The sequence below is a fragment of the Ascaphus truei genome, chromosome 3 (genome assembly GCF_040206685.1).
Source record: "Ascaphus truei isolate aAscTru1 chromosome 3, aAscTru1.hap1, whole genome shotgun sequence".
Classification (NCBI taxonomy): domain Eukaryota; kingdom Metazoa; phylum Chordata; class Amphibia; order Anura; family Ascaphidae; genus Ascaphus; species Ascaphus truei.
The window spans coordinates 179,914,957-180,056,965 of NC_134485.1; the positions used below are offsets into that span (position 1 = coordinate 179,914,957).

General features: G+C 43.4%; 1 protein-coding gene, 1 long non-coding RNA gene and 1 pseudogene across 8 annotated transcripts; 2 read left to right on the forward strand and 1 right to left on the reverse strand.

Annotated features, from left to right (window-relative positions):
• Positions 1-49,996: 49,996 nt before the first annotated feature.
• Positions 49,997-66,132, reverse strand: LOC142489273 (protein CEBPZOS-like). 7 transcript variants are annotated; one of them, XM_075589749.1, is made up of 5 exons: positions 65,620-66,087; positions 61,497-61,619; positions 54,314-54,358; positions 53,110-53,191; positions 49,997-53,030 (listed from the first exon to the last, which is right to left on the reverse strand). In XM_075589749.1, the coding sequence occupies exon 5, from the start codon at positions 50,891-50,893 to the stop codon at positions 50,264-50,266; it is 630 nt and encodes a 209-aa protein (XP_075445864.1). In that variant the 5' UTR covers positions 50,894-53,030; positions 53,110-53,191; positions 54,314-54,358; positions 61,497-61,619; positions 65,620-66,087; the 3' UTR covers positions 49,997-50,263. The 7 variants fall into 7 exon arrangements, with proteins under 7 accessions (XP_075445864.1, XP_075445868.1, XP_075445866.1 ...); XM_075589755.1 differs by having other exon boundaries at positions 52,911-53,030; positions 65,620-65,771; XM_075589753.1 differs by lacking the exon at positions 61,497-61,619 and having other exon boundaries at positions 65,620-66,119.
• On the forward strand, positions 66,118-111,995 carry LOC142489275 (HEAT repeat-containing protein 5B-like; annotated as a pseudogene).
• Positions 111,996-113,287: 1,292 nt separating this feature from the next.
• LOC142489276 (uncharacterized) lies at positions 113,288-117,046 on the forward strand. The gene is made up of 2 exons (XR_012799831.1): positions 113,288-113,374; positions 113,710-117,046. It is a non-coding gene; the product is annotated as an uncharacterized LOC142489276 (long non-coding RNA).
• Positions 117,047-142,009: the final 24,963 nt, after the last annotated feature.

The following is a 142,009-nucleotide window of genomic DNA, read 5'->3' on the forward strand; positions in this document are numbered from 1 at the left end:
CCTGGATGATGTGGTAATCCATAGTGAAGATTGGCAATCCCACCTTCCAAAGGTCCAAGCTGTGCTTGACGCAGTCCGGTCTGCTGGACTAACTGCTAACCCCGCTAAATGCACTATTGGTCTGGAGGAGGCCAAGTATCTGGGATATTCTATTGGCAGAGGTTTACTCAAACCCCAAACACTCAAAGTGGAGGCGATACAAAATTGGCCAAGGCCAGTTACAAAAAAACAAGTAAGGACCTTTTTGGGGTTAATTGGGTACTATAGAAGGTTTATTCCCAATTTTGCAACTAAGGCAACCCCACTAACTGACCTCACAAAAGCAAGAGGACCGCTAATGGTAAAGTGGTCCCCCGAAACCGAACAGGCCTTTAGAAGCCTGAAAGAAGCTCTCTGTGCCCAACCAGTGTTGGTCACACCTGACTTCTCCAAAGAGTTCGTAGTCCAAACCGACGCATCTGAGGTAGGGCTGGGGGCGGTACTCTCCCAGGAGTCTCAAGGTGATGAGCACCCCATCCTTTATTTAAGTAGGAAACTAAATCCCCAGGAGAAAAATTACTCCATAGTAGAGAAAGAGTGTCTCGCAATAAAGTGGGCTGTAGAGACGCTCAAATACTACCTGTTGGGGAGAAAATTCCGGTTGGTCACAGATCATGCACCCCTTACCTGGATGTGTCAAAACAGGGAAAAGAATGCTAGAGTGACCAGGTGGTTCCTAAGCCTACAACCCTTTAAATTTTCTGTGGAACACAGGTCAGGGCACAAACATGGCAATGCTGACGGGTTGTCAAGGATGCACTCCCTAATATCCATGGTCGCTCATCCCTCGAGGTCTGAGCTGGGGGGGAGGATATGTGACAGAAACCAGGGGATGGTAATAAATTCCGTATATAGGGCTCCCAGGATACTAGACAGTTTCTATCCTGTTTGGCCTGGGAGTGCAGCCTATAATACATACACTCCATCCCACAGTTTGGCAAGCGCTGGAACTGAGGGATGAGAGATCCAGACCAGAGTTTGTCTGCTGCCTGATTTCTGTCACCTGTCATGCTAATTAGGAATCAGGTATGAAAGACTGATTTCCTGTTTGCTCTGGTCTCCCCACAAGAGCCAGGAGGCTGGAAGGCTGCTGAACTACAGAGGGGAGAAGCCTCTTCCCCAAACAGGTTCAATCTTTCTGTTCATTTGTGTAAGACTGCAAAAGTACCGTGTTTTGATGTTGGAAGTGGAAAAGCCACTTCCAACCCTGAGTCAGGGATATCTAAGTTAAGTTATCGCTCAGGTGAGCAGCTTTTGTTTTGATCTGTTTTCTGTTGTATGCACTGTGGCAGTCTCAGTGCCTGGGACTGAATAAACCAGGCATAGCCTGTTTAAAGGAACAGTACGTGACGCCTCATCATTTAACCTACCCTAAAAGACCGTGTTCTAAACAGTCCCGGACAAACGACGGAGCCCCGGAGTAAGCCGTTTGTCACAATATATAAAATTGTATTCATTGGTACCTCACGCCATGGCCGCTGAAGCAAATCTACCCTGTGGTGTCTGATCTGTGCTGGAGGGGTTGTGGGCAGAGAAGCGATATGGTCCACATTATGTGGACGTGTCCGGCAATAGAAATATTGGATCGTTATCCAATCTATTAAAAAAAGAAATAACGGATTTAATCTGTCTAAGGCCCGGGTACAGGACTATGGACCCCAGGCTCGGTTCGCACGACTGTTGCTACCCTCCCCACCGCCCGGACTAGGAAATACTAGTTAACTGTGAAGCTGCCTAATGAGCCCTGCACAAGACAGGAAGCCCAAATGACTTCGATAATGGAAGCAGCGGCAGTGACACTATTACAGTAACTGGCAGTCTAGATTAGCTGGCCACATGGATCTAGTGCTAAGCCGTCCCTATGCCACAGTTGAGTTATGTAAAAAAAAAAAACCTGTTCCTCAGTTGATGAATGTTGAAGTTGAGAAAAGTTGTATGTGTTATAATATAATGTACTCCCTTTTCTCTCCCCCCCTTCCCCCTCCACCCCTCACGCACCAAAGCCCATAAGCCTGCCCTTCCGCCGCAGAAGATATGGCCGCACGGCCCCATACTAATGATGCTGCCTGCAGTAATAAAATACGTTGTCAAACCCTCTGAGGAAGGCACACGGCGGGCCACATAGATCAAATAGAAATGTCATAAGGATCCTCGGATATTAACTTCACTAAATGTAAGAGCCCCATCCCTCCCCCCCCCTCTTCTCCGACCAGCAAGCGTAGGAAGTATTCCGTTTATGTTCAGCATGATACTTAAAAACATTAATGCAATGTGCTGTTGTGTTACCTGTCAACCCAGGTCTCCCCCTCCCCCCTCCCTCTTATCTCCCCACCCCCCCATCTCCCCCCCTTTTCCCAGGTCCAAAACCTATAAGCTTGACCGACTGACAAAAAGAGAGGTTATAATGCTTTTCATGTACTGAGCTTGTTAAGAGTTGTTCTCACGTTTATTACACTGGTTTTAAGGATTGTCAGAAAGATCTCCATGTTATGGCTATGCTAGGAGTTTTCCCTCCCTCCCCACGCCTTCCCCATGTCCAAAACCTATAAGCTTGACCGTAGTCGGTGAGGGATATTATCCCAATATTCAGGGCTCTGCTGTCCTAGGAACATACATGCATATTCAGAGTACTAAAATATGTAACCAAGGCATTAGAGCATGTATAAGAGCTAAGGAGACTCATTAGGATGATATAAACATAGGAGTGTACTAGTTACGCTGGATGGCTAACACAGATCTCTATATATACCATAAAGGTCCTGTATAGACCCCCAGCAAAACAAATGTACATACCAATCAAACGATCAATGTGAGGAACTCCCTTGAAGCACAGCTCAGTCCTTGATTAGTGGGTGCGTCACGCCAGACGTAATTGCAGAGTAGTCCCATAGGGTACAGTGGCGGAGCACAACCGTGCAAACAATGGGGGCTGCAAACCAGTATCGGATATAAACAGGTTTATTAAGTGGTCAAAAGGAGTACATAGTAACTCTGACGCGTTTCGGGACCTGCGTCCCTTTGACCCCTTTCCCCCCCCCCCCCCGCCTTCCCCCCCCCTCTTAAATTAAGGTAGAGCTTACACTAAGCAAGTACAAGGGTCCGCACCTTCCCTGCACGCCCATGCCTGAACCATCGGATTCCCCCCCCCCCATTGGGCCTTAAGCCCAAATGCCGGTAGCCAATCCCGGCCGTACTTATTGGAGGTCCTTAGCTGACCTCGTCCCACTTTGCCTCTTGCTGCTGACCCTGTCCCAGCAGCCTATTCCCCCCCCCCTCTCGACCTTCCCTGCCTCCTCCCACCCAAACCCTCGTCGGGCGGGCCTGACACCCATACTCAAACAGCACCATCAAGAAGCATTAAAAAGGTTCTCTGAACCAACGAACCAGGATCTCCCCGGTGGGAAGGGTGAGACCCCGATGGACACTAAACTCTCTCACCCAAATGGCTAGTCAGTCCGCAATTAAACTTGTATCACTAAACGTAAAGGGCCTGAATAATAATAGAAAAAGACGACTGGCGCTCCAAGAGATGAAAAAGTCCAAGGGAGATATCATCTTCCTCCAAGAGACGCACTTTACATCCCAAGAGCTGCCCAAATTGATTAGCAATGTATTCCCTATGGGTTTCTTCTCGTCATTTAACAGTAAAAAGCGGGGAGTAGCGATCCTGCTCCGACAAGGAACCCCATTCAATATCACCAAAACCACTTCAGACCCAGAGGGTAGATTTCTAATGGTATATATGGCTCACTGGCTGGCTCGCCGGTCGCTCTGATCAACATCTACGCACCAAATGATAATCAAACGGAATTCCTGAAAGCAGTGTTAGAAAAGGTTGACCCTACCTACCTATCTTCGTTGATTGTGGGCGGAGACTTTAATATGGCCATAAACTCTGCGGAGGACAGAACCTCAGGCCAACAAAGAGCTCCACCTCAGAGGATGGAGAAACAATTTAAAACGATCACCAAGGAATATTCCTTAATGGACATCTGGAGAATCTAACACCAGGGCCAAAAAGATTACACATTCTATTCCACACCCCACCAGTCATACTCTTGTATAGACTATTTTTTTGCTACCAAATATATTCTGGAAGCCTGCACAAATTCGGACTTAGGCCCCATTACATGGTCAGATCACGCCCCCATCACATTAACCCTATCCACCCCATTTCATAAATTAACCGCCTACACTTGGAAGCTGAACGACTACCTACTGAACCACCCGGAGGTAGAAAAAGAAAGTAAAAAGGCTCTTAGGGAGTACTTCGCTCTCAACTGGGGCATAGTAGACTCTCCGGCGGTTCTGTGGGAAGCCCATAGGGCAGCAATTAGGGGAACTTTTATTTCAATTGCATCCCACAGAAAGGCCAAGGTGAAATTAATAACAGATCTGACAACTAAAATAATTATACATATATAAGGAGACAAAGGATGCTCCTAAAAAGATCCCACTTTAATGCACAGCAAAGCCGAAAATAGTCCACAGGTATAGTAACCCACTAGAGTAATGGTAAGGCTATAAGGGTACAATTAAGTAACCGCTCCCAACACTGTGGGAGGACAATTACCACTAAAATGCCCTAGGGCAAAAATAATAAATGATTTATTTATTTATTAATATTCTGAAGTCAACGAAGTAACACACACTCAAAATAACCATAAAAACTATTAAAACATAAATCACGGGTGAGGCAGGGTAAGGGGATATTATTATAAGGTGAATTCCCAAATATTAGTGTATGTCCCCTTACCAGTACCAGGTGGTAGTGTGAGACACAATGGTAAATACAAATGATAGGCAATAGAGAATGCTAGAGCCTCTGGTCTCAGGGTATGGTGGAGGTTGCACTAATCATTGCATGCTGTGATTGATCTGCTCAGTATCAATAGTTGGATACCTGAACCTTGAGAAAGCGCCAGCCCCTTATGCGCGAAACGATCGTCGGCATGACGTCACCACGTTGACGTTGTGTAGGAGGAGTCACGGGTGAGACTGTTCCTGGTAGTTTGTGTGGGGTTGTTCGAGTTGTTAACTGCCTAGCAGAGGTAGTTTATGCATAAATCAGGTCCGGTTTTTGATGCACATGCCGCGGTTCATTTATATAATGTGGTATAATGTGCACTAATGATTTACTGAATCATTGATCGTGTGACCTAGTACCTATATAGGTTTTGTGGTATATGACAGTGGCACATTTATTTGCATTCACTACTCTGCATGCATCACTACCTACTGTCAGTGTGATATCCAACTATTGATACTGAGCAGATCAATCACAGCATGCAATGATTAGTGCAACCTCCACCATACCCTGAGACCAGAGGCTCTAGCATTCTCTATTGCCTATCATTTGTATTTACCATTGTGTCTCACACTACCACCTGGTACTGGTAAGGGGACATACACTAATATTTGGGAATTCACCTTATAATAATATCCCCTTACCCTGCCTCACCCGTGATTTATGTTTTAATTGTTTTTATGGTTATTTTGAGTGTGTGTTACTGCGTCGCCTTCTGAATATCAATAAATCATTTATTATTTTTGCCCTAGGGCATTTTAGTGGTAATTGTCCTCCCACAGTGTTGGGAGCGGTTACTTAATTGTTCCCTTGTAGCCTTACCATTACTCTAGTGGGTTACTATACCTGTGGACTATTTTAGGCTTTGCTGTGCATTAAAGTGGGATCTTTATAGGAGCATCCTTTGTCTCCTTATATATGTATGTCTGTCATCCCTATCCCCTTTGCACCAGCTGATATCATAGAGTTGGTATTCAATATTGAGGTGAGCGGTATGTCACTAGTTGTTACAACTAAAATAATTAAGCTGGAACAACAGCACAAACCCAACCCCTCGAAAAAGATTTATAAAACCTTGACCGCAGCCAGGAATGAGCTAAAACAAGCCCAAATGGAAGAAGTAGAAAAAGCTCTTACATGGACTAGTCAGAAATACTATGACAAGGGCAATAAGGCTGACAGACTTTTGGCGAGCAAACTAAGAGGTATACAGAAGCGTTCCCAGATCACAGCGATAAAAAATTAATCGTGAGAAATAATCTATAACAAACAGAAAATAGCGGAGGAATTTACCGCATTTTATATTAAACTTTATAACCTCAAGGCTCAGGGTGGGAACACGGGGATACCAGCCACTGAACCTATTAGTAATTACCTGTCCGATTGCCTCCTACCAACACTGACAGAGGAGGAGAATCAAATGCTTAACGCAAAAATTACCCAAAAAGAGCTGGCGGACGCAATAAAAACATTAAAAATCTCAAAAGCCCCTGGCCCCGACGGCTTCTCCAATGTTTATTACAAAAGATTCTCCCCGATCCTAACTAAACACCTACTCAGCTTATTCAATTCATTCATGGAGGGCAGCCCAATCCCCCCATCAATGACCCAGGCCAATCTCGCCATCATCCACAAAGAGGGTAGGGACCCACTGCTATGTGGGAGCTACCGACTAATCTACCTACTAAATAACGATCTTAAGCTATACAGCAAAATCCTGGCAAATAGACTGAATCCCATCCTACCGAGATTAATTCACAACGACCAGGTGGGGTTTGTATCTGGCAGACAAGCCTCAGACAACACCCGCAAAATTATAAATATAGTTGATCATGCCCACCTCACAGCTACCAAAGCGGTTCTGTTAAGCCTGGACGCAGAGAAGACGTTCGATAGAATTGATTGGCTATTTCTTGACAAAACAATGCAGAAATTCGGCTTAAAAGATGCGTATCTAGCGGGAGTCCGAGCGCTGTACTGCTGCCCGTCTGCAGTGGTGAAACTCCCGGGGGGTACAGCAAAAAAATTTGAAATTAAAAATGGAACGAGACAGGGATGCCCTTTGTCCCCTCTCCTCTTCGCCCTAACAATCGAACCACTAGCGTCTAAAATACGAGACAATATAAATATACAGGGGGTACCAATTGGCGGAATAAACTATAAAGTCTCATTGTTCGCAGACGATATCATATTAACATTAACGCAGACCCAGATCTCCCTTCCCAACTTACACAAAGAATTAAAGGAATTTGGCAAAATATCAGGATACAAAAGTACAGTAACAGTGATAAGTCAGAAGCCCTCAACTTAAATCTACTGTATCAGAACCAGAGATGCGGACATTGAAATCAAACTTTAATTATAAGTGGAGCCCTATATACATCAAATACCTGGGAGTACATGTATCGAGGCACTATTGCTCCCTATACCAAAATAATTATCCCAACCTATTTAGGAAAATTAAAAAAGATCTGGATAAATGGGAAAAATACCAGATCTCATGGATCGGGAGAATGATCTCAGTTAAAATGAATATACTCCCCCGATTATTATATTATTTCCCGGCGCTCCCGATCCATGTCCCTGGTTCTGAATTAAAAACTATCTAAAATAAAATCCTCCAATTTATTTGGAACGGAAGGAGACCCCGGGTAGCTAGGTCGGTTCTTATGGCGTCTAGGACAAAAGGAGGACTGGGGGTCCCAGACATTAATAGATATTACCAAGCTGCCCAATTAAAACAGGCGGTAATGTGGAACTCGGACCCAGACAAGCTATGTTGGCTAGCAATTGAATCTCATTACTCCAGAATGCCTTCTCTACCAGCTTTTCTCTGGAGCGGTGACAGGGGAAATGACATGGCGCCCAAATTCGGGCTGGGGGCAATGAAACATACTTGGGACATATGGGCAAAAACTAAAACTAAATTCTTACTCTCGTCCCCTTGCTCTCAGCTCATTCCAATATTTGACAACCCTAAATTCCCACCAGGGTGTGAAACCCGACAATTCGACCTATTTAAAACAATGGGGATCAGAGCGATCGCGGACCTGCTGAGCGATGGACAGTTCCTGAGTCTCCAAGAATTGCGAACCAAATTAAAATTACCCCACCTGGATACATTTAAGTTTCTCCAAATTCGACACTTTCTACAAAAAATGTCCCCATCATTGAAATTCCCCCCTCTCACAAAATTTGAGAAACTCTGTCGCGAAGGAGTACATCAAAAAGGTCTAATAACACAAATATATGCCGGCATGGAGAATCCGGATAACTCTACCGCTCATGACTATATGCTTAAATGGGAAGCGGAATTGGACATAGTTATTGACAGAGAGGACTGGGAGGAAATATGAGACGCGGCCTCAGGAACTTCCATCTGTACCACGGTGAAGGAAAACATCTATAAAATAATGTATCATTGGTATCTTAACCCAGTGAGGTTAAAACAAATCTACCCTCTGGCCTCAGATCTATGCTGGAGAGGCTGTGGACATAGAGGGGACATGGCCCATATCTGGTGGTCATGTCCAGAAATTCAGAAATACTGGCTTACGGTACAAGATTTGATAAAAGAGGTCACAGGCCTCACAATTCCTATAGATCCACTGACCTTCCTACTGGGCAGGCCGATAGAGGACATCGATCGCCCAGTATGGAAATTAATCTCCTTTATTCTAACAGCAGCAAGGTGTTCAGTCGCATACTCTTGGAAGAAGATAGCGCCCCCCACCAAACAGCTAGTGAAAAAAAGAGTTAACGATGTTATGAGTTTTGAAAAACTCACGGCCTTCTTGAACTGCTCAACTGAAGGTTTCTATAAAATCTGGGAACCCTGGTTAACCCATTAATCCGAACCAAATCAGGATACAACCCCAGACGGATCTGAACCACAGTAGAGCCGTGAAGGATGGATGCCGGGACCCGGACGGACGAGGGTGGATTGACTCCCTCTCTCCCCCCCCCTCCTCTCTTTCTTTTTCCACACCCCAGAGACCATGACGTGGCCTTAGGGGATCTTTCCTTTCTTTCTCTCTCCCCCCACATGAACAAGGAAAATACAACTGTATTAGGCCAACACTGATAATGTAAAACCACATGAACAAGGAAAATACAACTGTATTAGGCCAACACTGATAATGTAAAACCAATGTCTGTAAAGATGATTATGCCTAATAAAAATGTTTGGGGAATTTTTTTTTTTTTAAATGGTATGAGACAAGGGTACCCATTATCTCCTCCTCTCTTCGCTCTAACGATTGAGCCATTGGCTGCTAAAATAAGAGCAAATAGTGATATACATGGTATATAGTGATTGGGAAAACAAATGATAAAATCTCATTATTCGCAGACGATATTATTCTGACTTTAGCAAGCCCTCAGACTTCTTTACCCAACCTCCAAAAGGCGCTATCAGACTTTGGAAAAATCTCTGGATATAAAATGAACAGCGACAAGTCACAGTCTTTTAATCTGAATCTTTCAGATCCAGAGATAAAATTACCAAAACTGAATTTCAGCTACAGATGGAGTTCCTCACATATTAAATATCTGGGAGTAAATGTGTCTAGGAACTATCACTCCCTATATCAAGGCAACTATCCACCATTGTTTGATAAGATTAAAAGGGATCTGGCAAAGTGGGAAGGATATCAGGTGTCATGGATTGGGAGAATAGTATCAGTCAAGATGAATATACTCCCTAGGTTATTATATCATTTCCAGACTCTCCCAGTCCGGATACCGGGATCCGAACTGAAAAATTTCCCAAAGAGAATATTTAATTTTATTTGGCAAGGTAAAAGGCCTAGAACAGCTAGATCTGTGATGATGGCTTTAAAGACAAGAGGAGGTTTGGGTGTCCCAGATATCTCGAAATACTACCAAGCTGCCCAACTAAGGCAGGTGGTGATGTGGAACGCTGATCCAACACAATATTGTTGGTTAGCCATAGAATCCCAATATGCTAGAACGTCTTCTCTGCCAGTGTCCCTATGGGCACTGGATAAGGAGGTGTACGCCAAAATGTTTGAGCTAGATCCGACGAGATTTACCTGGGAGATTTGGAGCAAGTCTAAGGGCAAATTTTTTTTTTTCAACCAAAAAAGTTTTTATTGAGTTTATGGTACAATCATCACATAATCTACCAACCCATTGTCGTATATAACAGTACACATGTCAACTCATTTTGTATTTGGACTCACAAAAGACATACCGGGGATACGCACAGACCGACCAGACTTACAACCAGAATACACCAGGGAAGAAGTAGGGAGGGGGGAGGAGTGGGGGGGGAGGGGTGAGGCTGCCACAGAAAGGCTCCGAATCATCTGGGCTCTTTTTGGAGACTTCAGGTCCGTCAGATCTCGGGCTAGCTTCTATCTTAATGTTTGCGTACGTCCGCGGATGTGTACACTTAAACCTGCTCACTCACTCTACTACCGAATTTAGTTGTCCCTCTCCGCTGTCTGTATTCTATGTCTCCCCGTCAGCCACACTCATCCAAAGAGAACGCGTCTAGAGCTATTAAAGCAGTATATTGGAGGCATTGACCCCTGGGATATCGTTCAGGGCTAACCATGGAGCCCAGACTTTTAGAAAGTTTGTGCTGGTGTCATTAACCAGACTCGTTAACTGTTCCATCCGGCAAACATGCCAAATTCTATTTCTGATTTTTGGGATATTTGGTAATTCGGGCTGCTTCCACAATGATGCTCTTTCGCACCTCAGGGCAGTTGCAAAATGTGCAATTAATTTGTGCTCCGACCTGTTTAACCCCGGGGTGCGTCTGGCCAGCAGAAACAACCAGGGGTCGGTCCAAAGGGATCGCTCAATCGAGAATTCTCTGGAGCCAATTTCTGATATCTTCCCAGATTGGGAGTATCTTGGTGCAACCCCACAGCATGTGCAGCAAGTCTGCCTGCTCCCCACATTGTTTAGGGCACAATGGAGGGTAGCCCCAGACAAACTTTGATCATCGTAATGGGGTCAAATACCACCTCATCAGGACCTTATACGCGTTCTCCTTCAATGTCGTGCAGATTGAGCTCTTAGCTGCCGCCAAGACAATATAGTCCCAGTCCTCGTCCTCTAGTGTGTCCCCCAGATCTCTTTCCCATCTATTCTTATATTTTAGTGTCACGTCGGCGTCAGGAGTCGGACAGACTACCGCTTTGTACATCGTAGAGATAAGTCCCTTGGTTCCTGTTCCAGTAGAACAGAGCTGTTTAAAATTAGTGCGTTGAGCTCGAATGGGAAATTTATCATAGAAAGCTCTTAGCTGGAGGTATCTAAAAAATTCTGAATTTGGAACTGATTTTTCAGACTTAATTTGCTCAAACGGTTTGATACTGTAGATATTCTACCCTCCAGGTGTAAAAGGCGAGTGTAGCCCTTCTGTGTCCATATAGTTAAATCTTTCTTCTGCAGGCCCGGAGCGAAATCAGGGTTTCCCAAAATTGGGGTCATCAAGGAGTGTTGTCTCATTAATACGTGCTTATATTTGCTTTTGTCCCATACTGCCAAAGAGCTGGCAATCGCGGGGAGCGGGTGTTTGAAGTCCTTGCGAACCTTATTTGGGAGCCAGATCAGGTCCTGCAATGCCACCGGGGCACAGCAGGCCGCCTCCAGTTCCACCCATCGCCTCCGACTAGGGTGGGTGTGCCACTGGATAATTTGGGTCAATTGGGCCGCTCTGAAGTATGATAACAGGTAAGGTACCGCTAATCCTCCTCTTGTTGTGGGCCGAATTAGTGTGCTAGTTTTGATGCGGGGGTTTTTATTACCCCAGACAAACTTCACCATTGCGGACTGTAACCGAAGGATCTCTTCCCTGATTATAGGGACCGGAAGAGTCTGAAATAGGTACAGAATTCTGGGAAGGAGATTCATTTTTAGAGACTGAATGCTGCCAATCCAGGATATGTTGTACCCTGCCCATTTCCGTAGATCTTCCTTCAGTGTCCGTATTAGTCTGGGGTAATTCGCCTTATAAAGGGTGCCTGATTGCTTCGTGATATTTATCCCTAAATATTTTATGGAGGAGGTTTGCCATTTGAATTCAAAGTTCACCGTGATCAGTTTCTCGGTGGCCTTAGGTAAGTTGATATTTAGGGCTTCTGATTTTGCCTGGTTAATTTTGAACCCAGATATCGCATTAAATTCCCCTAGCAATTGAAAGACGTTCGGCAGAGAGGTGAGGGGCTGTGATAACATGAGTATCACGTCATCAGCGTATAGGGCCACCTTATGTGGCTGGTCACTAATTTGGATTCCTGCTATATTCGGGCTGAGGCGGATGTGCGCCGATAGGGGTTCGATGCATAGCGCAAAGAGAAGGGGTGACAGAGGACAGCCTTGTCTGGTGCCGCTCTTAATCAGGAATTCATCCGAGGGGAAGCCCTGGTGCCTGACCTTCGCCGTCGGTCCCCGATACAGAGCGAGAATTGCCTCTATCATTCTCCCACCCAAGCCGAACGCTCATAGCGTCTCCCTCAAGTAGGGCCAATCAATTCTGTCGAACGCTTTTTCTGCATCTAAACTAAGCACCATAGACGGGATATGTTTTTTTTGCGCCAGATCAATCAAATCTATAATCCGGCTGGTGTTATCAGCTGCTTGTCAACCACATATGAACCCCACTTGATCAGGATGGACCAACTTGGACAACACCTGGTTAAGGCGGTTAGCTAAAAGTTTGGAAAAGATTTTTGTATCAGAGTTTATTAAAGAGATGGGCCTATAGCTTTTACAGTCCGCTGGGTCTTTTCCTTGTTTGTGGATTACTGAGATAGACGCCTGGAGCATCGAGCTCGGGATGGGGGCACCATCCAGGAAAGAATTACACAGTTTTAGTAGATGAGGAGCTAATATTTTGCGAAATTTCTTATAATAGAGATTGGAAAAGCCATCTGGGCCTGGGGCCTTGGCTGCTTTTAATGACTTCATTACCTCTAGAGGTGTTCCTCGATAGTAAAGTCTGCCTGTAGTGCGTCCCTCTCCTCTCTGGTCACTTTAGGCAATTGAGCCTCTGTTAAGAACGTCTTTAGTCATGCTTTTGTGGTTGGCGTGTGTGCCACCTTCGCCCCATCATATAGGGTTTCATAATGTTTTAAATTCATAAACTATTTTTTTGGGGTCAGAGGTCAGATCCCCCTGTTCTGTTCGAATTATCTGAATTTGGGAGACGTGGTTTTTGTCTCGTAATTTGTTGGCAAGTAGGGTATCTGGCCTGTTTGCTTTCTCAAAAAAATTCCGCTTAGACCATGTCAGCTCCTTTTCAGCACGGGAAGTTAATCTGGGCTCAGCCTGCCTTTCTTTTTCAAGTATCGCCTTATGGTGAGTTATGTCCTGCACTAAGCAGAGAGCACCGACCACAATGTCGTACTTGCAAAGTCTCGGCCACACTCTCACATATTAATAATATTATGGAGAGTATTGTGAGATTATTATAAAGAAAGGTCACTTAGAGTTTGTATAAGATAAGGTTTATCATTTATTGTATCACAACAATATTCAGAAATATCAGAAATATCACAACAAGCTTCTTATAAGCTGATGGCTAGCAGTTACAGTATGTTACCAATCCATTCCTAACTATGCAGAGATTATAACTATACAGTATATGCATTGTCAATACTCACAAACCAAAAGATATTACGATAGGTCAGCCAGTCCCAGCTCAAGTCTCATCTGTGTGACTTCACACCTAAGTTCGGTTCTGGTTTAACATGGAGTCGTGCAAACCTATTATAGTGTTCATTGTTTGCTGCGTACGTGTGACACGTGTCATGTGTCCATGCTCTGTGGTTTGTGACGTATGATGTTTACCATCAGAATTTACAGTTAGTGACGTATGATATATGTCGTAAGTTACCTTTAAACCACGGCCTGTTTACCGGTGTTAGTTCCCCTTTTATGTCTATGTAACCTGTCCCAATATCCTGCCACTTCTGAGCAAAACAAGCTATTATTTCTAAGACAAGAAAAAACAGGATTTTAACAGTATACTCTAAGCTATACAAGGCCTTATAATGATACTATGTATATATGTACCTGTGACCTGTATTCATTATGCGTTATATGCCAGAAAATACCTGTAATCCATAACACCCTCTCCTACACATAATTATCATATGTTTGCAAATGCAGAAAAACTATCAAAGCAGAAAATATTCGTTATGTGTACTTTTGGAAGACAGTGTCACCGCTCTCTGATGTTGATGAGCTTGAACTCACAGGAGTATGTGATTGATCGCCAAAACACCCACAACTGTGCATATGTGCACAAGTTATTCCACGATGGGAAGGTATCAATTTGTAAAAATCACCCAATTGTAAAGCGGGTTGATGTTGACGTTCATACATACTTAAAAGCGTAGTATCCCAACGGGCCCCAAAACATTGTTGATGTTTATTACCTGAACATGCAAACACAGTGGTACAATTATATGACCCGTGGCTAACAATGCTGATATGACCTTCTTCAATTGTATAAAAAGACATTTGAAATATTTGACGGTGAATGTCTCTACACTTGAAGTTGGGTTGATCACCAAGAGATAGCAAAGATTTCACTTGCCAAAAATTACATAACATTAGCAAGCTACGCGGTAGCAATGTCCCATTAGGTGTTAAAACTGAAAACTGTCCTGAGGAAGCAAGAGAGTTCTGATACATAAAGTCTCTCATCGTGTTGTGAACTGCATGCACTTTGCGTGGTTTCCGATGTGGTAAAACCAGTTCATCTACAGTAAGTACATCCTCATGGAAGTTTGATAGGACCGTGGTAGACGCAAGATTTGTGAAGTATCTTTCTTTTCGTCTGTGTCCTTGCAACAAAGCATACTGCAGCAGGTTAGATTTGACCTGTGTGCTTAAAACAGTATATTAGTATCTAGGTAAAAATATAAGAATATATGCTAGAAAGCAAAATGTGATTAAGCTGAACGCCTCTTCTTCTTCGGAAGAAAAGAGAAAATACAAAGCAAAATAACAAGGATTATTATCCCTAAAATAAAAAACAATAGTGGTTTCAAATAACCTAGGATTCCAAACACATTTCCTAGTCCACTAAAAATACTTTTACCAGTAGTTTGTAGGCTAGTGCCTATTTTTGTCAAAAAATTACCTGTCATTGGCCAAAAAGTTTTCAATGATTCACCTAGTGTAGTCAACCACTGGGGAAAATCACCCGGGTGTAAATCAACACGTAGTAATTCACTGTGAACTCTCTGTCAAAGGGTATGTACTATATCATGTGTGAACCCTATAGTAACCTTCATTTTCTTTAAATGTGCCAAATAGGCTGTCATGTGAGGAAGGATCAGTGTGATAGCTGGTACCTGGAAATGTACTCCAGATGTGAGTGTCTGATGTAACAGAGGTGGAATAAATGTAGTACCATAACACTGTATACATTAACCGTGACAAGTGATGCCTGAAAAGGAGGAATATCGCAATCCTCTTCTGTAGATAATACTATGTAACTCCCATTATCTAAGCTGTGAATTAATGTAAAAGGAGTTTGAATGGGTGTTGCAGTTATCGGGCAGTTGCTACCTTGCATTTGATCATTGCAAGGCATGTGCTGTATAATGTCATCACAAATTAAATAACCTCTATCAACACATCTTCTAGTGCTGATGAAAAATTCACGATCACATTTCACAGACATGTACTGAAATGGTTGAGCAACCTGTACCCTTGCGAAATAAGAACCTGTGTGTGTTAAGTGTCCAAAATTAAGCAGTTCCCAATTTGTTGTATAAACCTCTCCTGGAATAAATAATTCATAGTACAAAAATACTTCCCATAATGAGTCATCAGGGTTATGAACCCGTCTGTGGTTTCTTTCTCGTATGTCATAAACTACAGTATAGACCATGTCAGCTCCTTTTCAGCACGGGAGGTCAGCAAGATATTAAGTTTGGTTTTGGTGTCTAGCAACTCCTTAAGGGTCATTCCATCTTTGTTATTTTTATGTCGAGCTGAGAGGACTGCCAATTCCTTCTGTAACTGATTGATTTTTTTGTCCTTCTCCCTCTTTCGCCTGCTTGCAATCCTTATGAGCTCTCCTCTCAGAGTCGCCTTATGGGCTTCCCATAGGGTAGCCTGCGAAGTCACACTTCCCATATTCTCCTGAAAATATTCCCTGATTCTATCCCCCACATTTTGTGCAATTTCGGGGATTTTTAGTAAAACTTCGTTAAGTTTTCAGTTCGCTCCTGGTCTGTCCAGAATAAAATCGGAGCACCGCAACTCTATCGGCGCATGATCTGACCACGAAATATCGTGGATGCCCGAGTGGGAGATCTGTGAAACCATTCTACTGGATACAAAGAGGTAGTCTATCCTACTATATGTCTTGCGGGTGGGAGTAAAATGTAAATCCTTTGTCCTGGCGGTGCTGTTCCCGCCATATATCTAAAAGATTATTAGTTCTCAGCCCTCTATTCCAGGTTTGTCTAACCTTTGAGTTAGCTTTACCGCTCGGGGTGCATCTATCCATTACTGGATCTAGTGTCTGATTAAAGTCACCCCCTAGTATTACGCATCCCTGTGCCATCCTCTGGAGGATGGAGAAGAACCTTTCCAGGAAAGCCTCTGTGCCTTCACTTGGAGCATAAACGTTTGCCAATGTGATCGGCTGACCTCTTATTTCGCCGCTTATAATCAGAAATCGGCCGTTGTTGTCTTTTTTAATGGTTTTAATCGCATAGGGCAAACGGTTATGTAGTAGAATGGCTACTCCTCTTTTTTTTTGTTGGATGAAGCTGAGAACCAATTCCTAAACCTATAGTCAATATATTTCGGGGAACTGGATTTCGAAAAGTGTGTTTCTTGTAATAGAATTATGTCAGGGTCTGTTTTCTTATAGTCTGCCATAGCTAGCCTGCGCTTCCCTGGACTGTTAAAGCCTTTCACATTGTGTGAAATAATAGTGATCTCTTTACTCATGAGTGTATTTCCAAACCTTTACTCGTTTGTAATCAACCGTCCGAGCCCATGGTGTCAGCGTCGAGAATCTTCTATTTCTTTCCGAGGATTCGGACTGCAGCCGGGAAGAACAAGGGAAAGTACACTGGGGGAACAGATAAACACATGTAACGAAACATAAAAACACAAAATTAGCACATCCGGCAATAGGGCGAGACAAGTCCTCCCCAAGTGCCTTCTCTGCCTCTCCTAAACGTACAGCACGAGCGTAGTCCGGGATGGACCTCCATCCCCCTCTACCGCTCCTCGTTGCTGGTTCAGTGAGGACTTTCATGGGCCGCCGGACGGAGTTACCCCCCGCGCCCATGTGGAGGCTCATGCCCTCGTTGAGACTATAGATAATATAGATAAATGAACAAACAGAAAAACAGAACCCTTCTTTTGGCAGTTTAACTGAGATACTGCAACTTTTTCTCCCCCTCCCCCCCCCCTTCTCGGTCCCGAGTCTTTTCTTTATATATTTGTTTTTATTCCCCCTTTTTTTTTATTTATTTTTTTTTTATTATTTTTTTTTTCTCCCCCCCCTTTTTTTTTCAAGGGGGACTGCCACTTTAATAAGCTAGTGTGGCTTTATGACCCTCCCAACACCCCCAATTTGGTATCGTGTCTTTGGGTGGGGGGATTAGCCCCTAGGGGAATGAATGGGCACACAGCTACATTTGCCTGGGGACAGTGTTTATTATCTCCGCTACTCCGCTGCTTGCATGATGGGCCTTGCTTGCTTGCAACGTGGTGGTGTGGTGGTTCGTGGGCCCTCCTTCCGGATCGCTGTAGGATGTTGTCCACGCCTTCTCTTCTTCCTCTGCCATCAGGTAGAGAGTTGTCCCTCTGCTGCATTCCTGGTACTTTATCCTCTTCCTTACCCGGTTTATGAGTCAGAGTCTCTTCTCGCGAGACTAGATGGTGTTCGGCGCTCCGAGATGACGTCAGCGGTAATCTCTCTTTAGCCTCCTACAAGATGGCGCCCAGCACACTTCCGGTGACGCTGTTCCGGGGAACGCCATTTTCTCACCTGAAGCCCGCGAGGAAGGTCGCCACTCCCCTAGCTCTCCCGCCGAAACTTGCAGCACTTCCGTAAAGCCGCCTTGTGGACTCCATCGAGCTCTTCCGCCATGATGGGCAGCTTGTGTTCCACCGCCCGCCGCCATGATGTATGCAGGTACGATTTTCCATGTTTTAGTTGGTGTTTCTTGCAGGAATGCCTTGGAGGGTTGCAGGGTCCCATAATGTGCAGTGTTGAGTCCGGCTATAGCCACGTAAGCAGCCAGCTCCTTGTTCGTCACACTCGGGGTTAATCAAGGGGGGAGACAGTTCAGGAGCAACATATAACTTTACTAACTAGCCTCTAACCATGAGGTAACTTCAAGATACGAGACTTTAAGCGAGCTCATGTGAGAGCTTCCCGGCTTTCGCCCACAGCCCCCACCACTTGCCAATCCGTTTCTTTGGGCTTTTCTCCTCTAGGGCTCGTGGGTGAGTTCTCCTTGATCCCTAGTTTTTGTAGGAACTCAGCTCCCTCTTCTATCTCCTTCATGGAGATGGCCCTTCCGTTGCGGATGACCAGCAGGCCAAACGGAAAGGTCCACCTATATCTGATGGCTCTGTCCCTCAGTGTGCGGGTGATGGGCTGGAGTTTCCTTCTCCTGGCCAGGGTAAGCGGTGAGAGATCTTGGAAGAGTTGCATTGTGATCTCCTCGAATCTGCAGGCTTCTGCCACTCTGGCCTTCTGTAGGATAGCATCTCTGGTGCGATAATGGTGCAGCCGGGCTATTACATCTCTCGGCTGCTCTGTTGCTGCTGGTTTGCTTCTTAGGGCACGATGGCAGCGATCCATTATTCTTTCATTGGGTGGGCAGTCAGGGAGTAACTCCGCCATCCATCTTGAGATGAAATCCTCCACATTGGTGACGGTTTCAGGGATCCCCCGTACCCTAATGTTATTCCTGCGGTCCCTGTTCTCCGCATCTTCCTGTCTGTCAGCCAATTCCGAAAGTTGTACTTGTAAGTATGTGGATCGTTTGTCAGCTTTTTTAATCAGTTTTGTATTGGTGCTGACTTTCTCTTCCAGGGCTCAGGTGCACTCACGAGCCCCTGCACCTCCTTTTTTAAGTCCTGCATTTCCAGGTGTATAAGGGCTTTCATGTCTCTATACAACCTCTCAAAATCACAGCGGCGGACAGGTAATTGCTCCGTCCCTCCGCTGTGTCTTCGTCGCGTTCTGACTCTGATCCTGCATTTGAATCCGGCGCCATTGTTGCTGCCACGCTCCGTGAGCTCGATCGGCCCAGATATTTGCGGAGGTCTCCTTCTTTTTTGCCTGCATCGGTGCCATCTCTAATGTTTTAATGGTATTGTGAAAGTAGTTAGGGGTGATAAAGGTTCGTTTTGCTTGCTTTATGAGTGTATTGTCGGGGATGAGGGATGGAGCACAAGGCTTAAGCTGCCATCCGTCTCACTCTGGGGGCGGGGTCTCCGTCTAAGGGCAAATTTAATCTTGTGTCTCCCGTTTCGCAACTCACTCCGCTTTTTAATAATCCCAATTTCCCCCCAGGGTGTGATTATAAACAATTCGACCAAATTAAAGCTAAACATATTAGAGTAGTTGCCGACCTAGTGCATAAAGGAAAACTTTCTAGTTTCCAAGAGTTCCTAACTAGGTATGAGGCACCAGACCTTAGTATGTTTAAATATCTACAGATCAGAATTTTTTTCCAAAAATGTCCCCAAAATTAGAATTTACTCCCTTCACAAGTTTTGAAGCACTATGTAGGAGAGGTAGTTATCAAAAAGGTTTGATAACTAGAATAAAAGCCAGTTTGGAGGCCTTGGTCAATTCACATGATCATGACTGCATGCTCAAATGGGCAGCGGATTTGAAAATAGAAATTGACAGGGATGATTGGGAGGATATATGGGAGTTTGCTGCAAAAACTTCCATATGCACAGCAACTAAAGAAAATATATATAAAATTGTATTCATTGGTACCTCACGCCATGGCCGCTGAAGCAAATCTACCCTGTGGTGTCTGATCTGTGCTGGAGGGGTTGTGGGCAGAGAAGTGATATGGTCCACATTTGGTGGACGTGTCCGGCAATAGAAATATTGGATCGTTATCCAATCTATTAAAAAAAGAAATAACGGATGTGTCCATTTCTATGGACCCACTGACTATTTTGTTGGCTAAAACAGTTGAAGATATTGGCTGCCCGCCTTCTTGCGCCCTACTTGATCCCTCCTGAGCCTGCCTGCGCCCCCACTGTGAAGAGAGGGTCTGATCAGAGCTGTGGTCTGAATAAGAGATTTCTGAGTAGGAGCTATCTTCATGTGTTTCAGCCTGCGTTCCATCTGGATCCAAGATGGCACCTCCCGTTTCAGTTAAAGACACAGCTTCCCAAAAAAAAAAAAAACCACAGCCAGATCCTAAGTTGTCTATGACAATACTGAATATTGATGATCCATTAAAAATGTGCTAAAGGGATGGGTTTCCGATGATGTCATCAGGAGTGGGGGTGTAGGAGGGGAGCTCCGCGGACCCACCGGCTAAAACTTAATAAATAACGCTCCCAAACCAGAAATTCACGGCTCAAAAACATACCCCCATTACTTGGAGAGATCGGAGCATGTCCAAACACACAAAGAAGCCCGCAGCACCGGCGGTGTCACGGTTCTTCTCTCCGACACAGAAGAGTCCAGCAAACCAAGAGGGTGGCGGACCACGAGGCTCACAAGAGCCGCAAGCAGCTCTAAATATGGGTACGAAAGCCCATGCAACTCTTGAAATGGAGATAGAGGAACCGATCACCCGATCCTACCTGGAGAGCCTATTCTCCACCATGCATGTCAAGCTCCAAACATCCCTGCAGGCAGAAATCAAAGCAGCAGTAGCGGAGATTAAACAGGAGATGTCTGGCCTAACAGAGAGGACAACGACTCTGGAAGGTGGACTGGAGGAGTCCCTGGCAAGACAAACAGCAGCCGAGGAAGAAATCATCCGGCTAGGAGAGGAGATCTCCCGTCTCAAAGACGGGCAGGAAGACCAAGAAAATAGGGACAGGCGCCAGAATCTGCCCATAAGAAATGTACCAGAGACCGTCTTACCTGGCCAGCTTCGTCCCTATCTTGCGGAACTGTTCACATCGCTCTGCGGCCCGCTAGAGGACATGGACCTAGAGATGGATAGGGCCCACCGGGCGGTAGCTCCCAGATCAGAAGATCCCAACCGGCGACGCGATGTAATCATAAGATTACACAGCTATACAGTAAAGGAGAAGATCATCACCGCCTGCAGAGGGAAAGAGTCACTACCTTTCCAAAATGAAACTCTCCAAATTTTCAACGACCTGTCACGGATAACAGTCGACCGAAGGAGAGAAATGAAGCCCTTGACCTCATTCCTCCGGGAGGAGGTGAAGTACCGCTGGGGCTTTCCGTTCAAGCTTACGGTAAGCTATGACGGCAAATTCCTAACCATCCGCCGCCCTGAGGACATGGCCCCATTCGTTAAAGCCCTGGGTCTGCCCCCGCCGCTTTCCTGGACAACGGAGCAACTACAAGACCCACCGCACCGGGAGGAACCACGCAGCACCCGTCCCGCGAGGAGAACGGTGGCGCCAAGGCAGTCTAAGAACAGATGAGAAGCACCGTAGTCCACAGCGAAGACGGGAGCACATGACGGCTCAAGAACCACACCAGACCCAGCCAGACGCATAGCTTCAGAATCCGACCCCTGACGATCGGAGGCAGCCCCCAGCTGAAGCTACTATAACTTTTGCCGCTGACCGGATGGCAGTTGAAGAGTGCTGAGGTCCGGCTGGGCTTTAGGGGTTGGCGGGGGGATTTGTGGGTGGGATAGGAGGGGAGCGCGATGCTCCGACAACAGCACTGCGATCTACTAACTGTAAGTAGCAAAATTTAATCTGTCTAAGGCCCGGGTACAGGACTATGGACCCCAGGCTCGGTTCGCACGACTGTTGCTACCCTCCCCACCCCCCCGGACTAGGAAATACTAGTTAACTGGGAAGCTGCCTAATGAGCCCTGCACAAGACAGGAAGCCCAAATGACTTCGATAATGAAAGCAGCGGCAGTGACACTATTACAGTAACTGGCAGTCTAGATTAGCTGGCCACATGGATCTAGTGCTAAGCCGTCCCTATGCCACAGTTGAGTTATGTAAAAAAAAAAAACCCTGTTCCTCAGTTGATGAATGTTGAAGTTGAGAAAAGTTGTATGTGTTATAATATAATGTACTCCCTTTTCTCTCCCCCCCTTACGCTCCAAAGACAATAAGCCTGCCCTTCCGCCGCAGAAGATATGGCCGCACGGCCCCATACTAATGATGCTGCCTGCAGTAATAAAATACGTTGTCAAACCCTCTGAGGAAGGCACACGGCGGGCCACATAGATCAAATAGAAATGTCATAAGGATCCTCGGATATTAACTTCACTAAATGTAAGAGCCCCATCCCTCCCCCCCCCCTCTTCCCCGACCAGCAAGCGTAGGAAGTATTCCGTTTATGTTCAGCATGATACCTAAAAACATTAATGCAATGTGCTGTTGTGTTACCTGTCAACCCAGGTCTCCCCCTCCCCCCTCCCTCTTATCTCCCCACCCCCCTATCTCCCCCCCTTTTCCCAGGTCCAAAACCTATAAGCTTGACCGACTGACAAAAAGAGAGGTTATAATGCTTTTCATGTACTGAGCTTGTTAAGAGTTGTTCTCACGTTTATTACACTGGTTTTAAGTAATTGTCAGAAAGATCTCCCTATGCTAGGAGTTTTCCCTCCCCTCCCCACGCCTTCCCCATGTCCAAAACCTATAAGCTTGACCGTAGTGGGTGAGGGATATTATCCCAATATTCAGGGCTCTGCTGTCCTAGGAACATACATGCATATTCAGAGTAATAAAATATGTAACCAAGGCATTAGAGCATGTACAGTATAAGAGCTAAGGAGACTCATTAGGATGATATAAACATAGGAGTGTACTAGTTACGCTGGACGGCTAACACAGATCTCTATATATACCATAAAGGTCCTGTATAGACCCCCAGCAAAACAAAAGTACATACCAATCAAACGATCAATGTGAGGAACTCCCTTGAAGCACAGCTCAGTCCTTGATTAGTGTGTGCGTCACGCCAGACGTAATTGCAGAGAGTGGTCCCATAGGGTACAGTGGCGGAGCACAACCGTGCAAACAATGGGGGCTGTAAACCAGTATCGGATATAAAAAGGTTTATTAAGTGGTCAAAAGGAGTACATAGTAACTCTGACGCGTTTCGGGACCTGCGTCCCTTTGACCCCTTTCCCCCCCTCCCCCCCCTCTTAAACTAAGGTAGAGCTTACACTAAGCAAGTACAAGGGTCCGCACCTTCCCTGCACGCCCATGCCTGAACCATCGGATTCCCCCCCCCCATTGGGCCTTAAGCCCTAATGCCGGTAGCCAATCCCGGCCGTACTTATTGGAGGTCCTTAGCTGACCTCGTCCCACTTTGCCTCTTGCTGCTGACCCTGTCCCAGCAGCCTATTCCCCCCCCCCCCTCTCGACCTTCCCTGCCCTCCTCCCACCCAACCCCTCGTCGGGCGGGCCTGACACCCATACTCAAACAGCACCATCAAGAAGCGTTAAAAAGGTTCTCTGAACCAACGAACCAGGATCTCCCCGGTGGAAAGGGCGAGACCCCGATGGACACTAAACTCTCTCGCCCAAATGGCTAGTCAGTCCGCAATTAAACTTGTATCACTAAACGTAAAGGGCCTGAATAATAATAGAAAAAGACGACTGGCGCTCCAAGAGCTGAAAAAGTCCAAGGGAGATATCATCTTCCTCCAAGAGACGCACTTTACATCCCAAGAGCTGCCCAAATTGATTAGCAATGTATTCCCTACGGGTTTCTTCTCGTCATTTAACAGTAAAAAGCGGGGAGTAGCGATCCTGCTCCGACAAGGAACCCCATTCAATATCACCAAAACCACTTCAGACCCAGAGGGTAGATTTCTAATGGTATATGGCTCACTGGCTGGCTCGCCGTTCGCTCTGATTAACATCTACGCGCCAAATGATAATCAAACGGAATTCCTGAAAGCAGTGTTAGAAAAGGTTGACCCTACCTACCTATCTTCGTTGATTGTGGGCGGAGACTTTAATATGGCCATAAACTCTGCGGAGGACAGAACCTCAGGCCAACAAGGCCAACACAGAGCTCCACCTCAGAGGATGGAGAAACAATTTAAAACAATCACCAAGGAATATTCCTTAATGGACATCTGGAGAATCCAACACCAGGGCCAAAAAGATTACACATTCTATTCCGCACCCCACCAGTCATACTCTCGTATAGACTATTTTTTTGCTACCAAATATATCCTGGAAGCCTGCACAAATTCGGACTTAGGCCCCATTACATGGTCAGATCACGCCCCCATCACATTAACCCTATCCACCCCATTTCATAAATTAACCGCCTACACTTGGAAGCTGAACGACTCCCTACTGAACCACCCGGAGGTAGAAAAAGAAATTAAAAAGGCTCTTAGGGAGTACTTCGCTCTCAACTGGGGCATAGTAGACTCTCCGGCGGTTCTGTGGGAAGCCCATAGGGCAGCAATTAGGGGAACTTTTATTTCAATTGCATCCCACAGAAAGGCCAAGGTGAAATTAATAACAGATCTGACAACTAAAATAATTATACATATATAAGGAGACAAAGGATGCTCCTAAAAAGATCCCACTTTAATGCACAGCAAAGCCGAAAATAGTCCACAGGTATAGTAACCCACTAGAGTAATGGTAAGGCTATAAGGGTACAATTAAGTAACCGCTCCCAACACTGTGGGAGGACAATTACCACTAAAATGCCCTAGGACAAAAATAATAAATGATTTATTGATATTCAGAAGTCGACGCAGTAACACACACTCAAAATAACCATAAAAACAATTAAAACATAAATCACGGGTGAGGCTGAACCTTGAAAAAGCGCCAGCCCCTTATGCGCGAAACGATCGTCAGCATGACGTCACCACGTTGACGTCGTGTAGGAGGAGTCACGGGTGAGACTGTTCCTGGTAGTTTGTGTGGGGTTGTTCGAGTTGTTAACTGCCTAGCAGAGGTAGTTTATGCATATATCAGGTCCGGTTTTTGATGCACATGCCGCGGTTCATTTATATAATGTGGTATAATGTGCACTAATGATTTACTGAATCATTGATCATGTGACCTAGTACCTATATAGGTTTTGTGATATATGACAGTGGCACATTTATTTGCATTCACTACTCTGCATGCATCACTACCTACTGTCAGTGTGATATCCAACTATTGATACTGAGCAGATCAATCACAGCATGCAATGATTAGTGCAACCTCCACCATACCCTGAGACCAGAGGCTCTAGCATTCTCTATTGCCTATCATTTGTATTTACCATTGTGTCTCACACTACCACCTGGTACTGGTAAGGGGACATACACTAATATTTGGGAATTCATCTTATAATAATATCCCCTTACCCTGCCTCACCCGTGATTTATGTTTTAATTGTTTTTATGGTTATTTTGAGTGTGTGTTACTGCGTCGACTTCTGAATATCAATAAATCATTTATTATTTTTGCCCTAGGGCATTTTAGTGGTAATTGTCCTCCCACAGTGTTGGGAGCGGTTACTTAATTGTACCCTTATAGCCTTACCATTACTCTAGTGGGTTACTATACCTGTGGACTATTTTCGGCTTTGCTGTGCATTAAAGTGGGATCTTTTTAGGAGCATCCTTTGTCTCCTTATATATGTATGTCTGTCATCCCTATCATAGAGTTGGTATTCAATATTGAGGTGAGCGGTATGTCACTAGTTGTTACAACTAAAATAATTAAGCTGGAACAACAGCACAAACCCAACCCCTCGAAAAAGATTTATAAAACCTTGACCGCAGCCAGGAATGAGCTAAAACAAGCCCAAATGGAAGAAGTAGAAAAAGCTCTTACATGGACTTGTCAGAAATACTCTGACAAGGGCAATAAGGCTGACAGACTTTTGGCGAGCAAACTAGGAGGTATACAGAAGCGTTCCCAGATCACAGCGATAAAAAAATAATCGTGAGAAATAATCTATAACGAACAGAAAATAGCGGAGGAATTTACCGCATTTTATATTAAACTTTATAACCTCAAGGCTCAGGGTGGGAACACGGGGACACCAGCCACTGAACCTATTAGTAATTACCTGTCCGATTGCCTCCTACCAACACTGACAGAGGAGGAGAATCAAATGCTTAACGCAAAAATTACCCAAAAAGAGCTGGCGGACGCAATAAAAACATTAAAAATCTCAAAAGCCGGAGACTTCCGGTGACGTCAAGGGGAATGGCAGCTTGAAAGAGACGCTCCCGACCCCCTCTGAATGAATAGCACTAACGAAGCATATTAAATAATAAAATAATCAGGAGAAGCGGAGGAATCCCTAAGTGAACCCCCAAAGACTTTGCTCCGGTGACTAGCTGGGCTCCGAAGTGGCTGGCTCCGGCGTCCCGGAGAGCTGTGTCGGAGACCCCCTGCCCCCGGTGCGGGACTTTCCCCTCTGCAGCCCGCAAAATTCAAATCTGACGGAGAGACTCCGGAGACGAGAGGCGACGGGACTCCGCGCGCCCCGAGGAGCCAAGAATAGAGGGGAATCAGCGGTGATCGGGGACGGAACCCCCGACCCCGTGTGGGGTAAGAGAAGCGCCCGCTGTGGCCGCCTGAGGCCGTGAGGAAAGGCGCGAGCGGAGACCCCCCGTTACGGGTCCAGCTCCCCCCCCCAGGACGGCACACGTAAATAAAAGGTACAAACCTGACCTAGGGCCCTGCTGGGAGTGAAGAACACCGGGAGGGGACCCACTAGTGAAGGGAGCCATAGGCCTCAGTAGCGTGGTGAGGGAGGAGGCGGCCATCTTGGGGGAGCACCACCACGTGGAAGCACCACCACCACACAAAGGTGCCTCAGAGAGAACGTAGGTTGGTAAGGGTGCCTCAGGTGCCTCAGAGAGAACGACCTGCAGGTCAGAAACACAGCCCTAAGGCCAAAATCCCTGGGTCCAATAACCCCATATCTACCCAGACAAGCTGTACTAGACTAAACAAACAATCCTATCCTACTGCACTAAAAAGACCCCACAGTTCCTGCGGCATCTCTACATCTAAACCCCCCCAATAAATACATACAAGCGGAGGGGAAGGTAGCCAGCATGAGCGGCAAAAATAAGAAGGCAGCTCAGCAGTCAGTGACGAGCTACTTCCCACAAAGCCAGCGGACCGCGGGGAGTTGCGAGACCTCCCAAGATGGCGGCTTAGCCGACACGCGGGTGGGCCCGAGCGGGGCGCACGAGCAGGAAATTGAAAACATAGATGTGAACAAAACATATTTAGAAAACCTCTTCACCAGAATGAGGAAGGAGTTTCGGGATGATTTGGGTAAAGCCATTAACACCCTAAGGGCGGACTTGAATCTCCAGAATGAGGAAGGAGTTTCGGGATGATTTGGGTAAAGCCATTAACACCCTAAGGGCAGACTTGAATCTCCTAACGGCCAAAACAGATGGGCTGGCAAACACAGTGGAAACACTGGAGCAGGCTCAGTCCTCCGCAGAGGACAAGATCAACCGCCTGCACTGGGAGATCAGAGGGCTCAAGGAAAGTGCCGAGGACCAGGAAAACCGCGATCGGCGGCAGAACTTGAGACTGAGGTATGTCCCAGAAACAGTGGAGACTGAACAGCTGCACACATACCTATCAGACCTCTTTATTCATCTGGTACCTGACCTAACTCCTTAAAAGCTAGAGATGGACAGAGCCCATAGGGCCCTCGGACCTAGGTCCACGGACCCCAAGAGGACCAGAGATATACTGGTCAGGTTCCATTATTACTCCACAAAGGAGAAAATACTGACGGCGAGCAGGGAGAAAGGACACATCCAGTTCCGGAATGTACATATTGAGATATACAGTGATCTCTCAAAACGTACAGTAGACCGCAGGAGAGAGCTCAGACCCCTCACACTAAAATTAAGGGACAACAAGATTAAATATCGCTGGGGATTCCCTTTTAAAATTGTGGCCCAGGCTGGAGGCAAATTCCACACCCTTTCCTACCCGGAAGAGATACCAAGATTCCTAAAGGGGCTCGGTGTCCCCCACAAGAATGGAGGTGGAATTGCCCCTGAAGATACGGACGGAGACCCAGATCACAGGCCAACAGAGAGGGGACCACGCTCCTCTCAGAGAATAGCCACCCAATGTAACCAGGCAGGTGAGGACTGAGAAATGTCACCTGGAGAGGAAAAGACTACTCCCGGCAAAATTTATATGTTTGGACGACCTATTGCCCCCCCCCCCCCTTACGAGCTTCTGAGACACATACGAGATGAGGAACGCTGGTCTGCCCCCGGCGGGGAACACATACCTACCTGTCCACAAAGAGGGCGCATGCCCCTGGAGCTACAAGGATCTACACATCCCAGCGCAGCAAAGAAGTGGAGACACCTTTGACCTGGTGAAAGGATTTGAACGCAGAGCCTAAAGCTTATGGGAAAGAGGGGACCCGACTGTATCCGGAAAGTCCTGGAGCTGTTTGCTGGATGGCTCTGAAAATGGCTCCAAATACAACACTTAGGGACTAGTGTCCCTAAATGTTAGGGGACTTAACTCAGCAATCAAAAGAAAGCTCGCCTTACAAGAATTAAAAAAAACAAAAGGAGATGTGCTATTCTTACAAGAAACGCACATTAATACGATATCGCCCCCTAACACCTTTCAGAGATACTACCCCCAGGCATATTATGCATCCTGCTCCACTAAAAAAAAGGGGTAGCCATCTTATTTAGACAAAATGTCAAATTCACACTTCAAAAACAGACCGTAGACCCAGAAGGTAGATTCCTCATTCTGCAAGGTACACTATCAGATGTGGAGATTACCCTTGTTAATATATACGCCCCAAATGAGGGTCAAGCTGACTTTTTGAGAGATCTATGTGACAAGCTAGCCCCCCAACCTAGAACTACGCTATTGATAGCAGGAGATTTTAATATGGTTGTAGCACCTGATCAAGATAGGACAAGCCCACTGGGTACTCCCCACCCACGCATTACGACCACAAATGCCAAAAGGTTTCAGAACATACTGAAAGAGTTTTCGCTGATAGATATTTGGCGGGCGCAGCATCAAGGCCAGAGGGACTATTCGTATTTTTCTCCCCCGCACCAGACCTATTCAAGGATTGATTATTTTCTGGGTACTAAAGATATCTTTCAGGCAACCTCCCAGTCGGACATAGGTTCTATAACATGGTCGGACCACGCTCCGATCTCGCTGACGCTCTCCCTCCCCTTCTATAAATATAATCAATATAATTGGAAACTAAACGATTCTGTTAAACCAAATAGATGTAGAGATAGAGATTAAGCAAAAGCTCAGAGAATATTTTGCGCTGAACAAGGGCTCTGTAAAGTCATCAGCGAAGCTATGGGAGGCCCATACGGCCACGATTCGAGGGAATATAATTTCCATAGCATCATATAAGAAAAAGCAAAAACAGAAATTGTACGACGAATTAGCGGAGAAAGTTAAACTCCTAGAACATAAACATAAAGCTAATCCCTCAAAACAACTACGCAAAGTACTGGACAAGGCTAGATCTGATTTCAGGCAGATACAAATAGATGAAGTGGAGAGGGCGCTGAGGTGGACGAAGCAGAAATATTATGACAAAGGAAATAAGGCCGACCGGTTATTAGCATCTAAATTAAGAGGTCTGAGAACCAAATCCCAAATATCCGTCATACAAACAAAGACGGGCATCAAAACATATTGTGAAAAACAGATAGCGGCCACATTCTCAGACTTCTACTCCAAACTATATAATTTGAACTTCCCCCAAAACAGCTCCTCAAATGCAGAAGCTATTACTAAGTACCTAGCGTCATGTAACCTTCCAAGCCTTTCAGAAGCTGACTTACTAGAGCTAAATAAAGAAATCGCGCAGGATGATTTACTAGAAGCCATCTCACAACCAAAACCTAGTAAAACGCCAGGCCTGGATGGGTTTTCCAATCAATACTATAAAAAATTTAAATTGATCTTGGCACCACATCTCCTGGATATGTTTAATGAGTTTCTGGAGGGAACGGCTATCCCCGCTTCTATGTCTAGAGCGAATTTGGCACTCATTCCAAAGGAAGGGAGAGACCCACTACAGTGTGGTAATTATCGCCCCATAGCCCTCCTTAATTCGGACCTAAAACTTTATAGCAAAATCCTAGCTAACAGACTAACTCCCATTCTCCCAGGCCTGATCCACAAGGACCAAGTCGTATTTATTTCAGGCAGACAAGCCTCAGATAATACGAGAAAAATTATAAACATAATCGACCATGTACATCTCTCATCCACGAAAGCCATCCTGTTACGTTTAGACGCGGAAAAGGCGTTTGACAGGATCAGATGGGAATTTTTAGACCAAACATTAATTAAATTCGGATTTAAGGGCCCATATCTTGAGGGGGTTAGAGCCCTCTATAAAACTCCCACGGCTGTAGTGAAACTCCCAGGAGGAAACTCGAACCCTATAAACATTAGGAATGGTACTAGACAGGGATGTCCCTTGTCTCCACTTCTGTTTGCCCTCTCTATAGAACCCTTGGCAACAACAATCAGAGAGGACAACAATATAAGTGGCATTACAATTGGAGATACGGATTACAAGATATCCCTTTTTGCTGACGACATTATCCTAACTCTAGCCAACCCCTTGACTTCACTCCCGAATTTACATTCACAATTAGATACATTTAGCAAAATCTCGGGGTATAAAATCAATATGGATAAGTCGGAAGCATTAAATGTATCTCTACCTAATCCCGAGGCCAAACTGCTACAATTAAATTTTAATTATAAGTGGAGTTCCACGAAAATCAAATACTTGGGAATCCAAATAACACGGGAGGACAAATCACTATATCAATATAACTATCCGCCCCTATTTGAGAGGCTAAAAAAAGACTTACAGAGCTGGAATGAATACCAGATATCTTGGTTAGGCAGAATAGCTACGGTCAAAATGAATATCCTGCCAAGACTTCTGTATTACTTCCAGACTCTCCCAATTGATATCCCAATGTCGGAATTAAATAATATACAAAACAGAATTTTTCAATTCATTTGGCAAAACAAAAGACCAAGAGTAGCTAGAACCATAATGTTAGCACCAAAAGAATGTGGAGGCTTGGCAGTCCCAGATATCATTAAATATTATTTGGCGGCCCAACTGAAACAAGTGATAATGTGGAACAATGACCCAACTACAAGCTGTTGGACAGGGATAGAGTTTTCCTACGCGAGACCCCTCTCACTCCCGGCCACCCTGTGGACTGTGCGGGGTAGAGAGATCCTCTCGGAAACATTAAAACTGGGAGCAATGAAATGTACATGGAGAGTATGGACCAAAAATAAAGACAAATATGGCTTGACGGCTCACCCCTCCCTATTAACACCCATATTCGATAACCCAGAATTTCCCCCCGGCGGGTTCCCACAGAGACTCAGTAAATTTAAACAGCTGAAGATGATGATAGCAGAGGATTTCTCTGGGCAAGGAAGGCTCTTGCTGACCCAAGAACTGGAAAAAAAATATCAAACGACAAACCTCCCAATATTTGGCTTTTTACAAATCAGGCACTACCTGCAAACAGTATCCAAAGATAAGGCTTTCCAGCAGCTAACAAATTTTGAACGACTGTGCAGGAAAGGGTACTATGCTAAAGGATTGGTCTGGGAAATATATCTGGGCCTGGCGCGATCAACAGGCTGTTCCCAACACAGGTATATGTCCAAATGGGCGGAGGATTTAAATATAGAGATTGATAGAGAAGACTGGGAGGATATCTGGGAGGCAGCATCCAAAACATCGATTTGTACTACCATTAAAGAGAACATCTATAAAATTATATTTTACTGGTACCTAACCCCGAATAGGTTGAGCCAGATCTTCCCCGGGACCCCAGATTTGTGTTGGAGGGGTTGCGGGCAAAGAGGAGACATGGCTCATATCTGGTGGAACTGCCCCAAGACTCAGGTGTTCTGGGTCATGATTCAAACACTAATCCGAGAGTACCTGGGGGTAGAGATTGAGGTGGACCCGCTGACCATGGTGCTGGCCAAGCCAATTGACGAATTAGACACAGCAGAGAGTAAGATGGTGAGCCATGTGCTCACGGCGGCACGTTGTTCCGTTGCTGCAGCGTGGAAGAAGGTGAATGCCCCTGCTAAACAGACCGTACTCCGCAGAATGCGAGAAATAAAGACAATGGAACTTCTTACGGCAAAACTGACCCAAAAGATGGATAAGTTCCATAAGACATGGGAAATTTGGTCAGGTACATAATAAATTCCTAAAGGAAAAGGCAGGATATATACAAAACTGGACGCCATCCCGCAGCACCTCCCCCCCCCCCTTATCTCCCTTCTTTTTTCTCTCCTCTCTCTTTCTCTGCTCTCCACCTTTTCTTTTCTCTACTATACTACTAAAAACAGGACACACGGAAGCGGCAGCTTCCTAGTTAGAACCATAACAGCAGAAACGTACGAGCATTCAGACATACAAACATTTAGATAAACACCTATCTGAATAAAGAAAACGGAATACGGATGTTTTTATTAATATATGCAAATATCAATGTTTATCCAATCTATGTACAACAAAGTTTACTATCTGTTGTGTACCCTGATAAAACAATAAAAAAATTGAAACAAAAAAAAATATCTCAAAAGCCCCTGGCCCCGACGGCTTCTCCAATGTTTATTACAAAAGATTCTCCCCGATCCTAATTAAACACCTACTCAGCTTATTCAATTCATTCATGGAGGGCAGCCCAATCCCCCCATCAATGACCCAGGCCAATCTCGCCATCATCCACAAAGAGGGTAGGGACCCACTGCTATGTGGGAGCTACCGACTAATCTCCCTACTAAATAACGATCTTAAGCTATACAGCAAAATCCTGGCAAATAGACTGAATCCCATCCTACCGAGATTAATTCACAACGACCAGGTGGGGTTTGTATCTGGCAGACAAGCCTCAGACAACACCCGCAAAATTATAAATATAGTTGATCATGCCCACCTCACAGCTACCAAAGCGGTTCTGTTAAGCCTGGACGCAGAGAAGACGTTCGATAGAATTGATTGGCTATTTCTTGACAAAACAATGCAGAAATTCGGCTTAAAAGATGCGTATCTAGCGGGAGTCTGAGCGCTGTACTGCTGCCCGTCTGCAGTGGTGAAACTCCCGGGGGGTACAGCAAAAAAATTTGAAATGAAAAATGGAACGAGACAGGGATGCCTTTTGTCCCCTCTCCTCTTCGCCCTAACAATCGAACCACTAGCGTCTAAAATACGAGACAATATAAATATACAGGGGGTACCAATTGGCGGAATAAACTATAAAGTCTCATTGTTCGCAGACGATATCATATTAACATTAACGCAGCCCCAGATCTCCCTTCCCAACTTACACAAAGAATTAAAGGAATTTGGCAAAATATCAGGATACAAAATTAACAGTGATAAGTCAGAAGCCCTCAACTTAAATCTATCAGAACCAGAGATGCGGACATTGAAATCAAACTTTAATTATAAGTGGAGCCCTATATACATCAAATACCTGGGAGTACATGTATCGAGGCACTATTGCTCCCTATACCAAAATAATTATCCCAACCTATTTAGGAAAATTAAAAAAGATCTGGATAAATGGGAAAAATACCAGATCTCATGGATCGGGAGAATGATCTCAGTTAAAATGAATATACTCCCCCGATTATTATATTATTTCCAGACGCTCCCGATCCATGTCCCTGGTTCTGAATTAAAAACTATCCAAAATAAAATCCTCCAATTTATTTGGAACGGAAGGAGACCCCGGGTAGCTAGGTCGGTTCTTATGGCGTCTAGGACAAAAGGAGGACTGGGGGTCCCAGACATTAATAGATATTACCAAGCTGCCCAATTAAAACAGGCGGTAATGTGGAACTCGGACCCAGACAAGCTATGTTGGCTAGCAATTGAATCTCATTACTCCAGAACGCCTTCTCTACCAGCTTTTCTCTGGAGCGGTGACAGGGGAAATGACATGGCGCCCAAATACGGGCTGGGGGCAATGAAACATACTTGGGACATATGGGCAAAAACTAAAACTAAATTCTTACTCTCGTCCCCTTGCTCTCAGCTCATTCCAATATTTGACAACCCTAAATTCCCAGCAGGGTGTGAAACCCGACAATTCGACCTATTTAAAACAATGGGGATCAGAGCGATCGCGGACCTGCTGAGCGATGGACAGTTCCTGAGTCTCCAAGAATTGCGAACCAAATTAAAATGACCCCACCTGGATACATTTAAGTTTCTCCAAATTCGACACTTTCTACAAAAAATGTCCCCGTCATTGAAATTCCCCCCTCTCACAAAATTTGAGAAACTCTGTCGCGAAGGAGTACATCAAAAAGGTCTAATAACACAAATATATGCCGGCATGGAGAATCCGGTGAACTCTACCGCTCACGACTATATGCTTAAATGGGAAGCGGAATTGGACATAGTTATTGACAGAGAGGACTGGGAGGAAATATGAGACGCAGCCTCAGGAACTTCCATCTGTACCACGGTGAAGGAAAACATCTATAAAATAATGTATCATTGGTATCTTACCCCAGTGAGGTTAAAACAAATCTACCCTCTGGCCTCAGATCTATGCTGGAGAGGCTGTGGACATAGAGGGGACATGGCCCATATCTGGTGGTCATGTCCAGAAATTCAGAAATACTGGCTTACGGTACAAGATTTGATAAAAGAGGTCACAGGCCTCACAATTCCTATAGATCCACTGACCTTCCTACTGGGCAGGCCGATAGAGGACATCGATCGCCCAGTATGGAAATTAATCTCCTTTATTCTAACAGCAGCAAGGTGTTCAGTCGCATACTCTTGGAAGAAGATAGCGCCCCCCACCAAACAGCTAGTGAAAAAAAGAGTTAACGATGTTATGAGTTTGGAAAAACTCACGGCCTTCTTGAACTGCTCAACTGAAGGTTTCTATAAAATCTGGGAACCCTGGTTAACCCATTAATCCGAACCAAATCAGGATACAACCCCAGACGGATCTGAACCACAGTAGAGCCGTGAAGGATGGATGCCGGGACCCGGCCGGACGAGGGTGGAATGACTCCCTCTCTCCCCCCCCCCTCCTCCTCTCTTTCTTTTTCCACACCCCAGAGACCATGACGTGGCCTTAGGGGATCTTTCCTTTCTTTCTCTCTCCCCCCACATGAACAAGGAAAATACAACTGTATTAGGCCAACACTGATAATGTAAAACCAATGTCTGTAAAGATGATTATGCCTAATAAAAAGGTTTGGGGAAATTTTTTTTTTTAAATGGTACGAGACAAGGGTACCCATTATCTCCTCCTCTCTTCGCTCTAACGATTGAGCCATTGGCTGCTAAAATAAGAGCAAATAGTAATATACATTGTATATAGTGATTGCGAAAACAAATGATAAAATCTCATTATTCGCAGACGATATTATTCTGACTTTAGCAAGCCCTCAGACTTCTTTACTCAACCTCCAAAAGGCGCTATCAGACTTTGGAAAAATCTCTGGATATAAAATGAACAGCGACAAGTCACAGTCTTTTAATCTGAATCTTTCGGATCCAGAGATAAAATTACCAAAACTGAATTTCAGCTACAGATGGAGTTCCTCACATATTAAATATCTGGGAGTAAATGTGTCTAGGAACTACCACTCCCTATATCAAGGCAATTATCCACCATTGTTTGATAAGATTAAAAGGGATCTGGCAAAGTGGGAAGGATATCAGGTGTCATGGATTGGGAGAATAGTATCAGTCAAGATGAATATACTCCCTAGGTTATTATATCATTTCCAGACTCTCCCAGTCCGGATACCGGGATCCGAACTGAAAAATTTCCCAAATAGAATATTTAACTGAAAAATTTCCCAAATAGAATATTTAATTTTATTTGGCAAGGTAAAAGGCCTAGAACAGCTAGATCGGTGATGATGGCTTTAAAGACAAGAGGAGGTTTGGGTGTCCCAGATATCTCGAAATACTACCAAGCTGCCCAACTAAGGCAGGTGGTGATGTGGAACGCTGATCCAACACAATATTGTTGGTTAGCCATAGAATCCCAATATGCTAGAACGTCTTCTCTGCCAGTGTCCCTATGGGCACTGGCTAAGGAGGTGTACGCCAAAATGTTTGAGCTAGATCCGACGAGATTTACCTGGGAGAGTTGGAGCAAGTCTAAGGGCAAATTTAATCTTGTGTCTCCCGTTTCGCAACTCACTCCGCTTTTTAACAATCCCAATTTCCCCCCAGGCTGTGATTATAAACAATTCGACCAAATTAAAGCTAAACATATTAGAGTAGTTGCCGACCTAGTGCATAAAGGAAAACTTTCTAGTTTCCAAGAGTTCCTAACTAGGTATGAGGCACCAGACCTTAGTATGTTTAAATATCTACAGATCAGAATTTTTTTCCAAAAATGTCCCCAAAATTAGAATTCACTCCCTTCACAAGTTTTGAAGCACTATGTAGGAGAGGTAGTTATCAAAAAGGTTTGTTAACCACCCTGTTTCATTTCATTTTACCAATTGTAATATGGGTAATGTAAATAACTTCTCCTACACAGGTATAGAACACATTCCATGCCCCATTAGAGGAGGGGATAGAAATGGCATTCTAGACAGGAGAGAATTATTTTGGATCTATACTTTAAATACACGTATTCCAAATGGTCTCAATTCCGATTGGGATTTGGGACCACTCCTGCTCTAAGATAAGATCACTCAATGAGAACTATGTATTCTAAATTGATCATATAATTTTTATGATGCCTTTTTTCTATCCCCTGTCTCTTGGGAAAGTTATGTGCTATTTCAATATATTCAATATATACAATTTCTTGCCTGAGTTTATGAATTTGCTTAGCTCAATCTTTGCTATATATATATATGTACATACAGTTCATATTAAACAAACAAAAGATATACAACTAACAGAATTCTTACTGTTATTTAAACCTAATTATAGCATTGTGTTCATACTAAATTTATTGTCTTGAACTGAATATGTTTATTGTTATTGAGTTTCTCACTTAACAAGTCTACACATCAAACTCAATATGGTTAATTTTTCATATCTTGCCAACAATAATACAATATCAAAATACGAAACACATTTATTATACTGGCTTAATCATTTAAATATAATAATAGTGAACGTTGGTAAAATTCCATTCATCCTAGACATCAGATATTATTAAATAAGGGGTATTCTTTCTAGCAATCGTTGCAGAATGTATACTATTATTATCATACATTAGTTTATGTATATATATATATATATATATATATATATATATATATATATATATATATATATATATATATACTGAAGGTACTAGGCTGATATATGCTTCACAAATTGAACATTAACACTGTGGATCTGTAACAGATATAAAATTAGTGTAATCTATGACTGAAGCATAAATATATCTCTGCTCATGAGATTAATTTATTTTAGTTTGTTTTTAATTTAGCTTTAATGTCTAGACCATGTAGTCTCACTCATACTCAGGTTTGTGTGTTTTGTTCATATTTTCGGCTTAAACTAAGTTCGGAGAGATATAGAATTCATGTAATCTACAAATGAATTGTTAACATACCTCTGGTCATGAGTTTTTTACAGTGTATTTGTGGACATTTGTTTTTAATATAGGTTTATATATTTAGATCGTGCTTTTTTCATTTCAGGACTGTCTATTTATCTTGTTAATCCTCTTTTTTCCTTTTGTTTAAATAAAGTTTATTTTGTTGTGATGGCTTGAGCGTACTGACGTCACACGTCCCGCGTCACGTCCTGCGTCATCCTCCCAGTTGAACCAGAAAGTGGCGGCGGATTGGTCACGCCAGCGCCGAGTTAAGGTATTTAAATGTCCCAATCTATGCAGTTTTATTCACCTTGATAAAGGGCCATAAGCCCGAAACGCGTAGGTGTTCTGTTCGTGTATTTTTTGGACCATTAAACTCTCATTGTGGGAACGCACCTCTGTGTCAATTTTTGCTATAGTGGAACCAGTGCTTCGTTTCTTTTCTCCCTGTTCCTATATATCCTACACAACGGAGGCACGGTATACCCCAGGAACTGTGACGGATCAGGCTTTCAATTACGTGAGTAAATACTCTATATTGAGCCGTTTTCAGTCTCCTATTCCAAAGTGGCTGCAAGGATTTGTTTATTGCCCCATATCTACACCATGATGTTGTATTAACGCTGGACACCGGCAGGTGTATATTGTCCTTACCTCAGTGCATGTGGGACTTTATTTTTCCAGTTACACATCTATCAGGTTTATGGGTGCTACCATATAATCCAGCTTTATTTCTTGCTTTCTCTGGAGGGGCAATCTGCTATACATTTATACCTACGATCAATGTTTGCTGATATTTTTGTTTTGAAGCACAATGCAACTTATTTTTCCATATACTGTCTAGTTGCGAAGTAGCTTACACTGCCAGCTGTCATTTTTATATTTTTTCAACCCACACAAGTGCGTTTAAACCCATTAGTTTTTGTAGTCAGTTGTTCATTCAACTTTTATTTACACTACAAATGGATCCTCTTACCACAGAAAGTGAATGTGAAGTAGATATGGACAATCCCACACAATTTGCATTCAATTGTTCTGACAACTCACAACGCTTCAAAAGAGCACAGCAAGTATTTGACAATACCCTTGAATTAAATTGTGAGGACATTTCTGACTTAAAGATCCAATTTACTAAATTGGAAAGGATCCTGTCAACTAAAATAAGGTTATGGTGGGACATTATTTCTCTACAGAATTATGTTAAAACCCAGAGAATCCCTAGAGGGTTAAGAATTAAAGTCACCCACATTTGGGTTCATTAATTCTGAATTTGAAACCAAATGGAAGGACACACTTAACACCTGTTCCTTCACCCTAATGGATCTCATTATCCAAGCAAAAACAAAAGAAAAAATTGCCCTGGATAAAGAAATCTCTACACTACAGAAAGACTTACATCAATACATAGAGATGGAAAGGTTTAATGAATTGGATATATCACTATCAAAGAACATTAAAAGTATGGAGAAAGAATTAATGTCAAAGAAACAGGTCAAGTTTGAAAGAGACAAATTAGATTATCTCCGTAATCAAGTATATGTATGGCAGAGAACATTTCCATCAAAGAAATTCAATTCATCTACACCTCAAAAACCTAACAAATCTAAGAAACAACAAAAATCCATACTCAAAAAAAACTTTTCTTTCACCCACTCAGCCAGCGCCGAATCAGAAGTGTCTCATAATGATGTTTTTTCCCAAGGAGCATCTTCTAATTACAGGGATAATCAGAATCATGACCATCGAAACCAGCAACAACAAGGTGCACACCAAGGCGGAGCAATATTCAATCAGAATGGTCAGAGAGAAAACGAGTATGAGTCCAGAACCTTTTTTGGATCCTCAAAAAACCGGGATACTTCAGACGTACAAGGAGGAGCCAAAAAAGAAAATCCAAAGAACCCTCAGAAGAGAAAAAAGAATTACTAATTAAGGATACAGGTATTATCAATCTGTCAAACATCACTCTCACTCAGGCTGAACTTTCAGTGTTAGACAAAGGACTGAAATTCGCACCTGATTCGAATTTCAAATTGTTTGATACCATAGTGGACTTACACAAATACGTACGCAAGCTTACACTAAGAAGATTCTTTGGTCAAAAAGACAATTCATCTCAGTCTGACGCAATCCCTGACAGTGATGATGAGGGGGTGACTCCTTATGAAGTACCCAACATTAGATCATTAACATTTAAGGAACATTTTTGTATACAGGATCTCACTGACCTAGAGATTTCTAATATTGATGTTACTAACATTTCTACCTTTTCAGGCAGACATGCTTCAGGTTTTAGGGGTAAATCAGTCTTTTACCCTACACATGCCAAGGGGAACTGTTTAATTACGTTTGAACAACTTATTGAGCGAGACCTTTCCTTGTTACAAAAAGGGTATACGTTTCAACTAACACCCCTTAAATGTAATAATTTTTCAAACTTAAGCACAATGGAAAGACAAGCTCTTAATTCCCTTAAGGCCAATAGCTCCATAGTTGTGAAAGGAGCGGATAAAGGAGGAGCCATCGTAATACTTGATAAAATGGATTATAAGAACGAGGCTTTACGCCAATTAATGGACCAATCATCCTATATCAAATTACGTGGCGACCCGACATCCGTCTTCTTAAAAGAGTTGAGAACCCTCCTAGAGGAGGGATCTGCCTTGGGTGTCTTACACTGGCGACACACTTTATTCGAGCTTGGCTAGTCCCACGAATTCGGGTATACCCGGGTGTATTGAGGTTTGTGACTGTTTTCTGCCCGAGTGCATTGAGTTATTTTCCAAGCAGGGATTGAAGCATTTTATTCCCTCTGGCTGCAATACTGCACAGTATATATATATAAACTGCATTACAATTCATGAATTTATGCCATCTGGTAGACACGCGAAGCATTGCAGCCTATTAAATCCTAATCATTATCATTTAACAGATCAGCCGCCCATCAGCCAGGCATGAACCCAGGCTGGGAAGGCAAATGCAACGGGGCTTGTCAGAGGTCAGGAGTGGCGCATTCCAGGTATCTGCCAGGTACATACCGGGTATTTGCTCGAATAAAGTGTGTCGGTGCAGTAGATGCAAAGGAATTAGATTTCCTATTTTGTCCCTATCCAGTTATCCCGATCTTTCACCATCTCCCAAAGATCCATAAGACTTTGGTCTCACCTCCTGGGAGGCCAATAGTCTCCAGTATTGCATCTTTGGGAGATGGTGTATCGAGATACGTGGACCACTTCCTACAGGGAATGGTACAATCACTACCCTCTCACTTAAAGGATAGTGGAGACCTCGTGACTCAACTTGGTCCCATCGATTGGGAAAGCAATTTCATTTGGTTAACAATGGACATTACGTCACTCTATACCGTTATTGTGCACGAACAAGGGATGGCAGCTGTCAAATTTTATTTACAACACTCTAAATTTTCACCTGCACAGAGCACTTTTATTTTAGATGCTATACACTTTTTATTAACTCACAATTATTTTATGTTTGATGACACTTTTTATCTCCAAACACGTGGTACTGCAATGGGTACCAGTTTTGCCCCCTCCTACGCAAACCTATTTCTTGGTTGGTCGAAGTCAGTCCACGTGTTTGGAGATACTAACCCCTTTAGACACTTTATCACTTTTTACAAGAGGTATATTGACGACCTCATTTTTATTTGGAACGGGGACACACACTCTAAAATTATTCACTGATTATCTTAACAACAATGATTTAAACTTGCACTTCACTTATCACTATGATTTTCACCATATAAATTATTTGGATCTACATCTGTTCATTGATATGTTTATGAATATTAACACAGATGTATACCGTAAAAGTAACTCACGAAACACTTTTTTACGTGCTGACAGCTGCCACCCCAAGTCATTACTAAAAAATATACCAAAAGGCCAATTAATCCGTTTAAAAAGAATCTGCACCAACTCAGAAGACTTTCTTAACCAATCTTTGGTAAAATTCCATTCATCCTAGACATCAGATATTATTAAATAAGGGGTATTCTTTCTAGCAATCGTTGCAGAATGTATACTATTATTATCATACATTACAGTTTATGTATATATATATATATATATATATACTGAAGGTACTAGGCTGATATATGCTTCACAAATTCAACTTTAACACTTTGGATCTGTAACAGATATAAAATTTGTGTAATCTATGACTGAAGCATAAATATATCTCTGCTCATGAGATTAATTTATTTTAGTTTGTTTTTAATTTAGCTTTAATGTCTAGACCATGTAGTCTCACTCATACTCAGGTTTGTGTGTTTTGTTCATATTTTCGGCTTAAACTAAGTTCGGAGAGATATAGAATTCATGTAATCTACAAATGAATTGTTAACATACCTCTGGTCATGAGTTTTTTACAGTGTATTTGTGGACATTTGTTTTTAATATAGGTTTATATATTTAGATCGTGCTTTTTTCATTTCAGGACTGTCTATTTATCTTGTTAATCCTCTTTTTTCCTTTTGTTTAAATAAAGTTTATTTTGTTGTGATGGCTTGAGCGTACTGACGTCACACGTCCCTCGTCACGTCCTGCGTCATCCTCCCAGTTGAACCAGAAAGTGGCGGCGGATTGGTCATGCCAGCGCCGAGTTAAGGTATTTAAATGTCCCAATCTATGCAGTTTTATTCACCTTGATAAAGGGCCATAAGCCCGAAACGCGTAGGTGTTCTGTTCGTGTATTTTTTGGACCATTAAACTCTCATTGTGGGAACGCACCTCTGTGTCAATTTTTGCTATAGTGGAACCAGTGCTTCGTTTCTTTTCTCCCTGTGCCCAATAAGAAGGCTGATATAATTTATTCTGACAACAGCTAGATGCGCTGTGGCGGCCTCCTGGAAGAAGATAGCTCCCCCCTCTAGACAAACAGTTGAGAGAAAGATAAATGAGGTGATGCTGATGAAGAAACTGACCCCCTTTTTGAAGCAGTCAACCGATGAATTCTATAAAACATGGGACCCATGGCTGAGTCGGTGATCGGAGTTCATCTAAAAACAAAATTATCTGTGATAATTCTGGGCGACCAAGCGGGATCCAGTATCCTTCCCCTACCACTCTCTCACTGCCCCCCCCCCCCCTCTATCTCTCTTGCTCTTTCTGTCCTCTTTAAGGACACTTATTGGATAATGATGGATGGTTTTTGCTACCATCTGGATGGAAATCATTACACCTGTTGTAGTGTTGCAAATGAAACTGGGATGTCGAACAGGTGTTATTTAATATTATTCACTGTTTTCTTTGTCTTAAGATATATCCAGAAGACACCGGCCGGAAAGCAGACTCCGCTCAAGCACCCTTTGGCGACAAGTGGACAACCGCCTGTGAAACGGCATTTATAGGATTGAAACAGAACCTGACCACAGCACCTGTCCTGCCGTATGCTGACCCTGAGAGGCCTTACATTCTGCATGTCGACGCAAGTTTCAACAGACTGGGGGCCGTCTTGCATCAGAAGTATCCGGCTGGCATCCAACCAGTGGCCTACGTCAGCCTCAGTTTGACCCCTAGTTAACAGAATTATCCAGTACACAAATTGGAATTTCTAGATTTTAAGTGGGCTGTAGTGGACAAGCTCCATGATTATCTGTATGGCGTGATTTTCGAAGTACGGACGGATAATAACCCATTAACCAATATAATGATGTCCGCCAAATTGGACGCCACTGGCCACCGATGGCTGGCGGCACTCTCAAATTACCAGTTTACACTGAAATACAAACCAGGGCCTCTGAACATTGGAGCCGATACTGTCCCGACGCCCGGGGCTGAATACCGTCCCCGACGATAGCATCTGGGAAGAGATCCCTGGACCAGGAATACGCGCTATGTACTTCACAGCGGCTATCATGGAAGATAGAGTGGCTTTCTCGGAGCTGAGGGTGGCGGACTCCTTGGGATGCCTGTCCAAGGCTATTTCGACTGCATATTGCCATCCTGAGGGAATGAACATCAAGCCCGACAAAGTTATCGCGTGGAAGGATCTGGTGCAATACCAAATCCGGGACACAGTGGCGGGTATCGTCCGTCAAACCCTTCAGCAGCATAATCCTGCCTTACTAAAATGTGCTCCCAAGGACACAGTGGCTATTCTAATGAGAGAAGTGGACATATTTGAGCTAGACAATTGTCTGCTTTACAGGGGGGTGCAGTAACACAATCACCCCGATAGAAGACAGCTGGTTCTACCCCGGAACCTACAACCTATGGTTCTTCGAGCATTGCATGATGATCATGGTCATCTGGGAGTGGACAAAACTTTTGGGCTACTACGATCTCGGTTCTTCTGGCCACGCACGAGGCAGTAGAACAGCCCTGCCGGCGATGCTCCCGGTGCGTCCAAAGGAAGACCCTACCCACCAGCATCTCCAATGGCGCATCTGAAAAGCTCCGGGCCCATGGATCTCGTATGCATGGACTTTCTCTGTATTGAGCCTGACACCAGAGGCATCAATAATGTACATGATTACAGATCACTATACTCGGTACGCACAGGCTATCCCAACCAAAGATCAGAAGGCTGATACCGTAGCCAAAGTATTATTGGAAATGTACTTTGTTTATTATGGACTACACAATCGGTTGCACTCCGACCAAGGTCGGGAATTAAGCTTATACAGGAATTGCTTAAATTGCTAAATATTACTAAGTCCCGAACGACTCCCTATCATCCGGAGGGAGATGCTCTGCCGGAAAGATTAACTGAACTCTCCTCCATATGGTCGTCACTCTGACAGGCTCTCAAACGAGCAAGTGGAGTAAACATGTGGAATCCTTGGTGCATGCCTACAACTGCACTCAACATGAATCCACAGGGTACACTCCCTACTTTCTGATGTTCGGACGAGAAGCTCGGCTACCGGTGGATATGTCTGAGGATATCTACCGATGGGGTATCCAACAGGAAGGAATTTGTGTACGTACAAAGGTTTCATAACAGTTTACAACAAGCCTACCAATTAGCAGAACAAGCTGCAGCTCAATTGAATTCCAGTAACAAACAGCGCTACGACCGTAAGGTTTGCCATCAGGAAATTCGTCCTGGAGACGCAGTTCTTCATAATCTAGGGATTCCTGGGAAGCACAAACTTGCTGTTCGTTGGAGAGATGAGTATACGAAGTTTAGTCACCGATGCCTGGCCTCCCAGTTTATCGTATTCAAGATTCTGAGGATCCTATGGAGGGAACATCTCAAAGGGGCCCCCAGCCACAGGGGCATCTCCAGTAGGAGCTCCGGGTAAGGGGCCCTATAGACAAACGCCAAATAGGGTGGCTCCAGTGAGTCAGCCTCTGGATCCACAGAGCCCGTGCTTTGTACATCAGACAGACTGTGCAGATATTGATCCCCTCAAGAGAAGAGGCTGAGCCTCAGGACTATGCTAGTCACTCTCCAGAGGGAGTGACCGCAGAGCAGCTCCGCATGAGCCAACGAGTTGGTTAACCTCCAATGAGTATGACCTATGATCAATTTGGGGCACCTCATTATGAGGCTCAGCAGTGGGCTCACAGTAAAGTGAGATCTGTCATAGTGATGTTGAGCAAAATGTATAATCTTATGTAGAGCTGATGTATATGGTAAGATGTATATATGATCTGCATTTTTTTTTGTAAACTTATTCTTTATTTGTTTTTTTTTGTTTTGTTAAGAAAAGTGGGGAGTGGGGTACAAAACACAAAAAGGGGAACATGTTACTTGCGATTCACATACAGTTGTATCATGTGGATAACACATTCAATGGGGAGACAATAATGACATCACTGTTATTACAGTGTTTAAAGTAGTGAATACAGAAAATTAACTCAAAAGACTTAAAAGGGGAAAAAGAAAAAGAAGGAAATGTCATTGCTTTTAGAATATTCATTTCTTTTGTTGTCATACCAGCTTAACCTCCATGCATTTGTAGAGTATCCGACACTGGATACTGGATACCCTCCAGGCTCACCACTGCAATTTATACAATTACGATTCCTATCACACCAAGGTTGTCTCAGTAGTGAAGCTCTTGATTCTTTTTTTTTATTTTTTTTTTTTATTTAATTTCCCTAGCTAGTGTGTTTTTACCTCACCCATTTTTTGATTTTCAGGACCGGAGAGTAGCCCTCGAAAGATATCTATTTCCTATATAGGTTCTCCACGGTTCCCAGACGTCTATGTATTTCTGTACTGTGTCGTTTTGTATCCCCGTCAGTTTTTCCATAAGACAGATCCTCCATAATCTTGCTTTTACAGCGTGTATGGCCGGCTGCTGTTCCTGTTTCCAGGCTTTGGCTATTTCGCATCTGGCAGCTGTATATATGTGTGTCAGGAGTTTGTCGTCAGTTTTTTCTATGTTTTCAATTGGCCTGCATAGCAGTACCTTCCAGGGGTCCAGGGGGAAGTCATACCCAAGAATTGTCTGCGCCATATCATGTGTGGCCCTCCATAGCTTTGTTACCTTTGGGCACGTCCACCACATATGTATAAACGATCCCTGCTGGCCACACCCCCTTGTACACACCGGGGACATGTTTCTGAAAAATTTGGACAATCGTAGTGGGGTGTAGTACCATTGGTGGAGCATTTTATATGCATTTTCTTTTATTAATACACATGTGGAGCTCTTTGCTATTCCTTCAAATATGTTATCCCACTGCTCTTGATCTAGTTCTCCCAGCTCTTCTTCCCACCTCGTCCTCAATTTGGTCTGTATCTCCAATTCCTGTTTGCCTTCTGCAAGTATGCTGTATACTTTAGAGATTAGGCCCTTTTTGTCCTCCCCCATGAGGCACAAATCCTCAAATGTTGTGAAGTCGCTATACGGACCTGTCCTCTGTATGTGATCCCTCAATTGAAGATACCTAAAAAAGACCGAATCAGGGAGGCCATAGTCTCTCTTTACTACCTCAAACGTCTTAATAGCGTTGTTTGCCCATAGATCTTTTACCCTTATGATATCTGCCTTGCTCCAGTCCTTAAACGCTGTTGGTTCCGTGCCCGGGATAAAGCTAATATTGTCAAATAGTGGTGCCATCTGAGATTTGTAGGTGGATAGCCCATGTTTAAGTTTCAATGAATCCCACATGGTTAGCGAGTGTGTGATCGATTCCAGGGGCACCCTCAGAGCTGGTCTTTCTTTTTTTTGTTAACCACAGTATCATTTCTATGGATGACCCAGATATCACATCGGACTCAATTTCCACCCACTTTTTCCTCTGTTTATGTGCATGCCAGTGAACCAGTTGGCTTACATGCGCCGCTTGATAATATTGCCACAAGTGTGGCAAAGCTAGCCCTCCTGACTGTTTGGATCTATATAATGTGGGCAGCTTTATTCTCGCTTTTTTGTTATTCCATATAAATTTTGTGATAGCTTTCTGCAGCTCATGCATGTCCCTGGCTCTGACCTGTACTGGAAGTGTGTGGAAAAGGTACAATATTCTTGGCAATAAGTTCATTTTGATGGCATTTATTCTACCCAACCATGATATATGATATCTGGACCATTCTTCTAATTCTTTTTTCAGCGTTTTTATTAGTGATGGGTAGTTGGTCTCATATATAGTGTCGGGTGTGTTAGTCAACCATATTCCCAAGTACTTTATGGCCTGTGTCTTCCACGCGAAATCAAAGTTTGTTTTTATTAGCTTTAGTTGTTCCTGAGGGAGGTTTATATTTAGGGCTTCGGATTTTTCGTTGTTTATTTTAAACCCCGATAGTTTCTGGAACCCTGACAAGTTACTAAATAAGTTTGGGAGTGAGGTGAAGGGTTTTGAAATGGTTAACAATATGTCATCGGCGAACAATGCCAGTTTGTATTCTTTTTGTTTGACCTTAATCCCCCCGATATCTGCATTCGCCCTGATTTGGGCTGCTAACGGTTCTATCGCCAATGCGAACAATAGGGGTGACAGCGGGCAGCCTTGTCTTGTGCCATTCCTTATGTGGATTTTCTCAGTCTGCATATTAATATAGGATACTTTAGCTGTGGGTGTTCCATATAGTGATGTAACAGCATTCATAAATTTGCCTTTTACCCCAAATGCTCGAAGTGTCTCAAACATATATCCCCAATCAATACGATCAAAAGCCTTTTCAGCGTCTAAAGATAGTAGCATCGAAGGTGATTTTTTGTGTTTGGCTATCTGGATTAAGTCAATTGTTCTTCGTGTATTATCCACTGCCTGACGACCTCGTATGAATCCTGCCTGATCTGCGTCTATCAGTTGCGGAAGATACGTATTCAATCTTGTGGCTAGTATTTTGGAAAATATTTTGAGATCGTTATTGATCAAGGATATCGGTCTGTAGCTTTTGCATTGGGTGGGGTCTTTTCCCTCTTTATGTATTAATATTATTTTTGATTCTAGCATCGTTTGAGAAAACTGATCTCCCTCAAGAGCTTTGTTAAATATCTTTAGTAGTTGGGGAACTAATATGTGGGCTAATTTTTTATAGTAAATGTTGGATAGACCATCTGGTCCCGGGGCCTTGGAGTTCTTCAACCCCGCTATTGTATCTAATACCTCTGTCGACGTAATTGGCTGGGATAGTGTTGTTATATCCTGTTCTGTGAGTTTAGGCAAATTTATTTTTCTGAGAAAAGCTCTCTGTTTTTTCATGGTGGTTTCCCTTTTTCTACTTTATCTCCATTGTATAGCTCTTTGTAATATGTGGTGAATTCATTAGCTATTGTCTGTGGGTTTGTTGTGCACACTCCATCTTTTCTTCTAATGCTATGTATTCTAGATTGCATTCTATCCTTCCTTAATCTTGTGGCCAGCATTGTGTCGGCCTTATTGGCCTTCTCGTAGAATTTTTGTTTTGTCCATGCTATGGCCTTCTCAGCTTTATCCGTAAGTAGTAAATTTAGTTTCCCTCTGAGGTCCCGCAATTCAGTCTCCCTGGCTATACTATGGTTTACTTTATGTGCCTCCTCTAGGGTCTTTATCTTTTCTTGCAGGCTTGTTGTTTGTTTCTGTCTCTCCCTCTTTCTATGCGAAGCGACGCTGATAAATTTTCCTCTCACCACCGCCTTATGGGCCTCCCAAAGGATATAGGGTGAGTTCACGCTACCTTCGTTTATTTGGAAGTAGTTGGAGGCCTCGTTACTGATCTCAACTATGACTTCTGGCATCTTTAATAGAGACTCGTTTAGTCTCCATGTCCCTTTACTTGTTTTTTTTGTGTATGTCGACAATGTGCACTTCAACAGGACCATGATCTTACCAAGTAATAGGGTGTATTGTAGCCTTTGTAATTTTTGGGATCAGTAAGGAATCTACAAATATGTAGTCTATCCTTGTGTATACTTTGTGGGGGGCTGAATAGAAAGAGAAGTCCCGTTTCTGCGGATTCATCTCCTTCCATGCATCCCTTAAATCAAACTCTTTAAGTCCCTCTCTTAGGGTTTTTCTCTCCCCCTTTCGGGCAGCCATTGTCTTAGCTAGGGCAGGTTTAGATCTGTCTTGTTTTTCATTTAAGGCTATATTAAAGTCTCCCGCCATGACCAGGCGGCCCCGGGAGGTTGTGCCCAGCAATCGAAACAATTTTGTGAAAAATATTCTCTTATTTTCATTTGGTGCGTACACATTAACTAGGGTTATTTGTGTATCTTCTATGCTCCCCGTGATTATTAGGTATCGTCCTTCTGGGTCCCTTCTTACCCTGTCTACCTTGAATGGAGAGTTCCTTGCTAGGAGTATGGCCACCCCTCTTTTCTTTTCGTCCTTTGCCGAAGCTGTGTATATCTGGGGGTATAACTTGTCCCAATACGTGGGGGTGGAGCCAGCAGTGAAGTGCGTTTCTTGTAGGAATATTATGTCCCCTGATAGTCTCTTATATTCTGTCATGGCTAGCTTCCTTTTTACCACATTGTTCAATCCCTTGGTGTTATGTGATATTAGTGTTAGTGTCATTTGTATTTAACTGGGTGTGAGGTCTTCTTCTCTAGTGGATTCGTTTTCTGGTTTCCCTTGAAGGTCGGCCTGGAGGGTATCTTTGCACCTCGTACAGTAATGACAACATTCAAACATGTAAACATCAAAAATAAAACAACATATATAGGATAATCCAGGTGACTAACATAGCCTGGATTTGTGTGTTCACTGGACGTGAACGAACTTTCTCTGCGATTGCGCAGTAGCGCTAATCCAACACCCATAACCTTGGGTGTGTACGGACCGTACTGCGGTCCCAGGCGGCGGGCCCGCTCAACAAATCAACTTTTTTTTTTTTATCAGTTAACATTTCTATCCCTTTTTGTTTATTTTTTATTTAATATAGTAGACCTTCCTTACCAAATGTGTACCTCTATACCATTGTGACCAGCTTTATATAGAACAAGCATGACTCAACAGTCGGGATCATACATTTACCCTATCTTGTCTACAACTCCCCCCTCCTACATTTTTTCTGTTTCATTTATTTATTTTTGCCTAGCTACATGTATTCTGCGTACTGTCACCAGTACTTCTACTTCTACCTTACGGATTACCCGCTCAACCATGGGGGAGGGAATGATGCTGGCCCCTTCTTATTTCTTATCTGGATTTATATAACACATCTCAGTCTATCATTTGGGCATAGTTCCTTATGTCGGGATTTACGGGTCTTCTCCACTTTAACAGGTTTTGCATAGACCTAAGCTTTAAGATTTCTGGGGTTCCTTTGGATTTCTTCTGTGTGGAGTGGCTCCTCTGCCCACTTCTTTCCATATGGGTCTGACGGGAGGCGGTCTGTGTTCTTCGCTGGACATGGAGTCTGGTGGTTGCAATCCCAGTCTTTCTAGGAAGTCCACTCCCTCCTCTGGATCCCTCATGTAGGCTTGCGTTCCATTCCTTGTGGCGATGAGGCAGAATGGGAACCCCCACTTGTATCGGATTTCATTGTCTCTCAGGACTTTTGTGATATGTCTCAGGGCCATCCTCTTCAACAGCGTTGATGGGGCTAGGTCGTTGTACACGTCTATCTTCACATCTCCCCATTTCAGCCCTCCTTTTTCCCGTGCCAGGTTAGAAATCGCTTCTTTAGTTTTAAAGTAGTGCATCCTCACCACTACATCTCGAGCTCTATCTCCGGCTTGTGGTCGCGGTCTGAGCGCTCTATGCACCCTGTCCAGGATCAGTAATGCTGGGGGCGTTTCCGGGAGAAGGGTCTGTAGCCATTCAGTTGTTGCTCTCTCCAGATCTGTGACCGTCTCTGTAATGTTTTTGAACCTGAGGTTGTTCCTTCTTGTCCTGTTTTCTTGATCCTCCTGTTTTTCCTCCACGGCGGCCATTCTGGCTCTTGGAGTTGGAGTTGGAGCCGGGACTCAGAGAGGGGAAGGTGTGTAGGTGCAGCGGTCTGTGACCCTCTGCACTAGACCAGAGACACCCCTTAGGCCCCAGCTATGCCCAACTCACCCTAGATTGTGGCTGCTCTAGGGAAGGCCCCATTAGTTAGGGACCCTGCCTTTACTGGTTAGCCAGATTAGGGCCACAGCTGCTTTTGGAGCTACTATCACCGCAAGTGTCACTTCAGTGGGAGGTGTTCAGCCAGCGGAGGATATCGCAGGATCGGCGGATCCCTTTACCTCTTCTTGTCAGTGCACCAGGGTGCGGATACAACCGGCAGGTACCTGTTCACCAAACGTGCACAAACACTACTGTACAGTAAGGCGCTGATCACACCTAGAAGGGAGGGTATCTTTTGGGGGACACTCAGAGGGTGAGGCGACCCCGGGACTCTCCTGGTATTGTGGACACTGTGTGGGGTATACTGTGGTGGGACAAAGCCCTGCGTGGCTAGTGATAACTGTAACCAGTAGTAATTATATCCTCTGTGTTGATTAGTTTATATGACAGTAAAAGGTTATTGCATAATCTGTGAGCTGTTATTATTGGTTCCTCTTCGGGGTTATCTCATATAATTGGGTTCCTGTACAGGTGAAGGCGCTGCCACTTTATATATTTGTTAACCCAGGCTCCTAGTGGCAAAGGCTCAGCTCTCTGTGAGCCCACAGGTAACGCCAGCACCAGTAGTCCCTTCATGCTAGAGGGAAAAAGGGCTGCGGAGTATGCGTATGGAGATCCGTGGTTTTCTCCCACAGCTCGACTCTGGGCTTTAACCTGAGTGGCTTGCTCCATTGCTGGGTGATGGGATGCTCCCATAGACGCCTGTTGTGCAGGGTGGTACTGGCCTGCTGGCGTTGGGGGGCGCCCCTGATCAGTCTCTTCCTCATGTCTTTGTTGCACAGAGGGAGCACTTAACTGATCTTCATGGTCACACAATTGACGCGGTGACGTCACGCACTGTAGGTGTACATATAGCGAGTCGATGGCTTATTTTACAAAGGGCCAAGTGAAGGGTCGATAGTGACACATGGTGCCAGTCCTCATTTGGATTTGGGTCTTCTAGGCTGCTTCCTGCTTTTCTCCTATTCTGTTCTATGGGGAGGGGGGAAGTGAATTTCTGCGGATATTTGTTTTCTCTTCCCCATACACCACCCTTGTGAGATTCTTATTTTAGTGTTTTTTGTTTAATAAATTGTTTGTTTGTTTTTGCAAATGTATGTTTTATGTATAAACAAGAGGGGAGAAAGAGATATGCTTTTGATCGGTGCATTCCTAGAAAATCCCAAATGTGAGCCGGTGTGGAAATAGGCACTTTGCAAGTGTTCGTACCGGCTACGGTATCTTTTAGCACAATTAAACCTTATTCCTGTGTCTAGGGATAGCCTGACAGGTGGGTCATAGGTTGAAAGTGTAAGCACATATACCTGAATGTATAGGGTATTTATTGTATATGTTTTATGTATATCCATTTGAGCGTTGGACCTTTTTTCTATTGGAGTTTTGTAGTGATCCTTACGCAAGAAATATGGGGCCGCGCAAATGAAAGTAGCTTATGCGAGTCGCGGATCGAATGCAATGATGAGCATTATGGTTTTAATCGACTGATCTACTAAACGGGATATATACCAAACTGTAATTTCTTGCTCTTAATAGCAATATTACTTCTACATATAAAAGGGGTCTAAGCCACAAAAAAAGAAATTACAAAACTGTAAGCTGAACAGCACTATTGAGGAACTCTTCAGAAAGCCTTGTGGAGCGAGTATATGCAACAGGCAGAACAAAACTATAGCCAACGTGGCTACATCTCTCCATCTTTAATTGTTAAGTGCCTTTGAAATGGTACTAAATAAAATTAGCACTGTTTAAAAGGCAAACCCTTCTCTTTCGCAAATAAATGACAGAAGTGGACAACTCGAGTTTATTCGGCTACGTATCAACACAAAGGCTAAATACTAGCCACATGTTTGTCACACTGTCCATGTGGATGAAGATGGATTTCACTTGACTATTTTGAATAATCCTACATTGCTTGATTTTGTAGATGCAGCAGAAGTTTGTGTAATAACCATCACAAAAAACCTGCAAAAAAAGACACATTACTGTTACAAACTTTCTAAAATACTTGTTTAACATAAAATCTATGACCAACAAAACTCACAATTTTTTTATTGTAGACCACGTTTCTGCATCAAGTTCCCGTGTGCCATATATTCCAGACCATTCATTGGATTTATAGTACACTATATATGAACAAAAGGTTTTTTTAGATTAGGTGTTTCATGCCACTCTTTACTTCGGGTGAAAAACAACTTTTCTAGTGTGATTTATATATGAATATTTAAACACATTACTAATATGTTAATGCAGCAATACAGGTATCATTGTTTAAATTTATTATAGGCGAAGAGCTGAACTGTGTTAATTTCAGCTCTGGGGACACCTTACTTCCAGAATTAACTTTGTAGGGTGTGACGGTTATCTCTTTTCAGTTTAAACATCCCAGTCACGCGGGCCAATAGAATGCCGCACTGGATGACGTTATCTCTAGAAGCAGGGGGTCCAATGAGCTGAAATGAATACAGTGCAGCTCCGAAAACCCCTGCTTCAATCCTGTAATAAAAAAATAAAGTAAAACCCGTATTGCTGCTTTAATTTAACTTATATGATACAGGGATCGCAACCACGTGATCACTTCAATAGCAATCAGTTACAACCAGCATTCCGATGACTGAAATAGGAGTGTTTTTCCTTTCCAATCATGAATGCAATCTCCCATTCGAGAACGAGCAAAAAAAGGTATGACATTCAGGGTCCCTGGAGTGCCGGCCCTTGTGGCTTTCAGGGAACTTCATAAATGTCACTCTAAAAGGTTAAAAATTAAGACAATGCCTGTAGGCCATGCTTAGAAAATCAGCCACCCTCCCCTTTTTCTGTCCAGTAACTCCACATTCAGTAGTGCTATCGTAGTGCATTCAAAAACCTTCAATGCAAACAGAAAATGTGGTACTTCAATACAATCAACTTATTATGGTGAAGCCATCATTTTAAAACAGAAAACTTATTTTTTAAATAATAACTCAAGTGATTCTACAGTGACAAGTTGTGTTAAAAAAAAAAGTTCTGTTTATTTCAATGTTGACCTACGAGTGATTGGCCTTATATTTTCCACAGTTCTTTTCAGGGACTCCCCTTACCACTCTTCTGCTTTTCTATTGCCTACATTTTATCTGACTTTTAGGAAGAAGTGAATTTCGAATCGTTACAGAATTTGAGACTTAACTCACAAACCTACCAATTATAACAGCACAGACTGCAAGGCAGTGCCACCGTGAACTATATAAAAGCAGAAGAAAAAAATGTACCTTCTAAAACAGAGGGAAATCTTCTGTTCATTGTATACCTGAAATCTAGTGAAAGGCAGAAAGATTAGCGATTTATCAGTGGAACACATTACAATCAAATGTACAAAACCCACCTATATTCATATTATATTTATTGTAACAATCACACAATATAGAATACTTGTATAAAAGGTGAGTATTTTAACACAAATTTCTAATCTAAATGTAACCACCCCTTACTTTAGGTCCAAATAATGCCTCAATAGTCTAAATGGTACAAGATCTAAACAACTGGGGCTAAAACGGTACCAAAAATGGACAAACAAATACAAGAAGATGATAGGACAACAGCTATTGTATAATGTTTGACCTATTTTTAGAGTTGATGGTACTTTACAGTCTTTCACTTATTTGCCACCTATGACATATGGTGTTACAGAGCTTTGTTGTTAGAAGTTAAGGCCGGAGTCATCAAAGCACGATGCGGGATAGTCAAACACGATGATGCAGGGTATCGAGCAAATTACTTTATCGGGAGATACTGTCAGACTGAGAGTGACATTCGTCATTGCATTTTTATGACTCCCGGTCTGTCTCCCACATGCACCAGAAGACTTAGACAGATGGATGCTGGGTGAAATTTAAATACATTTACTGTTTAGCCAGGGTACAACCTAGACTTGAAAAACAGATTAGGAGCAAAGTTAATCCCATTGAGTCACAAATAAGAAAACAAACTGAGCATAAAGGGTCTGATTCCTTAAACTCCGGATCAGCTGATGGCAGAAACGCTGATTCAAGTCAATTGGAGTTTTCATCCAAAGTGCGACTGGCCTTGGAGTTTTTACAATCAGTCCCAGAGAGTACTGTAACCATGCTGTAAAATGGCTGCAGTCATCTCTCCTGCTGACAATAAGGCCTCGTAAATTATGGGCATGCCAGCAGTAATTATGGAGGTTTGCCCTCACACCCTGGTGAGGTGCCCTATGTATGGATGGGAGTGGTCACATGCTCTGAATCCATAATTAGTATTGTCAGAGTTGTGTCAGCCCCCAGAGGATACATAAGGCACAGCACTGATCAAAAGTTAGGAGTTCAGAAGTAGTTGCTAAACTGTTGAAGGATTAGGTAATAGTTCTTCCCAGTTCTGGAAGGAGTTAAGAGTGATTCTGTTCTAAGCTGCTGCTTATGAGACTGTGACCAGGGACCTGGCACAGGGTAGATATCCCTGCGGGGATAGGGAATCCCTACATTAGGAGGACTATACCTTTCAAAGGGAAGTAGGGTGAACAATGGAGGGCTAAATACACCCATTGTGGAGGGCAGCTGGCCCACCGTATTCAATAAAGATGCTCCTGATTAAAGACACTCTCGTGTGTAAGTGTGGAATCATTGCACAGAGAGGAGCACCACAGAGGAGTTCCTCACCAGGACCATCCACAAGCTCACGCTGGGATCCTGATGAGGTGGAGGCGCTGCACTGGATCTAGGTAGGACTCAAGCACACTACCTCAGCTGCCTGTCTGGGTTGGCAATCCCCACACAACATCATGCGGGAGACTCAGGAGTCCTTTTTCCAACAGGTGCACCACCGGACATCACACTGTAATGGGGACTGGTTAGACCACAGGGGCCAATATGGGATTGGGTGGGTCAGGCCAGGTCAGAAAATCCGTTACAGTACTTAGACAGAAGTAGAAAAATAGAAACGGAGAGAGTCCAGAGATCAAAAGGAAAATATTTTCTAGAGCAGGGGGTGTGCAAAATTTTTAAGTAGCATCCTCTGCCTGCTCTTAACTTCCACACCCCCCCCCCCCCTCTTTGGCATCTCTCTCTGTGACGTTGAGACGTTATCGTCATGGCATTGCGATGTTGCGTTGTCATGTGATGCGTTGGCATTTTGTTGCATTGTCGTAGCGACGAGTGTCAAGAGAAGCTGGAGAGAACGGAAGAAGCAATTTAGAGGCCCGGCGCTCTTCCCCAGGCAATCAATTTAAATGTTGTGGAAAAGAGCACGGGGCCTTTGCAAGCGCAGCGCCCCCCCTTTCAACATTTTGTGCCCCCCCCCCCCCCCCGTTTGCACACCTGTTCTACAGATTGGTGAAGCTTAGCAAATGTTGGCCATTTGCAGCTTCCAAAAAAGTTATTAAAGTTATCAAACTTCACTAAAAAATCCTCAAAAGCAAATATCTTACGTAGAAAGCCACTTGTTAGAAATGTTCCTGAAAATAATCGAATTTGTCAACTTTTCCAATATTTTTATACAAAAATTGAGAAGTGTTGAGTGCAAACATGTTCCCTCAAACATTTTGCTGATTTACAAAGTTCTTAAAACAAATTACAATAACTTTTATGAAACTACTATATTAAATAAATATATTAATGTAAATACTTTATTACTGAGAACTACTATTAATGGTTAAAATCTACTAGGTCCATCAAAACCAAGTGATAACCCCTGTAAGAGTTTATGGTGTAGAAGTGTCCTTAAATTTAAAACCTCAATAGCGCTGGCATGTGGCATAAAGCCATGTATGGTTGTCACACAGTTTGTGTGACCTTTGAAGAGTCAGTATCCTGAATCCTATATATTGGTGTCTCTATTGGTAGGGTCAGTTAGAAATGAATGTTACTGTCTGTATGATCAGTAAGAGCTGTAATAGGATGTTAAAGCATTCCTAGTAATAATATTTGATCCCAAGAGAGCCACTGTATAATATATTGATATTCTAAAGTTGATATATGGCGAGACTGGTAATAGCCAATTTTGTGATACTGTTAGTGATAATTATGTGAACGGTATATATACAAAATAAGTCATGGGCCGTTTTAGAGCCCAGAAATGAAAAAAAAAAACCGTGAAAAAAAACTGTCTCATGGATTGTGTCAGGAAGTAACTGGGACATCTGTGATTGTCCTGGAACAGGATTACACATTTTCTGTGTCTCTTTGCAGCTCACAGATTTCTGTCTCCTTAATTCAGCTGCTTGTTAGTTCCCCTGTTCCAGCAGCTAGCTGCATGTGTAAAGATACATTATTGACACTTTCTATCTTTACACTGCCACCAGTTGGTTGCCCTGGCAACCTCCCATTCTCATTACCATGCGTTTGGTTTAGCCTTGTTGTTCCCCTACCCATTTCTGTTTATGGAATGGTCCTTTGACTCTTCCTGCTTGTCACAGGAACATGTGCTTTAGATCTAACTAGCTGGCTTAGTGAGTACATTCTTCCTCCATTACACCCCTGCAAAGGCCATCCTTTTTTACCCCCCCCCCTTTATACCAAGGCACCATCAGCTATTGAAGCACACGCACTACATTACACCATCTTCAAGTACCTTTTATATTTCTGTTGACTCCCCCAATAAAGTTAAAGAATATAGAAGGACTTTGTGTGCTTTCAAAAGGGGTTGCGTTAAATCACTGGAGTCATTCACATCCTACTGTACATGTGATCCTGGTTCCAGAAGAGTGATCGTGTTCAATGTATACACTGGCGACACACTTTATCGCAGTGCGGCCAGATCCGCAAGCCGGGAGATTTCCCGGCTTGCTAGTGGCCGCCCCTCGGCGTGCCGCGCGTCATAGACGCGCGGTCACGCGTCTTCGGGAGCCTGCGCCCCCTGCACGCGCGTCCAGGGCTCCCCGAGGGAGCCCTGGTGTCCCGCGATCTGCGGGACGGCGGCAGGGGGTTCCGGGGGACCCGGCGGACCCGGCAGCGGGAGGGAGAGCGCCCCGATCGGAGGGCGCTCTTCCGCTGCTTCGGCGCACGCCCGTCACACTCGGGCGCGCGCCAGGCTACTGCTGCGGCACAGAACGGGCAAATGCTCGAATAAACTGTGCCGCAGCAGTATACAGATAAAATAGGTGTGTGGATAATTGTCACAACCATCAAATATTTATCATTCTAATTGAATGCTTATCCAAATAGTAAAGATGAGGGTAGGCTGTTACTATTGATAGACGCTGTAGCGTACTGTGTCTCACATGCCTGCCTCTATTTACCGGACAGATTATATTTTGTGTATCGGCTTCAGTAATGGTATACTGAAATCGAGTTAGTGCTCCATAGACAGTATTGGTTTAATATACTGACTGCTAGTGTTTACCTTGTGGGTCCACATCTTTTTATCTAGCTATAGATTGTTAGCCAGAGCTTAGCGTAATAGAACACACTGCCTGTCTAATGCCTTGACTGAGACCTGCGTCTCAGTCACACTTAGTGACGTGAAAAGCAGCACATCACCCGACGCGCTTTTCGTTCCGGGAGGAACTTCTTCATGGGTGGGCTAATGTCATACCAACTGTCTCATACATGGCTTTATGCCACATGCCAGCGCTATTGAGGTTTTAAATGTAAGGACACTTCTACACCATAAACCCTAACAGGGGTTATCACTTGGTTTTGAAGGACCTAGTAGGTTTTAACCATTAATAAAGTATTATTAACATTAATATATTATTTAATCTGGAAGAGGTTGGGTGAGTCATTTATGGATTCTTCTTTCCTTGTATATGCCTCATCTTTATTCCCTGACAGCACCCCTCTAGAACATATTAACACTGTATTAGCTGAGCTGGGGCTCATCCTCTTTATCTCTCACCTTATTACATATTGAGTGAATCATCCCTTGTTTTGGATCTATCAAACCATGTGGAAACCAGAGTAAAACAATATTTTTTAAGATAATTGTACAAGCTGTCTAAACAAAACTAACTAACACCATGTCACTTCAACGTACAGAGTTTAAAGGAACAGTCCCTGCAGAGTCAAAAAAAGAACGAAGGACAGTGGCATGTTAGTAGGTTAAATGGAGATGAACAATCTAAAAAAAAATATTCACAAATCTTTTTTTAACCGTATTTTCCATGGTAGGCCTTAACCAAATCTGTTGGTCTTTACATTGTTTATCTTATTCTTCTCAAAATTAGAGGTAAATTTGTGTATTTGTTTTGTCCATTGTTTGTGAAATAGGTATAACCAGACAAAAAATAGTTATGGTGGGTAAACAAAATTGACAAAAACCCTCCACTGTACATACAGTAAATAAAAATGCTATGTGGTGAAATTGCATAGCTCAGAGAGGTCTGCAACCCTGTCTTTCACCATTATCGCTTAACAGTGCTTCCACTGTAGCCAGGTACTCTGGGTAATGACATGCAAATGAGCAGTGTCCTTCTTTACTTCTTATCCATTGTAACATGGACCTAAAAGCTTATGCCTGCTGTATTACACAGCTTTCCAGCACAGCCTGGGCAAAGAAGTGCATAGCCAGTAAACCTACTCACAGGCAACATCTATTTCGACCTTTTGGGTATAAGAATAGGTATAAAACTGTAAGGGTGTGTTAGGTACTTTATGTGTGCGCGCGGAGGGAGTGCGGCAGGTTCCGCGACGGCACGATAGTACAGGGTGCCGCCATGTTATTGCGCAATGTTGCAGAGGGCACTAACAAAGTGGAGGTCGCGCATGCGCGATGGAGCGCGCGAACGCCAGGCCAATAAGGGAAAGGCTCTATTAATGGACTACAACTTCCAGGAGCTCTGGATCAGTCACCTGACGCTAGGAGCCAATGAGAAAGCTGGGATTAGAAGGAAGAGGAAGTGGAGAGGGAGACCACGCTAGGGAGGAGAGGAGGACAGAGCCGGAGGAGGTAGTGTGAGTGCAGGGGGTCAGTGACCCGCCTGCATAGGTCAGCTATTCCCCTCAGGCCCATAGGAGAATTCCCTGAGTCACCGTAGGCTGCGGTACTGCAGGGACGATCGATAGCGGAAGGAATTGTCACTTTAGTTAGGGACAACGTACCGAGTTGTGGCCGGTCGCCGTCATCTGGGATCAGACGGCGGGACACCGCGACATCGGGAGGACAAGGAGCGGAGGCACGGATCCTTTGTGAAGAAGGAACGGTCACCGCCGTGACCGGAAGGTACATTGTAATGGAAAGTGCACCAACACCGCTCATCAGGCGCTGATCCCGCCTTAGGAATACCTCTGTAGTGACACTAGCAAGTGGCTAGCGGACTGAGCATACTACCCAATACTTTACAAGGACAACCTCTATAAGAGCGTGGCGGAAGCCACTGTTATACCGGACAAATTCCCTAGAGGTGTGGCTGAGCCACTATAGTATAAGGACTCTAACGTTATAATATATATGCAAGTTATGTGTGATGTTACTGCACCAACACACTTTATTCGAGCAAATACCCAGTATGTACCTGGCAGATACCTGGAATGCGCCGCTCCTCACCTCTGACAAGCCCCGTTGTGTTTGCCTTCCCAGCCTGGGTTCATGCCTGGCTGACGGGCGGCTGATCTGTTAAATGATAATGATTAGGATTTAATAGGCTGCAATGCTTCGCGTGTCTACCAGATGGCATAAATTCATGAATTGTAATGCTATATATATATATATATATATATATATATATATATATATATATATATATATATATATATATATACACTGTGCAGTATTGCAGCCAGCAGGAATAAAATGCTTCAATCCCTGGCTGGAAAATAACCCAATGCACTCGGGCAGAAAACAGTCACAAACCTCAATACACCCGGGTATACCCGAATTCGTGGGACTAGCCGAGCTCGAATAAAGTGTGTCGCCAGTGTTATATAGAGAATAAGATAAGACTGCCTATGCATAGTAAAACTTGGTTGCACGCACTGTATGGTATGTTTCTTGCCCAGGGCAATCTTACATAACGGGGATCCTGGGCAAGTGGAGGCGCTGCGCTAGAACCGTTACCCCAGGCTCCCAGCTAGCGGAGGCTCAGATCTCCTGGAGCCGCAGGTTGTGTACAGTACCAGTAGTCCCTTAGGAAGGCGTCAGAAAAAGGGCTACAAAACCATCATTGATTAAACAGATAAGTAGCTACCTGTATGCATGAATTCAATGGGCCTGGAGAAAAGTAAAACGTGCTTTTTTTTAACAGGATACTTACTTTAAGATTAGTTTAATTTTTCTAAGTTAGTGGAATATACTCATGTTTTTTTACCTGCCACGTGGGACTGCCCCTTTAAATCAAGATAAATACCCAAAGATGAAAATTCACATTTTGATATTATTTCGCATTAAAAAAATAAATAGATATGTATGTTGCAGGTGCTATTCTGTGTACGAGACTGCATACAGTTGTCTTTACTTGCAGGTACTTTGTGTTGTGTAACTTTGAGTGCACCTCAGTACTACCTTGGCTCACGTTCAATTTATGAAACAGAGCGTATGCCCCAACCACACCGGCCACTTCCAGCAATATAATGCCTTTCAAGATCTTCTTGGCGACGGGTTCCATGCTGACGACCAACCTGGAATCTGATAACAGGTGGGGGGGGGGGTTTGTCTTAAACTGTAGTTTGATTTACTTAAAAATGTATATTATGAGTAAAGTACAACCTTTTAAGAAAAAACATACTGTACACTAAATTATCGATGTATGCATAAAATACAATTACGATACACCTTTGGCACATTCTGTGTAAGCGATTTTAAAACGTTCCTTAATAGTGGTCTTAAGGTTTATTTTAAAGCGGTAGTCCATCTACATTTTCACGACACCACTCATCATTATTCAAATAACTTACATCTGCTGCAGTCTAATAACCCCCTGTACGTTTATACTAAATAGAAATAAAAACTGGACAGACGGGAAGGGGCACAGGTTGATTTATCTTGAAATGTAGGTTTCTAACCACTAATCTACATTGTAATACCCTAAAAACAGGGACTTAATATGTTATATTAGTATATTCTACCATCATATATTGCTTTCTAAGAAGTTATCTTGACATCACTGATTTGCTTCTTATATACTCCTGTGCTGCATTTGCACCATGTGAGTAAATGATTAATATGCACACTAATTATTCTGCAGTTATGTAATACTGTACAACAGCAGAAGATGGACACAATATAATTAGAATAAGTGCTGAAACTTTGAACTTTCCTTAGAACCGGATAACACCCTAATTCCTTATATAGCAAATGCATTCTAGTTTTTTTTCCCGTTTCCAAGTTTGTTGTACAGTAGATTGTTGTCATGCTATCATCTGATCATGGGAATGTTTATCAAGATTAATCCATTTTCTTCAGCCATTACAACTCCCCAAACCACTCACTAAAGGTGCCAGCAAAGTGAAAACAGAGTAAAAATGATAGACATTTTTGCAGGACTTAATTTGAGTCATGCTTCATTTTGCAAGTCTTCATACATACTGCATCACCCATTGTGTTCTAGTACCCATTACTAAAATGAATAAAACAAGGAATTTGGAAAACTACATTTAATAGCACAGCACTATTTTGATGCAAACATCAGACACTTGATTTTAACATATTTTTGCATTGTGTACATGAATTGGCTGTTCACAAATCCCAATTGCAGACCAATGGGCTAGATTAAATCTTTGCTCTCAATGTAGTCGTATACCTGGATATTTTTGGTAAAAAGCCATTTTTTAAAGTAGAAAGACATTCAACCCTTTTATGTATACTTGGCCAAGCCTCGTATGGTGCAAAATGTATTATAACTGATATATGTAGATTTATAACACAAACTATGCAATATTCTGTAAAAGTCAAAATACAGTAGACACTTTAAATCTCTGCAGACTTCACAATCTAATTTTGATTCCTTGAAGCAAAGGGGGGGTGGGGGAGGGGAGACCTCAGCCTGAGGAATATTTCTCTAGCCGCTGATGCGAGGTACCGTACCCAAGTCTATAAATATGGAGGTAACACACTGGAATTACCCAAAACAAAAAGTAAGATGTAAGGGTCACTCAGATAACTCACACATTGAAAATTTGAGAGGATGTGTATATAAACCAATCACTTCATGCAACAAAAATCTCAATTACATTCATATTTTGTGAATGTTTGGTGTCTAAAAGAAAGAAATCCCAAATAATTTTTTTTAAATCAAAAATAGATAAAAGGAGGGAGAAAGAGAGCAACATTATTTTTAAACTATTGTCAATTGGAGGAGCGGCTAAGTGAGTAAAGACACTGACTGGCACGGAGTTTTAAGCAGGGGAACCTGTTCCCTGTCCCCCTGATGAAGTGTGACACGAAACGCATAGGATAGCCATTGCATGCTGGGTAATTACGTGACAACGCTATACGCCTAGCACTGCCTACATGAGTGCAGGGATCACTACACGTGGACGCCAGTTTAGAACTTCCCCTAAGCACACGCCAACTGCGATCCAGAGGGGGATATTGCCTGGACTACGGACCTTCCGTTTGAGTGATATACCCATTCTGTGTACTTGGATCCATATGATTCCACTTTTATCGTAAGTTGTGTACTTGTTATTTTAATATGAGTTTATAAATGTACTTATGCACTTTCAGTTATTCTTTTCCTTCTTCTCTGCGCCCCCATTCTTTTTGTTATATGTGTGCGAGTCCTCTCAAGCCTCGCTGATCACGGGAGACGGGGAGCAGCATTAAAGAGGGATCTCCAGGGAGACATTTGACAGCCAGCGCGCACTAAAACTCTTTACTCGTGTCGGCTCCCTGTGACCTTGGGCAAGTCACCTTATCTCCCCTGTGCCTCAAGCACCAAAAACATAAGATAGTAAACTCCATGGGACAGGGACCTGTGCCTGCAAAATGTCTCTGTAAAGCGCTACTTAAAACTAGCAGCGCTATACAAGAAAATATTATTAATTGGACTTATTCCCAAACTGCACTTAAAAAGTTATTTCTTAATACTAAGGCCCAGTCAACAACAAATTTGCTTTGAACAGAAAAAAAAACCCTTTATAGTAGTAACGATTTCCCCACTCTGTGCTCATAAAACTGATTGTCACTGATCAGTTCATTATTGGCATACCATATTAGGCCAAGTACTTAATCCCTCAACCGTCACTGTAGAGTTGGGCGTTATACTGATATGATAGTAATATTGCAATAATAAAAAAAATGACGATGTCGATATGTACATTTTTTATTACTGCTGTATCAGTCAGCCATAGTAATTGTTGACATTTTAAGGTAAGCTAGTAATATGCAGTTTCAGACGAGGCATCTTCAAAGAAGGCAGAGCCGCCAAGTAAACCAGGATCTTTGGACCCCTATATTTCACCCAACCCTCAAATGCAGTGATACACCCCTGGAGGATCGCTTTGCCCAGTGTTTGCGCTCTGCCTGTTACTCACTTCCCCACCCATCTCTAATGTTCAAGGACAGGGGGAAGTGTGACTTATTTTAAAATGAAATTGATAAAAAAAAAAAAAAAAAACATTTAATCTGTAATAAATGTTAAGAGCCAATGCCTTCTACATTTCCCCTTTTATACATTATAGATCCCCCCCCCCAATAATTAAGAGTTGATATATTTTTCTATTGTACATATATGGATCACATTTGTTTTATACTAATTATTGTAGTTTTTTATATTTCCAAACCCTAGGTCACTGGATGTGCCTTATTTATTTTAGATAATAAAACATCATAAAAGGTAGTTATGGCATGGTACTTATATTTTGTCTGGGAGAATCTTTAATACAGAAATGACTCCCTTAGACTTGTCTTTATGTGGTAGCCTAATGAAGAGCTCCTAGACAACTACTTAGTTTGATGATAGTCATGTACATAATCCACCAGTACTGTTTATACTCCATATACCTCTGCCATCTGTTAAAAATATCCCTTAATTCAAAGCATGGGTTGATCCTTCTCTTAAGAAAAGCCTCTCTATTTCTGTCGTCAGTGGTGTTTTTGTAGGGAAATAAGTTGCCAAAAACCTGAGGGGGGGGGGGAAATGAACAGATCTAAGCCTACAGTAACTAAATTAGCTTTAATATAGAAATATCTGAGAGGCTCATTTGTATTTCTTTCATCCCTTCCAAATAATTGTACAAATCACTGTAGTTTCTGGTTAGCTGCTTACATAAGGCGATGGCGCTCACTTCCCTTGAAAACCCAGCCCTGTTATCAAGGTCAACTTAAAATACAGAATGCCACCATGCTGCATGTTACAGAAACACTTTCAGCCGGTGCATGGGCCTTGCTGGGTTACTAGATAGCACAGTATCTGCTGCGCACGTGCCGAGGATTGCTATACACTGCGGTTATGTTTCCCTCGTGGGAGGGCTGCTTTTTATGGACTGCCTTAATAAAGCAAACCCGTTGCCATCAGGTCAATGTCACCCCCTCCACTTATCTCCTACAGATAACACGTGTCCTTATAATGTGCCGTATAACACACTACTGCTCTCCCCAACACAACAACTGCAGCAGCGTCACACTGCGCGGGGCTTTATATAACCTCACCCGCCCCTCCTTCCACGTGACCCCGTGTTCTTACCACGCGGAGACGACGGCAGCAGTTATAGTCAAGTATGTCAGCGAGGTGACGTCTGCAACGTACGATATCTGACGCGTGACCGCACCGAACGTGCCCTCGCTGCTACTGGCAAACAACTCTCTCGCCATCATTGTTACTGGCAAAACAATTCTCCCGCCATCACTGTTACTGGCAAAACAACTCTCCCGTCATCACTGTTTCTGGCAAAATAAGACGTTGCCCGCCGCGCCTCAAGAAGTGAGTTGACATGAAAGATCCATATGCTGAGATAACCGTGTATTCGTGTCTATAGTACAGATTGTGTTTAAAACGATACACTGTAAATACATATTTATTGGTGTTAAAAATCTCAGTGTCAGTGGTGCAAACTACTGTATTGTCACATCTAGTGTGGGGTTTTATATTATTGATTTGTTGCCGGGGAGCGAGGCTGTCAGGGGCACAGTTGACCGTATCCAAGATGGCTACCGCAAACGTGATTGTGTCAACGCGCGGCCGAGGACCAGCAGCCGGTTTTGCTTGTCGCGCTCATGACGCGTTTTTGTTTGTCGCGCTCACGACGTGTGGTGAAGGGAGAGAAGAAGCTTCCTGGAAGAGGAATCCGCAGAGGCATCTGACAGCAGCTGTATAACCAGAGAGGGCTAATGTGAGATGGATGTATCCACCCATCCTGGGGAAGGGGAATAAGGGATGTGTGTATATATCCTGGGGAGTGATAAAAAAAAAAAGTGGATGCATATATCCTTGGGAGGGGAAATAAGAGGGGTATATATCCTGAGGTTTGGGAGATAAGGGGCTGTATATCCTGGGGAGGGATAATAATGGGGGAGAGTGTAACCTGGAAGGGTAATAAAGGAGGGTGCATAATCTGGGGAGGATTTAGAGAGATGCAAATACCCAGGGGAGTGGTAGCAGGGGCTCTTATATCCATTACAAATCATTAGTGGGTGTCTGACCAGGAGAGAGCAGTAAGACATTGTGTGTAAATAGGTGCTAACTTGTTTGTCTTCCTCAGGCATCAGGGATCTGAGGTGGACAAAGCATCAGAGCAGGAATGGAGCTGGCTCACAGCTTGCTGCTGAAGGAAGATGCCTTGGTGCAGATCACAGAGGCTAAGAAGTCTGTCTTCATCTTTGAATGGTTGCGGTTCCTGGACAAAGTACTTACCGCTGCAAACAGGGTAGGTTTCTTGATTACCATTTTATAAACTGTCACCCATTCTGTCAATGCATTTAATTAATACACCAAGAAGTCTGTGTTCAGCATTCATTACATGTTTTATGTGGAAATCAGTTGTATTTCCTTTGAATAATTACATAACTAGTATTCTATCTAAAAAGTGCTTAAAGGGCAATCCTAGATAAGGACAAAGAGAGATAACCGGTTAAATGTAACACAAGTACAGTATGTGTATATTTGTTGCTGGACATACTGTATTTCCATGGTAACCAAATGCTCTGGTGTGTTTTAGGGATAAGACCCATTGTGAGCTCTACCTACAAGCAAATTGCTGACCCACTCTTTATTTTATTTTTTTTGCATGTAAACTGTAACGAAGGCAAAAAAAGTAAGAAACTTCCAAAAACATTTGAATGGCAGTTATAGCCAGAAAGAGAGTGATACTCTGTATCGCGCTTTGATAAATCATATAAATAATCGAAACCAAAAATAATATGCACAGTCAAATGAAACACATTACAGAAAAGTCCTATAGCAAAAAGCCATGAGGTAGAATGTCAGTGTCGGCTACTTTTTCGTTATGGAAGTTTTCTTGTTTATATTGCTATCCTAGTGACTTCATTACAGCTATTGTATTGAGGATTAGGTTCTGCAAGAAAAATAGCACCACTATTGTATTGTATGTCTTTATTTATATAGCGCCATTAATGTACATAGCGCTATTGGGAATATATATGTCGCTGTGCAACGCAGCTGTTCTATTTAAGAACTAATTATGCTATCGTTATTAGCCAAACAGATAAAGGTGGGTGACAGTAGCACCAGTGTTGATCAAAAGAATGATCAGAAAGAATTCCCCTTATAAATAGCACTCAATTGTCATATATATTATTTAGAGTGGACACAAATGGTCCTGCTGGAAATTACAACAATAGACTTGTTGTAATTTACAGCAGGACCATTTGTGTCCACTCTAAATAATATATATGACAATTGAGTGCTATATATAAAGGGATTCTTTCTGATCATTCTTTTGATCAACACTGGTACTACTGTATAAATACCCTTGTAGCACCTGTCATTCACTCCTGTGCATATATTAATAATGGTGACTGCGGTCTCATTCACGTATCAAAGGTGGGTGACAATAATAACTTTATTTCATATAGCCCTTTTCTTCTAAACACAAAGCACTTCACAATTACAGTATAGTGCACAGTATGCAGCATTGTATATAGCCCTGAAGAGCTTTTCAATTTGTTTTTAGTTTGAGGCACAGCAAGATAAAGTGATTTGTGCAAGGTCACGAAGAGCTGACACCGGGATTTGAACCCCTGCTCAGTTTCCATTTTCAAACTCTGTGTCGTTATCAAAGTCAGTGTCTTTACTCACTGAGCCACTGTATCAAGCCATTACGTAGGACCTGGTGATAATAGAAAGATGCACATTATTCATAGGAACCTCAGTCATGTTTTTCATTGAGTCATCATGATTAATAATTTGTTTCACTTTTTTGCTGCCCTGTAGGACGGCTCCTTGAATGCCTCAGCCCTGGTCTCTGCAGCTTTGGACTTGCCCTAGCAACTCCTGAGCCAAGTAGTGTTCCTCAAATATTTTTTGTAAGCACTTTTTACATGGTAGATTTGTGGCTGCAAGGCTCAACAATGATCCTATCCTTGTGTTTTATTTACTTCTGGAAAATTATATTTAATTGAAAAGTAAGAGTATTTAAAAAAATGAGGCGGTAATTATTTAGGTCAACAGGTCAGTTTTTTTTTTTATTTATAAAAATGTTTTACCAGGTAGTAACCTCGTTTTCAGGTTTGTCCTTGGCATAGAGTTATTACAATATATGGTTACATTACAAGAACAGAAGTTATACATTTCATGGACCGAGTTGGAAAATTGGGTAGAGGGGATAAAAGGGCTGTTGAGTTTCAGATTGAAATAAGAACCTTTAATATCAGCAAACAGCTCACACCCTTTGACTGTCCAATGGCTGCGCCAAAGTATGTCAGCCTTTGGGGCGACACAGATGTACACTGAAATGGTTCAGATTGAATGCAGCTGTGAATTCAAAGGCCTTTGCCCTCTTGGCTCATTAACATTCCATTGGGTAGAGTTGATGTTCCACATAGTACAAGCAAATGTTAATCCTTGGCACGCTGGTTCTGTGCAGATGGGAGCAGGTCTGGGAGAACCCCATCAGGCGCCCGCTTTTGGGGCGGCGCTGATGTACACAGAAAAAGTTGCAAAGAAGTAATATGTATTGCCTGCACAGAAACACTGGTCTGTGAAGTTTTGAGCACCATAGTGTAACGGTGAAGGGGTTAACCAAGCTCACTAATAAAGGTTCAGCCCACTTGCTTACCCCTGATCCGTGAGTTGAGGTCCTAGAGTGTCAGCTCTTGGACCCAGATGTCCTAAATGCATTACTGTGACTGGGTGCAAATTATGCGACAATAAAGAATCATGTGTGTTTTGCCTTTCCTGGGATGCTGGGATCGGGAGGTTTCTAGGCTGTAAGTTTCAGAGCTGGTTTGTCGGAGAAATTCTTCACAGAATGTGGCTATGTATCGGGGTTCCAGAGTTATGGGATACCCCAGGAATTGGATCCGGGAATCGAGTGAGATTCTCGGATACAGCCAAGCACATTGCTCCGGGCAAACCCTGACTCTGAAAACGCTATTGTGACTCACCGCCAGGATTCCTGCTGCAGCATCTTCCAGACAAGGTAAACGGGCATGAAGGGGCTAATGTATACCTACGGTCACCCATGGGGTCCCTAGTATAAAGAGTGGTACCCAGATACATGCCCAGGTACCCTGCACCTAGTATTGCGGTTCAGGGGGCACTCCAGGTAAGTGATAAAGTTGAGAGTGGTTCGTGTGTGTAAAAGTTTTACAAGTTATTTTTCTAAAGTGTGCCAAGTATGAGGCTAGTGAGGGTAGGTGCTATATACACTCACTCCATCCCTGACACCAGAACAGAGACTTATATATTTTACCACACATAAGACACAGTATATTTTATTAAAGGATTATATTTAATAGGTATATGTACTGGTAACCTGTAAATGAACTGTGGGATTTCCAAGTCATGGCTTCCGAGCAGACCAGATGGCTACCACGCTTGGTGCCTATGGGTCTGTGAGAAGTCAGGACTTGAAAGTCTCAGGGATGCCAAGGTGTTAGAACAGGAGGGGTACTGCAGTTCTGCTTGAGTACCCGCCTCCTGGGCTAACACGGGGCTATCCGACCACCGTTTGCCAGAACCCATACTCTGTGGAGCCTGGACAGCGGGTGGGCTCAGTATGCAAAAAGGCAGAGGTGCCAGGTTGGCGCATGCCCCTTGACAGACTGAGAAAGGTGCCCACCCAGCTTTACAATACTGGCAAATCGGTGATTGGCTGGCAGGAGAATTCCCACGCTTTGATAGGCTGCAGATGTTAGTGAGGGAGACACTGAAACCCATAAAGGGACTTGCAGCCAATCAGGAGCGCAGATTCCAAGTGCCAAACCAACAGCGGCAAATTCAAAGATGCTCTCTACTGAATAGACTCGAGCCGGCTTTAAAGATTTTCAACTCAGAAAAGTTTCTAAGTCCCGCTTTTTGAGAACGTAGCGGTCGCAGTTGGCATTGCGCCGAGATCAGTTCCAGGACTTTCGTGAGTACCTACCGGTCAAGGAAAAGGGTTCCTACAGAGGTCATTTTTGGGAATTTCATTCTTAGGATAGATGTATTCGTTAGCCCTGTTCCCAGTAAGTGTGTTAACGTTGTAAATTGTGTTACATTGTGTGTATGTCTTTTCCTGAAATAAATTACAATTTCTTTTACCTCCTTGCGGGGCCGCTACAGTCAGCGGGGGAGCGGATCGAGCACCCGGGACACCCCCCATGGCTTTCAATTGTGTGCACGCGCTGCGCGCCCCCGCGCTCTCCTCCCAGGGATGCCGCTGTGTCCTCTCCCCGCACTCTCCGCACTGTGACCCGCCTCCTGTACTGGCTGCACGGGTTCCCACACCTGCAGCTCTCCCTGCGGCCCAGGGGCAGCGACTTCAACCCCACGGACAGCGGCTACCGGCAGGTCAGTGCCACCCGCGGCCTGTGTGCAGGGGGTGTGTAAGTGCCACGGCCTTTGTACAGGACGTGACTGGGTCTGTCCTTAGCCTGGTAGTGGGTGCAGCTCTGTGTGGGACAAGGTGCAGCCTGTGGCTGTGAAGTTCCCTGTGTCAGTGGGTGCAGCCTGTGGCTGTGATGCCCCCGTGTCAGTGGGTGCCTGTGATGCCCCCCCTGCCCTTTGCCGCCCCTCCCTGCCCTTTGCCCCCCTGCCCCTCCCTGCCCTTTGCCCCCCTGACCTTTGCCCTCCACGCCCCTTGGCCCCTCCCCCGCCCTTCCACGCCCCTCCCCCCGCCCTTCCACGCCCCTCACCCCCCCTACCCTTCCACACCCCCTCCCCCCCCCCCGCCCTTCCACTCCATGCCCCCTGCCCTTCCACGCCTGGGCAACGCCGGGTATATCAGCTAGTATCTTCTATATTTCCTTCTGTTTCTAACATTCTAATACATTATTTGTGTGTTATCTCTTTGGAAACAGTTAAATCCCATGTAACCAACCACAATCGTTTTTGAAAACACTTTTTAACCATTTTAAATTTGCATCCTTAAATACATGTAACAATGCTAAAAGCTAAGATCTGGCTACTTTTGTTGCATTTGAAGTTAGTTACAAATTGTATGTCTTAAGGCGTTCTGAATGAGTGTGAGTTTTCCAATGAAGAAATTTAATTTACCCATAGCCCTCACTGTCCTTATCAGAGAGCCAACAAAGATAAGGAGAGGGGCAAGAGGAGAGTTTTGTGTGGACAAATGCATGTTGGAAACAGTGATAAACACAGAAGGTAGTAACTAGAGGCAATATAACACCTCCTGAGTCGCAGCTCATGTTTCCAAACAAACTGTAAAAAAAATGTCTTTATAAATACTTATAGATGTCAGATTGTGGTTTCAAGTAATCGATCACCCAGATGTAACCCCTTAACCATGTCACTGCCATCAATACACTTGGTTCCTACTGAGGACTTGACCCTTTAAATGTCATCCAGCTTGGAGTGCTGAATACCACCCATATTTTATTTCTTGATGGCACAATGACTAGCACAAATACATTAACTGCTTTTTTTTACTGCAAACAAGGCAGCACAATTGATTGCATTTCACTTAATGGACAAAGCTAAATATTGTCCCCGAAGCCTTTCACATGACATTTGTTTCTCAATTTATGTATACCAATTTAGTGAAAGGGATTTATTGCTTGGCAATGCTTTATTCAATGTGTATATTTAGAACATGGAATCTCTCACTTACCAATATTTTGCTTATTCTCTGGCAATGAAGGGTTAAGGCACTGTTCAGTAAACTGGTGAGCTGTGGGTCTGCTCCTTGTGACCGTGGGCAAGGCTGTTCGACCTTTTTGTGTTTCAGGAACTAATGTGTAGATTGCAAACTTCTTGTATTGTGCTGCATACACGAGATGTAAACTAAATAAAAGTACATTCCTATCACAGACGGACATCAAAGACAACCAGAAGAAGCTCGTGGAACAGGTCACCGGTCTCATAAGCAGCTCCCCAGGACCGCCCACTCGCAAACTATTAGCCAAGAACCTTGCCACACTCTACAGCATTGGAGACACTTTCACTGTCTTCCAAATCCTGGACAAGTGCAATGAAATGATCAAGAGTAAAGACGACACTGCTGCCTATCTACCAACTAAACTGTAAGTTTGAAGGCTGCAGTAGGGTGACCATCTGTTTTGTACATACTGAAAATAAATGGGATGGGGGGAAGAGGGGATGTAACCTCAAGCTACTGTCTAAGAGACGGTGCCAGGGGTAAAGAAATCAGGTAACAAAAACTACGCTTGCCTAGGCAAGAAAGGACCCCTTTTAAACAAGCACTCGTGTGGTAATGAACTTAAATGAATAAAATGACCTTTATTAATATATAAGGGTAAAATGAATGAAGGAATAGACACACAAAACTATTAAAAAGAATATTAAACTAAATACCTCCCAGTCCAGTGTACCAGACTGGTTGCAATATGGATATGAGGGACCTTGTAACTGGCACATGCAAAGATAGATGGATAGCTTGTGCCTCAGTGTGGTATATATGTTGGAACCAGTCTCATGTCTGTCAATGATGTACCGGACAGACAGCTGTATATATAACCACAACTGATTGAATGGTTACTCTAAGAGAGTACACGGTGGAGTTAGTAGTGAGTGATCAGTGCACAGTATCTCAAACTCACATACTAAATATTTCCAGAGGTTGGTATACCTAGAAATAGTACTCAAATCTTAAGGGTAAACAAAATAAATGAAATAAAAAGGTCCTTAAAGGCGACGCAGGGTATTAAAAATGAACACTAAAGCTACTGTGTAGCTAGGGAAAAGAGGCTTCAAAGTGGGAGCCTTAGACACCCTAATGGGTTAAGTATACACAAGGTCTCCCACAAGGCGCACTAACAGTATCTAGTTAGTGCCATAGATAGCCTAAGCCTATGTGGAAGCAGTGAAACAAATGTATAATACAAGCTAAACTGTAAGCTGCTTCTCAGGATCCTCCGTGGAAACAGCACAAATAGTACAGTAGGGATAAGCAGGTACCTGGGTATATTGCTAATAGTAACCTGGGTATATTGTAATAGTGACCTATGTATAGGGTATGTGTATATATAATTAGTGTCACCCAGGTTGCTCAGGGAAGTGGACACAGTTCAAAGGGTATCAGGCAATCAGACTTATCAGTTGACCTGAATATATACACTATTCCACATTTAATGAAATGGAGATCTATACAGGTCGCTGGGTATATACTGTGCATATGTGCATTGTGGGTGCAGCGTATATGGTCTCCAATACACTCAAACATGTAAAAGTACCAAGATAGATAGTACCTGAGTGGATGAGTATGTGTTCAAACACGATAACCCTAAAAAAACATTCAGGCCCACACCCAATGATTCCAGCACTGATTGGGACACTTCCAACGATGAGGGCGAATTAGAACTTAGACATACAGGAGTTGAAGGTGGGCAAAACTCTTTTTTAGGCAAGGATACAGACAGTGTAATTCCTTTTCCAAATCCAAGACACGAAGGGGTAAGAGGAGTAGATCTTCAAGACAGAGACCAATGGGGTTTCAGGGGTCAAGGAGGGAGGAGGCGGTCGAGAAGGAGGCGCAGGTATTGACAACATCACAGGAGGAGAATAGTCAAGTGATTAACTTGTCTCAATTAGCCCTTGACGAATTCCACTTGAAAGCTCTCTCAAAAGGCTTGTCATTTTCCCCTTCATCCGACCGTAACATCTTTGAATGGGTGAAGGACGTTAACCTTTTTGGGCGTAATTTATTGTTACATAAGTTCTTTAAACGGAGAGAGGACTTTATTAATAAGAACCTAAGCCTACCTGACTTAGACCAACTTGACCGTGAGAACCTTCTCAACCTGGCCTCACTTGAAGAAGAGTCCAATAGACCTATTGGTGAGGGGCCATTCACAGATCTCAAACCCAGAGCCACGTTTATTCCTCCATTAGGAATTTGTCCCAATGTGGAGGTATTTACCAAGTTGGTGGTTACCGACTTGGAAAATATTAGATATGCTACCAACACTGGTAACCTTAGTGCTCAGGAAAGAAAGGCCTTGGATGATCTACGTTCAAACTCGTCAATAGTCATCAAATCCTCTGATAAGGGGGGAACATTGCGATTATGGGAAGAGAGGAGAATACTGTATCAAAGAAAACCTGAGACTCCTATCCGACCGAACCTGCTACGAGGTCCTGAGTAAGGACCCAACTATTCAGTACAATCAGGAATTACTCACCATCCTCAATACAGGATTAGCAGATAAAGTGATCAACAAGCGTGAATTGAATGGCATGTACAATAAGGTCCCTAAAATAGCCACATTCTATAGCCTCCCAAAAATCCACAAGCTTACGAGGCCACCACCGGGACGACCAATTGTCTCCGGGATTAACAACTTGAGTGAACAGGCAAGTGTCTATTTGGATAAAGTACTGAGACCGTTCGTGGTAGCACTTCCGTCCTATTTGAGAGATACCACAGATATTCTCACACGAATTGATGATATTGTGGTTGATAATATAACACTCATTAGCATGGACGTTGAGGCCTTATATACGAGCATCATACACGAACATGGCATAAATGCCACACTGTACTTTCTGAAAACCAGGGGCCTATTGTACAATAACCATAACAAATTCATTGAACAACTGCTTTGGTTTGTACTGACGAAGAACTGCTTTCTGTTTAACAACAAACTCTACCACCAGGTACAGGGGACTGCAATGGGGACGACTTGTGCCCCCTAATATGCGAACCTGTACCTGGGGTGGTGGGAGGCAGAAATAGTGTTCTCTGAAGAAAATGATATCTACACTACCCATATTATTTTATGGGCAAGATACATTGATGATATCATTATTCTCTGGAAGGGACCTCGTACACTGTTTGTTGACTTCATCAACAAACTTAACTGTAATTCCCTTAACCTTCGACTCACTTACGATATAGGGCCTGACAGCATAGTCTTCCTAGATCTTAAAATAACTTGTGCAACCAATGGTAGAATTGAGACTACAATTCATCGTAAAACCACCGCAACTAATAGTTTACTCCACGCTGATAGTCATCACCCTCAGAATCTCATAAATGGCATTCCAACTGGCCAATATTTGAGAGTTAAGAGAAATTGCTCGAATGATGAAGAATGTAAATCACAAGCACAATCTATGTGCCAATGCTTGCTCTCGAGAGGTTATAGTAAGAACAGCGTTAGGAAGGCTTATAATAGAGCCAAGCATACACACCGGGCATCTCTGCTGAATCCCAAACCCAAACCACGTGAGCAAAAAACAATTCGCCTCATTGGCACTTATAATAGACAATGGAAAACCATCTTTAACATTGTCAACAAACATTGGCATGTTCTCTTAGAGGACACGGATCTACGGGGAGTCTTGAAACCCAGACCAACTATGGTCAGCAGAAGATCTACTAACATCAGGGATCTTCTAGTCCATAGCCATCTTGAACCCATCACTTCAGGCACTTGGCTAGACAAAAGATCTCCGGGTAACTATAAGTGCAAGGGGTGCCGTGCATGTCAGTACGCTCAGGTCACCAAAACCTTTGGTAATTGGGATGATAGTAAAACCTTTAAAATACGGAATTTTGTGAACTGCAGAACTACTGGGGTGATCTACCAAGCAGTGTGCACATGCGGCAAGAAATATGTGGGGAAAACAAGTCGGCAGCTGAGACGTAGGGTCCTAGAACACATAGGGACCATACGCAATAAAACTGACACCCCACTTGCCAAACACGTTAACACTGCACATGGAGGTGACATTTCCAACTTACGTTTTAAGGGCATATACCAACTCCCAGAAACAATCAGAAGGGGGTGACTGGGACAGAGAACTCCTCAAAAACGAGGCAAAGTGGATTTATACCCTAGGAACTCTATCCGCAGGGTTTAAATAAGGGATTTATGTTTGCCGCATTTATTGGTTAGAATATTTTTTATACCTTATGCCACTTTTGACATCACGATAAGACCATATGTACTCATACTGCCAGGATCTGATAACCATGGGGTGTAAGTGTGATATTCACTTTGGCTCCAGCATTTGGGCTGTAACACCCCTTATACACCATAGCCTATACTGTATCCACTCCATATCCCAGCATTATGTACTGGCACATTTACAGCTAGGTACTATCTCTCTGTTCCGTATCACCATGTGCCTCTTGGATGGCATATGTTTATAGATTTATTGATATATTTGTAAACATATTTACCCCTGATGGTATATGCCTCCATTCTACCATTTAGTGTCTATTGCATACAATCACTCGCTTATCCGTCTCGGCAACCCTTCATTTGCTGCCTTACTGTTCTGAATTTACTCAGGTTCTATCAGGAAGCCAGCCAGAACTTTCACACAAATAAATAGCAACACAAACACATGTTTTATTACTAACACATATACTTAACTTAGCGCCACTGTTGCCAAGGCTACGCTCGCCTATTTAAATGTTCGGCTACCATAGAGGCGGGGCCACCTTGAGAAAGCGTCAGTGCGACGCGAAACGGCCGTCGGTGGTGGCCACTCCTCTGTGACGTCAGCACATGTGTCAGTGCGGTGGCGTCTAGCGTAGCCCCGTGGCAGCCTTCACAGGGCTGAGCTATATCTAGGCTTGCTGCTATATGAGATATACTTCTCTCCACCCGGCTAGCTAACGTTATGTGGTGTTCATGAATACACCACGCCGGGTGGAATCTCTGTAGATATAATCCGATTGATGCAGTGTTCATAACGCATTCTGGTCTCATCCACTCAGGTACTATCTATCTTGGTACTTTTACATGTTTGAGTGTATTGGAGACCATATCCGCTGCACCCACACTGCACATATGCACAGTATATACCCAGCGACCTGTATAGATCTCCATTACATTAAATGTGGAATAGTGTATATATTCAGGTCAACTGATAAGTCTGATTGCCTGATACCCTTTGAACTGTGTCCACTTCCCTGAGCAACCTGGGTGACACTACTTATATATACATACCCTATACATAGGTCACTATTACCAACTGGTTTTCGGGTATCTTTTTAAACACCTACTGACATATTAGCAATATACCCAGATACCTGCTTATCCCTACTGTACTATTTGTGCTGTTTCCACGGAGGACCCTGAGAAGCAGCTTACAGTTTAGCTTGTATTATACATTTGTTTCACTGCTTCCACATAGGCTTAGGCTATCTATGGCACTAACTAGATACTGTTAGTGCGCCTTGTGGGAGACCTTGTGTATACTTAACCCATTAGGGTGTCTAAGGCTCCCACTTTGAAGCCTCTTTTCCCTAGCTACACAGTAGCTTTAGTGTTCATTTTTAATACCCTGCGTCGCCTTTAAGGACCTTTTTATTTCATTTATTTTGTTTACCCTTAAGATTTGAGTACTATTTCTAGGTATACCAACCTCTGGAAATATTTAGTATGTGAGTTTGAGATACTGTGCACTGATCACTCACTACTAACTCCACCGTGTACTCTCTTAGAGTAACCATTCAATCAGTTGTGGTTATATATACAGCTGTCTGTCCGGTACATCATTGACAGACATGAGACTGGTTCCAACATATATACCACACTGAGGCACAAGCTATCCATCTATCTTTGCATGTGCCAGTTATTACAAGGTCCCTCATATCCATATTGCAACCAGTCTGGTACACTGGACTGGGAGGTATTTAGTTTAATATTCTTTTTAATAGTCTTGTACATACTGAAGCAGACTATTTAATCAGCCGCGGTCCTTCTCTGGCAACAATTTGTAACAAATGCATAACTGAATGCTAATTACAGACAAAACTGTTCTGCTGAGGTACTATCAGGGTCACCAGCATCTGTGTATATTTTATCTGTATCTATATATCCGGGTCACACACGGGACCATACATTAGCACTTATTCTAAACGCTTATTTTGATGTATGTACTTGAAATGGGTACTGATAGCTTCTGCCTCTTTCAGGGCCGCTGTTGCTTGTGTCGGAGCATTTTATGAGAAGATGGGTAGGATGCTGGGAAGCTCCTTTCCTGAAACCGTGAATAACCTCTTAAAGTCACTGAAAAGTGCTGAGGTAAGATGCACAATTAGATGGCCTTCTAAAAACTTCTCGAGTTTATGATCCCAGTTTCTACGAATATCTAGAGCACGGGTGGCCAACTCCATTCATCAATGGCCATCAACAGGCCAGGTTTTCAGGATATCCCTGCTTCAGCACAGGTGGCTGCCATTCTAACGGAGCAACTGATTGATCACTGATGTGATGAAGCTGGGATAGCCTGAAAACCTGACCTGTTGGTGAACATTGAGTATTGAAGTTGGCCACTCCTGCTCTAGAGCCTTGGTAAGAAGAAGTTAATGAAAATTGAACACAAAATCATATAAGCAGGGTGACGGGTCTCGATGCATGAATAATACAATTTATTTATGAAGCTTTCAACATTTCGGTCCTCCCTTAGGACATTTCTCAAGAGCAGTCATATCGTAACAGCTGTTTTTGGCTTTTTACAAGTACCTCTGATGTAGCTGGAGTACGCGGAACAGTGTGTTTGCAAGTCATGTGCTCATAGTCATCTTTCCAAAGATGCCATCACACTCCGTTATTGGTTAAGCAGTGATCTGAAACATATCTAACCTCTGGAAATCATCAGTCTAGTGAAGGTGTCTCCAGGATGGTGCGACTAAACTATGATCAACTCGACTGCATGCGGTTTTCAATGTAAAATATATATGTATGTATGTATGTATGAATGTATGTATGTATATGTGATAAAAAATCACTGGCACTCCAATAGAAATTCAATAATGAATAGGTGCATGTCCCATATAAATAATAAAAGTATACATTACCGCATAGCAGCAAAAAGGAGACGGCACTCAGGTGAATGAAAAATGAATTTATTAAATACAGCACATAACTCCAAGTTATACTCCAAGTTATGTGCTGTATTTAATACATTCATTTTCATTCACCTGAGTGCTGTCTCCTTTTTGCTGCTATGCGGTAATGTGTGTGTGTGTATATATATATATATATATATATATATATATATATATATATATATATATATATATATATATATATATATATATATATATTTTTTTTTGCTGCTATGCGGTAATGTGTGTGTGTATATATATATATATATATATATATATATATATATATATATATATATATATATATATATATATATATATATATATATATATATATATATATATATATATATATATATATATATATATATATATACACACACATTACCGCATAGCAGCAAAAATATATATATATACTGGACACCTAACAAGCTCCTATTGAACCCCCAAAATAACCACACCATATATATAAGCATATGAGTGTCACAGAGGAGTGCTACTGAGCATGGCAATATATATTTAAAACCAGAGACAGAACATAAAACACAGACAAAGCTCAGTTTTAGCACATCTAGTCAAACACATACACGGTACATACATACATACATACATACACTGAAAATAACATCAAAATAGAGTTCCACATAAATTTGCTATATTCAGTTTGGTATAAAGTAGCTATTTTCTTTTATTTAAAACCTAGTGTTAAGTAACTTTTTTAATTTTTTTATTTATGATTTATAGTCGCTGCAATTATCTATCTTTACTTCCTTTTAGACAGAAGGGCGAATGCAACTGTATAAAGCTTAAGTTGTCCTACGTTATCTGGTATTGTGACTGTTCTCTTGTGCCGTTTAAGTCGCAGGGTCGCAGTGAAATCCTAATGAGTTTGCAGAAGGTCCTTGGCGGTCTCGGAGGGGCTGCATCTTCCAGCCACAGAGACATCTACAAGAACGCTCGTTCCCTTCTGACTGACAGGTCCATGGCTGTACGATGTGCTGTAGCCAAGGTGAGTAACCACTGTGTAATGTGAATAAGAACTGCATGAAGCTACAAAACAAATAATATACTGTGTAGACCAGTGGTTTTAAACCTTTTTTTGGTTGGGGAACCCCAGAATTCGATTTTGAAATTCTGAAGAACCCCAACCCTCGCCCCCATTCTCTCGTCGCTCCCGTCTCTCTCCCCCACCCCCTTACCCCTGTCTCTTTCCTCCGCCACACACTCTCCCCTCCCCCCTCACTCTACCCCTCTTGCACACACATACACTCCCCCACTCGCTTACACACACTCCCCCGCTCGCTTACACATACACTCCCCCTTCTCGCTTACAGACAAACTCCTCCTCTCGCTTACACACACACAACTCCCCCTCTCGCTTACACACACACAAACTCCCCCTCTCGCTTACACACACACAAACTCCCCCTCTCGCTTACACACACACAAACTCCCCCTCTCGCTTACACACACACAAACTCCCCCTCTCGCTTACACACACACAAACTCCCCCTCTCGCTTACACACACACAAACTCCCCCTCTCGCTTACACACACACAAACTCCCCCTCTCGCTTACACACACACAAACTCCCCCTCTCGCTTACACACACACACAAACTCCCCCTCTCGCTTACACACACACACAAACTCCCCCTCTCGCTTACACACACACAAACTCCCCCTCTCGCTTACACACACACAAACTCCCCCTCTCGCTTACACACACACACAAACTCCCCCTCTCGCTTACACACACACACAAACTCCCCCACTCTCTTACTCTTACACACACAGTCCACCACTCTCTTACTCTTACACACTCAGTCCACCACTCTCTTACACACACACACTCCCCCACTCTTACACACACTCCCCCACACTTACACACACATTCCCCTACTTGCTTACACACACATTCCCCCACTTGCTTACACACACATTCCCCCACTTGCTTACACACACATTCCCCCACTTGCTTACACACACATTCCCCCACTTGCTTACACACACATTCCCCCACTTGCTTACACACACATTCCCCCACTTGCTTACACACACACACACACATTCCCCCACTTGCTTACACACACACACACATTCCCCCACTTGCTTACACACACACACACATTCCCCCACTTGCTTACACACACACACACATTCCCCCACTTGCTTACACACACACACATTCCCCCATTTGCTTACACACACACACACACACACACATTCCCTCACTTGCTTACACACACACATTCCCCCACTTGCTTACACACACACACTCCCCCATTCGCTTACATATACACACACTCCCCCATTCGCTTACATATACACACACACACACACACCCCCACTCGCTTACACACACACTCCCTCACTCGCATACACACACTCCCCCACTCGCTTACACACACATACACACACAAACTCCCCCTCTCGTCCTCTGTTGCTCGACTGCTAAAACTCTGACTCAGGCCCTCATTCTCTCCCGTCTTGATTACTGTAACCTCCTGCTGTCCGGCCTTCCTGCCTCTCACCTGTCTCCCCTACAATCTATCCTAAATGCTGCTGCCAGAATCACTCTACTCTTTCCTAGATCTGTCTCAGCATCTCCCCTCCTGAAATCCCTCTCCTGGCTTCCAATCAAATCCCGCATCTCACACTCCATTCTTCTCCTCACGTTTAAAGCTTTACACTCTTCTGCCCCTCCTTACATCTCAGCCCTAATTTCTCGCTATGCACCACCCCGACTCTTGCGTTCTGCTCAAGGATGTCTTCTTTCTACCCCCTTTTTATCTAAAGCCCTCTCCCGCCTTAAACATTTTTCACTGACTGCCCCACACCTCTGGAATGCCCTTCCCCTCAGTACCCGACTAGCACCCTCTCTATCCACCTTTAAGACCCACCTTAAGACACACTTGCTTAAAGAAGCATACGAATAGCACTGTGAACATTCTGAACACATGATACATAAAGCTTGGCCCCCTGCAGACGCACATACCAGAACTCCCTCCTACTGTCTCTGTACGTTCTCCCTACCTACCAATTAGATTGTAAGCTCCTCGGGGCAGGGACTCCTCTTCCTTAATGTTATGTTTGTCTAAAGCACTTATTCCCATGATCTGTTATTTATATTATCTGTTATTTATTCGATTACCACATGTATTACTACTGTGAAGCGCTATGTACATTAATGGCGCTATATAAATAAAGACATACAATACAATACACACACTCCCCCACTCGCATACACCCACACACTCCCCCACTCGCATTCACACACACACACACACTCCCCCACTCGCTTACACACACACTTCCCCACTCGCATACACACACTCCCCCACTCGCTTACACATACACTCCCCCACTCGCTTACACATACACTCCCCCACTCGCTTACACATACACTCCCCCACTCGCTTACACATACACTCCCCCACTCGCTTACACATACACTCCCCCACTCGCTTACACACAAACTCCCCCTCTCGCTTACACACAAACTCCCCCTCTCGCTTACACACAAACTCCCCCTCTCGCTTACGCACAAACTCCCCCACTCGCTTACGCACACACTCCCCCACTCGCTTACGTACACACTCCCCCACTCGCTTACGCACACACTCCCCCACTCGCTTACGCACACACTCCCCCACTCGCTTACGCACACACTCCCCCACTCGCTTACGCACACACTCCCCCACTTGCTTACGCACACACTCCCCCACTTGCTTACACACACACTCCCCCACTTGCTTACACAAACCCCCACTCTCTTACACACACAAACACACACACTCCCCCTCTCGCTTACACACACACTCCCACACACACACTCCCCCACTCGCATACACACACACTCCCCCTCTCGCTTACACACACACTCCCACACACACACTCCCCCACTCGCATACACACACACTCCCCCACTCGCATACACACTCCCCCACTCGCTTACACACACACACACACTCCCCAACTCGCTTACACACACTCCCCCACTCGCTTATACACCCACATACTCCCCCACTCGCATACACCCACATACTCCCCCACTCGCATACACCCACACACTCCCCCACTCGCATACACACACAGTCCCCCACTCGCATACACCCACACACTCCCCCACTCGCATACACACACAGTCCCCCACTCGCATACACCCACATACTCCCCCACTCGCATACACCCGCATACTCCCCCACTCGCATACACCCGCATACTCCCCCACTCGCATACACCCACATACTCCCCCACTCGCATACACCCACACACTCCCCCACTCGCATACACCCACACACTCCCCCACACGCATACACCCACACACTCCCCCACTCGCATACACCCACACACTCCCCCACTCGCATACACCCACACACTCCCCCACTCGCATACACCCACACACTCCCCCGCTCGCTTACACACACACTCCCCCATTCGCTTACGCACACACTGCCCCATGCGCTTACACACACACATTCCCCCATTCGCTTACACACACACATTCCCCCATTCGCTTACACACACACACTCCGCAGCTCGCTAACATTCCCCACTCGCTTACACACATTCCTCCACTTGCATACACACACACTCCCCCTCTCTCTTATACACACACCCCCCACTTGCTTACACACACACACGCACACTCCCCCACTCGCTCACACACACACTCCCCCACTTGCTCACATACACACACACCCCCACTCGCTCACACACTCCCCCACTTGCTCACATACACACACACACCCACTCGCTCACACACACTCCCCCTCTCGCTTACACACACATGGCGGCTGTGGAACTTGCTTACACACACACTCCCCAACTCGCTTACACACACTCACTCCCCAACTCGCTTACACACACACACTCCCCCATTCGCTACACACACTCCTCCACTCGCTTACACACACTCCCCCACTCGCTTATACACACACACACACACTCCCCCACTCGCTTATACACCCACATACTCCCCCACTTGCTTATACACCCACATACTCCCCCACTCGCTTATACACCCACATACTCCCCCACTCGCTTATACACCCACATACTCCCCCACTCGCTTATACACCCACATACTCCCCCACTCGCTTATACACCCACATACTCCCCCACTCGCTTATACACCCACATACTCCCCCACTCGCTTATACACCCACATACTCCCCCACTCGCTTATACACCCACACTCCCCCACTCGCTTACACACCCACACACTCCCCCACTCGCTTACACACCCACATACTCCCCCACTTGCTTATACACCCACATACTCCCCCACTCGCTTATACACCCACATACTCCCCCACTCGCTTATAGACCCACACACTCCCCCACTCGCTTACACACCCACACACTCCCCCACTCGCTTACACACCCACACACTCCCCCACTCGCTTACACACCCACATACTCCCCCACTCGCTTATACACCCACATACTCCCCCACTCGCTTATACACCCACATACTCCCCCACTCGCTTACACACCCACAAACTCCCCCATTTGCTTACACACACACACTCACCCACTCGCTTACACATACACACACACTCCCCCCACACTCCACACACACTCCGCAACTCGCTAACATTCCTCACTCGCTTGCTCACACACTCACTCCCCCACTTGCTCACACACCCACTCCCCCAGCCGCTCACACACATTCCTTCACTTGCATACACACACACTCACCCTCTCTCTTATACACACACTCCCCCACTCGCTTATACACACACCTACACTCCCCTACTCTTACACACACACTCCCCCACTTGCTTACACACACACTCCCCCACTTGCTTACACACATTCCCCCACTTGCTTACACACACACCCCACTCTCTTACACACACACACACTCCACAACTCGCTTACACACACACACTCCCCAACTTCGCTTATACACACTCCCCCACTCGCTTACACACACACACACACTCCCCCAATCGCTTACACACACACACACTCCCCCGCTCGCTTACACACACACACTCCCCAACTCGCTTACACACACACTCCCCCATTACACACACTCCCCCATTACACACACTCCCCCACTCGCTTATACAACCACATACTCCCCCACTCGCATACAACCACATACTCCCCCACTCGCATACACCCACATACTCCCCCACTCTCATACACACACACACACACTCCCCTACTCGCATACACCCACAAACTCCCCCACTCGCTTACACACACACACACACACACTCCCCCACTCGCTTACACACACACTCCCCCACTCGCTTACACACACACACTCCCCCATGTGCTTACACACACATTCCCCCATTCGCTTACACACACACTCCCCCATTCGCTTACACACACACTCCCCCACTCGCTTACACACACACACTCCCCCCACTCGCTGACACACACTCCCCCACTTGCTTATACAAACACACACACTCTGCAACTCGCTAACATTCCCCACTCGCTTACACACACACTCCCCCACTCGCATACACACACACACTCCCTCTCTCGCTTACACACACACACTCTTAGAGCATGTGTCAAACACTGACACACAGAGACTGACACACCCCTCTCTCTCTCTCTTTGAGGGAGCTGCGTGCTCTTGCCTGATCCTTCCTCTCCCCCCTGTCAGCAGGAAGTTGACACGACTTCCGACGCAGGGAGAGGAAGGATAGCAGTGACCGTGTGGCTGCTGCTGAGCTCCATAGCCGCCGGGTCCTTGCTATGTGGGGGTTCCGCCGCGGGGCCCTGGGACAGCATAGGAGAGTTCTCCCAGCTCTAACCCCCATGGCGGCTGTGGAACCCCTGAGGGGTGCTCGCGAACCCCGGGGTTCCACGAAACCCTGGTTGATAATCACTGGTGTAGACAATCATGCAAAGCAATACTAAATGGATATTATTGTGTTTGCTTGATAACATAACTAATGAACTTCCAAATGGGTAGTCAATCTTTTTATGATTTTCTGATGATGCTTGTAGCTTTATCTCAAATTTGTAGCAAATGACCATTTTGTGCTGGTGAAAAAGCAGTATTTTATTCAGATTTAAATAGCAATTGTAGAACGAAAGTAATTATACATGTACAGGCAGTCCTCGGTTATCCAACGGAATCCGTTCTGGCAGTAGCGTTGGATTGTAAAACCGTTGTAAAGTGAGTCCCATGTTAATCAGTGGCGGTGAGCGTTGGATAACGCATTCAGGCATCGGATAACGCATTCTGGCTTAAAAAACCGGCCCTTAGGGTTGCATTGTAAAGCGTTGGATATTCCATTTGTTGCAAAAGAGAAACGTTGGATAACAAAGACTACCTGCATATTGTTGCATTTAAGCTTAAGATCTGAGAGGTATCTTCGTAATTTCTGAAGAAAGAACCAACATACTAAAGACACTATTGGATATAATTGTTCAACACTATGTCAGATATTATACCTATCGCAATTATTCACGTGGGTTAGATTTTTTAATTTAGTACTAAACCATATATGCCAGAGACTTCAACATCGGTGTGCTTTGGAGCTTATCAAATAAGCCTCATAGTCTTCTACTACTTTACTTTTAGAGAATATTGAATTTTCACATTTGTTGTAAAGGTGCCTTTTTTTTTCATTAAAAACTCAGTAAAATTCTTTAAGGCTTAAGTGTACTGATCATTAAAACTGAATTTGAGCACAAAAAAGGTATTTGAGACTTATTTATGCTCCTCCTCTATGGATGGGGTTGATCAGGAACAGATTTATGAAGTGGCTATATAGAAATGCTCAACATTTTAAATGTAACCCTTTCGCTGCCTGTGGAGCTTGCCTAGTATTGCAGTTTATGCCGTATTGAGTTAATACGAGTTGAGTGTGTTTTGGTATGTGTGTGTGTCTCTGCAGTTTTGTGGGTTTACAGGGGGCATTGCTGTGTGTGTTTGTGGGTGTACAGGAGGGGGGACTGCAGAGTGTGTTTCCGTATAGAGGGGGGTTGCAGAATGTGTGTGTGTGTGTGTGTGTGTGTGTGTGTGTGTGTGTGTGTGTGTGTGTGTGTGTGTGTGTGTGTGTGTGTGTGTGTGTGTGTGTGTGTGTGTGTGTGTGTGTGTGTGTGTGTTTATAAAGGGTGGTTGTGTGTATGTACAATTTTCTTTTAATAAACTTGCAGTAAAAACATAAGAATGTAGATGATCATGCTGATAAAAATCAATATGACTACAAAAGTGTCCTATCTTTTTTTATGAAAAATGTAAAGAAAACATAATTAGCCTACATTTAGCCTATAATAATAATAATCCCCTCAGAACATGGTATTACTGGCCAATAATGCCCTGTCTGGGTTAAAGTCCCTTGGCTGCGCCTCGGGCCTTCAACTCTTCCAGCCAGGGAATTATTGGCCAGTAATGCCCTGTTCTTCGGAGATTATTACTTAAGTAATGTTTTTTTTTTCGCAGTGCCTGCTGGAGCTGCAGACCGAGGCCGTTTTCATGTGGACAGCCGAGCTGGAGAACGTAGCAACACTTTGTTTTAAGGCCTTAGAAGGCTCCAACTATGGAGTGAGAGTCGCAGTTTCTAAACTCTTGGGAACGGTTATGGCCACGGCATTAATGCCAAAGCAAGCAACAGGTAGGTTTACAGCAGCTCGGTTTCATTCATTAGGACTCGTACAGAAGGTGGGTGGGAATAACCAAAATCCCCAGTCAGTAACCAGCAAAGTACTTCTAGTAAAATTCCAGTGGTCAAGGAGAAATCTCTCAGAAATTCATTATTGTAGAGTCTTGCCATGTGCGGCTTAATAACAAAGCATCAAACTTCTTCTTGGATTAGGAAACCCAGCAGTAAAGCCAGAGTCCAATGAGGGATGAAGACACTATTAGTGTAAATCCCTAGACAGCTGTCCTTGCACATCTCTATTTCTCTACAAGAGCTCCATTCCTAATGCCATCGTCAATGACCTGTACATTTCAAGTTAGATTTTTTTTTTTAATTTGTTTTGTTTTACTTTTTATCTTATTCACTAAAGTCATGCGACAGAATGTTAAGAGGGCCACGTTAGAGGAGGTGTTGGAACTTATGGCCACAGGATTTCTGCGGGGAGGCTCCGGATTCCTTAAGAGTGGAGGAGAAATGTTGAAAGGCGGAGGATCAATCAGTTGAGAAGTGAGAGTTGGCGTTACACAGGTTTGTTCTGCAATATGTATAAACCTATAAGCAGCCGTACATAGCCTAGAAAGAAAAAAATAGCCATTAACATCTTGTGTGTATTATTTTCTACTTCTGTACAACAATGAAGCAGAGTTTTATTTTTTAGCATTTTTGGAAATGAAAAATACAACTTTGGCTAGTAACAGTGTCAACAATAAATCATTTTGAAAACAATGTGATTGGGTAGTCCCTGCCATGAAAAACTTACATGGCTGCACATACATGAATTCTCAAATGTTAAGAGATGGTTAATACATCCTACAAAGTGATAACCCTGGAGTTCTATAATACCATTATCAACTCTGAATTCTACTACCGAACTTTACTCAAGGTACCTGTTCTGTAAGTGAGGGCAGTAATAGTGTGGATGTATTAGAAAGCAAGACGTACATTGTAATTCTTTGCTAAAATATCCTTAAAAGTCTAAATAATGGAAGCAGGCTTCTAAACTAGTCATTTTTGAGGTGTGTGTTTTTGTTTTGCTTCGTCTCCCAAGCCTTGCACCACATCTCCAAATAATTGCTTTTACCATTCATTTAGTGATTGAAACCTGCATTGTGGTTTCCCTGGCATCAGTTTAATTTAGTACAGTAATAGTAATGAATATTTTTATTGTGCATTCTGCTCTTACGTTGACCTGTACACACAGGGACCCTTCAACCAGTTCTCCATATCTGACAACATTTTGGAGTGGAAAGGTTACACGTTCGTGCGTGCGTGCGTGCGTGCATGTGTGTGTGTGTGTCGTAGCCCGAGAGGCAGATGGTGTCTCGGGCTACAATCCGGAGGTTCCCTCAGCTGGCGTTGGGCATTTAAAGCCGTACCACCACACAGTTATAAAGAAACGTTTATGTGATTTCTATTTAATCCATCTTTTAAGTGGGCATTGTCTTCCCCCCTACTTTTTATAATAAATCCAATTTTTCTGGTAATGCCCTAGGATTGTGCGCTGTTTCTTTTGTTTTATATATATATATATATATATATATATATATATTTATATATATATATTTATATATATATATACAAATGTTATCAAAGGTTTGTAAAATATTAAAATACATGTTAAATATTTAAATGAATTTTTATATATATATATATATATATATATATATATATATATATATATATATAATTCATTTAAATATTTAACATGTATTTTAATATTTTACAAACCTTTGATAACATTTGTATTTAAATACATATTTAAGCCACCTTAAGTTACAAGTGTTTTCAGTTTGAAAAAACTGCATTTAGCTGCCTAAGCAACTAGTAGTATGAAATTAGCAGGAGCAGAGAGTCTTAAGGGCCACGTGAAGGCTCTTTGCGGGCCCCATTTGACCTATGGGCAGGCAGTTGAAGAGCCTGGCTGTACACACAATGAAACCAAGCCAATGCATTTCTCTACCAAAGAGCTTGACCTAATTTTAGTACACACCACAGAAAGTAATTTGTTTGAGATCACATGAAGCTTACACTAGATTTTTCACTAGGGGATCACCTGTCCTCGTGTCCACCACAGAGGTGACACTCGCCAGTAATTTGTAACTACTTCAAACATGACTTCCATGCAATGAGGACACAAGGGAGAGATCTCGGCCATCAACAAAGAAAAACACAATCGTACTGTGCATACTGTCAGTTCATTAGGTCACTTTTATGGGATGCTCATTGGGTTTGCAGTAAACTAAAATCCCACGTGATGCTAAGGTTTATTACAAAATAATGTCTCTCCTTCATGTTTGTTTTAGCTACTCTTGTTCTACATGCAGAATTGTCTCCACATTCTACAATAATATGCTAGATCACGGGTACACAAACTTCTGGTGCTGCCCCCCCCCCCCCTCTACCTTTTTGCTGCGGGGTCATGTGACCCTGATGCTGCGTTGCCATGACGGGCGTCGAATGACGCAGTGGGGTCATGTGATGTCACATGCCATGGCTGAGTTGAGTTGCAGAGGCCTTGCGCGGTCCCCCGGCATTTAATTTAAATGCCTTGGGGAAGAGTGTGGGACCTCTGCAACCGCCTGCGCCCCACCAGAAAAATCTTGTGCACCCCTGCACTAGACAGTGAAGAAAACCAAAATGGCCTTTTGACTGGTCACATTATTGCAAGCTTTTTCTATTGGTAAAGAATGGTGTTGTGAATAATAATGGAATCAAATCTTGTTCAATTTGTTAGCTTTGTTTTGTCATTTAAGTACTGGTTTATTGGGAATCGTAACCATGGGTTGATACCACTTTTACTGACCGTTTATAGATCTTTAATGCATGTTGGCTGCTCACTATCCCATTAAACTAGGCTTTTTATATGGAATTGAAAGACCTAAATGGCCCAGATTACTAAACGGTGCTTAGCCTTGATGTATTAATTTGACTGGGCCTGACGGTGCACTAAAATGTGTGTCCGCTGTGTAGAGCATTGTGCAGGTTTTGCATCTTGCGTCTTGGCATGGTTTCGTCCCGCATTCAGTTGTGCTGCTGAATACCTACCCACATCTATACTATATTAGTGAAAGCACTGTATGCCTGCATGCCTGCCTGGATGTCCGGTGTCCCTAGGGGAAATCTCATTGGTCCCTTGGTTCGCCCCCGCACACCTCTCATTGGCCTGAGGCGGAGTGACGGGCCAAAGGACACACACACAGGGACACACACTCTCCCCCGTCAGTTGGACCGCAGCTCACCTTCCACACCCCCCCCCCCGCTCCTCTCCCGGTGCCCCTCCTCTCCCGGTGCCCCTCACTCTCTCCCCCCTCCCCACCTCACCCAAATCCCCACGCTCCGCAACATCCCCAGCCGCACCCTCACCGTGCGCCGCGGAGGAAGCGCGGCCCTCCTGCTCAGCAGCAAACTCCAGGCTCCTCCCCCCTCGCGGGCCGGGCCTCCTGCTCTCCCCCTCACGTGCGCCGCTACCGGAGACGGGAAGCGCGGCGCGGGACTCCCCATCAAGTGCGCCGCTACCGGAGAGGGGAAGCGCGGCGCGAGACTCCCCCTCACGTGCGCCGCTACCGGACGGAGGGGAAGCGCGGCGCGGGACTCCCCCTCACGTGCGCCGCTACCGGAGAGGGGAAGCGCGGCGCGGGACTCCCCCTCACGTGCGCCGCTACCGGACGGAGGGGAAGCGCGGCGTGGGTCTCCTGCCACTCTTGGCCCCCCCCCCCCAGCTTCCCGAACTCACCTCCTGCCCCAGCCAGATGCCACGGGGTCAAGGTAAGTCACCCACCGTCTCCCACCCACGCACTGTCACCCAGTCACCCACACACTCACCCACCCAGTCACTTTCACCCACCCAGTCACCCACCCACTCACTCAGTCACCCACTCAGTCACTCACTCAGTCACCCACCCACTCAGTAACCCACCCACTCACTCAGTCACCCACCCACTCACTTAGTCACCCACCCACTCACTTAGTCACCCACTCAGTCACCCACCCACTCACTCAGTCACCCACCCACTCAGTCACCCACCCACACACCCACCCAGTCACTTTTACCCAGTCACCCACCCACTCAGTCAGTCACCCACCCACTCAGTCACCCACCCACCCACTCAGTCACCCACCCACACACCCACCCAGTCACTTTTACCCAGTCACCCACCCACTCAGTCACCCACCCACTCAGTCACCCAGTCACCCACCCATTCAGTCACCCAGTCACCCATTCAGTCAGTCACCCACCCAGTCAGTCACCCACCCAGTCAGTCACCCACCCACCCAGTCACCCATTCACCCACCCAGTCAGTCTCCCACTCACCCACCCAGTCAGTCTCCCACTCACCCACCCAGTCAGTCTCCCACTCACCCACCCAGTCAGTCTCCCACTCACCCACCCAGTCAGTCTCCCACTCACCCACCCAGTCAGTCTCCCACTCACCCACCCAGTCAGTCACCCATCCACCGACCCAACTCACCCACCCAACCACCGACCCAAAGTCACCCACCGACCCAAAGTCACCCACCCACCGACCCAAAGTCAAACCGACCCAAAGTCACCCACCCACCCACTCAGTCAGGTGTCACCCACCCAGTCACCCACACACTCAGTCAACTCAGTCACCCACCTAGCTGTCAAGGGGGGGGGGGAAGCCTAACCCTGTCGTACGCCCCCCCAAAATTACATCCCGGGCAACGCCGGGTCTCTCAGCTAGTCATTTATATTAACTCCCACTCCACACACACCTTTTGTAAAGCACTGTATACACTGTGGGCTCTCCATTCATTTATATTCATACAGATTCACACACACACTCTTACATCACTAACTTTCAGGAGCCATTTAACACCTCTAGCCATAAATCACATCCACACACGGGGGAGGGACGAGCACAGATAACATTCCTAGAGACACTGTTTTTAAGTATACCCTTTGCTTGCTTCATTCATTGTAACATCGCCGGAAGAAGAGATCAGTGTATCTCGAAAGCTCGCACAGATAAAAGCATTTCGTTAGCCACAGAACGGTATCGTCTATTTATTTTTTTGATTATTGAAGCTCGGCTAACACGGTACTGATACCTCTACATATATAATATATATATATATATATTTAATATTTTTATTTTTTACAGTCCATGTAATGCTTCTTAAAACTGTTTCTATTTAATAACATCCTTTTAAAGTGACTTGTTTACTTGACTTTTCTGTTGGTCACAGGCGTACGTGATTTTTGTCACGACACTAGGAGGCGAGTGGCTGGAGCGCAATTTTGCCACGTTCCTGTCTCACGTGCTTGACCTGCTCTCACACCCCCGTGCCACCCAGACGCATGTGGAGGCCGTGTACTCCCGGAGGTGCGTGTCCTTTATCCTGAGAGCCACCGTGGGCAGCCTACTAGGGGAGAAAGCCCAAAACGCAGCGGCTAAGGAGATCTGCCAGGCCATCAGTAAGCAGATGAAATCCGTGGGTAAGATGATTGTGTTTATTTTTTATTTTATCGTCCTGTTTTTGTTGAGGTTTTCAAGGTATAACAAAAGAGGGAGGGGGGGATGTAAAGGTAAGGATACATAAATAATGAGGGAATGGAGTGAGGAGTTGGGGTTGGGAGGGGTACAGCAGTTTAATGTTATAGCGCTCAAGTAAAGACATCAGCAAGTATAACTTTTTTATGGAGTGTAAACAGTCTATTTATGTGGAAGGCAATCCTGAGAGTCGTCAAGGAGGACACACACCTCATCGCCCAGGTAGGATGAATAAGGGGGGAAAAGTCTCTAGTTACAAAGATGATTGTGTGCTTTAAATCATTTTTTTTGTTTGTCTTCCTCTGTATCAATAAACTGCAAGTACAAATATAGGATAAGTATTTGTTATCCTAAATTAGCATAGGTTGAACTTGATGGATATGTCTTTTTCAACCTCCTCTACTATGTATGTAACTATGTAAAAAAAAAGTACAACAATCAAAGGCTGAAATATGATTTGCCTTTTTGCCACTTGAATATAAGAATTGGGGATACGTACAATGTAGTTTCTGTGTTCTCAATTGCCCATAAATGCAGATTTACTGAAAGCTGCTAAGATTTTAGGTACAATCGTTCTCAATTAACATGCTATTTTTTTTTTTTTTAACAACATAACAATGAAATTGTCTCCTTTAAAGAATTGTTGCCATGATTATATGAAAGGGAAGGGGAGGGTTAATTCCCACTTGTGATGCTAACCAGGAGTAGGCAATGTTTGATCATGATATAAAAATATAATAATATAAACATCTTCATAGCATAGGACAGTTCATAAGACTCAGGATTCCAGATAGTCCAATGTTAAACACACTCCCATAGATTATGCCACTAGCCATATAGGTAAGTCTTATGTGGTGGTCTAGGTAACCGTGTGTGGGACTGATCACATAAATGAAGTAAATGGATTACTCACTGCTGACCTTGGGGATATCCTGGTCCTGTCCTGCGTGCTCCTACCAAGGAACAATTGAAGAGAGTACAGGGAAAACGGCGGTGCATCTGCTGCTGCTGCTGAAGATTGGAAACCACAAACTGCAAACCACAAAATATAAGAGATATATCGATGACCTGATCCTCATTTGGGACGGTACTATTGATATGTTAGGTACATTCATCGATATACTCAACACCAATCAGTTTAATCTGAACTTTACATTTGAAAATCACCCCACAAGTATAAATTATTTAGATGTACATTTATATATTGATTTATCCTGTACCATCCAGATGGAGGTGTACAGGAAAATCAATTCACGGAATACTTTTTTGAGATTTGACAGCAGTCATCCAAGGCCATTAATAAAAGGCATTCCAAAAAGTCAATATATGAGACTTAGAAGAATTTGTTCTTCGGATGAGACATTCATTGACCACTCTAGGAGCCTGACTGAGAGATTTAAACAACGTGGGTATGATGAACTAACTCTAAAAAATGCTTTTGAATCTGCATTAAAATCAAATAGGGATTGTCTTATTGCTAATTGTGGGGCTAAAACAATTAAAAAGACGGCTAAAAGGAATTTGAATCAAAACACAAATGACTTGGGAACCCCTTTTTTCATAACTAAATATAGCACACAAGCACAACAAATTAAGAGCATCATAAGCAGACATTGGAATATTTTACACCTTGACAATGATTTGATCCCGTTTATCAAACAGGGTCCAAGAACAGTGTTTACGAAAGCAAAAACACTTGGAAATTATCTTTCCCCCAGTCTCTTTACTCCCAATGTTCAAACTACTACATTGATAAAAACAAAAGGCTTTTTCAGATGTGGCCAATGTAAGATCTGCAAATATGCAAGGCCAGCCAAAAACATTGAAGTTCACAGATTAAAAAAACCCTATGAGATCAGTACTTTCATAAATTGCAATACACAATTTGTAGTTTATTATATTTGGTGTAAATGCTCTAAGGGATACATTGGCAGGACAATAAGACCATTAAAACAGCGAATAATGGAACACGTGAGATACATCAGAATCAAAGACATACAACATCCAGTGTCAAGACATTTTGTAGAATGTCCCCAGGGCGGGCTATTAAATTTCAAATTCATGGCAATTGAGTATGTAGAAATGTTAAAAAGAGGGGGTGACAGGCTAAACATCTTAAATAAACGTGAGATGTATTGGATGTTTCAATTTAATACCAGGACCCCTCAAGGGCTCAATGTAGACTGGGAACTGCAGCATTTTTTATAAAGAGGGTAAAAGAATGACTTAAGTAAAGAGTCTGTGATTATAAAAGACACAAGTTTGGAATACGTGCAATATTGTTTGATCCAATTATACCTAATATTGAAAGTTACACCACGGTATAATGAGTTTATCAAATTGATTATTTTAATCAAATGATATTCAAGGCTAAGTGTCCTTATTTCAAGAATACAAATGTATTGAAATTAATTCCTTATCTTAGCTTAAACTTGTAAATTGTACTGCACCTAGATCCGTGTTTGATGGTACAATCATTTTTGATCTTCTTGTAACCATATAGTCCATAGGACCCTATCCTGCTAAACTACAATGTCATTTTGAATATCATTATGTTTAACTAGAAAGATTTAGCATGATCTAGATATCATGCATATGTGGCAATTATTCCTAACTTAGGTTCTAACTGTATATATTTTCTTTGTGTACTGTGAGGGTAATACACAGCAATTTGTGTGTTTTTATGTACTACTCCACTATAGTGTTTATAGTGGTTTTTTAATTGTCTTACTTCATTATATGGATCATTGTTCCTTTATATATTGCAGTGTTGAACAGTTCTAGACATACTGATTTAATGTGTCTTGAGCGATGATCCTAATGTTATTTGTTCTTAGGAGTATACCCACCATTTCCTTTTCTTGGATAAAGCTGTCAGTCAGTCTTTGTTTACATTTAGGACGTCCCGTTTTTTAAGGCCTATGATTGGCCAGAAGGGACGTCGCGTCATCAAGGGGAGGATACATTCACCTCCCATGCAATTGCACTGTGAAGCACAGCTGGGTTTGCTTCAAGCTAATGTGCCTTACACCAGCTAGAGGGGAGTGACGCCTCCCACGCTTCCGATTGGCCCAAATTACACAGCGTCATAGGAGAGGAGAGGGAATTGTGGGTATTTAAGTATGTGATCGTTGTAAGTGATTTTACTCTTTGATAAAGCGTGGGATACCACGGGAAACGCGTCAGAGTGTTCTTTTTGGCTGTTACTATGCCCTAAAATAAATTTTTGCACCTAGGATATTTTGTGGTTTGCAGTTTGTGGTTTCCAATCTTCAGCAGCAGCAGCAGCAGATGCACCGCCGTTTTCCCTGTACTCTCTTCAATTGCCATGATCAGTGATTGACAAATCACCAAAAAATCTACTCGCCATACAAAAAAATCTACTCGCCACCTAGTACCGAACGTGTGCTGCTTGGGCCAATATTTACTCGCCCGGGGGTTAAATCCACTCGCCCGGGGCGAGCAAATGTATAGGTTTGTCGAACACTGGCCATGATTATAGCAAACATTTGGCTGTGTGGGTTTAATTGGAAATGAAGAGAAGTTTTCTTTTTCAATGGGTGAATCTGAACAATGGAGAGCTTGAAATTCGACCATTTTCTTTACCCCTAGCTCACACATGTCCCTGTTGACGGGCAGTAAAGATAAGGAAGGAGGGAGTTAGCCGCGCAGGCCCCTGTTCAACATGTCCTTGTCCTCTGTCTCCGCTCACCATGTTTACAACCTAACTTTAAAAAGTGCATACAAATACGTACTGTACAAGTGTTTGTTTATATTTATTTTTAAGTAAATCACTCCTATTTACTTGAATGGGCAGGATGGTGCTTTATTGCTTAGCACTGCTTCATAAATATGGCCTCTAAAACATGTAATTGCCTTTCGTTCACTTTCATCCTAAAAGGGATTGCACCTTTTTGCCGGTTGGTTGGTTACCAGGATTTTATCTTCATTTACAGAGCAGCGGCCCTCAATGGAAATACTGGAACAGCTGAATTTCCTAGCCTGATACGATTACTCTTTCTTAGAACCTTATTTGTTGCACTGTCCTACATTTTATGTAATGCCCAATATTGGCATAAACAATTTAGAATCTTACTCCTGTTTATTTAGATCCTTTTTATGGTCGTGCTCGATATGACATATCAACTTTTGCGGTGTAATTGTGCTGTTTCGTGTTTTTTTTGTTGTTGTTTAGAAGCTGTGGTGAATGATGCCAACAATGAAAATAAAGGCGGATCTGCCGACGTTTCTGCCACTCAGCATGTCATGGTGTGTGCCCTGCAGGAGCTGGGGAGTCTGGTACAAAGCCTGAACTCCACAGCATCACCTCTCATACTGGAGCCTTCTATAGGTAACTGCAGCCAGATGCACAGCAGGCGTAATTTATACAAACAGTAGATTGTATTGATAAGAATTTGTCACGTACGCCGCACCCTTGAGCACATGATTTCTGTGTGTGAAAAGGGTTAATACATCTGGCGGTCCAGCTGACTTGCTAACCTTCCCGCAAGGCCCTCAAAACGAGCAATATCTCCCCAAAAAAACTCAATACGCTGCCACCACTAAGAATAAATGAAGGGCTTGCTCCCTGGAGTTCACAGCCCATGTTTACTGGAAAAATATGTAACAACTAGCTGAGAGACCCGGCGTTGCCCGGGATGTAAATGCGTAATAGGTAGTATTATTTATAAATCGTGGAACAATAGGTGACTGTTTGTTGTAAAGGTTGGATAATAATATTGAAAAGAAAGATGGAAGAAAATGTAATACGATGTTGTATAAAAATGGTTTATTGTAACCACACCACAGTACAATGTATATTTTGGTGGCATAAGTGATGTAAAAATCTGAGTCGTGTGTCCTGCTAGGGTGTGAGGCGGCGGGTGGCGCGTGGGTTGTGAGTGCTGTGTGCGAGTGGGGGTCCTGCTAGGGTGTGAGGCGGCGGGTGGTGCGTGGGTTGTGAGTGCTGTCTGTGAGTGGGGGAAATGCAAGGGTGTGAGGCGGCGGCTGGCGCGTGGGTTGTGAGTGCTGTCTGTGAGTGGGGGTCCTGCTAGGGTGTGAGGCGGTGGGTCAGTGATGTCGGTGCGTAGGGGCTGGAGGCAGCAGGTGTGTGTGGCGGCAGGTATGTGTCGAGTGTGGCGGGTGTCTGTTGAGTGCGTGCAGCGGCTGTGAGGCGGTGGGTGAAAGGCAGAGGCGGCCGGAGTAAGGGCAGGTGAAAGGCAGAGGCGGGGGTGGGGAGGCGGTAAGGCGGGCATGAAGGCGAAGGGCGGCGGGAAGGGGAGGAGGGGGTGGAGGAGGGGGGCAAGGGGTGGAGGAGGGGGGGTCGGGGTGAAAGCGCGGGAGACACGGGGAGAGGAGGAGGTGCGCGCGGGTGCTGCTAACACTGTGAGCCCCGCTAATGTATGTAACAGTGTGTGTGTGTGTGTGTGTGTGTGTGTGTGTCACTGTGTGTGTGTGTGTGTGTGTGTGTGTCTGTCTGTCTGTCTGTCTGTCACTGTGTGTGTGTGTGTGTGTCTGTCTGTCACTGTGTGTGTGTGTGTGTCCCCGTGTGTGTGTGTGTGTGTGTGTGTGTCCCCCCTGTGTGTGTGTGTCCCTGTGTTCCCTGTGTGTGTGTGTGTCCCTGTGTTCCCTGTGTGTGTGTGTGTCCCTGTGTGTCCTTTGGCCCGTCACTCCGCCTCAGGCCAATGAGAGGTGTGCGGGGGCGGGCGGGCGGGCCAAGGGACCAATGAGATTTCCCCTAGGGACACCGGACATCCAGGCAGGCAGGCAAACATACAGTGCTTTCACTAATATAGTATAAGATGTAGCAAAATGTGTCAGAAAATACAGTTTATCTCTTCTAAAAGGTTACAAGGTTCAATTAGAGCTCCAAAACAGTACTTATTCCATTTTAGGTATAATGTACGAAAAGTGGTAAAGTGATTGTTTAAAGAAAAAGCGTTTCAAAGACCGTTTCAGAAAATAATGGGATAAAAACAGAAAACTTAAATACGTTCTCACATGCTAAAGTCCTTAAGAGGATATGAAGAAATATGAGAATCCACCTGTTATTTGGCCTAACACCCCTCTATGTTGAACCTCTTCAGCCTACACCTGCGTTGCCCCAAAGGCTATTTTTAAAAAAAGCCAAATCAAGAAAACTGCTTAGCACATAAAGCTGAAACTACCATGTGAGTGCAGTTTGTCTTCGTGTTTCCCCTTTGCACTGCTATGAAGTGTTTCAACCTTTTGCCGTTTGTATTTAGGACTTTTGGACACAGTGACGTCTGTCCTCCTTCACCCCAGCATGGCAGCCAGACTCGCAGCTGCATGGTGCCTGCGCTGTGTTGCTGTGGCACTACCCTTTCAGCTTACATCGCTGCTGGACAGGTGTGTAGAAAGACTAAACAACTTGAAGAATTCCCCTGAAGCGGTTAGCGGTTACAGCTTTGCAATGGCTGCTCTACTAGGCGGTGTACATCAGTGTCCTTTGGGTATTCCTCACGCCAAAGGAAAGGTAAGAAACAAAATGTATCTGGTCTTTCAATACTTAATGGGCCATAATTACTAGGTTACTGTAAGCCTTGCAGCTTAGCACCGCTTGGTAAATATTGCTCATTGTTTATGTCTCTCACACACTGTGTGTCTGTGCATGTGTGTACAGGCATACCCCGCTTTACTGCACCGACACACTTTATTCGAGCAAATACCCAGTATGTACCTGGCAGATACCTGGAATGCGCCGCTCCTCACCTCTGACAAGCCCCGTTGCGTTTGCCTTCCCAGCCTGGGTTCATGCCTGGCTGACGGGCGGCTGATCTGTTAAATGATAATGATTAGGATTTAATAGGCTGCAATGCTTCGCGTGTCTACCAGATGGCATAAATTCATGAATTGTAATGCAGTATATATATATATACTGTGCAGTATTGCAGCCAGCGGGAATAAAATGCTTCAATCCCTGCTTGGAAAATACCTCAATGCACTCGGGCAGAAAACAGTCACAAACCTCAATACACCCGGGTATACCCGAATTCGTGGGACTAGCCGAGCTCGAATAAAGTGTGTCGCCAGTGTAATATACGCAATGGGACCGGAGCATGTATGTAAAGTGAAAATGTACTTATAGTGAAGCACTACCTTTTTTCCACTTTACAATGCATGTACTGTACTGCAAACATCATATATGTGCATAACTGATGTAATAACGCATTTGTAACCAAAATAAATACAGTAGGCTTTATTGAAATAAAATCTTTAATGTCAGCTGATTTTTCTTATGTGCTTACAGATACAACATGGATGAATGGAAAATTATTTTAAAAATATGTAGGAAGGATGAAGGAGAGGGCATATCTTCTACTGTACAGTATTTTTACTGAAAGGGCATGAAGGTGAGGTGCATTTATTTGACTGACTGATATATTTTTGGGACTTATTTTTTGTGACTTTGGTGAAAACAGTACAGTACAATACTGTACAGTACTGTACAGTGTTTTACAATGCTGTGCTTCCTTAGGCCGTGCGTATAGTGCCCGCGACCGGCGACATCACCCATCATAGCTAGCGAAAGTTATATGCTCCCGGGCATTTGATTTGTTCAGGGGCTGTCACATGAGGTGACAGCCCTTGAAAATCAAATATTCCCGGCTTCCAAAGTCCGCTCCGTCGCATTGCCGCTCTCGCGCTTACTATAAGCGCACGCGGCGGCGGCGGCAATGTGTTTGTTTTTGGGTGGCATCGCCGGCACTATACGCACGGCCTTACTCAGGTCCTTGATCAGCTTGGCTTGCACGCACTCCCTCAGTCACGCACACACTCCCTCTGTCACACAATCTCTCACGCACTCCCTCAGTCACACAATCTCTCACGCACTCCCTCAGTCACACAATCTCTCACGCACTCCCTCAGTCACACAATCTCGCACACACGCACACACTCAGACGCACACACGCACACACTCAGACGCACACACGCACACACTCAGACGCACACACGCACACACTCAGACGCACACACGCACACACTCAGACGCACACACGCACACACTCAGACGCACACACGCACACACTCAGACGCACACACGCACACACTCAGACACACACACGCACACACTCAGACACACACACGCACACACTCAGACACACACACGCACACACTCAGACGCACACACGCACACACTCAGACGCACACACGCACACACTCAGACGCACACACGCACACACTCAGACGCACACACGCACACACTCAGACGCACACACGCACACACTCAGACGCACACACGCACACACTCAGACGCACACACTCAGACACACACACGCACACACTCAGACACACACACGCACACACTCAGACACACACACGCACACACTCAGACACACACACGCACACACTCAGACACACACACGCACACACTCAGACAGACACACACACACACTCAGACAGACACACACACACTCAGACAGACACACACACACACACACTCAGACAGACACACACACACACACACTCAGACAGACACACACACACACTCAGACAGACACACACACACACACTCAGACAGACACACACACACACTCAGACAGACACACACACACACTCAGACAGACACACACACACACTCAGATAGACACACACACACTCAGATAGACACACACACACTCAGATAGACACACACACACTCAGATAGACACACACACACTCAGATAGACACACACACACACTCAGATAGACACACACACACTCAGATAGACACACACACGCAGACAGACACACACACGCAGACAGACACACACACGCAGACAGACACACACACGCAGACAGACACACACACGCAGACAGACACACACACGCAGACAGACACACACACGCAGACAGACACACACACGCAGACAGACACACACACGCAGACAGACACACACACGCACACACTCAGACGCACACACGCACACACTCAGACGCACACACGCACACACTCAGACGCACACACGCACACACTCAGACGCACACACGCACACACTCAGACGCACACACGCACACACTCAGACGCACACACGCACACACTCAGACGCACACACGCACACACTCAGACACACACACGCACACACTCAGACACACACACGCACACACTCAGACGCACACACGCACACACTCAGACGCACACACGCACACACTCAGACGCACACACGCACACACTCAGACGCACACACGCACACACTCAGACGCACACACTCAGACACACACACGCACACACTCAGACACACACACGCACACACTCAGACACACACACGCACACACTCAGACACACACACGCACACACTCAGACACACACACGCACACACTCAGACAGACACACACACACACTCAGACAGACACACACACACTCAGACAGACACACACACACACACACTCAGACAGACACACACACACACACACTCAGACAGACACACACACACACTCAGACAGACACACACACACACTCAGACAGACACACACACACACTCAGACAGACACACACACACACTCAGACAGACACACACACACACTCAGATAGACACACACACACTCAGATAGACACACACACACTCAGATAGACACACACACACTCAGATAGACACACACACACTCAGATAGACACACACACACACTCAGATAGACACACACACACTCAGATAGACACACACACACTCAGATAGACACACACACACTCAGATAGACACACACACACTCAGATAGATAGACACACACACACACTCAGATAGACACACACACACACTCAGATAGACACACACACACACTCAGATAGACACACACACACACACTCAGATAGACACACACACACACTCAGATAGACACACACACACTCAGATAGACACACACACACTCAGATAGACACACACACACTCAGATAGACACACACACACTCAGATAGACACACACACACTCAGACACTCAGGCAGACACACTCAGACACTCAGGCAGACACACTCAGACACTCAGGCAGACACACTCAGACAGACACAGAAACACACACAGACAGACACAGAAACACACACAGACAGACACAGAAACACACACACACAGACACAGAAACACACACACACAGACACAGAAACACACACACACAGACAGACACACACACAAGCACAGAATGCAGTAGAAGAGCACCTCCTCCTCCTCCCCGTAGCCTGTAACTCACATGCAAAGTTCCATTCTACAGCAGCAGCAGGCTAGAGCGAGCTCTGAGGAGGGAGGAGGGAGAAGGGAGGAGGAGAGCGGAGGGAGAAAAGCCAGGAGCTGCAGTGCGGGCGGAATCACTGCTATAGCAGCTGATTGATGGTGCGCCCGATCTCCCCGTTCCCCCTGCCATCTGGCCCCGTTCCCCCTTACCCCTTACCTGCACTCCCACTCAGTTAGGGACCACAATGAAGGAGGTTGCAGTATTGATGAGAGGTGCGCACGCACGCACGCCGCCCCCTGGTGTCCGTACTCACGAAGCATGCGTACGTACAAAGGGGTATGGTGTAACTAAAAATAAATGTACGTACTTGCGAGTGTACATAAAGCGGGTGTACGTAAAACGGGGTATGCCTGTATTTATATGTGTATATACCGTACTCGTTCAGCCTAATAGACATTACTGAAACTTGGCTAACGCCACCTGTTACTATCTCACCTGCTGCACTGTCTTACAGTGGCCTTTCCTTTAGTCATACCCCTGACCAGGGAGCAGACATGGTGGAGGAGGCCTTCTTCTCTCTCATTGATGCACTTTCCAAGTAATACCCCCTTGTCCTTCCCTCTCGTTACCCTCATTTGAAAAAAACACTCCCCTGTCTCTCCGTATTGCAGACAATTTTGTTGCCTGGCTTCCACACCTGCTCATTCCTGACTTCCTCACTCATTCTAGCAGACTTTAATATTCCTATTGATAACCCTAATACTCCAGCTTCCTCTTATTTCCTCTTTGACCTCATTCTTTGGTCTCTGAGCGGTTGTCCAGCTCTGCTTCACATTGTGATGGTTACTTGCTTAATATTATGTTCTGTCGTCTCTGTTCCCTCACTAAATGTCAATGGAGGAAATCACTCTCTAAAGCTGATTTATGCACCGCAAATTAATTCTCTTTGCCTGTAATTCTGCCCAAATCCTTTCTAAACAAAACTACTTTTACTCTCACATATCTACTATCCACCAATTCACAATGTCTGTTTTCAACTTTCAACTCTCTTTGTCCTTCCACCCAAGGTCCCACTTCTGGCCTTATAGCTCAAGATCTAGCTAACCACTTTAGAGATTAAATCAACGCTATTCGACACGACTTTGTCAAGCCACATCCACACCAGTTACCAAGGAGAAAGTCTCCCATCTTCTCCCCTCACCCCCCCCTCTACAATTTTCTCTCTCAATCCTCTCATCTCCTGACCTCTCCTCTTTCATTCCAATTGTGTGTAACTGTTTTTCTGCTATTTGCTCGTGGATGTCCCATTATCATCTCTAACCTAACATGTCAAAAACAGAGCTTATCAGTTCCCTTCCTTCTAACCCTACATCTGTACCTAATTTCTCAATTGAATTGTAAGTCTCCACTATACTTTGTAGACTCCAAGCTAGATGCACGGGTGTCATTTTTGTACTCCTCCCTCACCCCTCACAATCGGTACCTCGCCAAATTTTGTTTCCATTTCTGCAATATTGCCAATCTACATCCCTTCCTCACCTTTCTGACCTAATTTCCAAGTTATTTCTCAAATGCAATCTACTTTGTGCTCATGTTCTAGGTCTCTTCACTTCCATGGCAACTAAACCCATGCTAAGCAATCCAACACATGCTATTATGCACTGCAGCAGTTTAGTGAAGGTTATTCTGGTTCCTGAGTATTACTGTTGCCAATCTGTATACTGTATGAAGTCCATCTCATTATTTTGATTTTGTTGTTGCAGATGGTTGTCAGCATAGCCGAAGACTTGTTACGCACTGCTTCACAAAATAGCAGGCTATCGTTACAACGCACGCAGGCTGGATGGCTATTGCTTGGAGCTCTAATGACATTAGGTACGTACGCTGCTCTGCATCTTCTCTGTACCCTTCCTGTTTGAGAGATGCACAAAGTAGAAACCAAGCACAAGGAATACCTGCCTTTGGCTGGGGTTCATCGGGGTATCGCACCCCAATCCGTTGGTAATTGCATCACAGCCGGATGAATCCCTGTCTTGCTATGTAACTCATTTCTATGGCAAAAGTTGAATTTCTGTAACTTGGAATAATAGAAAAGGATAATGGAAAAGTGTGCATCGCTCATAGGCGCTTTTTGGGAACAGAGTAGTTGGGTTAGTGATAATATAATGTGGTGCCTGATCCATAAACCTACTTCCTTTGGATTTATCATCAAGCTAACACTCTCTCTCAGAACCTGAATAGATGGGCTGCTGTAAGCTGAGTACTGCACTGGTTATACCGTCTGAAGCTCCCTCTTATTTAGCTCCCCATAGTCCCCGCATTTTTACAAATAAATGTGAGTGTTGTGAGTACTTGTTTGTTTTTGTTCTTCTCTGTAGTAAAAGCTTGTCATATCCTTGCCAAACATACATGGAGACAAGTCTTGTCTGCTCACATCCTTTCCGTTCACAGTCCATTGCTATAGTCCCTATGGCTTCTCACCAATTTCTTGTCTCAAACTTACACAGGCCCCTCAGTTGTGCGATACCATCTCCCTAAGATGCTTCTGCTTTGGCGAAATGTGTTTCCTCGTTCCTTAAAAGAGTTGGAGGCAGAGAAAGCCAGAGGAGACTCTTTTACTTGGCAGGTGACTCTGGAAGATCGCGCTGGAGCTCTCTGTGGTAAGAAGCAGGATGGTACACCCCCGATTTCCTTATTGGTGCAGTCCGACTTAGGAATAAAAATGAATTGATGTTTAATTGGGTAATTCTATAGTTCAACGTTTTAGTAGCCGCATTGGTGCTGGAGAAGTGTAAATGTGTTGTAGGCTGTGATACCTTTTTTAGTGGAAAAACAGAGTCCTCCATAGATGAAATTATAGTGTACAGAGCTTTCGAAACTTCAAAAGTTTATTTTTCTAGTGTACAATGAAAATTAAACCTCTGTACACTAACTTAATCTATGAAAAACTCTTTGTCCGCTAAAAGGTATCACAGCCTAATATGGGTCTAGTCTGAGTAATAAAAAATAAATAAAAAAATAGACCTGTATTTAAATATGTAAGCATTGTAAGCTCTTCGGGGAAAGGACTCCTTTTCCTAATGTCTACTTTTATTCCTATCATGTATCTTATTATGATGTCAGGTGTATTACTACTGCAAAGCGCTATGTACTTGGATGGGCGCTATAAAGATGTATGCATGTGTGTGTGTATATATGTATGTGTATGTGTATGTGTATATGTATATATATATATATATATATGTGTATATGTATGTATATATGTGTGTATATATGTGTGTATAAATGTATAGTATACACATTGTTTTGTGTATTATACACACGTTTTTTTAATTTCAGTAATGTTTCAGTTGGATCTATAAATGCCATTAATTAAATGTTTTCCATTTGTACAGCAGACTAAATCATGAATCATCTATGTTAATATATTTTGATGAAACATTGACTTTTTTTCAAGCTATGCAGAGTTTTGTTGCTCACTGCCCTGAGCTGCTCACTGAGGATGTGATCAGGAAGTTGATGACACCCATTGAATGTGCCATGACCATGATGTCACAGTAAGTAATTGGGGCATGGCTGGATAAAATGCTTAAGTTATGCAGTTTAATTAGTCTTTACATCTAAATCTCATTTAAATCAGGAACCTGCACCAGTGAATTTGTATTTATTTTTTTGCGTGCTTGTAATTGGAACCAGGGAAATTTGGTGGAAAAGACAAATAGTTTGTTACTACTACAGATGCAGCGGCCATTATCCGAACATTTACCTGGGTACATTTTGTGTTGTGCCGCGTGTAGGCTGCGATATATTCACAAGTTTTGCCGCTGCAAACGGCCCATCGGATAAACACAGCAGGGGTCCCTGCTGTGTGAATCCTGCCGGGATCTGCCTCTCTGTAATAGACGCGCAGTAAGAGGCTGAATCAGTCACTAACTGCGCACCTCTCATAGGCGATCACGGGGGGTTTATTTAATTTTAAACATTACAGTATCGTAGCAGGGGGTCTCCGGAGCTGAAACGCATTGGTTTCAAGTCCGGGGATCCCCTGCTTCCCGAGATACAGGCCCCGTTATAGGGTGCCGGTATCTCCTATGCATGGAAATGTCCCGATCACGTGACGCGAGACATTTACATGCATAAGAGATACCGGCACCCCATAACGGTGCCTGTATCTTGGGAAGTAGGGTGTCCCCGGACTTGAAATCAATGCGGTTCAGCTCCAGAGACCCCCTGCTACATTACTGTAATGTTTAAAATTAAATAAACCCCCCGCGATCGCCTGTGAGAGGCGCGCACTGTGAGTGTGACTGATTCAGCCTATCTCTTACTGTGCGTCTATTACAGAAAGGCAGACCCTGGTAGGACTCACACAGCAGGGACCCCTGCTGTGTTAATCCGATGGGCCATTATAGTCTGCCCGGCAAAACTTGTGCGGATCACGGTGAGATCTCGAAATCCATTTCGAGATTTGTTCGAATAACGGCCGCTGCATCTATACTTCAGTGTAACAAGCTAATGAAACTCTGTTTTCCAAATAGTGGAGTGTTTCACTGATGTCAGAACTACTGACTAGATCAGCGGTGCGCAAACTGTGGGGCGCGACCCCCAGGGGGGGCGCGACACTGCCGACGGGGGGCGCGGGGTTTACAGAGGCCCCGCGCGCTTCCCGAAGGCACTTAAATTAAGTGCCGGGGGAGCTGCAGGGCCTCTGTAAACCTAACTTACCTTGGTTCCGGCGGCTTCCTCCCTGCAGCGCCATGGCAACGCGGCGTCAAAATGACGCTGCGGGGTCATGTGACGTCACGTTGCTATGGCAACGTGACGTCATTACGCCGGAGCGCGGGTAAGTTGGGGTTGGGGGGGACGCGGGAGTGAGGGGACAGCCGTCGGGGGCGCAGGGAAAAAAGTTTGCGCCCCCCTGGACTAGATTGCATTTTATTATAAATGCTACCCTCTCACACTGCTTGAATATAGAATATACCATTCTGTTTTTATTGATCACCGCCTGTAACATTATAAAGTAAATATATTAATGAGCAATTTTTGAACTGCAGACCATTCCAAATATATATTGTCCCTGAAACTGAAGTTACATTGCTATCGGAAAATATAGGTCTATTCACACTACTAAACTGGGTGAAAAAAGCTTTTAGGAGATTATTTTAATTAAATTATTGGCACCAATCACAAGTTAGTGTCATTTTTTTTCCCCCTTCTATTCTTTTCTAAATGACAAAAGTAGTTTTGAAATGACCTGTGTGGCTGATAATACTGTGATGTCACCAATGTTTGTTTACATCTGATATATGGTCACAATACACATGTGTTACCAGAGGCACACAGGTGTGCTCCACTATTATTTTATAGAATATATTATTTTGCCACATCCGCATATAATTGGTTAGAAGAGAAAAGTATTCTTGTTCGTACTGTGTGTCCTGCAAAGTGTTTTTAGGCGTTTGGAAAAAATGGGTTAGGTTAAACCAGTAGTTCACAGCCATACTGTATCCCTAAGGAACCACAGATACAACAGATATATTTACTAACTAGTTTTCTGCCATGCGGAAGACTAGTTGGTTCTGTTCATGTGTGCACAACAACAGATTTCTACCTACCCTCTTAATAATGGAGTCACCTACCACCAAAGACTTTTTTGTTCTGAGTATCCTGTCCTCTGTGCTGGATGAACAATTCCCCGGGCTGCTAAAGGAATCGGTCTCCCCAGCCTTGCCATTCCTGCCATGACACACCTAATATCTTCACTCAATCTGGCAAATCTATTGGGATCTGTCAACTCAGAACTGGCCTGCCTCTCCCTATTGCCCCTGCTTCTTCTTCTGTTACCCAGCTACCTACCTGTTCCTCACTCACAGCTCCACCATCTGCAACACTAGTCCCAGCTAGGGCTTGCTTTGTGAGCACTAAACTCTGTTAAAGATTGTCAATGGCCCTCAATGTTGCAAATTGCCTCTTCAGATTAGCAATCTGAGACGCCAAAGAAACCACCTGCTCACACTTGCCACCGCTGTATGGTCCCTGGAACAGCTGCTCCAAGGGACCAGTACACTGTTTTTTTTTGTTTTGTTTTTTTTTTTAACCCGATTGTGCCAGTCACATCTGAATGAATTTGGTGTAAATATTATTAGAATATAATCTGATGCTACTGGAAGCTTGGTCCAGCTACTGTGCCTTGAAGACAGAGTTACGAACCAATGAATGAAACTGTTGAAGCTGTGCTCAAACATCTAATAAACCTGTTGACTATTCAAGAGAGTTTAGATTTTTTTTTATTTGTAGTTGCAATAAGAGAGCCTGGTTCGGTATAAACTGTCCTTCTGAAATCATTTATTGTGTTTAATGCAAACTTTTTATTTCCCCTCTTGATTTAACTCTATAGCATCCTTTCTGTAATTAAAGCACATGGGACACATCTAAAGGCAAGTGCTGCAATGGTCCGTCTGAGGCTGTATGATATTTTGGCTTTGTTGCCCCCCAAGACGTATGAAGGTAAAGATAACCTCTTAATGTTCTCTTTTTTTAAGAATGGCTAAGTTGATATAGAAAACTTGGTGGACTTCTAGCTCCAGGATCTTAACTGGGAACAACAATGTTTTTGAGCCTCAGGAAGAAACAATAAAATGTGACAAGATTCTCGTATTGGAATTGTCATTCTCAACTTCTTGTTTTTGACCTTGGTATTCACGAATAAAGGTCCCTACCCCTCTCCTCTCCCCTCCCCCCCCCCCAGTTCTCACATCCTGTGTGATAGGAACATAGAATGAGCCTCTAATTTGTATCTGCAATGGTATTTTGTTTTAATTTATTAACAGTTTTCTTATCTCTTCTAAATATTCATGTATACCTAAATATCCATTCTTTTGTATAGGAAACTTCAACGTGCTTCTTCGTGAGCTAGTGGCAGAGTTCACCTTAACCGACAACTCTTCCAATACCACCACATCCCTCCTCCGCTCTCTGTGTCACTATGATGACAGTGTGCTGCTTGGCTCGTGGCTGCAGGAGACTGACCACAAATCCATTGAAGATCAGGTATGGGATTGATGTGGAGTGACAAACAATATTTCTCACCCCCCTCCCCTTACAAAAGGTAGCGAATGATCTTGATTGTTGCATGATCAGTGTGGTCCCAAATTGAACGAACCAAGTTAAAGCTGGGTAATGCCTTCACAAAACAATCGTACCGAAATGAGTGTTAAATTATTTTTGTAAGCTTATTGTGAAAAGGCACTGTCGCTGGAAGTGTATGATGGGGTTTACTACCCTTATCTCTGCTTACATTTCCAGTTTCCCAGTTTGTCATTTGACTCAGTGGGCATGTATAATTCTGGTTATTTTACCCCTGTGATGGAACAGACCAGATTGGGTCATCCCCCTTTCAGCGTTCGTATTTTAGAATTCTTTATAATTATTCCTATTCTTTCGCCCTCATTGGGCGAGCTGCTCACGTGACGCATCAGTGAGCAGCTATATCAAATTTGGTTGTCTCGCCAAGCAGGTAAGCGCCACGCTCGCTCACGCTGGCCACACACATTGCAGCAATGTGTTTCATCGCGGCCAGCGGGAGCGCCCGCTCAGCGCCACCCTGGACAAGGCCTAAGACTTGTCTTTGGCTTGTTTCTTGTAAGGTCAGTCTTATTTTTCCCAGTTGGCTGTACAGCTTCCATCTTAAGACCAGAGAATTGTTTTCTCATTGGTTGGTACAGTACTCGCAACCTTCAAGGGGGGGGAGGGGGCAGAGAGGGTTTATGGGGGATTGTGACACAGATGTTTTATTCTGTTGCTGCTTTTATTAATTGATATTTGCATGTTGTGCAGCTCCAGCCCAACAGTGCATCTGGAAGTGGGGCTTTAGAACATGACCCTTCCTCAATATATCTGCGCATCCCAGCCGGAGAAGCTGGCCTGGCCCCCTCCCGCTAGGAGTGTCTGTGATCAATGCTTCTGTGGCTCTCTTTGGGGTGGTGTTCCCTCACGTGTCATCCAAGCACAGGTCAGTGTGGCATTTCAATTTGCGGCAGCAAATTGGGAAGCAGTTGCTAAAGCAACTGGGTCACTTTCAGGTGAGTGTTACTGAAGGCAGAGTTTATGCAAAGGAGACGTCCTAGCAAAATGTGATGCTAGTTCAAGCTCTAAACCAGGGGTGCGCAAACTGGGGGGTGCGCCCCCTAGGGGGGACGTCGTGTTTACACAGGCCCAGTGCTTCCCCGAATGCATTTAAATTAAATGCTAGGGGGCCGCACAAGGCCTCTGTAAATTCCCTTACCTTGATTTGGCTTCCAGCAATATGACTCAATGGCAACCCGGCGTCAAATGACGCTGTGGGGTCACGTGACGTTGTGTTGCTATGGCAACATGACGTCACATGGCTCTGCTTCGTCATTTGATGCCGGAGCCGAGTGGGAGGAGGGTGGGGGGGCGCGAGCAGGGGGGGAGATCAGGCCTATTCTCCGTTCTGGAAGAACATTTAGAGCATCAATTTAAAAACATAATTTCTTGTTGTATTTCAAAAAAAAATCTCTCTTGCCGTTGAATTTTAATATTGTTTTATTTTAATGTTCTGTGTTTTTGTTTTGTTTTTAAACAATACCTTTTGCAGTTTTTTTTTTCCTGCAATGTTGACACGTTCAAATTTGCTCCTACTTTGCGTTCAGCTATGTAACTCTTAACATTGGCATTTATAAAACAAAGCCCAGTTACTAAATATATATATATATTTCTCAAAAGAATTGGTGTGCACACCTGTAACACCTCCAAATTACACGTGAGAATAATATAACATGTAATAGTGCTCCTAGTAGGTGCTGCTTATTATCTAAGGTCCCACAAGATCCTCAAGAGAGAAATATAAAGAGAAATGACAGAAGCGCAAATAACTAGGAAAAAGATATACATACTAAATAAATAGTAAAAAGGGAAAATGAAGACTATTCTACTAGGTCGAAATCAGAGGTGAATGTCCAATTCAATGAACAGAGAAGAAAACCGGTCCTGAAAATTAATAATAGCACAATATGGTGAAGTACTGTAAAAAAAAGGTTTACTACCCAAAAATAAAATGCCACTTACAATCTGGCAGAGTAAAATCGCACTGTGAGCAACATCCCAATACAGCAATCTGCTCCATGTCGGCTAACGCCGCTTGTTCGGATGGTAAGTAGTCTCTGGTCACACAGCACGCTCTGTCGATTCAGACCACCTAGTCACCAGTCGATTAAGTTAGGGGGCGTGACGGGGCCTGTGCATTGGAGTTGATGCAACTACAGACACAGCTGTGAGGTTTCCACTCCAATGCACAGGCGCCGTCACTCCCCCTGATGTAATCGACTGATGACGAGGTGGTACGCACAACTTCAGCTTGCCCCGGTGCCGGGAAACAATTACTCTTGCTACATCTGTATAATGTGGTCTCCTTTTTCATTACTTGGCCATTTTGTTCAGATGCTGCTGCAATTCCTGCTTTCTCATTGTGCCTACGGGTAGTAATAATAAATGATGTATATGAAAAGAATGGTCTGTTTAGTGTCGAATTTTGCTGTGTAAGACCCATTGCAACAAGTTGCTGTTGGGTTTTTGTGTTTATTACAGGCTGCAAATGTGTGATCAATTTGCTGAATGTGTCAAGCAAGCTAAAGGAGTTCGCCAGCAGGCTGTGCAGCTGAATATTTTCACAGCTGTGCTTAGTGCACTAAAGGTAGGGACAATACCATACTGATAAATAACATGTAAAATGTACATATGTTTATCACCTCTCTCTGTGATGCACAGAGGATATTTCAAGAATGTAAGGTTTTCTTTGAGGCTTAAAGCTCATAACCTGTGTATCGTCTACATACTTTCAATCTATACATTTTATTTCACTTTTAGTGGCAATCAGTGATACCCCTAGGTTAAGCTCCCATTCTAGATCAACATACAAACAGGAAGGGTCTTGAACGTAAATGGAAAACTCCTCTGCACAATCCACAGGAATAATGAGGGAGCAGTGTATTTTTTTAAGTTCCAAATTATTTTCAATCTTTTTTACAGGCCTACAGAAGTAGCCAGTGTAACATCACCCGGCAGCAGGAAATCTCTCCATGGGGGATCCATCAAAAACAAAAAAGTTACCACCACCCTCCCCCCACACACAGAGAGCCATAGCTTTTATGGAGCAACAGCATTTTGCTTTTCTTCGTCCGGCTCTGGCGACAGTCTGGCTACATCTGTACAACAGATGAACAAATGGATAGATATTTCGTTATCACAATAATTTAAACTCGTACTGACACAATGATTATATTGTAACATTACATGCAGTAAAATTGGCTAATTTAAAATTACTATTTTTACTAACATGATACCAGTTTAATTGTTATTGATTATATTGAAACATACCTTACCCACATGTAGGACAAAGATAGGGCGGCACTCTGTATTTCTCAGACAGTAAAAAAATTGTTTCCTCATGAGTACATCACAAAGGATTTCAGAATTTTTCCACTAGGCTGTGACAACTGTGCTGAATAGCATAAAAGAGAAATGTATTCATGCATCCTTAAAATCGATCAAGAAACTTCTCAACAGGTTTCAATGCGCATTGTCAGTGGATGTCCGGTTGCTACAAATATCACATGATATTTATTGTCAAAATGTCAAGAGCTAAAAAAAAATTATGTTTTGATTTTTGTTTTGGTTGTAAAATATTTTCGTGTTTTGGTTTGACAAAAATTCCATTTGGACCGTGTCCATCCTTAGTATATACAGATGTAGTAAAGTTTATTGCATTAAAGTGGGATATTCTGCGTTATAGTGTGATATGGTATCAGCAGGAGCAATTAAATCTTCTACGTCTGTTCTAACCTGGGTGGATTTTTTAACAGGATGACAAGATCCTAGATGAACAACGCACACATTTTTACAGATGACGTTAGAAATTTTAGCGGAAGCAACAAAAAATGTAGTAATAAAGTTCAAATGTATTGAATTATGAGATGATACTTTGTCAGGGCTCCCTGCTTTTGGTCCATCCAATTGAGAAAATATACTGTATACGGGAGATCGGTTTGTAAGGTTTATTTCCCATCTGAGAAATACAGAGTAACATCGTCATATTTGCACTGCAAGTGGGTAAGGTTAGTTTGGTATGACCATGAGCATTATACTACTATGAATCTGCACTGCTCCTTGCCTGAACTGTTAAAGCACAATTTTCAGCATAGAGATCATTAATATTTTTTGGATGGTTTGCATATGGTACATTAGTAGTTTGCCCATATTCTAGATAAAAATGAAAGCAACAATATTGCAGTTTGAAGATACACTAAGGCCTTGGGAAATGGGAATTGTAACTTAAATAATAAAGCCTGCTCTATTAAAAAAGTTATCTCAACCGGTTACGGTATCAAGAAGAGTTTATGGAAATATATGTAACATTGCAAGAGGCAAGTTGCGGTTTGCATGGTAATTTAATTTTGAATAGCTTACTTTTACTGTATGTGCGCTACCTGAAAGATACATTAGTATGTACTTTTGTTTTCAACTACAGCCTAAATTAACTCAAATTAGACCTGTGATACCATAAAGAATTCAAATTATCCTTTCAGCACATGTGATATCAAGTATCTGGTGAGCTGTACCAATCTCCAGCAAAGTGAAGAGTAATTCAAATAGTTATTCTGTTTTTTGTCAACTTTTTAAATATATGTTATTGTTTATGTTCTCTAGACGGCATAGACATGCATCATATGAGGTGTTTGAGTCTGGAATTCATTATGCCTGGGAACTATATTAGTATCTCGTTATTGTGAACTTATTTTGCTTTACCGTTATCAGCGTATGTGATTGAGAGGAGATAAGAAGTAGAAATATGTGAAAGTTGGAGGATTCTTGAAATTCATCAAAGCATCAATTATGAATATCTTACTTAGAAAGCATCTTGACACCAACTTTCACAAGAAAGTTTTTCTGCCAGTTCTGTGGTGGCATATAATGTATCTCCATTTGCTTGATATACTGTATCTCCATATGCTTCCTATACTGTACCTCAATGTGTTTCATATACTGTGCCTTCATGATCTTCATATACTGTATCTCCATATGCTTCATATACTGTATCTCCATGTACTTAATAATTATACCTCCATGGGCTTCTGATTCTATACAGTATCTCATTGTGCTTCCCATATGGTACCTTCAAGTGCTTCCAATATTGTACATTATGTTCTTCCTATAGTGTACGTCCATATGCTTCCTATACTGTACCTCCATGTGCTTAGTATACTGTACCAACATGTACTTCCTATACTGTACCTCCATGTTCTTCATATACTGTACCTCCATGTGCTTCCTGTACCGCTCCTGCATGTACTTCCTATACTGTATTTCCATGTGCTTTATATGCCCCAAACCCACCTTAGCAAACTTGACACCCTCTACAATTCAATTTGTCATTTCGTTCTCCAATGCAACTACAACACACATCACTGCGAAATGCTCAAAGAACTAGATTGGTCATCACTCGAGTCTAGGCGCAAAGTTCACCTTTTCTGTCTTGCCTTCAAATACTTTCTGGTCAAGCTATCTATGTGAACAAGCTCCTCACCCCTACCACATGCAGCACTTATCATCTGAGATCAGACTCCAAAAGACTGTTCATGGTCCCAAGGCTCAACAAAGTATCCGGCCGCACCTCCTTCTCTTACCGTGCACCCCAAAACTGGAAAAACATACTGGAGACTCTCACATTCGCCACCAGTCTAAGTTCTTTCAAAACTAAGGCTGTCTCACATTTTAATCTGGTCTGTAACTGTTACATAAGCTTATAATATACATCTTCTCTAACTGTGCATGCAATCTATTGTACAGTATATAATGTATACCCTGTTCATTTATGTAACTGTATTTGTAACCATGTATTATTTGTCATATTAACTATGTCCAGGACATACTTGAAAACGAGAGGTAACTCAATGTATTACTTCCTGGTAAAACATTTTATAAATAAATAAATAAAATAATACAGTGCAGTACATCCATATGCTTTATATGCTGTACCTCCATGTGGTTCCTATACTGTAACTCCATGTGATTCCTTACAGCACCTCCCATGTGCGTCATATACTGTACCTCCATGTGCTTCCTATACTGCTCCTCCATGTATTTCCATGTGCTTCAAATACTGTACATACATTTATTTATTTATTTATGGGAAAGGGTACTATGTTTTTCCCCACCAATCTAATGAATCGTTTTATGATCATTGTGTTCTACCTTTGGCACCCTGGCATAAATATACTTTATTGATGTTTCCCAGCAATCTGCATTCAAGTTTACTCAAATTAAATACATAAAACATACACAATGTGAAATAAAATTGTAAATTAAATCAGTGGGTTTTGACCTTATGATTTTTAGTTTTTTTTACATTGTTATGTTAAAGCTTGGGTTATGTCGAGATGTAAAAAATGATGGTCTTTAATATGGGCATTTTTTTTAGTTGATTTTTGACAATGGAGAAATTACACACTGTCTGATTCATTAGTAAATGATTTGCAGATCCCCATAGTTTAAACTCCCTGCTCAGATATATTGAATTATTATACTGACTATATTTAGGAACTTTACGCAAGAAAAACATTTCTGACTAATACTTGATAACAGTATACATTCCAAATTTACATATAACAAACTCAAATAATTATTAGTTTATGATATCTAGTGGTACCAATGTACTTTAATTCAAATTGCACACACTGAAAAATACAGCACTTGTTCTAGACCAGGGGTGCGCAAAGTTTCTGCGCTGCGCCCCCCTGCTTCCCAGCCCCGGCACTTGCCCCCTTCCCCCTTTCGTGTGAACCGGCGTCAAATGACGCCACGGGTCATGTGACATTACGTCACGTGACCCCGCTGCGTCATTTGATGCCGCATTGCCATGGCGATGCGTCCAGAAGCCAGCTGAATCCCAGTAAATTTAAGTTGCAGAGGCCTCACGCGGTCCCCCGGCATTTAATTTAAAAGGCTAGGGGAAGAGCGTGGGGTCTCTGCAACCCTCTGCGCCCCCCAAAAAAATCCCGCGCCCCCCCCCCCCAGTTTGCGCACCCCTGTTCTAGACAAAGAGTTTTCAATGCATTCAATTCATTTTTTAACACCACAAGAGTAGGAAGCTAAAGTCACATGTTCAAGGTCATACAAAGCTGGCATTGGGCCTAAAAAAAGTAATTAAGAGCAATATAGTTATAGTATCTAAAAGGAGGGACATTATTTGCCATAAACAAAGGAAGACATAGTCACTTATAAAAAAAATAAATACAATAGGTCACTGCAATAACACAAAAGTCAGCTAATAATAACTCCAGGAGTCAGAGCCAACATACACTATGGTTTAGGAGTGGTACTGAGATTGCCACAGAGACTTCAGCTCATTTACGCCATACATTTGTGATGTGAGTAATTTTGTAAACATAGCAAAGGAAGTGCATTTTTAATATGTTACAACCAATAGTTTTAGCACATGGTTAAGCCTTTTCTATATTGCTCATATCTGTATTCTGTGCTATAAATACAGTGGCGGCCGATCTGAGTCTAAGACGGCTAGATCAGCGGCTCTCAGATTATCCCGGTTAGGTGCGTTTTTTTGTCATTTTCACCCGGAGTGAACTGCGTTATTTTCGCGCTTGTGATATTAGCATTTTATTCTCGCTGTCTGCAATACTGCAATGCCGTGTAAAAACTCAGGGGAGCTGTTGTCTTGGAAGTCTAATACCTTTGCGGTTCAACATACGTCAGTACACAGTCTGTGTGTGCACGCGCAGTCATTGTAAATTTGCATATTTAAAGTATACATGCATTTGCAGTGCTGTGCTGCTGTATGGTATGTCACATTTGAAAATTGTTGAAACGCATAGGTGTGTACAGTACTGTAACAGTGTCACATTTCGGCATATACAGCGCTCTCCCCTCGCTCAGAATAATTAACTAAACTGCAGGGTATTTCAACTTCTTATCTTCTGTGCAATGCAGTACATCTCTCCCACACCATTCCTTTGAACGTGTGTCTGGTTTCAATTACATCCCTGCTTGACAGCAGGAATTTACAGCGCATGTGCCTGCAACTTCGCCCACCACTGCTTGCTTGCCTGAGTGAGTGAGTGACCAAAAAAAAAATTAAAAATTAAAAAAAAAATTATTGTCATTTTTTTTTCTCCACAAGCCTGCAAAACCTATCTTACTGTATTATGATATTCAATCTGTGCTTTTGACTGCGACCCTGTGCGTTTGACTGCACATGGTTGATTTGTGTGCTTTTTACGTACTGTATTTCAGAACATGAAATTGTATGAGAACACAGATTATACCCTGTTTTAACTAACAGACAATGTGTGAAAATAAACCATGAATGATGTACCATGCGTACTTCCAGAAGAAGTTGCAAAACTCTCTGCTATATCATCCTGGATGGCCCTCCGTCGCCTTAAACTCAACATGGCTAAAACAGAGCTCCTCATACTTCCTCCCAAACCTGGCCCTACTACCTCCTTCCACATTACTGTTGGAACTACGATCATTCACCCAGTAGCCCAAGCACGCTGCCTAGGGGTCACACTCGACTCCTCCTCACATTCGCCCCTCACATTCAAAACATTTCTAAAACCTGTCGCTTTTTCCTCCGCAATATCACAAAGATACGCCCTTTCCTCTGTTGCTCGACTGCTAAAACTCTGACTCAGGCCCTCATTCTCTCCCGTCTTGATTACTGTAACTTCCTGCTGTCCGGCCTTCCTGCCTCTCACCTGTCTCCCCTACAATCTATCCTAAACACTACTGCCAGAATCACTCTACTCTTTCCTAGATCTGTCTCAGCATCTCCCCTCATGAAATTCCTCTCCTGGCTTCTGATCAAATCCCGCATCCCACACTCCATTCTTCTCACTTTTAAAGCTTTACACTCTTCTGCCCCTCCTTACATCTCAGCCCTAATTTCTCGTTATGCACCATCCAGACTCTTGCGTTCTTCTCAAGGAAGTCTTCTTTCTACCCCCTTTGTATCTAAAGCCCTCTCCTGCCTTAAACCTTTTTCACTGACTGCCCCAAACCTCTGGAATGCCCTTCCCCTCAGTACCTGACGAGCACCCTCTCTATCCACCTTTAAGACCCACCTTAAGACACACTTGCTTAAAGAAGCATATGAATAGCACTGTGGATATTCTGAACACGATACATAAAGCTTGGCCCCCTGCAGACGCACTTACCAGAACTCCCTCCTACTGTCTCTGTATGTTCTCCCTACCTAACAATTAGACTGTAAGCTCCTCGGGGCAGGGACTCCTCTTCCTTAATGTTACTTTTATGTCTGAAGCACTTATTCCCATGACCTGTTATTTATATTTTCTGTTAATTATTTGATTACCACATGTATTACAACTGTGAAGCGCTATGTACATTAATGGCGCTATATAAATAAAGACATACAATACAATACAAAAGCAATAAAATCCATGAAGAATGGGAAGGATCATGGGGGAAATGGAATTACTGAAATATTGAAAGAATCTAGGAAAGAAGAAGAGAAAATCCTTGCATAAACTCTTTAGATGCTGGTGGAAGAACAGGAATATTCCAGAGCAATTGAGCAATGTTATAGTTATCCTGATACATATAGTATGTTGCCAGGTCCCCCTGTTACCTCCAGGCTGCATGAGGGGGATGGTTGTGTGGTTGCTGCAGGGAGATTGTGAACTGGCGAGCGGGTCGCCGGTGCTCCGCAGAGGGCGCCGCCATTTTGTGTGTGCGCGTGCATGTGCAGAGAAGTCTCGCGCATGCGCAGATAGTATCTAGACTTACGGCAGCCATCTTTGTACACCAGGTGCATGCGCAATATAATGCCAGCGGCGACCATTACACCCATAGATCCGCTGGGAACTGCAAGTCCCAGCAGCCTCAGGGGCTGCAGACCACATGTTGTCGGGCGGCTTTTATAGGGTGTATTAGAAATGTTCCCGCCAAAGTGTAATTATAAATTCTCACGTGTGCTTCCCTCATTTAATCAGTTCATCATTTCACCAGATCAACAGTTCAGCACTTAACCCCTACAGTACCATAGCTATGCTGTGAACTAAAACATATCTAAAAGAAGTAAAAACACAATTATAGTGAAGTGGTTGAGTCCTTCCATAGACTGTCACACACCGTTGAAAAAAATGAACATACACGAACTTTACGGGACACAATTTTAAGAACTTAATTCAGTTCACTTATATTAGCAATAATAATATATGGATTGTAATCACACTGCACGGGAGCAGGGCCTCTCCTAAACTGAAGCAGGTTGACTTCAGCCTCGGGGACCCCCTACTTCAGGAGATACAGGCCCCGTTATGGGGTGCCGGTATCCCCTGCACTTGTAAAGCTCCCGCGTCACGTGACATTTACATTCTGCAGGGGATACCGGCACCCCATAACGGGGCCTATATCTCCTGAAGTAGGGGGTCCCCAAACCTGAAACCAATGCGGTTCAGCTCAGGAGACCCCCTGCTCATGTACACTAGTATTAAATATCATATTTGTACAGCACGATCGCCTGTAAGAGCCGTGCATTGAGACGCAGCGTCTCCATATAGTTCTTACAGGCTGCTTTGTTTATAATAGTTATCATGCTATCTAACTTTAAGCACGATATCGGGGGGAAGAAGGTGATCGCGTGATATGGCCCTTTTGGGCAAGGCAGGCCAAAAACGCGCCAAACAGCTTTAGTGAATAGCGCTTATGGCTTCACCCTTTTTCGCCCGAGTGATGTAACCCATTTCAGCGCTAATTAACGTAGCTTAGTGAATCGGCCCCACTGTCACCAACGCCTTTTACAGCAACACTTGAAAAATTATTCAAGACAGGAGATTGGATTTGGAAGAAAAAGTATTCACAATCAACGGTTAATTCTCATGCCACCTATGATTTGCAAATGAGATTTTTATTTTTGCCAAAAGCTCCGAAGACCTCAAGCAATAAATCAGAGAACTTACCGAAGCAAGTAAGAAAGTGGGACTCCACATGAATCTCAACAAGACCAAGGGATATGCAACAAATGTGTAAACTCTGAAAAAAGCAAAATAAATGGAATAGAAGTAGAAGACGTTGGAAGGTGTGATAAGCGCAGATAACGTGCTATCACATGAAAAGTCCCATTGACTTTAATGGGGCTTTTCATCAGCACTATCACATTTTACAGAATAAGGGCCTATGTCTACATGACTGGCAAGTAACAATGAATGGGAACCTTTTGAATGAACTCAACATGAGAATGAAGATGGGATTAAATGAATTTGGAACAAACTGGAAAGTTCCCTTGAAAGATTTTCCTATGTGCCTGCAGAGAAAAGTTGACCAATGTGTTCTGCATGTACTCACGTACATACGTGAAACTTGGACCCTAAATGCAAAGATCATTCAGAAGTTTCATACAACTCAAAGAAGTATGGAGTGATGTATTCTGGGTATTACCTGAAGAGACATGAGAATGATAGAATGGGTTCAAAACCAAACAAAAGTCTGTGACACTATTACAAGGGTAAACGTTTTGTAATGGCAGTGGCAGGACTTATTTCAAGAACAAATTACCATTGTTGGACAATAATATTACTCACCTGGATTCCAAGTTAAAGTAAAAGACTAAGACGATGACCAAAAGTGAGATGGGAAAATTAACAGTATATATTTGTTGGAGCAACTTGGAGAAGAGTGTCTTGCAACCACATTACCTGGAAGATCATTGGGGAGGCCTTCATCCAGCAGTGGATCGACTAGGGGTGAAGAGGATGATATGGTATACACTTCAACGTCTCTGTACATTCAGGGGATTAGATATTTATTATCCCATGAATATTACATATTTTAAAATGATGATGAGAATGTCTATGCACGTCTAAATTTCTGCAGCTTACAGTATTTTATATTAAGTCTTTTAGTCAATCTTGTGCTTCAGGGTTTAATGTAGTTACAGATGCAGCCACCAGTATTTGACTATTTGTCTGGGAAAATACTGTGGCAATCTCACAGTAAATGCTGCAACATTTCTGTGAGATTCTGCAGCCAGACTAATGGCCCATCGGATTAACACAGCGGGGGTCTCAGTTTGAATGGGACCTTCAGGGACCCCCACGATGTTAATTCAATGGGCCATTCATCTGGCTGCAGAAATCTCACCGAAATGTTGCAGTTTTCTGGGAGATTGCCCCAGATTTTCCAAGGCAAGTGGTCAGATACTGGTGACTGCATCTGTACAGTTTTAAAAATACAATATATTGGGGTCATGGCAGGTCAACAGGACTTAATTTGGGGGGGCCATCACTAAAAGTGACACGTGTCATTTAGAAGGCAATACATGATAGCCAGATACTATGCTCTCAGCATTAAAGAAAAATAAACGTTCTTGAATGATTACTGGTGAATCCCAGAGAGAGGTGACCCACAGGTCACGCCTTAGTTGGAGGACTTTATTGGAAATTAGGATATTCGGTGATAACCTCTACGCTACAGTGCAACGATTACAGATATCTGAATATTATAAAGAGACGCATGCAATGAGACCACATATGACATGAGAAAGAGGTGCCAAAGACAGACATCCATTTGTCATTCAAAATTAAGCTTATTACAGCCATCATAATCGCCTGAATCTATTGATATGGCTCACGTCTGTCTAAGTATTGGGGGAAATTAAGCTATGAGCATTTAAATCTTGAGGCAAGATTCTAAATGCCGCTTTAGAGCAGGTTTTTTTTCTCTATCGTAAAACCATCAATTTAGCAGCTGATTTATGACAGGGGTGGGTTTATGTGGTTTCAATGGGGAAAACATAGTACATAAGTCTTAGCAGGGTATTATGAAAATCAGAATTCAACAGAGGTATGATGGATGTTTTGGGATGAAACACTTGGATTTCCATTTTTCTACACCAGTGACCTCTCTGGAGAAAACCCTGACATATGGTAACGTAATGTATTGGGATTTCTGTTTTATGTTTTATCCTGTTATTTTAAGAAACTGTACTGCATTTACTGTAATTGTATGTTCTTGTAATGATCTTTTTCTGTAATCTAAAGCACTGTATTCTTTTATAATATATATATATATATATATATATATATAGGCAATACGATACCGTATGAGCGAATATCAGAGGCAGCACTCCACGAGGTAGTCAAAAAAGATTTGTATTTAGTGAGACATCATATCCAACATTTTGGTCCTACACACGGGACCTTTCTGAAGGTGATGTACATACAGAGTGCAATAGAACACATATAAATACCCTACCAAACCATGACAAACAGGTGCAACACATAATTTAATTCAAACAATAACTTACATGCTAAATGCAGGACCCTCCCATTGCAACCAAACCATCAGGCGTTAACTGAAACGCAATGATGCACCCGTCCCGTGAAACGCACTCACTGCGCATGCAGGGGTCAAGGGTTATAGGCTATAAGTCAAATCATCTCAGTCGCGTGTCTCAGAGCCAGAGGGGGCGCATGTAACCAATGAAACGCATGTCCGCACATGCTCGAGCCGCGAGCTGGTGAAGGGAGAGTGTAATGCGTGTGGAGCTGACAGGATAACCATTGCGCATGCGCGAACCGCGGGAATTAAATAAATAATAAGCGCAACTGCAGGCGAAGTGGTCCTTCGCGATCTGAGCGTCTCAGGGCATGAATGGTGATCATGTTGCTTGCTAACTAATGTGATAACTCATAAACAGTTGTTAAACTGTGTGTAGCAACTAGCTTTAATCAAGGAAGAGGGGGAATAAGCCTAAACAGGCTGAATAAAGGCATGTGTAAATGCCTAATGCTGTATAAGGGTAAAATACAGTGTCAATGCTAGCAACATTGGCCAATGGCATCATAGGCTGGTCATTACAATAAAACAAGCATGAAAAATGTGGCACAAACAACAACACCCATAATAAAATGCAGTACAGTGATACCCATAAATGTGAACATATATATACTGAGATGCTCTGGCTTAATTAAAAAATATTCATAAATAAATCATCATACAAACTAATGACCTGACTGGTGTGGCTTCATTAGGTAAGAGCCAGACCATGCATAACAGAAATGGCACACATAGTAGATTGGTCACTGTATAAGACTTAATTGGCAGATAATGTAGTTAATTGCACCTTGGCAATCAGGCGCACAATCAGATACTAAATATATCGGATAAAGCTAAAGAGTCAGTCCAAACTAGTTGCAATAGTTCCATGCATGCATGTCTGCAGTGTGACGAAACGCGTAGAGCTGTGACGTCATTGCGATTGTATTGGTGTATTTGGAGTCCCTGGCTTCCCTGCGCTCCGGCTGGCGGTAATTTCAAGTGTTAGCAATCATTGTATGAGGGAGCAAAGGACGTGCAGGCATTGGATGCCTTTATATCTTGCTGCCAATTCATGGTGAACCTGGGCTGTTTACATCCACTCTTTAAACCTGGGACTCACCATACCACCGCAGATGACCACAATAGAGATTTCTCTCCCACGAATGGTTCTGTTTGAAATCCTGTAAGTGCACATTCTTATGGGTTGCTGATTTTTTAAATAAATGTACCTTATTTTTTACTCAGTTACGTGCTATGGAGCTTGCGCTTTTGTTTGTTTTTTGTTCATATATATTTATATATATATATATATATATATATATATATATTGATATATGTGTGGCAACAGAGAAAGAGTCCCTAAAGAAGCACTCAGGTTTACCAAAGTAACCAAAATGTATTAAGTATCACATATGACATAAGAACACAATACGGAAAAATTGCTTCACGTGTCCGCAAGAGACTTCAAAGATGCACAAGCCAACAACAAAGGCATATAAATACTCAATATGTAAACGCATGTAATAGGTAGATAAGAGTAATGATACTCAATAGCAAGTTTACATATGAAAGAATGGCAAGGCTGATAGCCAACTATTTGCTGCAAATAGGTAGTAAATAAAGGAGCGATCCTAACCTGACACTATTGTGGTGTATAGTGACACGTAACAGAGACAAATGGATGTAAGAAAATGAACATTATGAAGTGTATTATGTCTTATCCACACTGTGGTGAAATACACTGCTCTTCATACTAAAGCTAGCATATATGTGCCATAATGAAATAATTAAGGTCACGCTGACAATGTAAGTAATGACTGGCCATAAATGGAAAAAGTCACAGTCAAAAGATGTCAAATAAACACAGTAAGAGTATTCAGGCAAAATAACAGTCTTGCAATTATAACCATCTCAATCTTGAGGGTGCATAGCATCAAAGTCACATGGGGTATAGCTACGTGCTCTCAAAGAAGAGAGAAGCAGGGGGTCCCACCAGGCGCTCCCACTCCTACATGTTTCGACCCTTGTCTTAAACTTGGAGTGGTAAGGCAGCTAGAGCGACATGCAATTTTTAAAAGAAAAGCTTCGCGCCAAAACGGGAACAATCAGCTAGTTTAATATGCATCAGATGTTGCTCCGATCTCCTTCACCTTCCATCTCAAATCGTGAGTGACGTCGTCCACTAAAGGAGTTACCAACGTGGTGACGCATCCCATGACAACCAAAGAAGCCCGGGTTTCCCTCTGAGCTCGTTCACATCACCCACTCTGGCGCTTGCTCTTGCCATTCTTTCATGTGTAAACTTACTATTGAGTATTATTACTCTTATCTACCTATTACATGCATTTACATACTGAGTATTTATATGCCTTTGTTGTTGGCTTGTGCATCTTTGAAGTCTCTTGCGGACACGTGAAGGGAGTCTACGCTATGTTTTAAGCATTAGATTACCCTAGGTAGGGGAAACAACTGGGGCTCAAATATATGAGAATCACTATAGAGAAAGAAATCCACTGATATAAATCCGGAATACTTTCTTTAATCCAGTAAAGTAAAGTGAACAAGAAGCAGAAAGGAACCCTTATGCAAGCCTTGACCATGTGAGTTTAAAATTACTGTATGGAGGATTTAGCATTGAACTGCGGTCATCTGATCATATATGTATTCAAACGCATAGAGATTACCACTTGAGTACAACATATGAGTCCAGCATGTAAGTCCAGCAACAATTGGAATGGTACACACAGTTAAATGAACAATGATAGTCATTCCCTAGTCAGAGACACATTCACAGGAGTTTCTTCACTTGAAGGGTAAAGGGTCCTTAACATAACCATGCTGCAAGCTTAAGCCTATAGGGAACCATGTTAATGGTTTTGAAGCAAAAGGTGGCACTGTGTGCTCATTTGCGTGTCATTTCCCAGAATCTCTTGCTGCAGTGGAAGTGCTGTGTGCAGGGTGATAATGGTGATAATGGTGAAAGGCAGGGTTGCAGACCTGTCTAAGACATGCAAATGAGCATACAGTAATATTTCCATTTGCTATATATATATATATATATATATATATATATGTAACGGTATTTCTGGCCCGGCCTGACCCACCCAATCTCACATTGGCCCCTGTGGTCTAACCAGTCCCCATTACAGTGTGGTAGTGTCGGGTGGTGCACCTGTTGGCAACAGGACTCCTGAGTCTCCCGCATGATGGTGTGTGGGGAGGACCCGTCCAGACAGGCAGCTGAGGTAGTGTGCTGAGTCTCACCTAGTTCCAGTGCAGCGCCTCCACCTCATCAGGGTCCCTGCGTCCGCAAGGGGATGATCCTGTTGAGGAACTCCTCCGTGGTGCAACCTCCTGTGTAATCATACTCTCACACACGGGTCTTTCTGATCAGCTCCATCTTTATTGTACAGGTGGGCATAGCTGCCCTCCACAATGGGGTGTACTTAGCCAATCATTTTCCAGCCGCTTCCCTTTGGTAGGTATGTCTCCTAGATTAGGGATTCACTGCTCTGTGCCAGGTCCCTGGACACAGACTCCTAAATCAGCTACTATAACATAATTGTCAACTAGTCTCTGAACTCTGCAAACACCTTGCACGAACTTGAACTCCTTCCTCAACTAACTGTTAGTCACCGTGCTGTGCCTTATGTAACTTCTGAGGCTGACACACCTCTGACATCACTAACCATGGAGTCAGAGCATGTGACCAGTCCCATCCATACACAGGGCACCCCACCAGGGTGTGAGGGAAAACCTCCATGATCACTGCTGGCATGCCCACACTTACCAGGCCTTGCTGCCAGCAGGAGAGATGACTGTAGGCATTTTACATGACCGCTACATTCTCCCCCTGGTGAATCCCATCGTCCTCGCTGGGACCTAAATTTGTATACCTCTTTCCAGGAAGCACTGTAACACAAAACATAATTAACATCACACAAATTTTCTCATAATGCAGTACAAATGAATACAGTACATTCCGCCAAGCCCGCCCCGACCAGCAGCCACGAACCCGCGTAATGCATAGTACCACCTAAAAGTAGTGATAGGGGTCCGGCTTCTTTACTTCCCTACCCCCCATATCTAGAACTGTAACTGAATAATGCCGTGGTAATCCCCTCTCGGGCCTATATGTTACCTTGTGTTTGTGGATATTTCTTCCAATGGCCCATATGCGGATCAAATGCTCTATCCGTTCCTCGGCCTTCTTCCCCACCACATCATTCCCCTTACTGACTAAGTGCATCTCAATATTTTCCCGGAGCCACCTATCCCTGTTCTCCTCTATTTCGTCCATTAGGGGCTCGGGGACATACGGGTACTCCAACCCGTGGGATGACTTGTAACGAGCCATTATGGCCCGTTCGGCCCTACTAATCCTAGTCAGGTCAGCCTTACCTGCCCTCCCTGGTAGCACCCATGATAGGGGTTCGTCAGGATCCACGGGGTCTGACAAGATGCTGGGACCCATAGGTTCTATCTCCCTACGCTCTATTTGAAGCCAGCGCTCCTGCAGTTCCCTGTCCCTCTGTTCTGGGGTAAACTCTCCCACCGCCCACCAGTAGTCCACTACATCCTCTCGCCGGATGAGGAACCGAGTGCGGTCCATCCAGGCCGAGTACCCTTCAAATAGTGGGGCCCACCAACGGTTCTCCCGGAATCTGTTTGACCTCCCTGACTCCCTATCATCGTCCATGGAAAATACCCCCGATGACCGCTCAGATCGCGGTACCGACCACCTAGAAGATCCCGGGGCCTTTTTGGCTCCGCTTTTAACACCGCCAGCTCACGGAGGTCCTCGTCCGAGTAATCCCCTTTCCCCGACTTAGGGGTCTCCGAGCGGAGTGAAAGTCTCTTTTCCCCGATTGCGGGGGGTGATTCAACCGCCTCGATCGCCACTGACCCAGCCGACTTGACCGGCTCCAGTCCCTTGTCTCCGGGACTCGCGCGGTTGATCCATAGTGCGCCCGGGGACTCGGCGGAGCGCCTTGCCATGTCCACCGGGGGGTCAGCAGGCTGGATTGGAATAAATGTGGGCATAGGCCACAGGTATAAAGTCCCGCAATGAGGGCAACGTGCCGCCGTGTTGACCGTGCCTCCGGGCAGCCCACATTGTAGGCAGAGCCCGACCACCGTCTCGGTGTTGGCCACCCTCACTACTAGCAACCCGCCGGGTACTGAGTAGGGCTGGGTGGAGACCATCGTGCCCACAGTGGAGGAGCAGGCCATTCTTTGTACAGGAGCCACTTCCTGTACAGGTCTCTTCTTCTCAGTGGTTCCTCGCAACTGACTGGTGGAAGTTGCTGGATCCGCCACTCCCTGCTTCGGCTCCTCCCTTCTCTGACAGAGCTGGAACCCGCCCCCAGGGGTTGCAATTATGGGCGGGTCCCACAGGGGAATATCATGCCCCTTAATTAAGGCCGCACCCTTCTCAATCCTGGTGGGCGCGGTTAGCGTTTTCGCGCCAAATTCCCCACAAGGGTGGGGGTCTTTTCCCGCGGCTAGTTCCCGCCTCTTCCTTGCAGCCGCCCTTTGTGCAATATAACCCTCCTTCTTGCACGGCTCTTCCACGGCCGGAACTACCTTTTGTAGTGGCGCCGTCTGGATATCAGTCCCTGGGCCCAGTGGGTGCATCCCCACAGGCCATAGTTGAAAGTCACTCCCCCTGGTAGAAATCAGGGGAGGGTCCCATAGACTAAGCGGTTGACTCAGCACAGGGGCTGAGTGAGTCACTGTCCATGCAGGCGCAGCCATAGCTTTCGCGCCATGCCCCCCATCAGGGCGGGGCTCTGCTGTTCGCGCCATTCCCGGCCAGCTTTTTGCAAGTCCTGCACCAGCCACATTTTCTGTGACTGTCCCATGCGGTGTCCCTAGCAAGCGGGAACCGCCATTTTGATTGGCTTTTAAGCCCAAAAAGTCAGTTTGTTTGCTCTCCTCGCGGGGTTCTCCCCCAATTATTACAATTTCCTCACACTCTTCAAGGGTGGCCCCTCGCTGTCCCAGGCAGGATAAAAACGGGGCAGCCACAGCCTTCGCTCCGCTCCAGAGCAGACTGGTTAACTATAACTCGGCGACTGTTTGCTCTTCAGTGGGGTGCACGCCACGGGTGGCCTCCCCATCAGCCTCTGGTCGCCATTTTGGGTTCTCCGCACCCCGCGGATCCTCCATTCTTTGGGTTGTCTCACTCTCGTACCAATTATCGTACATGGGGCTCCGCTCTGCGGGGCAGCCACCACACCGGTACAATAAAGATTAGCTTCAGATGCACCACCACATGTGTACCTTATCTAGGTGTGACCCAGTATTGCACTACCTCAGGCTAGGCTCACTCTCTCAGTGTCTGCTGTGACTCCTTCCTCCCAGTCTGTGCTCCCTACGGTGAGTGTCTGGAATGGGCTAGGTACTCTGGCTCTGCCATGCAGTACTTGGGGTGTCTACCTCTCTTGGTCAGCCTAGCGCAGACCCTCTCCAGGATTCCTGACCAAGTTAACAGGCTATCCCTTCTGGCATCCTACCAACTAGCACTGCCTCAAGGTGACTCGGTCAGCTATAGCCCGGCTCCAAACCCCTCACTCCTTTCAGGCCCCTAGGTTGTCCCTGCGAACTGACAATATCCCGTCAGCCCCTGACCACCCCTAGGTCCGTCCCTACGCAGCACAGAGTGGCAGCAGACTCTATCCCTGTTTCCCAGTGTGCCCAGCTAGAGCCTGTCCTGATGACAGATCTGATCTCAGCAGCTAGCCTCCAAATGTAACGGTATTTCTGGCCCGGCCTGACCTACCCAATCTCACATTGGCCCCTGTGGTCTAACCGGTCCCCATTACAGTGTGGTAGTGTCGGGTGGTGCACCTGTTGGCAACAGGACTCCTGAGTCTCCCGCATGATGGTGTGTGGGGAGGACCCGTCCAGACAGGCAGCTGAGGTAGTGTGCTGAGTCTCACCTAGTTCCAGTGCAGCGCCTCCACCTCATCAGGGTCCCTGCGTCCGCAAGGGGATGATCCTGTTGAGGAACTCCTCCGTGGTGCAACCTCCTGTGTAATCATACTCTCACACACGGGTCTTTCTGATCAGCTCCATCTTTATTGTACAGGTGGGCATAGCTGCCCTCCACAATGGGGTGTACTTAGCCAATCATTTTCCAGCCGCTTCCCTTTGGTAGGTATGTCTCCTAGATTAGGGATTCACTGCTCTGTGCCAGGTCCCTGGACACAGACTCCTAAATCAGCTACTATAACATAATTGTCAACTAGTCTCTGAACTCTGCAAACACCTTGCACGAACTTGAACTCCTTCCTCAACTAACTGTTAGTCACCGTGCTGTGCCTTATGTAACTTCTGAGGCTGACACACCTCTGACATTACTAACCATGGAGTCAGAGCATGTGACCAGTCCCATCCATACACAGGGCACCCCACCAGGGTGTGAGGGAAAACCTCCATGATCACTGCTGGCATGCCCACACTTACCAGGCCTTGCTGCCAGCAGGAGAGATGACTGTAGGCATTTTACATGACCGCTACATTTATATAAAACATTTTTGTGTGTAATGCTTTTGCACGAGTTCCTGAATCCTAAGCAAATATGTTTTAAAGAGTTATAGGAGTTTATGATAAATAAAAGCAGCGAAGGTAGCCAGCTTATCTTTATAACATAAAATTACAGAAATTATAGGCAAATTGGCTTGAAAATAATAGTGATATTACTTTTTATTTAGTGCTTATAGTATACACCGTGCTATATATAGCCTGTTTCAGTATTAATACAGAGAACGTTTTTAGTTTCCAGTGTTAGAATATTTCTAGCTATTATTATAATCACAACATATGTATATTACAAAGGGAACGGTAGGGTTACGTAGAGTTGAATAATGTTAAACATAATAAATATATGCTTAATAAAGGGTTAAACATAACATAATCCTAGAAGCATTTTCCTCATTGGACAACAGAAAAAGTTGATTAGAATGAGTTACATTTGAAGAGTATACTTGGCAATCTAAGTACAATATGTTTCTTTGGTTAATGCAAAAGTGCTTTTAACAAATAACTTTCCACAATTGTGCTCACGTGGTTCTGGAAAATTACATTATGAAGATGATTTGACGTTATTTTAATAGACATCACAGAAAGATCTGTATTTTTCTGTGCTAGAGGAATTTAGCAAATTATCTCTAGCATGGAAAATGCCTCTTGAATAGGGATCTACTGTAGAAAAGTACCAGATACTTATGGAAACCAAAACGGTTTAAAATGCCTTAAAAAATCTATGTACACATACATTGCCTATTATAGGTTTTTTATTTAATAAATGTGCTTTTTTGTTATTCACTATTCAGATGGTTCCCTAATGGAATGATAGAAATTACTCATTAGATAAAATAGCAGCACTATATAAGTTTTAAATGGCGGTATTCAAAGACCCAATGTCAGTAACACACCTCGATTCCACATTAACTGCCATTGACTTCCATAGCAGTTAAGATCGGATCAGAATATGATACCAGACATTGGCACTTAGAATAAATACTCTAGGGAAGATTTTAGATTGATTTTGCTGCACCTCAAGTAGTAGTAATACACAGCAAGCTGAGCAAGGCACCATGGATTTCAATGCTGCCAATCCCCTCCTCCACACACACTGCTTCCTACAAGGATTGCATTATAAAAACAATAGCCACTTTTATTTCTAAACAGCTTGCAGAACTGCTTCACCAGCTTAACCCAATACCACAGGCAAATCACTTTATTCAGAACCCCAGTGCATCATGGAAACAGTATACTGGTAAAGTCCATTGCAAGGCTGGGAAATCCAATCTTGTCTTCCAACTTAGCACAATACTTAATTAGATCAGACACTGCTTGCATGCTGAACTTCTCTTCGTAAACTATTCCCTAAATTGATGACAGGACTCTATGAAGTGATGTACCCTCTGCAGCAACTGACTGACTCGTACCCTTCCCCCCACCCCCTTCCCTCCGATGCTTACAGTTTTTAGTACCGGTGCACCAATTCCTATTATTACAAAAAACATATATTTTAGCCATTACCTAAATGCATACCGTAATAGCCATTTTTGGAATTTCCCTCTTTTTTTAAGAGAGATTTTGCAACTTTGATTTAGTTATTCGTAGATTGATCACATAATTCTAGTATTACTGTAAGTAGAATTATTGAACTATGGGGCCGATTCTTCAAGCTCCAATGTTGGAAACTGCACACCACTCTGGCATTAACTGCCATTGACTTCAATGACCGTTAATGCTGGTGAATCCTGGCCTATATGTTTTTTCCTGCAACTGTATTGAAGTATACTTTTTAGTATTTGGCCATTTAGCATAATTTTTTTACATTTTCTAAACATCAATAAATCAATGAATATTACATTTACACAATGAACATGTATTGCTACACAATGTCACAGCTTTGGAATTTTTGCTATGACACATTGGAAAGGATAACCATAAAGGTGCTATCCCCTTTAAGAAACAACTGCATAATAATTATTGGTTTTTTTACCTTCAGGAAGAGGAAATAGGATAGTGGAACGTAGCAGAATAGAATGAAATAAACTGAAATTCTAGTCTGATGATGACACTGTCCTCACTTGGAAAGGAGAGGCAATAAACTTAGGAATTAGGATACTGGGAGAGAAATGGCTGTGGCAATTATTGATACTAATAATAATAATATGTTCTTGTATAGTGCTGCTAGTTTTACGTAGCACTTTACAGAGACATTTTACAGGCACAAGTCCCTGCCCCATGGAGCTTACAATCTATTTTTGGTGCCTGAGGCACAGGGTGATAAAGTGACTTGCCCAAGGTCACAAGAACCATGTTCCCCAGCTGCAAACTCAGTGTCTTTACTCACTGAACCACTCCTTATACTAAATATAAATCAACTATAAATGGTGACCTATCAGCTACGAGAATAGTATCTACATATCCTGGCTTGTCTAAATTGGAGTCAGCTTAAGTATTAATCAGGTACAGTAGAATGTACCAGAATATAGAAATTCATAAAGATCAACATAACAGTGAAAGCTGTCCAATACTATAGCCCACATAGATTTAGTTATAAAAACCCACCATTTCAACAAAATTGGAACAGGCATACTGTATTGTCACCCTATTGACAAATATGTTAAGGTATGTCAACAAATACAGCAACCAAGGGGTTAACTTTCATTTTAATAAAAATTATTCTCTGTCTCCTGGTCATGGTGTCTGAAGGAGCTGTTTAGCAAGTGAAGACACTGACTGTAAACAATAACACTGACTTTGAATCAGGGAAACCTAGTTCAATTCCGGGTGTCACCTCCTTGTGATGTTTATTTACCTGTTCCTCAGTAAACAAGCACTGTTCAGTTTTCGTATATTAACGCTAAAATTGGATAAGGACGTCTTTGTGCTCTAATAGAACCTAATAACTTTTTGAAGAGATTAACTGCATTTTTTAACACATTTAACTAAATTGGGTTTTTGTGTTAATTACATATTTTTCCAGTAAACGGGACCAAGAACTCCTGAGGACGGTAAATTATCCATGGTGGTAGCATATTGAGGTGTAGTGTGACGGATTTTGGGGAGATAACCCTCAGGAGGTGAGTGAGTCTGTTGGATTACTGGTTGTTTTAACCTCTTTGATATTGTGACAAACGCCCCTCTTTTGTAGTGCTGACGTCTGTCTGGGTTCTTCCCGACACAGTCTTCTAGGGTTAATTATACAACAAACAGGATCATGCAAAGTATTATGCTGCTTAACTCAGGCTTCTGCCTGCTTTATTTTCATCCAAGTAAGGTACTGCAGCTTTAACATGTGTAGGTTAGAGGTACTCAGATACTTTCATTCAGCAGTTCACACATTTCAGTGTTACAATATTTCCCACACTGTTATTTCAAGAAATAAAACCAAAATCATATAAGCAAATCCTATCCCTTTCAGGGATCTAACTACACATCAGAATCAGTCTCTCTAACAGCTGCTGGCCAACTAAACTGGTTCCCCAGCTTAAAACAATGCTCTCTCATTTAGGGACACAAGATACAGAACAGTCTTTTAGCAACAGCAGTAATCATTTGTTTTGTCTTATCTGTTCGTGGTGTCCAGGCAAATCCTCTGGTACTGTCATACGTGGAGAGGCCGTCAACCTCTATACTGGATGCAGGAGAGTAGCGACACCCCCAGCCCCCAGGCTCCAAGGAGAGAGAGTGAAATGCAAAACCTCTCTGCTCTAAATACCTGTGCATGTGATTAGAAGAGCAGGTGAGGGAGAACTAGAGCCATTGTAATCTGTGGTCTGGATTTTCCATCCAGCTGCCTAAGGTAATGGGAAGCTGTGGAACGGATCATTTGTAACTATTCCTGCACTTTCTGCTCTAAAATGGGGCAGAAAGCTGCCTAACATCTTTGGACTATGTCACAATATACACAGACACGTGCACACAGGCATGGCGTTCCTGACACACATGCATTGGCATATTTCACTTGGTTCTAAGCTCTGTCACACACTGCTTGTTAAGCTCCTCAATCCTTAAGATTTGAAAACAATTAAGGGGAGAATTAAGAATTTTTATGAGATACACATACCAGATATTTTGTCTTCCATCTATGATGTGCTCTATGAATTCATTCATTTACTCCTACTTCCACAGTCACTTTAAGTCTATTTACATACCACTTCAAAAAAAATTGAAGTAGGGCTCCATTCTCCCAGTGTTTTATGTTTTTTTTCCACAAATACTTTTATTTGAGTCACATGCATCTTGTATACATTTGCCTTGGTGTTTAAAAAATAATAATACATATTTGGTTATACAAATTATATTTAAGTTTACAGTTTCCGTTCATCAACATACATGTGCGTGAAAGGGTAGGGGGAACGATCACAACTTTTTCTGTTATATTCTCTTGGTTTGGTGCTCGTTATTTAGTAATATATCATCGTCCCTCCCCCCCCCTTGCTTTTATTGTCCCACAGAAACGCTTGGTTTCTGTTTTTTATCTTTCTGTGTTGTTTTATTTTCATTAAAATTAGTTTTACCCTGAAGACCCTAGTGTCCTTTGTATGTTAATTCCATCTTCACTACTAGCTGTATCAGGAACAGAAGAAGAAAGATACCGCTAGGAGTGTGTACTCACACTGGCCCGTGTGAGTATTGAGTTATATTTTCACTATTTATACCCTTGTACCCCATCCTTTCATCACTTGCCTCTGATCGGGTAATACCCTTACATGAGCAAGATACCAAGATAAGAACAAACTCACATTAGCCCGTGTGAGTGCTAGATTATCACATTGTCCAGTGGTTTATAGCCACGTTACCCTCCCCCCCCCCATTGACGTATATATGCATATGTTTTAATCCTATCCCCCTTCTCTATTTACACGAGAGGAAATCCCCCTGGAGCGGCACCCTGAACTAATGAAGATAGCGACATAGACAACAAGAAGAAGTACCTACACCGCAAGGAGAAAAGCATCAACGGCAGAACACGGGATTCCCAAAGAAACCTTGATGTGACTGAGCTTACACAAGGCCGTGTAAGTTATATATACTTTTATCTCACCAACTCATTAATACATACAAACCTATGTGTGTTTTCCCTTCCAATTAGACATTAGCCACCTGAGCTACCTAATTTGCTCATGGTAACTACTGCTTCACCTTAAATAGCATTTATTAGATCCATACCGTTGCCTGTTTCCAACTATTGTGCTCCCCCATCCCCCCTTTTTATATTCATATCATCCCATAGGCCTGTCACTTGAATGTACGTCTTTGTCTCTTTTTTCTAGTTTTTATTTATTTATTATATATATTTTTCAACTTCTGATAAAGCCTGCTCTATCAGCTCTGCGTTCACCCCTTGCAGTATGTTTATTCGACTCCATTTTCTCTTCTTTTCCTCATCTCTGTTCCTTACATCGTTATTCATTATTTATTTTTTTAAATGCAGTTTCACTATTTGGGTTCTATATTCCTGAATTACGTCTGTAAAGTGAAGATGATCAGTGATATATACACATTCGGACATGCATACACAGATACATAATACGTAAAAAGGACCTCTGCCATTTGCCATTAAGATAAATTGTGATGACATCTGCTACAACTAAGGTGGAAAAGTTTCACATATACTTGAAAGGTTAATGAGTTAATAAAAAATAAAAATAAAATTTAAGTTGCAATCCTACCAAACATAATATTTTAAAAAAAATTGTTCATAGTGCTCTTTCAGTTAACTTCTTTTTTTTCTTCACCTTCAGCCTCCAATTGCAATTAAATTCCTTCTACCTATTGCCATCACTCTTCTTCCACTTGTAAGATACCACATATCCTTCTTTTATAAAGCAGTTACATAAACTAAAGCATTATCTTTGGGTGTACAGTACCAAATACTTAGAGTGCAAAGTTCTGTTAGCGATATTTGCACTGAAGAAGTGTAGATTTGTTTTAGGTTCTGGTAATTAGTAATACAGGCATACCGCGCATTAACGTATGCAATGGGACCGGAGCATGTATGTAAAGTGAAAATGTACTTAAAGTGAAGCACTACCTTTTCCCCACTTATCGATGCATGTACTGTACTGCAATCGTCATATACGTGCATAACTGATGTAAATAACACATGTGTAACAGGCTCTATAGTTTCCCCGCTTGCGCACAGCTTCGGTACAGGTAGGGAGCCGGTATTGCTGTTCAGGACGTGCTGACAGGCACATGCGTGAGCTGCTGTTTGCCTATTAAACGAGATGTACTTACTCGCGAGTGTACTTAAAGTGAGTGTCCTTAAACCGGGGTATGCCTGTACAAAATTAAGAACATTTATTGTAGAGATTTAATACATAAAGAAAATTTAGCGCAGACCTTTCAAAATCTCACTGGTCTATTTGACTATTGTGGTACACATTAAAAACCTCAAAGGTGTATTTTCAAAGTCCTGCACATCATAGAAATATTAACAACAGATACGGGTCATTTGGCTCACCAGATGTGGTATATAAAATAAAATGATAGATTGTACAAGATATACCCTTATAGGGTTCCCTTGTGTCTATCACAAACATGTTTGATACAGTTTGACTCTAGTATGTATATTGCAACATAAAATAAAAGCCCACTATGTGGATGTTGAGTGGCAGTAATTAAACTGATGAGATCTGTGCTGTCACTTAACAATTCAGGTACACAGTTATTAGTATTAGGATGGATGTAACTTAGAAAAGGGAGAGATTAATAAATTGGGCTTCAAAAGTAGAGATGTGAAAAAAATTTATTCCCACTACTACTATTATGACCACATAAAAGACACTTGATTCTTTACTGTAGCTGACAAAGGCATTGCTAATAAATTAGGTCTACAATTTTAAAGGGGAATTTCAGCAAATATACAAAGGTATTTTCGTTGGGTTATTCCGCAGATGCCAATTTCACATAATAGGCATCACCAATGGCTTTTTAACTCAATAGCTATTTTTACCACTTAATGCGCTTTCTTTTATCAGTGGGCAAGTTTCTTCAGGGCATGTTGAGAAGCACACAAGTAATCTTAGCACTCAACAGTTATTATTACATAATGAGGTATTTCAGTCGTAGGCCAAAGTTGAAATCATCCCACAAGTTAAATAGTCAATATCACTTTCCCTGTGTAAATCCAGTTGGTTTCAGAGTAAATCTATTTTTTAAATGTACATTCACTTCTATAATCATGTGCTTAAAGCAGAAAAACATGTGATATCTTATGGGTTTTTTTTTTTTTTTAAATAAATCAGTTACGTCATATTAGACAATAGTGACTGTTTTTTTTTTATTCGATTCTTAATGCCATTTTTCATTAGTTTTAATATATTGAGCATTCTTTGATTTCTATAGCAGGTTTTAGTCCACCTCCCCTTCAGTACAACATCTTCATAGAACTTTCCTATTTGTGATAATTTGTTGACAATGTTCCCAGCAGTTTGAACTGCAAACTGTAAATACTGTAGCTGCTGAGTTACACTGACTGAAGGATTAATTGAAACTGAAAGGTGGCCATTATGTTAGTCACACAATCAGGATTTTTAGAGATTTATATAACAGGAGCACCAAACGATTACCAGCTTAGGTAAGAATGTAGAATTGTACATTGTCGGATGCTTTACATATTCAAATAAGACACGGGGGGAAAAGGGAGAATGTAGTATTGCTGCTTTAATTAATATAAAATGTAACACAAATCTGCACAGTATCCTCTCTATCCTATGGTTCCGTATACCAACATGCAAACACGATGCATAATGTAATGTTCCTATTCAAAATATTTAAAAAAATAAATACATTATGTACAGTATGTAATACTATACATACAGGTAGAGTAGGTATCATTTCAATGGAAATGGTAGATATTTTCTGCATTGTTTTCAATGGAGCTGTGGTATGTATTGTGATAAATAATGTGGTAGCATTAAAGCCTCGCATTGCATTAACGAGTGCAATAACGGGTGCTGCAACTCTACTCTTATTCACAGACCCAATAAATCACTGCCCTTAATCAATTTGTTGATACCTGAAAGCAACAGAATACAACTTAAGAGGGTAGGTGCTATCACTCTTAAATATTCCAATTTATTTTTTCTTGAAAGGACTATAGATCATATTTGCAACCGGACTACGTTAGATAAATGATTGCAATATAATTAACCTTTCGTTCTACATTAGGAATGACACAGAGATAAGTTTCAACCTGTCTATGTCTGCCTTTGATCCTTCGATAAACTACAGTAAGTGCATGCCTGGAAACAATCTACTAAAAGCTTAATGCATATTCAACTTTGTTATGAATATACCCAGAAAGCTTTCAGAATGTAGTTCATTTGTCAGAATTTTACCAGAAATGTAATGATCTATGCCTGATGAGTATCAGAGCTAATATTTAGTAGCTTTCAGACACCCTGTATTAAAAAAATGCATAAAAGCTTTGAAATCAATTCTGGATGAGTGATAAGGTGCCACTTAACATTTTTATCTTGTGGGGATGAGTGACATTAGAAAAACAACGAGCAAGGTTTTTACTTGTATTGGAATACAAAGACCATCAGATATTTTAAATAACTATCCGTGAAATGTCCAAAACATCAGAGCAAAACTGGAACCATTTTTATACTGTATTAAAACGTCCATAAACATTTTTCAGTATTTCAAACCCAGTCTGACTTGGCATTACATGAGTGATTGTTATTAGGCAGAGTAAGTACTGTATGTATTCAGAAATCTGATATTTGAATTCAGGGTCTGCAATGGATTACAATTCATTTTACCATTATTCCTATGGGGACAATTCTCCAGGTAAAAGATGACTGTGATTTATTGTTTGTTTGGAAGGGTTGATGAAATGTTATGCTGCCTTGCCTTTTACTGTACCTTTTGCATTTTGTATATGTATGTACACTGTGTTCAGGAAATAAGGGAACTTTTTCATTTTTCATCATAGCCTATATATTTCTCGCTCAATCCCCATGAAAATGTGCACAATTGTGGGTCTGTTATATAGATTAACACTATAAAAGAAGTACAAAGTAGACAATACAGTGACATCAATTTAGTTAACAAGTACCAGATGCACTGCGGTGGGTTCATGTTCATTGACCGAGAAATAGGAGTTTTTCCTTCGTAGCTTGTAAATGTGTTCAACTGTTGTAATTTAATCTGAAAAACTAAGATTACTATAACGTTTGAGTTCAAAGTATGTGTTCAAAATGTCCTCCTCCTGCTGAAATGCACACCCAAAAGCGGAAACGCCACTGTCTGATTGCATAATCGACAACCCGTTGATCCAGTTCCCCTTTCTGAATGATACAAATTGTTTTTTTCAGTCCTTCTAGTGACCATCCTTTATCAGGAAACATTTAATGTAAGCGTTTTGGGACGTAATTCTTGATTTGTCTTAAGCACTTTATAACGTGCTTATCTTCTTCACTAAACACCATTTTGTAACTATGCACTTGATGAGGTCATCATTAGAGAATTGGGAGATTTTTTTGGTGAGAATTTGGATCCACCTCCATTGGCTATTTCCTTTGGTTGGTGGATTTCCACGAATCAGTCTCAAAAAGGGTAATTAGTCTTTTCTTTCCAGACTTTTTTTCATCACTGTAAATCCAATCTGTGGATCCCGCAATAAATTGGAGGATTTTAAGAATCCAATCGGCGGATTTGCGCAATCCACGGATTGGATTCTTAAACTCCTCCAACTCATTGCGGGATCTACAGATTGGATTGAGAGTGATAAAAAAAACATTGCACGGATTCAAACTGGAACAATCCATCGATGGATTTTACACCACAGAACGGATTTTGAATGGAAAGCTTGGGAAACATATTTTTACAGTTTTGCCCATCTCTTGCCATCACCAGTTTCAACCATCACCAGTGCCAACAATGTACGCAGCACTTTATAAAATAAACAAAAGGAGACTGTAATTGTAATAAAATAACTACAACAAAAATGAAAATAACGAATAGTTAAGGGAATACCTGTCTCGAGAGCTGACAATCTATATGGTACTTTGGAAGCTTACAGAGGCAGCAGGGTAAGGTGAAAGCACAACTGATTTGAGTGCTTGAACCCAATGGTTGGTTAGTAGTGCCCCTGCGGGTGTACAGAGAAGTGGTCATGGATAGAGGCTATTAAATGCTTAGAACAAAAGCTGTGTTTTCAGATTTGATTTGAAGGTGGAGAATGAAGTTGCCTAGCATATACTGAGTGACTGTTCTTGGCCAACATTGTACAGTTAGTGTCCAATTATTTCCGAATCTGACACAATTTTCATCATTTTGGCTCTGTACGCCACCACAATGGATTTGAAATGAAACAACTGAGATGCAATAGAAGTGCAGACTTTCAGCTTTAATTTAAGGGGTTGAACAAAAATATCGTATGAAACGTTTAGGAATTGCAACCATTTTCATACACAGTCCCCTTATT

Bases quoted from the DNA above. Each gene is read 5' to 3' on its own strand.
- LOC142489273 (XM_075589754.1), bottom strand. From the start codon at position 50,893: ATGGCCGCCGTGGAGGAAAAACAGGAGGATCAAGAAAACAGGACAAGA.